The sequence below is a fragment of the Chlamydotis macqueenii genome, chromosome 1, assembly GCF_036417535.1.
Source record: "Chlamydotis macqueenii isolate bChlMac1 chromosome 1, bChlMac1.mat, whole genome shotgun sequence".
In the NCBI taxonomy this organism is placed as follows: domain Eukaryota; kingdom Metazoa; phylum Chordata; class Aves; order Otidiformes; family Otididae; genus Chlamydotis; species Chlamydotis macqueenii.
The window spans coordinates 85,778,263-85,900,158 of NC_141556.1; the positions used below are offsets into that span (position 1 = coordinate 85,778,263).

The following is a 121,896-nucleotide window of genomic DNA, read 5'->3' on the forward strand; positions in this document are numbered from 1 at the left end:
CTGCAATTTTTTCAGCGGTGTTTCAAGCTACATGTTATTCAATCCAGTATTTTACAAAATTTCAATGAACTTAATGATAAATGTTTAGAAGACTCCTTTAAGGTTTCTTACGTGATAGCAAAAAAAAAAAAAAAGGGGACATACCACTGGGGAAACGCTTATTCTTCCTGCCACAGTAAAAATGTCTGAAATCATACACAGAAAGCAATATGGCAGCAAACTAAAATGCATTCATTTGTCAGCAAACACTGTTGGAAGATGCATAGAAAACATTGCTGAAGATTTGAAGAAACAAGTATAAGTACAAGTTACACAGTATGAGAAGCTTACTATGGAGCTGGATGAAAGTAAGGATGTTTCTAACATGTCTCAGTTTATGATATTTGCTAGATTCTGTTTCGATAGTGACATACAGGAAGAACTACTTTCTGTGAGCCACTAAAGGAAATATCCACTAGAGAAGCTATATTCTCAACAGTAAATTATTTCTTTTAAAAAGATGTTTTATGGAAAAGCTGTGCACATGTAACGAGTGGAGCGGCTGCTTTGACTGGCATTAAAAAAGGATTGCACACTAAGGTTACATAGAAAGCATCACACCTGAAATTCATTCACTGCATTGTTCATAGGCAGGGTATTGCAGCAAAGAAATGGGAGCCAAACATGTACAAAATGCTACAGGATGTTGTCAACGTGGTTAGTTTCATAAAAACAAGACCTTGAAGCAGTAGAAACTTTACAATACTTCATAACGAGATTGGGAGTGACCATGAAAATCTTCTGTACCTGTGGTGGGTTGACCTTGACTGGCTTGGTGCCCACCAAGCCACTCCATACTCCCCCTACTCAGCAGGACAGGAAAAGAAAATACGACAAAAAAGCTTGTGGGTTGAGACAGGGAGATCAAGTAGCAATTATCATCACAGGCAAAACAGACTCCACTTGGGGAAATGAATTTAATTTATTGACTAAGTAAAACAGAGTAGGGTAGTGAGAAATAAAAAACAAAACCAAAAACCTTTTCCTCCCACCTCCTCCTCTTCACTCATGACTCTTACACCTCCTCCTCTCTCCCATTGGTTACAGTCCTTCACTAACTACTCCAGCATGGGTCCTCTCCACAGGGTGCAGTCCTCCAGGAGCAACTCCTTCAGCGTATGTCCCCCACGGGCCACAGGTTCTTCCAGGAGCCTGCTGCAGTGTGGGATCTCCAACGGCTGCAGCTTCCTTCACCTGCTGTGGTGTGGGCTCTTCATGGGCTGCAGTGTGGATATCTGCTTCAATATGGTCTTTCATCAGCTGCAGAGGGACAACCTACGTCACTGTGGTCTTCTTCAAGGGCTGAAGGGGAATCTCTGCTCTGGTGCCTGGATGGAGCGCCTCCTTACCTCCTTCACTGACCTTAGTGTCTGCAGGGCTGTTTCTCTCACATTTTCTCACTTCTTTCTCTCACAGCTGCTATGCAGTGTTTTTTACTCTTTCTTAAATATGTTATCACAGAGACCCCACCAGCATTGCTGATAGGCTCAGCTTTGGCCTGTAGTGGGTCCATTTCAGAGGCAACTGGAACTGGCTCTGTGAGACATGGGGGCAGCACCTGGTCTCTTCTCACAGCAGCCACCCATGCAGCCCCTCCCACCACCAAAACTTTGCCATGTAAACCCAATACAGTATCGCATAGACATTTGCTGGCTATCTCATGGCAATGGGTTTAAAAGAGTTGCTGAATTTAAAGACCAGTTACACATTTTTCTCTTACAAAAAGACAAGTAGACAAGTATTCTGAATTTGCTGACCTGAAATAAACCGAAACGTAGAACTAGGCCTTTGAATCACTGTGTCACAAAGTGTTAAACCAAGATTTTTCAAAAATATGAAGCATATCTAATCACATTGCTTTCACTAAAAATAATTATTAACAATATTTTTAGTGTGAACAAAAAAAAGGTTTGCACCATTAACAAAATAAAATAATAAAATAAAAATTAATTAAAACATATTATTTAATCTTTAATCATTTTTCATTTCTATTTTTGTATATGTTTTCTAATGTCCATAGTAAGTACATGTACATAATATGTACAGTGATACATGTATATAATTTATAAATAAATAAATATACATACATCATGGGTGCATGGTCAAAAATTTTTTATTCATAGGCGTGCATAATCAAACAATTTTGATCACTTCACTTCCCTAGGCAAGCATAGATTACATTAAAGCATTTTAAAAATCAAACTACACAAAGAAACAGTGTTGAAAAAAATCTTTCAAAATTTCTCCCTTGATAACTGCCCACACCTTCTACTATACTACTGACAGCAGTTTATATAATTTCATTACTAAAAAGTCTGTGTTTTTTCTTCAGTGTTCTGTCTTTCATATAAAACATCCTTCCCAAACCTTTTCACTAAACCCAAACCTGTCCACTCACTTAGAAAAATTTCAAAATTTTTCTTCTTGTATGTGGAAAGTGTTTGAATTCACTCCTTTTAGAAAGTACAACAGAATTTTAATAGTATGCACATTAAATGTGGGAGTAAGGCTCTGAGTCTATAAACACTTGAGCCATTTCTCCTGTATTTAATGCTGCATATTTCCAGATCTTAAATTCCTCAGGTGAATTTTGTATTTTTTCAGGAGACTACAGCAAAATGGACCAGTTAAGTACTTTGGTAAAATATTTTTCTAATTTTCCCTCTTCCTGTCTCCCTACAAATTTATTATCCTACTTTGGGACACTCAGAACAAGCATGTAATGATAATTATAATGTTTAAAAATCTCCTCACACATAAGAAAAACATGATCATCCTCTTTGTAACAACCATTTTGATATGATAAAGATAAGGAGCTGACCTGAGGCCCCAGTATAAAGACATCAATTTTGTTTCTTTATGTAGAAGAGGCCATGGTAAGTATTTCTCATAAACTCAGAAGTTATAATTGTGCAATTCAGTGAGAGGTTTAGGCATCAGATATAAAATAAAATATAGGCATGTAAAGTGGGACATCAGACACTGGAGTTCAAAACAGTAGCTGTAAAACTCCCAGTTCAGTTGCTGCGTTAACTCTAGGCATGTCTGTATTTCACAGCATTAGGATGTTGGTATGTCTGGTGTGTCACCTCTTCCTCTGCCAGTGCTAAGGAGAGTGCTTGGTTTCTCAGTGATCATTCTACAGATTCCTTCTACAAAGGAAGAAAAGGAAAGAAAATGCCCAGATCTCTCTCAATGAAGTGAAAGATGCAGATAATTTCCCGTCCAGAGTACTATTCACCTTGAAATACCTTTTCAAGGTAAAGTGATTCCTGTTCTTCTTGGTAATGTCACCTTCAAATCATTTCTGAAGTGACAATGCCTTTTTTTTTGTCATGGGAAATGAGGCAAGGTCCCTATATCTTTATCTCTACTATATAGCAGTTAGGACATTTAACAGATAGTTGGGAGGCTTGGCCAGATTCTGTTTTGTCCAGGGTGAGTAACCTGTCCTCCAGACCACTATGCTACAGCATGTTATGTGAATAAAAACAGGGACAAGAAGTGGGCTGGCAGCAGTCAAAGCAAAGAAACAAGGCAAAAGATCAGATCTATATCATGACATGATGATCAGCAAGAGCAAATCTGTGCTTGCTTCATTAATTAGCTGGTAGGATTGAGCTGACAATCACTGTAAACCTTTCTTTTCAGCTGGCTTTGGTGTGATTGGTCCTTACAGGTGTAGTTAGGCTGCTGGCTGCAAAACTTGGGGACTAGCACTTCTGACTGGTCAACACATAAACAAAACAACATAGATTCAGAGGGGGAAAAGAATAATAACCAAAAAAATCCTGTAAAACAAGTGTAGTAAAGCATCTACATCCCTGATGGATTGGATTCTCTCCTTAGATAACACTAGCTGTTCCATTACAAGTCTGTACGTGGAGTTGAACCAAGGTCTGAATCCTTTATTTTGTTAGGAAGAATCAAGCATATAGTAGCCAAGCTGCAAATGTCTTTTCTGCAAACCTAGGACCCACAGTAAGAATGCTTGCCAAATAGTTACAGGAGAGAGGGAGGAGGAAGAATGTTAACTGCATGACGGTCAGATGTGGAAATTGGACCAAGGTCCTCAAACAGGTTTAAGAGACTTCAGGCATTTGTGTACAAAATTTAGTTCATTGTGTATTTTCTGAAAACATCTTGTATTTCTTGCACTTTCTGATATTGAAATGATCTTCATCTCCCCTCAAATAGAGGTATGGGGCCCGATCCTAGCATGAGAGAGAATATACACATTTGAAACTCTGTCTTTACATACATAAAGTCAGAGGTTCTGTGAAAACTGGATTACAACATGTTTTTCAAAATGCACCTGAGTCCTTTAAATGCAAATCCTTTCTCTGAATTTAAAAGACTGTAATTGAATCTTTATCCAATTTGCATGCTTAGAGAAAGCACCTGTGCTATTAATTATCACAAAATGTAAAATAATATAAATATTAAATGACTTATTATGATACTTCTTCCTCTGAGATAAATAGGTGAGCATGTGTTGATAACAGCTAGATTGGCGTTGCCTTGGAAATATAAGGCTTTTAGGAGCTCATGAAAAGCTGAGTAAAAATTGTGCATTCTTGAGTTGCTATGTCCACATTATTTTATCTCTTTTTTCTAACAATTGGTACAATTGAATCCATAGCAGGACTTCTAGGACATGGAACTATCTTGGCTGTCAGTTCAACTAGCTGCATCAGAAGCAAAATATTGTCCACATATGATATGATTATGATCTTTCTGAGTTTATCCAGATGCTTTTTGCAGTCCTGGATGATACTGGATTTGTTCGTAAGTCTCTTTTGTGAACCTTCCTATTACGAAGAAAATCTGTTTGTAATTTTCAAGACAGTTTTTATGTTTCTGAATAACTCCAGCCTCTGGTTTGCTGCCTGGCTTAGCGTCTTCTATTGTACCAAGGTTGCTAGTTTTACTCAGTCTTTCTTCATCTGGCTGAAGCAAAGAATTTCCAGTCTCATGCCCTGGATCCTGATATCATCATCTCTTTTCTCCTTCGCAACCTCTATTCCTTTTGCCTGGGATGTCTACAACGTGCACAACAACTTCACTGCTCCTTTAACCATGACAAACTTTTCAGGACGGAGAGTCACAATGAAAGCTAGCTTGGTTTTAATGATTCTTCTCTATCATGCTGGTGCAGCTTTGCCTTTAATAGTGTTTGCTGTTTCAAGTATCCTGCTGATTAGGTCTCTGTGGATACACACCAAACAGATGCAAAATAATGCAACTGGTTTCAGGGATCCCAGCTTAGAAGCCCACATTGGTGCCATCAAGTCAGTCTTTTCCTTCCTTATCCTCTACGTTGCATATTTTATTTCTTTGGTTCTCATTTTATCCAACATTTTTTTACCTTTAAGCACTGGGCAAGCCATATGTATAGCTGTAATGATTGCCTGTCCCGCAGGACACTCTATGGTCTTAATCTGGAGCAACCCCAAATTTCGAGAGCTGCCAGCTAGGATTTTGCACCACGCAAACTGCCATGTCAGAACTTGATCCATGTAAAAGATGCTAGGCTAGCCTGGGCTTTCTAGTCATCAGAGGTATAAAATAATGGAAGCATGAATGAGTAGGTTATAGCTCTGATCTGGAATCACGAAGAAGCTGGGAATTTGCTTTACTTGGATGTGATCCTTGTAATGAAGAATTCTGTAAGTTCTCTCCTGTTTTAAAAGATGATTGCCTGCAGAATATAAGTACTGTACTTTCTTTGGAGATCACCACTGTTTCTCTAAGACACCAGAAAAACAAGGCAAAGAGCCAGATAATAATGTAATAACTTGAAATGGTTTATTACAAAACAGATTCTCGTCATACTAACAGAACAGACCTGTTCAAGCAAAGGCATGCTCAAATTCTATATGTGAATATGGAGCTTGAAGGCTCTTTCTGGTTAGTACAAGAACATAATGAGGTTACTAAGGAATTTCCAAGAATTTGGGAATTTGTTACTAATCATTTTTGACTGTTTGTTGATTCTATAAGAAGAAAAATATTTGTTGATTGTAAAAGCATCTTTAAGATTCTGGTATGATTCAGTAAAGAGCTTTCTACTATTGCTGAACTAGTAATCAGTGTCTATGTTCCCAAAAAAAAAGAGATACATTGGAAGACTCTTCAAAATCATGTGATTAGAACTAATAGGAAAAAGAACTTCCTTAATATCAGACTTCTCTGAATAATTAATTGAAAGGTAAATATTTTGAGTTTTGTTATGGAGAATGGATTCCTCAAATCAAAAACATGGATTTGTGTCATTTAAATATTGTCAAATATGATTAAATTACTAAAATATTGAAATTAATTAATAAGTATTGTTGAGAAAATAGTTCATCAATGTTTCCATATATGTCTTAATATTCTCTTTAAAAGTTTCTAGAAATTGTGTATCTCCATGAAGTATCTCAATTTGACAAGCTGCGTCCTGTAATTTTTTTTCTGCACAGGAATTCCTTCAGCTTCAGAAATAAACTACAATTTCCTGGACAAATCACATATTTTGGCAGAGTGCAAAACTCAGCACATTATTGTTACATTAGGCCTGGACCTTTGTGATCCTTTTCAGATGCAGTGGGAGTTTACATTTTTTTAAAGTTATCATCACTGAAATATAGATGGCTTTAGCCTTGTGTTAACTAAGCCCAGTATGATTTAAAATTTCCAGTTTTGATGTTGTCACCATCAATATTTTTGAAGTAATGCATTTATATTTAAACTGATATTGTGAAAAAAATTGGGTTTTTAAAAAAGATTTTAAAATAAAAATTTACAGAATTATTTGTGTTGGAGTCTTTCTTCCCTGTATGACATGACTATTCCACAGGTGACAGCAGTGGCTTGCAGAAGAATTTTGATTGGCATTTAACAGAGCTGGTGAAAATTCAGGATATGGGAATGACACCATGATGTGGGATTTTCACCATCTGTGAAAAATGGTGGTTCCCAGCTTAGCACCATGAAATATACATGTTGGGAGGTTTAGTCTGCCCCTCTGTGGTGTCCCCCTCTGACCACAGGAACAAGCAAGACACATGGGGCATGGTCAACCCAAAAAACATCTACTTCGTCCTGCTTCAGGCCTGAGCTATAAGGTATGTGGCTGCTCATCAGGGTTACCCTGAACAACTTCTATCACATAATTTGGTTCACATTACGTTATTTCTTTTCCATTTCCCGCCTCATAAATAACCATGTTCCTCAGTGGACATGAGATTTGAAAGAGATTCCTGTGTTATTTTTCACATTCTTTAAGTGAGTCTTCCCCCCAAAGTTTTTTTTTTGCATAGAGTTAAATGAAAAACTTACCTGTGCATCGACATGTATTTTGGAACCTAAGAGGGAAAGCAGACAGAAACACTGGAAGGCACTTCATAGGGTTAATCTTCTGGTAGACCTTTCTGTAACTAACCAGCTAACTAACTTGTATTAATAAAAATATCTTTTAAATGTGTTTTATAAACAATCTACTAAATCATAGAATCATGGAATCATAGAATCATTAGGGTTGGAAGGGATCTTAAAGGTTGTCTAGTTCCAGCCCACCTGTCCTGGGAAGGGACACCTTCCCCTAGACAAGGTTGCTCAAAGCCCCATGCAACCTGGCCTTGAACACTCCCAGGGACAGGGCATCAACAACTTCTCTACCACCCTTATAGTGAAGAATTTCTTCCTTCTATCTAATCTAAATCTGCCCTCTTTCAGTTTAAACCCATTACCCCTTGTCCTATCACTACATGCCCTTGTCAGAAGTCCCTCTCCAGCTTTCTTATAAGCCCCCTTTAGGTACTGGAAGGCCACTATAAGGTCTGCCTGGAGCCTTCTCTTCTACAGGCTGAACAACCCCAACTCTCTCACCCTTTCTTCATAGGAAAGGTGCTCCTGCCCTCTGATCATCTTTGTGGCCCTCCTCTGAACTCATTCCAACAGGTCCATGTCCTTCTTATGCTGAGGGCTCCACAGCTGGATGCAGTACTCCAGGTGGGGTCTCACGAGAGTGGAACAGATGGGGAGAATCACCTTCCTTGACCTGCTCGCCACGCTTCTCTTGATGCAGCCCAGTGTGCACTTGGCTTTCTGGGCCGCAAGCACACATTGACAGCTCATGTTGAAATTATTTTTGTTCTATTTGGTAAATTATTAAATAAGATTGATGTCGTGGTTTTGTTTAGTGGGGGGGGGGGCTAAGGTGGTAGCTTCTGTAGGAAACTGCTAGAAGTCGCTCCCCTTTGTTCAGGGGACTTGGCCAGGCCTAGGGCGGACCTACTGCTGCCAAGGCCGAGCCGACTGGTAGCAGAATGTCCCATGATAACGCCTCTGCGATAACGTATTTAAGAATGGGAAAACAGAAAAAAAAAAAAAGAGAGGAGAGAAGATGTGAAGAAGCTGAGCGGGGGCAGAGGTGCAGAGGGGGAGGCGCAGGCCTCATGGGCCTTGCAGGCTTCACCCTCTGGCCTCTCGCCAGGTGGCCAACTGGGCCCAACTCGGTCCGGCCCGTCTGCAAGAAGTGGAGAGGAGATGAGAAGTGAATAAGATGTAAAAAGATCCTGAGAGACATCTACCAGCCTGTTGTGAGGAACGGCTGCAGATGCCAAGGTCAGTTCAGAAGGAGGGGGAGGAGTAATATGGCTCCTGGCCAAGATTCCTCTGCAACTCGTGGTGAAGACCATGGTGGAGCGGGTTGTCCCCCTGCCGCCCATGGAGGTCCACGGAGGGGCAGAGATCCACCTGCAGCTCGTGGAGGACCCCACGCCAGAGCAGGTGGAGGCCTGAAGGAGGCTGTGGCCCGTGGAGGGCCCGCTGGGACAGCTGTTCTAAAGGGACTGAACTCCGTGGAAGAGATGACCCACGCCGGAGCAGTTCCACAAAGGACTGTGGCCCGTGGGAGGGACCCCACGATGGAGCAGGGGAGGAATGTGAGGAGTTCTTCCCCCAACCATGAAGCAGCGGTGTGGAACAACGTATGATGAACTAACTGCAACCCCCATTCCCTCTTCCCCCCTGTGCCACTCGGGAGGGGAAGGTGGTAGAGATAATGTTAAGCTTGGGAAGAGGGAGGGGTGGGGGGAGGTTATCTTGTTCTCTGTCTCATTATCCTGCTGTTTGTAGTAATAAATGAATAGTTTTCCCCAAGTCGAGTCTGTTTTGCCCGTGACAGTAACTTTAAGGATTTCTCCCTGTCCTTATCTCAAACCTCGAGCTGTTTTTCTTACATTTTCTCTCCCTATTCTCTCGGAGGGTGGGGGGAGTGAGAGAGAGACTGCGTAGTCTGGTCCTGATCGGGGCTGAACTACGACAATTGATAAATATTTGTTCTGGGGAAAAAAACCAACCCATGTACTAGTAGGAAAATAATAGTTACTAGAGTTCTGATTCTTTAATGTCATTGCATCTTATCTGATAGTAGGCATTTTTCTCTTTTCTCTGTTTCATTTGTAAGTTGGAAGTTGGTTTGATTCCCCACCTTAAACTCAGCAGTTTGCAACCTGAAATTCATCTTATCAAACTCTTCTAAAACATCTCAACTATTTCCACACAGACAGGTGCTACTTAGAGGCACTGGCAGCATCTGGTGCAATAAATCAAATCAGGAAACAAGAACAGTCCAAAGCTCATCCTGTTCCAACACTATCAGAATGAGACGATACTGATCTTGTTGTCTTGTAGCTCTTTTCATTGAGGATCCAGAAAAAAACAAAAATACAAGATTTTCAGGAAGCTGCTCAAATGTACTGTAAAACAAAGATGCCAACATCTGAAACAAAGCTTTTTTCCACTAAAGAGACATTTCTGGATTTCTGTAATTTACTACTTTAATCAAAAGCCTTTCTTTTTGCCTGAGGAGCAAATTCCTCATAAACTACTATGTGATGTCATTGCTGTTCCCAGAAGGAGACATTTAATAAAATTGCAACATTATTACTGTATTTTGACAAGGTATATGGCCTTTAGATGCCTTTGTGGTGGGGAGAGAGAAAATTAGTTCTGTTATACTGCATGGGACTGTGGACTATTTGATATTGATGAAGCCATACACAGAAAAGGCCCTGAACAAAAGAGTTAAGAAAAGGGGTCATAGTCAGAACTTCAGTTTTGTGCTAATATGGATATATTTTATTAAAGTAGCCTATAGATGACTGGTAAATCATAAAATCCTTCATAATGATAAAAAATCATCAATGAGTGACTCAGAGAAAAAGGGACAACAGCCCTCATTTGTTTTCTAAATCACAGCCCCGTCTCTTTTCCAAGTAATGAAATAGTAATTTGATTCCAGTCATTAGCTCAAGGCAGGAAATGCAAAGATGTGCTATGTAATTGACAGATCACTACAGGATCCTTCTCTAATTTGCATTCCTGTAAGTGCAGCTGGAATTTTCATAACTGAAATTCTAGAAAACATGCTAAGGACTCTATTTTCAATGACAATTAGAACATGATTTTAAGAAATTGAAAAACTATCAATAGTACACAGATACAACTAACTCCTCACACACCTTCCTGAAATGAACACCACCTGTACACACCAAAACGTACATGCACATGTACGTATTAGCAACCAGGCGTCTTGTATGATGGTTCTTTATACCTCTGCATGTGCGTTTTAAAGTGGAAGGCAAAGCTTCAACATGAAACTGGATAGCTGCCTAAGCCAAAACATACATCTTTTAGAAGGGCGTAGTTTCTTCATTACACTTCATTTTCCTTCGTGTTTGTGTGTCTTAATTTGTGGAGACATGGAAATGCAACTGTTACTTATGCCTACAACAGCATATCTGATATGACAGGTTGCAAGGGCAATCCAGGCCCAGTTTTGCTGTTTATTTGGGCCAGCTCACTGAGCTCTCTTTTTATCCACCTTCTTAGTTTGTACTTAAGCAGTGAAACCTCTAAGAACAGTATCTTTGTTGCATGAAAAGGAGTTTAAAAACCTACACTTAGCATTTGAATTATTTTCCTCTATCCTATGAAATTCTAGCACCTCAGCACATGTGTGTGTGTGTGTAACCCATTTTCTGCAGAAATCACTTTTGTAAGGCTTCTAAATTTAAACTGCTTCATTTATGTATAGATACTCAGATTTGAAAAGCTGAGGTAACAGATATTGACCTTAATAGTATAAGAGGAATTAGTTTAGCTACCAAATTATTTTCCAGTGCTGTTTGAACAAAGCCCAAGAGGAGCCCACTGCATAAGAGTAAGGCATGAAGTAACTCACACTCTCTAAAGTGGGGAAAGAGTTGAAAGAGTTGAAAAGGAAGACAAACATGACACATACTAAGTGCAGGTCAGAGAGAGCAAAAGGGCAAGAGAAAAACTGAAAGAAAAATGTACAGTACTGTATGACTGGTTATGAGTACAAGCAACCAGTAATACAAAGATAATTAATTAGTGGAGCTTTCCTTAATCATTTGTGTTGGTTTTTTTTTCTCAGCATTTATACGTGTTTCTTCACCATTTATGTTGGAGGTCACCACAATTTTCAGTGGTGACCTCCTGATCCTGGACAGGCAGGATCATCAAAGTCTTCACTGTTTGACATATTCCTTCTGACCAGAGGCAGGAGAGTAAGGACACATTATACAAATAGCCTATATTATTTCTCAGTGAGTTGTGTTTTTTATGACAAAACTGAGTCATCTTCTGGAAGAGAAGCAGAGGGGGCAGCATGTTCATACATGATCCAGTTGCTAGAAGAACAGCCTTTCTCAGAAAGCAAGAAAGTAAGAGAAAGACACTGAATGACAGAAAAATTTAACATACATATGGATTTTCCCTACATATTTGAAAACAATTAAGACTATATTTTTAAGGAAGTCATAGGTTTTGTGTCTAAACATTTTTTATCAGAGTAGCCTAGTTATACCACGAATAAGGCAGAATGTTGTATATTCCTGTGCTCATTAAACACAAATGAGTCTCAAGGGTTAGGGGGATGACTTGGAACTCCATATATACTTTTTAATGTACTCTGCATTTTAATGACTAACTGAGTGTAAGGTAATCTTTCAAATTGTTTTGAATTTCCTTTGTACAGCTCTCATATACTTGTATAATTATTTGGTTTTAATGTAAGTTCTTACTATAAATGGTATTATAGTTTCACCATGTATTTACATACAGTTTCAGACATTTTATATATAATTTCCTAAGTTTGAATAATTTTAGCTTTTGCATTTGTAAGGAAAACTTTTTATGATCAAATAAAAATAAACTGTGCTTAGTCCTGTAAATTTTTATCAAATAACACCATGTTATAGATTAAAGTGTTCTTCATCTTATATCCAAATTTAGAGGCATATGGTGTCTCTGTGGATTTTTCAGAGACTATTTTTTCAAGGATTCCTGCCAACAGTGACTTTGAGAATTTTTAAAATAAGGTGACTGTTATAACTGCTGTTATCTGGCGTAGTTAATCTTTTCTAACAGGTTAGTCAAAACACTTATGAACTGTGGTATGTGCCTGCTCTCTGACCACAGAAAGAACTCAGATACCAGAGCTACAGATACTACAGATAGCTATGTATTTAGGAGAAGACTATAGGGGAATTAACTTGAGAAACAGTATTACCAGTCTCATATATAGACATCATTATGCAAGCAGGTGTGCTGTTCTTGAGAATTAACTTTTCTCTGGTTATTGTTGCACCTATTCACATTTTTGTGACTTACCAGAAATAACTCATCCTAAACAATGGTAGCATCAAATATAAAGATAAGTCATTGTCACTTTTTTAGGAGCAACAACCATGCTATTTCTACCAGACAGAAGAGGACTTAACCCTTACTATTTCCTTTACATAACATGTTGTAAGAAAGCCAGATTTGAAGTCCAAAAAGCAAGGGAAGAAAGTCCTAAAATTTTCTAGATCTCTTATTGCTTGTCTTTGAACTTTATTTGTGCCTAGAGTTTCAGTTCTGCAAGCACCAAGAAGTACTCTCTACTAATTCTGACTTGAATTCTCATGGAATAAAAAAAAAACAAACCAACCCTGGTTAAAGCAGCACACGTGTCATGCATTATGTTTGCCCTGCTTGCATGCAACATAAATCAATAGAGTTGAGCAGGTTTAAAGGTCTAATCACAGCTGCTTTATTTTTGTTAAGAGTTGGTAGGAGAGAAATGTGGGTCTCTTCCCTTTCCTTGCCTACTTTCTATAATACTTCTTCAAAGAAGAGAGCCTGTCTTGTACAACCTGAGAGCATGCAAACACATATACCAGCAAGACATTACTAGGCTCTAAGTGTGAAGGGGGTTGGGCAAGTGGAAGGTTCTCTCTCACTCATTTGGTGGAGATGCTTCCCAGTATAATACTAATTGGACACAACAGAGAAGGTGACTGCCACTTAAAATATTAACTGTTCTGAGATAAGAGAGCAGAGCCCTTGTTTCCAGTTCCTATTCTATCCATGGGTTATCAGGTTTACATGAAACATTTGTTGGACAAATATCCAGTAGTAATGGGGGAAAATAAAACACCCAGATGCAATCCTACACAGAGCAGCTGAAGTATCTTCCAGGGAATCTGATGTCATGCTCATGTTTGGGTTATAAACACTCAGCCTACATTTTTCTGTAGAACAGTTCTACATATTTTTTGTTTGTGCATTTGTTATCATTTGCCTATGGGGATCCTATCACTTTGCTTTACCAAATTAACTTCATATAACCTCACAAGCCTTGGTTATAATTAGCTAGGTCAGCTCTGTTGTAGTTGTATGATACTCAATTTTACTTCTGTAGACTGTTCAGGCAGCAGTTACAAAGTAGATACAGTTTAACTTGCATAGCTTGCAATGAATTTGTAATTTTTTAATTGCCTGTTCTTTCTAGGCACAAGCTGGAATTACACAGAAAGCTGATACATAGGTTAAACATAGAAACAGTTAAATGATCCAAACAGGATATGCAAACAGCCATTCACTGTAGTTTGCCTCCTTGGGATTACTCATTGGGCTTTTACAATCAAAGCATTCTTTCCTGAGGTAAGAGAAACAGAAAATCTATCAATAGTACACAGATACAACTAATTCCTCACACACCTTCCTGAAATGAACACCACATGTACACACCAACACGTACATGCACATGAACATATTAGCAACCAGGCATCTTGTATGATGATTCTTTATACCTCTGCATGTGCATGTAAAAGTGAAGTGGAATTCTTTTCTTTTGTTTTTGGCACCTGGAATGCTACACTTTCTCATGATTCCTCTAAGTATGTAGTTTTCAGTTCTTCCATCTGCTTTTTTATGGTAGCTATTTCTCCACCTACACCCTACACAAACTCACACAGAACAATTTTATGGTGTAAGGATGATAATTTTTGCAAGAAGATCTTGTGCTAGAACAGTGGGCATGAAGGGATGCTCAGATCTTTTTCACAATCTTCCTTCCCGCTCCTTTGACTTCCTTTAAATGTATTTTATTTCCTACAGTACCAGATATAATTGGCTTTTTTCTGTATGTCTCCTATATGAGTAGGATTCACTCACACACTCCTAATGTAATTACAAAAGGAAAATGTTATCAATCAGTAGCACTGAAGGAAGAAAATAGGCAAACATTGCGAGCCACAGTAAAAAGTTGATTATTGACTGATTTGCAACCCTAGTGTCGTAAAAATAAAACAAAACAAAAATAAAAAATGTTGGAAAATAAAAGAAAAAATAAAATGGCGGAGGACCGAACAGATTAATCACAAACTCCTCATAGAGGTTTATCATGATCTCCGTTTATTGAGGGCTTTGTCTACATATTTATAGGGCTATTAAGGTTGCATGCGAGGGTACGCTTAAACTCATTGGTTATAGGGCTTGTAGCACGTGCCGCTACTATGTGACTGATTGGCTATATGCAAATATGCATGAGCATCTACGTCTTGTTCTTCTCCCCTACTTGCGAGCACATCTTATTCAGCATTCTCTTTCTTCATTGCAGTGTGGCTGTTTGTCACGTACTCGGCTATGTGACCTTCATATCTCCAGTACTGTAGCTAAAGGCTGGGTTGTGCATGCAGGCCTCAGCCAGAATAGCATGCCCTTGCTCAGTAAGAATACTCTCTACACCCTAGGATCACCATCTGCAATCACTTTCTTAAGCTAGAACTGAATTATTTTCAGTCACACTCTTTCTGAATCTTTGATACCTAGGGAAAAAAAAAGTCCTGAAGAATAGATGTACAATCATGCTCTAGTAAAACTTTTCACCTCAGAAGAATTGCTGCAGCCTGTGGAGTTTATCCAGGAAAAGGCTTCCTCCAGTTTCTGAAATGCACTTCAAAATTACTTCTGCAAAGTAATTTCATGTCACCCTAACACATCCTGAATGTTTACTTGTATCACGTAGAAGCCTAGACACTCTGACTCTATTAACAATGCTACTCGTTTGAGCCTAGATGCTCCTTCAGTGTGATTTTAGCTGTGTCTCTAAAGAAGTTCTAGTGTGGACTATGACTTGTAACAGATGTCATAAGACATTACTTTGTTAATTATTACCACAGAACTCCAAAGACACAGTTATACTGTCCTGTTAATAGGATACAGTTAATTTTCACAAGAAGCTGAGAGAGGACATAGCCAGGATAGCTGATCCAAACTGGCCAAAGTGATATTCGGTATCGTATGATGTCATGCCCAGTATATAAAGTGGGGATGGCACTGGGGGATGGGATCACTGCTCAGGAGTAGGCTAAGAATCAGGTTCTGGGAAGTGAGCAAATTGTATTGTGAATTATGCGCTTAGTATATTCTATTATTGTTACTGGGTTTTTCTTGTTTTCTCTTCCTTTGCTGTCCTGTTAAACTGTTTTTATCCCAATCTATGATTTTTGCCTTTTTTTTTTTTTCCTGATTTTCCTCCCCTTCCCACTGGGAGGGAGGAGTGAGCAAGCAGTCACATGGTACTTAGTTGCTGGCTGGGGCTAAACCATAACACATATGTTTGTGGAAAGTCAACCTTAAAAAATAGTTCTTAATTTTTCCATTTGTATTCATTGGCTTTATTACTGTTTCACAATTTTTAAGACTCTTGTCTATCATTGCCAGTTAGCCCAGGTCACAGCATGTTTTAACAACAACTTGGAACCATGGTTCCTTTTTTCCTTGGTGAATTTCTGTGTCTCAGTTTCTCCGTGTTTGAGGTGTGAAAAACACTACCCCCCTGCAGTACAGGGGGTGGTGTTCTCCTTCTTCAACCCCACAGAAAGCTGTTGCAAGTCAATACAAACATGGAAGAACATGTGTTTTACCCAGTCTCCAGCATAGCCAATATCAGCAGCCTCATGTGCATGTCTATTTTGCTTTTCTTTGTATATTTGGGGAGGGGGGGCAACAGAAAGACAGGAATGAGCTTTCTGGTGAAATTAAGACCTTGGGTTTAGAACTATGAAGAACTTATAGGAGGTGCATGGCTTCCCATTCAAAGATCCTGCCACATGATCTACACAGCTCACCAAAAATGGAGGTTATTGGCTACACATAGCACTGCTGTCAACTCAACCATTCCCCATGAAGTGGAAGGACAAAAAGTACATTCTGAAAAGGTTTTCTTTTTATATTGTATTCAAGACTGTGGCTGTGGCAGGGATCGGTCATGTTAATGCTCTTTCCTGTCCCCACTCAATATTCAGCAAGACAGCTGTCTGACAAGCTTCTTCAAGGGATTTGGGGTGTTTTATGGGAATTTCCTGGTGTTTTCTGGTGTGCATATACCATAGCAGCATGTGGGTTCCTGAAGAAGAGGTCAGAGTGTTTTGGGGCACAGTTACCTCCACAATGGCCTTCAGGAGAAAGAGAAAAGGTGTCCAGAACGACTAGCCAGATGGCAATAGTTTTGTGCATTTGTTGGCCTGTACTGAGGTTCACATTCATGTGGAAATGCTTCTGTATACTGAACCAGCCTTTAGATGTCCAAACATGAGATGGCAAGGTCCCCTTTCGGGACACTCCTTCATGTATCTTTGAACACCTTTAGGGATTTGATGGTGTTTTCCTGGCTTAGCCACTCTTAATGGCTTTGGGGTGGTAGAAGTGAGAGATCTAGAACGCCTGCTGCTAAATGTTGTCTGGAATTTTCCAAAGTAGCTCAGGAAGAGTCCAGCACCACTGGGTACCTCATGCTTACTGGCTTTTTGGAGCACAGCTGTCCCTAGGCCAGTATCCTTGTTCCTGCAGAAGGATATTTGCATCAATGAGGTGCTACTCCTTCCCTGGCATTTTTGGGCACAGCTGATTCCACTGCATCCCCAAGAAGTCCACAACAGTGTTTTTGTTTCAGCAGTTGGCTGACAAAAAAAATTTTGTGCTTCTGTTGATTCTCCTATATGCAGGAGTTTTTTGGAGCCTAATTTGGCATTTTTTTTAGTGTGGCACCACACAGATGCAGGCGAAGATTGTCATTGTTTCTTTCTCCCTTTAAGTCTCACTGCCCCTTTATGGAGGGTCATAAGTAAAATCTGAGATATACTGAAGGACTGATTGTTCCTTTCAAGTATTTGGTGACACGTTTCCTAACAACATTCTAGATGTTGAGGAGAGTGTGCTCATTCAGAGTTTCCATATTCTAAGAGTAAATCTCAGAACTATTGTCTTGACCCTTTTAAGGATCAAAATTCCTGAGATACAACTAAGTTCATAGGATACGTGTACTGATAAGTAAATGTCTGTTAAGGATATCTGGCTAACAGCTCTACAAATATACAGAAAGCAATCAGAAGAACAGTGACAAATCAAGAATTCATCCAACCTAATCCATCTTAATCAGCTGCTCCTAAAACCGTTGAAGATGACCAAATCAGTAATTGCCCCTGTTGCAAAACACTTCAATGGTGATTCAGTTCTCTTTGGAATGCAATGCAAATGAAGACAGATTACTGCATAAAGAAGTAGAGAAGTTAAAATGGGGAGCTTGGGGGAAGAGGAGACTTTTGGGATTAAACAATGGAATTTGGGGAATGTAGAGGATGAATTATGGGATGTTTACAGGGAAGGGGAATGATCATGTTATGGAGGAAAACAGAGAAATGAAGGAAGGGGAGTATAAACAATACCATTACACGTAAGAAGCAAACTTGTCTTGCCAGTCTCTGCACCTGATCACTACAGATTTAGTCTTTACTTTTCTTATTACATTCTAACTGCTTTCATATGAGTATGCTTTCTGTTTCTTCACTGTGTGTCATCTGCCAGCAAACTTCAAGCTGAACTCACTGGTGAGTGGAGTGAGAAGTTTAGGACCCAGGTACTGAAGAATCTGAGGGTTCGGAGTCCAGCTACCAGAAAGACCCAATCCACTGTTTTTTATCTGTGGTTTCAAATTCAGGGATTAAAGTTTTAAATATCTAGAGAAAAAGTTTTAAAAACCTTGTCTTACAAAAAGGGACAAACACAGACATGCACACATCACCTCTTTCCTATTGAAACTTGAAAGAATCATTTTGATCTTCAGAATTGAGATCTTGGCATTTATTTAAAAACTAGAGGTGACTTCACAATTCTCTGAAGCAACTGTCATAGCATAATGCACCATCAGTAATGCAACTTTTCAGAAGTCATTGGATCAGTTGTTCTATCATTAGTTGACTGCATACTCATCATGAAATCCTGGACAGTTACCTCAAGTTAATTTTACCATACATATATATTTATTTTAATTATACTTTCCTCAAGTCATACTTTTGTTGGAAAATTTGACTGCCACTTCTCCAAAAGTATTTGGGCCAAAAACAGTAACAAAATGTGTGAATAGCTTTTGGAAGTTTTTGAAAAATACATTCATAAAGATTGACAAAGGTAAATACCACTCCAAATGACTTAATTTCAGATGTTTTTTTAAACCATTGTCAGTTTGAGATACAGAGATTAATCCCTCTCAAAGCTCAGTTTTACCTTAACCACAGGATACATCTCATTTCTCTGAAACTCAAAATCCCTCCAGCACAGCCCAAGTAAGGAAGAAAGTGGTTTCCTTCCTAACTGTTTGTTTTCCTTCAGACACCCTCATCTTTACCTTAGCATTAAGTGTATTACCTCTATCTCTTAGCTCCATCTATGTTTTGTTTCAAGATAACAGCAATTCAAAGACACATATACTTATATAGCCCCAAAATAAGTTTTGAAACAGCCTGTATTAACTTTGGACCACAAGACGTGTGTGTGTTTATCTTCCTCACCCACTTTCATAGATGTACGGGACTGAAGGTCTTAAGACCTGAAGGAGGCTTTTAGAAATATGTACAGCCTTCTGCAGAAAAGGGTTCATATGCTGATTAAATCCATTTAACAGCACTGTAGGACAAATATTTTAAAATTTGTTTTTACCTCTAAGCCTAGTAGTTTGAAATCTTACCAGAAGTCCTTACTGATGGTACTGTCTGTTAAGCAGAGAGTACAACAGGTCTTCCTGAACACTACAAACCAACAGTTGCCACAGTGTTGGGGCAGTAGCTCCTTCACCTGCCTACTTTTAGCACGCTAGAGATGCTGACAGAGATAAGCAGCCAAGAGGCAGCAAGAGCAACTGCAGAATGACAGTCACTGGAATGCTGACTGGCTGTGCTGGGTGGAGATCGACAAATTACAGACAAAGATTTGTTGCGCTCTGCCAATATAATTGGAAAACTGTGTGCACCTGGAGTCCAAAGTGTGGAAAATAGAGCTCTGTAGGGATACACTTGCTTTTATTTGAGGGAAAACACTGAGTGTTTCAAAACAATCAGGCAAGAGCTGTTTGCCTCTTAGTTATATTGCAGTGAGTGACATATTTTAAAATTCTAAGTTTTAATGAGCAGCAACCATAAGGTATAAATTTCACATAAGCTACAAGAGAACTGTGTCCAGAGGGGCTGGAAGTAAAGATTACTGCTGCAAGATGAAATCATGGGATGGGAGTCTCTTGTGGGACACATGCTGGCTTATGGGTCAGCTCAGGTACTACATTTCTGTCATAAAAGCCTGTATTGGATGAATTAGCATGAATAAGCAGTGTCCATATGTGCAAATGGAAAAACAGTAACCAGAAATCAGATCAAGAAAAGGATGACCTTGGCATCTGCAGCCATTCCTCTCACAATAGGCTCAGGCAGATGCCTCTCAGGATCTCTTCACATCTCATCTCCTCTCCACTTCTTGCAGCCAGGACGGGCCAAGTCGGGCCCAGTTGGCCGTCTGGTGGGAGGCCAGAGGGTGAGGCCTGCAGGGCCTACAAGGCTCACACCTCCCCCTTTCTGCCCCTGCTCAGCTTCTTCACATCTTCACTTTTTTTTTTTTCTATTTTCCCCTTCTTAAACACATTATCACAGAGGTGTTATCATGGAACATTCTGCTACCAATTGGCTTGGCCTTGGCCAGCAGTGGGTCCGCCCTAGGGCCGGCCGAGTCCACTGAACAAAAGGGAGCAACTTCTAGCAGCTTCTTCCAGAAGATACCACTGTAATTCCACCCGCCCCCCGCCTAAATAAAACTAGAACAAACATCTGTCAGGAAAATTTACAATTCTACTCATGAAACCACTCTGTCATTGCTTGGCTCTTTAGGATTTGCACAGATTCATCAGTGGTTGTCTGCCTGAGTCTCGTCTGTACCTCACTTGACCAATAAATATTCCATTAATACTGCTCATTCCCCCTCTTGCTGACCTACCTCCCTTGCATTTTGTTGGTCACAGTGTAGGGATATCTGAGATTTTGCATGCCCACAGGGAATAGTCCATTTCAAGTAACAGGTAAAAATGCTACATGGTCATTATGGATTAAGGGCTTTTTGTCTACTCTATAGCAATCTTCTCTTGTTCATATTCAGGTTTCCTTCTCTGGATAGTTCAAGGAAAGAGAGGAGGTTGTAGTTCTACCATATCTTGCACTATGTGTTCTCTATGTTTTTACAGCAAAAGCATGATTTATATAGAAAGTCTGTTGTGGTAAGTCCTGAACAATGGGGCAAGGGATTTAAGGGGGCCATCTCAGAACATCAAGTTCGGTTGTGTTAACCGAAACATACCCAGTAATTCCTTTCAGTGACTATGACCTTGGTCATTACTAGAAAAGTTTCTTTCTATTACAATTTCTATTGGAAGCTTATTGCAGGATCTCATTTTTCTGAATGTTAGAAGCCTCCTTGTGACATCCAGTCTTACATGTCTCCACAGCAACTTCATAGTTTCCTTCACATTATACAGTCCTTGTTCTGGTTAGTGTTAGCTTGTCTGAAAATACTTAGAAGTAGAAGTTTGTTTTGTTAGACTCCCGTTTTTTTGTTAGTCTCTTCATCACCCTTTGACTGTAAGACACACTTTGTATTCTTCTGATCATCCTTGAAGGCCTTCTCTGCATTGTACTAACTTTAGTACATCATTTTGGTTATAAGTGAGCAAAATTGTTTACTGTAAAAAATACTCTGTAGAGTGATCTTAATAATCCTCTGCCTATACTGCAAATTCTCAACTGATACAGCCTAGAATTGCATTTGCCTTTTTTTAAAATGATATGGTTCCTGTTCATTGATTACAGAATGACAAGCTCTAGACATTTTTCTTCTTTTTCTGTAGTAATGTGTTTCATCCAGTCACCTTACCTCATCCTCAAGTTATGGAGGAGATAGAACTTGCCTTTCAAAAGTCTGTTTACCATCAAGAAAACAAAAAAGAAACGCAATCCAAAAGAAAATTTACAAAAAGAAACATTCGAATTTTAAGAAGCTGAAAGACTTGTTCTTTAGACTCTTCACCGGCTTCATTGCTCTTCTTTGGACATGCTCTAGCACCTCAATGTCTTTCTTGCAGTGAGGAGCCCAAAACTTAAAACAGTATGTGAGTTATGGCCTCATCAGTGCCAAGTACAAGGGGACAATCACTTCCCTAGTTCTAGTGGCCACACTATTTCTGATACAAGCCAGGATGCTATTGGCCTTCTTGGCCACCTGGGCACACTGCCGGCTCATATTTAGCCAGTTGTCGACCAACACCCCCCAGGTCTTTTTCCACTGGGCAGCTTTCCAGACACTCTTCGCCAAGTCTGTAGAGCTGCATGGGGTTGTTGTGACTGAAGTGCAGGACTCGGCACTTAGCCTTGCTGAACCTCACACAACTGGCATAAGCCCATTGGTCCAGCCTGTCCAGATCCTTCTGAAGAGCCTTCCTACCCTCAAGCAGATCAACACTCCTGCCCAGCTTGGTGTTGTCTGCATACTTACTGATGGTGCACTCAATTCTCTCATCCAGAGCGTTGATAAAGATATTAAACAGAACTGACCCCAGTACTGAGACCTGAGGAACACCATTTGTGACCAGCCACCAACTGGATTTAATTCCATTCATCACCACTCCTTGGGCCTGACCATCCATCCAGTTTTCCACCCAGACAAGAGTACACCCATCCAAGCCATGAGCAGCAAGTTTCTCCAGGAGAATGCTGTGGGAAATGGTGTTGAAGGATTTACTGACGTCTAGGTAAGCAACATCCACAGCCTTTCCCTCATCCACTAAGAGGGTCATGTTGTCAGGACGGGGCCTGACCACCTGGTTGTCCTCTATGTGTCATGTGATGACACTCTAGATTATCTGCTCCATAAAATATAACATAATTTTACATGCAAGAAAATATGCATGCATTAGTACAGGGTAGTCCTAATCTTTGGCAACCTTCATAGATATGTGAGAAGAGGATCCTTTTGCCGTACTGTGGCAGTGGATAAGACCTGCAAGGATATCAACATGCATCTGTCTTTCATGCTGTCCTGTCTCTACAGTGCTGCCGTACCACTCCTCTTGTCAGTCCCTGTGATTGCATTGTTGGATACCTGGAGTACCAGGGGCACTTAGTGAACAATCCAGACCGAATGGAATTGTTATGTTTGTGAGCAGCAGGCCTCAAGGACATCACTGAAGCCGCTTGTGAGAAAGTACTGAAGCTGCCTGTAAGAAAGTACTTGAAGCCACCTGTGAGAAAATAATGAGGCCGCCTGTGAGAAAGTAATGAAGCTTACTGTGAGAAAGTAAACGAAGCAACCTTGAGAAGAAGGAAAACAGCTGGCATACGTGACTGGGGGCTGAACGTGATACAGGGTGCAGGTGGAGAGAGCCGTGCGCGTGAACAAAGAGACTTAACGAATCATATTTTAGCTAGGAGCGCGTGCATGATATAGTTAACCAATTAGTAGAGAGCTTGCGCATGATACGGAATTAGAAGGGCTATATTAACCGGGATGTATCAACAATAAATCGGCATTTGCTTGATCATATTGGTCGTCAGCAGTGTCCGTTACTTCCGCGTCAACATTGCATTGGACCTTTCCATCAATCTCTGAACTGGTTTTACTTATTATTTCCTTCAGTGGACATCAGATTGGTTCTGATGAGGCTGCAGGTTTGCACAAGCAAAAAGATGGCAACTCTGCCTTCATTTCATCCTGTCCCCACTTATCTTCTAGATACCATTGGCCTAAGCCACTGCCTGGAGGAGAAACTTTTCTCTCATCCCATTGCAATCCGACAAATGTGGGGATCCCAGTGAGGCAGCTGGCATGACTCCAGCTGCTGCAAGAGAGACCAGGCACTTCCTAGGGAGACAATGCCTGTCTGTGCTCCTTTATCACCACATGCTGCCACTCCTGTGCCTTGAGCCACTCTCAGGCTATCCCTTTGGCTTTGTCAAGGCTGGCAAGACCTAAGTGCTCCTCTGCAGTAATAGTTAGGAAATTGCAAATGGCAGGCCTAGCAGCTCACCTTCGCTTTTGAGAGAAAGTTCTTCTGAATTTCTGCTGAGGCTGACACCTGGTCTGCCGTGTGAAAGGTTCAGCAAGGTCTAGTACTGATGTGCCTAGAGCTGAGGAAGATGATGGCATCTCTCTTGCTCCCTCACTACCAAAGCTTCTGGCATTAGGAGCCTCAGAAATTGTGTACATCAACATCCCTGGTTTAGCCCTCTTGAAAAGCCCTGAGGTAGAGCTTGAAGCAGTTTGTGACACAAGGGCTTCTTGATTTGCAGAAGAAGATTTGCCAGTGGTGCAGATGGAGACACTAAGCTTATTGTGACCTGCAGATCTGCTGATGTCCTGGATCTTCTGTCCCCATAGATTCCCTGTGTCTACCTGCTGGACAATAGTACCACAGTCCTGTGTCAGTACAGTTGAGGTACCCATTCTCATCCTCTCCTGTCCCTCTGACTATTACTTTCTCTGCTTCACCTCTGTTTCTCTGAAGATGGTCTCTAACAAATGTTTTCCATGTTTCTTTTCCCGTCTTCCAAAAGGAGCTGTACTCCCTCCTTTGTTGCTTGTCCTGCAGCAATGTGCATGCCTGGAATCCTGCAAAGGCTCCTTTATAGTCCAGATAATCCAGCACAGAGCTTGCTAATGGGTCTTCTTAGCCATCTCCACTACAACTGCTTCCTAAGAGACCTTCCACTAGACCACTTTGTACTGCCAGGTCTTGAAAACTCTTTTAGAAAGAAGCTTATTTACAGACTATAAGGAAGGGCTTTTCTTGCTGACTTCCTACTCTATATGCCTCATGTTCATGTGCATGGGGAGGGATCCCCCATACTGCCATGGGGATGAATCCTTGCAGATGTTAAGAAGATCAGGGAACTCTTCAGCTGCAGGAGAGAGAGATGGGAGGGACCTTGTGGGTACCCCTACACTGCACAATAAGCAAGCAAACTCAAGTACTTAACTTCTGTCCATGACTCGAGTGCTGGTTGAGTCTCTAGCCTTGCTTCGGGGCACTTCAAGGGAAATACGATATAGAGGAAATTAATCCTATGCAGTGTGGGTGCAAGTCAGTCTGTGCCACTTGACATCAGTCCCTGACCAACCTTCACTTAGCAGCATAGGCAATACTTGTGCTGACTGCTTCAAAAATGAGATAAACCTCTAACCACATCCTTCGCTGTTTGCTCCAGAAGATGAAAGCCCCAGTGCCTCCATGGTACTTGCTGTCTTAGATGAATTTGTGTGAAAACAGTCCCTACACACCTCTCAGCTGTGGAGTCTTGCCACATGAGTCTTCCAGTTACGCACGCTGCACAACACATGGGTGGTACCCATGCAGCCTGCTTCCAAGCCATGCTGCAAGAACATCCTTATGTGTTTCAGTTCCTTATGCAACATTTCTTTGCAAATGCAAAGTAGCAGAACTGAGGAGCATCAGAAGAGAAGAGATAACCCTCTCTTCTACTCTGCTAATCTCTCTTTATCTATAATATAAACTGTAGATTTCCTTATGAAACAGTGGGCTACTTGTTGGGCTTCTCCCAGCATGTATGCTCATTTTGCAAGAAGGTAAGTATCTCGTGTATATGGACAGATCCTGAGAACAACAAAGCTTCAACCAGATTGGAACCCTGCCCCATACCTAGTTTTCTTCTTCCTTCTTTGCAAACTGGAAAACAGTAGGTTCTGCCCACCTCTTAATTTTGCTCGTCCCAGTAAGGGAAACTGAATCAACACCAGATTTTTCTTGCAAAAGAACCAAGAAGTAATCCTTAGCCAGAAGGTACCCCTAGAGCTGACAACAGAAGCCCCTGGAAGAAATTGCTGCTGGGGAGCAATATGTCTTGAAGCACCTACTTGGCAAACACAGAAAGAGCTGTCAACCGGTACCCTCAGACCCCATTTTCATTTCTGTGAAGAAATATACTTCCAGCTGCTACCAGATACTAGTATGATGCTTCTCATGCAGCACAGGAAATTGTCTCTAGATTTTCCTGCTGCATTCTCATGCGAAATTTTACAGTTTATTAGGGCTCATGTGAGGGTCTTCTACCTCTTTCAGATTCTGGACACCAACACCTGTTACATCATCCTGTCTGCGGAACTGTAACTGTGTGCTAACCAGTGTAACTGAGGTAACTGTGTGCTAACCAGTGTCCTTGCAACACCATATGCAATATGATTTTTAGTTATGGAGTTGTAAAGTTTGTTCTCAAGCACACAACGCTGAGTCTTGTTCCCAGCACATTCTATTGCATGCCTTCAGACCATAAGGGTTGGTTTTTGTCCATCCTCCCAGGTAGGGAAGCCAATTCTGAAAGAACCTTCACAAGCAACACAAACCCTCTAGCAGTCCCAAGAAACTCATGTGGAGTCAAAAAAAAAAGAGCATCAAGAATTTAGAAATATATGTTCACATTGGGAAAACTAAACCTAAAGCAAATATACTTCAGTCTCTCTTCATAAGTCTTGAAGTAATTCCTAGTCCTCTGGACCCACTTGATTACCTGCTATCAGCTACTCTTGTTTCAAGCTTTCACTTCCCCCCCTTTGCCCCATTACAGAGTTTTGTTGTCGTGACCAATTCCTTGTGGAGGAGAGAGCATCTACTTCTAAGGACAACAGTGGGAATACAATGTGGAAAGCATCATGGAATACTTCTGAAAAGGTGGGGATTGACCTCCAGAGAGATGAAACTGTTTTCCAAACAAGTACTTAGTTTACGAAAAATGAACTCTACTTTAAAGACAAATGCAAGATTCCTGCTGAGCACCCCTACTTCCAGGAAAGAAGAGCCAGAATCCTCAGCCTGTGACTGGCTTATAAGCGGCCAGGGAAAGAAGTGAAGAAGGGAGACAGCTTGACTGGAGGGGGCAGGCAGGGTAGGTGGGTTCCTCAGAGAAGAAGAAAGTGTTTCATCCATCTGAGAAAGGAGCAGAACTTCTGGATATCTAGACTAAGATGATTGTGCTTAGTGGAGATGGTGTTGACTTTTCTTCCACTATCTGAGCATAGATGGTGTCCCAGAATGCCCCTCTATCCAGACAAAGCGTATCAACAGTTATGATGGGCTGTGCAATGGTAATCAATGGGTTACTTTTCCATATAGGAGTAGTCTATATCCAAAGCTAGTGAGAAGATACACTTTAGGTCCTTCACAAACATTGCTAAGTGGATAAGGCTGGATGATAGACATGATGGAATAGGTTGCCCAGAGAGGTGGTGGGTGCCCCATCCCTAGAAACATTCAAGACCAGGTTGGATGAGGCTCTGAGCAACCTGATCTAATTAAAGATGTCCCTGCTCCTTGGAGGGGAGTTGGACTAGATGACCTTTAAAGGTCCCTTCCAACCCAAACCATTCTATGATTCTATGGCATGTTGCCATTTAACTTGTCCTTGAATAGATGTCTTCTCCTGGTCATTTGACTAGGAGCACATCCTGATGTCACCAGACATATTCAGGACTTGTTAAAGTCATCATGGGGACTGTGGTTTTTAGGTAAGCCCCAATGTCCAATGGGCACAGCGAATCCATGCTGCCAGTCCCAACCCAAGTGAATACTGATCCTGATTACATCCCTGTCTGCAATGGGAAAGAGGAGAAAAGGAGAGTACCAGCTTCTCTCCAGCTGAGAATTCTGGCATCCTAACATCCATGGGCACCAGCATGTACCTGGTTTCTTGGTCACAGTGCCCATGAAGGAGATTCTGGTCATCAAGGGCCTGCATGCTAAGAAATAGATCTCACTCATAAACTTCCTGGAGTCGGTTTAAAATGTCAGTAAGAATTGGCTTGATGGTTACTAATCAGCATGGAAAAGTGAAAAGTGCTAAGTGAAACTACTGAGGCTCAGTACAGGAACAGACATTATAATGAATATCTTGTTTATCTCTCATTAACACATCTGTAGTGGTTTTTTCCTCAACCTGACCAGATTTCCAATGGAGTGACAGTGACTTTCTGTTTTTCAGAGGTCTGTATCAGGGAGCAAAAGCAGGCTGCTCTGCAAGTTAATAGCAGGCATCGTCACCAAAGGGTACAGTCCCATAGTACCTGAACAAGAAGAACAGAATAGGTCCAGTGACTGCAGCCAAATTAAGTTAGCAGTCTGGGCAATCCAAAAAAACCTTATAGTACGGTGGTAGGTCCAAGATCAAGGCATAAATTCAAGTCAGCAGATCAGAGTCAGTGAGTATCAGCAAAATTCATGGCCAGACCCAAGTTTGGCAGCCGTATAGCTCTAGCAGAGACCACAGGCAAGTCTGAGCTCCTGGGCAAGGAATGGGCAGTCTCTGACCAGACTTCTCTCACATAGCTCTTCCCACAGCAGTCTGACCCAAGGTTACACTGCTGCAAGGTTATACAGACCTTGAACAGGCAGTCAAAGCCCAGTGAGAAGGGGAATACATTGTAGAGCTTGTTGGTATACTAAGGACCTAACAGCTTGGACATCACTGAACTTGGAGTTCTGGATAAATACCAGATAGCTGTCATCAGACAAAAAAAGCATGCATGTTAATGTCATAAAGAAGATTGTGTTCAGTCTGGTGTAAACAGACAGCACTCTGCAACTTGTTCCAGCTGCCAAGAAAGAGTCAAGCAGCCACAGTTTGATTAACAGCAGCTTTTATTTCCCTAAAGTCAACATTCTGGAGTGAATGAGAGCAGGTAGAACTACCAGCAACAGTCATACATAACCTGAAACAAAAAGAATCTCAGCAGAGAAAAGAGGAAGTCCTGTCATTCGCATCCTAAGGAAGATGGTCTTTCAAGAGCTTCTGTCCATACAGTCCTCAAGTCTTGACCGAATAAGGAAACCCTGAGCAGCACTTGCCTCAAAGATAGAGCGGGTGTCTTTTTTTACTCATGGAACTACCGCTAGTGATAAACACCACTTCTGTTGATTTTACAGTGAAACTACAATTGCTTCCAAGCAGATGGAAGAGCTACAGATTCAGGGATTTTCTTCGCCTTTTTCTCTTCCAGAGTGATTTATAAAATTATCAATGTTCTGCAGTTTCGCATCACTTTGTCAGGTGAGAAACAACCATTTTGCATATTGCTCTGCCTGTACCGCTGCTGCTGGTCCCATAGTAAAACCAGACAATATTGATGATGACATCAGAAGCGCGATCATCCTTCATATATGGTCACAGGCATAATTTTCAAATTTTATTGGAGGTTTTGGTTTTTTCAGATTTGAGATTAATCTGTTGATAATGTCTAAAAAGGTGAATAATATTTCTGTTGGTTTCTTCATGTAGTGCATGCTAGCATGTGTATCTATATATTTCCTCCTTTGCAGTCATTTGTGAGACACAGAGAAGCCCATGCAGAGTTTGGTCTAGGCAGTGCCTAACAGAGAGTGAAGTTTCATCTGTCCATGATCAGGATGGCAACAAAAGGATGTTTTTCTGCTCCAGTGTTGTGGCTGCTTCTCCTCACCATTCAGGTCTCCCTGGGTAAGTACATACTTTATTTCATATCAGGCAGCGAGATAGGAAAAGATTGTAAATTCAATATAAATAGGTTGTTATTCCATTAACTCGTAAGGCAAAGTGTCAAGTAGGTGTTTAAATACATTTCTGTCTTTGATTCAATCTCCTTGGTGATCCTGAGAGAAAGAACTGTAAGCCATTTGTAACACTTTTGCATTTTACTCAGATATCTGTGACTGGCCATTCTCACAGGAATTCAAGTCAAAGTTTAGTAAGCAGCCAAGTTGTAATGGAAACCAGCTGAGTACTCTTACTAGTGTCTTACCTCCCCTGTTGAGCCCTGGGTAGACAGAATTAATAACTCCAGGTCTTTATTCAATACCAGCTAAAATGGTGTTGCTGTGCTCTGTGTGTCCAGGGGAGTTTGGCTTGGTAACACACTGTCTCCTCAGTTGTTCCTGTATATCTGAAGCTTATCACTATTTGTCTCTCTGCTCTTCTAGAGCTATACGTACATATTTTAAGCTGATTATGACAGCTAGATTTTGGAATCTCTATTTTTGCCTCTATGCAATGGAGGTGGCACTATGGCGTCGTGACTGATGATTCTCATCATCACCATATGATGAGAACAAGACTTCATGGTTGATACTTTGATGTAGCATGCCCCTCATGCCCCTGGTCTTAAAGGTTCTGACCAGCTGTGTGGATGCAGTCACAGTTCAAGCGGATGGGAAGAAGAGGCACAGGCTTTTCTGTGAAAAAAAAGTGTGAAGAACAATATTAAACATTTGTACTTAGACATCTTTGTAGCAATGTTTGAGTGTCAACTGAGCAGTACTGTAGAAATGAGAGTGCGTTTTCTGCCAACTTCTTTTTAATAACAGTACAAGAGTGAATCCCTGGCAGATGCAGACAAGAGTAGCTTTACCTTAACACCATTATCAGCACCCACAACCCACGCCTCTGCTCTGGTGGTACTTGAAGTCCCTATGCTGCCACAGCCCCCTGCTGCGCCCCGGAGAGGGTGCAGCGTGCAAGCAGTGCGGGAGGCACAGCCATCAGGGAGTGAGCAGACAACCCACGACTGAGGCAGCACATGTATGCTGAAAACCTCCATGTAGGTTCCAGGTACAGGGATGCATGGCTCACTTGCATCCCTGGCCTACAAGGGGAACCAGGTCTTCAGCTAGAGCAAGCCAAAATCTGATGCCTTATTATCCAAGAAGAACCTCCCTCTGTGACTACTACCACTCAATTCAATGACGGCATTTGTGGGCATGCTATGGAGTGTGAGGAAATACAAAAGATTGCGCCTGTAGGTATCATAAAAAAATAACACGAGATTGACTACAGCAAACAATAGTTTTTATTAGGGAATATTTAAATCTGTTAAATGGGTTATGTCTAACTCTACATCCAGCCTTGCATGCTGTTAGGTCTTGAAAACATCAGATGCTGGATTATTTAAAAATTCAAGTGCAAAGAGGTTGATCAGTCAAGTGAGGAGCTGCTTGTTTTACTCTTGGATATGGCCCATGGAAATAGGTTATCTGATGCCTTTACGAATGTATTATGAATTTAACTTTTCTTAGAAATTATTTATCCTTTAAATGTATGTATTATTTAGCTGGAAATACTCTTTCTTTGGACCACATTCTTCAAATAAACTGTGGGTTGTTCTCCAGAACATCTTTCAGGAGAGTCTTAAAAGACACATTACAGAAAGATTATACTCCCTCTGAGACAACATGTTGCAAGTACAAAGGTATTTTGTAGTTATCAGAAGCTTGTGCTATGTATGTGTCGTAGTTCAGCCCTGATTGGGACCACACAAAGCAGTCTCTCTCTCTCACTCCCCCCACCCTCCAGTGGGACAGAAGGGAGAACTGGTAAACAACAAAAAAAAAAAAACAACCAAAAAAAAAACCACCAGCAAAAACACATGGGTTGAGATTGAACAAAAAGTAAATTTAACAGCAATAACAGAAGAGAACAAAACAGTCATGGAATACAAATACAGTATAATAGCTTACAACAAATCTCCACACCTAGTTTCTTCCAAGTAGCAGCAGGCTCCCCTCAGCACCCTCCTCACTTATATACTGAGCATGATGTCAGATGGGATGGAATAGCCCTTTGGCTAATTTGGGTAAATTAACCCCAGCTGTTAGCTAATTAGTTAATTATCCCAGCTGGGTGCCCCAGCCATAGGGGCTACCAGCTCCAGTTCTCCACCCAGCTCAGGTGAATGTTAACTCTAACCTAGCCAGAACCAGGACAGTATGTGAGAGATTTTCTTACTCAGGAAATTTGAGGAGAGAGGACAGTTTAAAAAAAAAAAATAGTTTTTGGAAGTTACTAGTTAGTCACTTGAAGAATGTCCCTTAAATTTTTTGTGTTTCTGAAGCTAAATGATAAGCAAAAAGTTGTGATGAAGTCAAGCAATGCCAGCAAAGAGGTAAAATCTTTGGTTAGGTATAAGAGGTGATCATGTGTCAAAGCTATATTGTCTATGTCTGATGAAGCAGGGAAGAATCAGGCTACAGAACACAAGGAGATAGAGGCAAAATTGCCTTTTGTTCACTACTACTACTGAAGGCAGTGGCTGCATTAGCATCAGTTCATGGGCTAAGACTGACATACAGGGAATAAAGAGAGAAATTAGATTTACTTTCAAATGCAAAGAAACATTATATATTGTTGTCTCACAATCTCAAATGACAGCAAGTGGTATGTAGGCACACCTCTCTCTTTTGAGGAAGAGAGAGAAGGTATTATCTTCCACACCAGATTGTTTTAAAAACTCTTGCTGGAAAACCCAAGCCTCATAGTGCAAATTAATTATCTTTTGTCACTTATCAAATACCATCATTGACAGGAGACAATCTCTGAGAGGTGTATTTCTGGACTACTTGCAAGATGTGCACAGCTGCACTGTTTTCTGTCCACGTCACTGCCCAATGCTGGGTCATAATGAGTACTGCAGGTTTCTCTTGGTACCTGATCAGGTTCTGATACCATTCTTGCTTCCAGTGGAGTCTTATTCACTAAGAACTGTGTCTGTCTTAGCTAACTGTGTCACCTTTGGAGAGGTGACTCCTATGAGTCATGAGCTGTAGAGTTGGTATGAGGGTACAGCAAGGGCCAGCTGCTCCAGCTGCCGAAACACCTGTCTGGCAGGGCACTGACCCACTGACCAGGGTTCAGCCCCACAGTACCCAAGAGTGGCTTCCTAAGAACTGCTTCTGTGTCCCATCATCATTCCTGTGTTTGAATGTAACAAAGTTCTCCCTGTGTTTTCTAGCCTTCAAGTCCCCGTGCTAAGACACTGTATAATATTTGAAGCATCTGTAGTAGCAGTTCAACACTGTAAAGCAAGAAATCAACACGTGCATCTTCCCTCTTCTGTCAGGCTCTTTATCAAGTGCTCTGTGATGACTGTACTGTTATTTTGTGAGTCCATAGGTAAAATAAGTGGGAAATACGTATCCCTATCAAAGGAAAGAGCCAGACCTGGGAGCAGAGCAGGAAAAGAGGGTTCTTTGGACATAAGACCCACCCCAAGAGATGGCAGGGCATGAGGAACAACATGAAGACCTACCTATCTGTCTTCTGGTTATGCTACTGCATCTCCTGAGATAGCTTCCATCTCTTATGAGGAATTCTCTTCTCTGGTCAGAAACTCCTGACTGGGGGACTCTATGGCTGGGGCAAGAGAAGGAAAGAATAAACAGTATTGGGACACTGAGTTGCAAGTAATAGTTTGTCTGAGAGGAAGAAATTAAAGTAGACGAGGAAAATGGAGTCTTCATTCCGGAAGAATGAAGAAATTGGTGCCCAGTGAACATATTCAGCTGGTTATCATTATGGCAGAACAACAAAGAGAAAGGAGGAGTTTCTGTTGAAGCCTTTGTGAATCAAACAGCAGGGACATTACTGAGCATTTCCCAGTCCTGATAGGTCAGAAGAAAAGAAAGCTCACGTGTCATTAGAAATAACTTGAATTCTAGCACTGCAGTTAGCTCAAACTTGCAAATACAGACATAGTTCTCTGCAAAAAAAAAAAAAAAAATCTTTAAGTTGGACTATTTAGAGAGGTGAATTGAATAAGTCTGATTTAAGAGTAAATTAAGAGTAATAATAATCTCATTAACCATCTGCAATAGATAATGGTGATTAGGCACTGTTCTTTCCGTAAACTTGCTCTGTCTCTGTGTATGAAGGGGCTGATGAATTGAGGCTGTCAAATGGAACTGGCCCCTGCTCTGGGAGAGTGGAAGTAAAACATGAGGAGCAGTGGGGTACTGTGTGCGATGGTGACTGGACCATGGAAGATGCTGAGGTTGTTTGTAAGCAACTACAATGTGGATCTGCTGTTCAGGCCCTTAGTCGAGCTCCTTTTGGAGAAGGATCTGGACCAACGTGGTTGTATCGAGTTGACTGCCGTGGTGATGAATCCGCTCTCTGGAACTGCTCACATATAGGATGGGGTGCTTTTACTTGCCCTCATTACTTTGATACTGGAGTGATCTGCTCAGGTAAGAAGTCATCCAACCTTGTATAATAAAAAAATGCTACAAGGCTGAGATAAAACTTTGTCCTAGCTGGATAAAGCCAAGTACTGCACGGAAGTAACAATTTCTCCATGGCCTCTGCTCAGTTAAAGCAAGTTAAACTAGCATTAAGTCTTCTGCTGGCTACAAGAGTATGTCTCCTTTGCCTGGGCACAGCAATGACATAGAATGGAAGCAGATATATATTAAATGACACAGAACAAAAAAAGAAACGCTATTTGTTTCTACCACAGCTCTCCAAAGCAACAGGAGAGCAGTACTAAGCTTGTCTTTGACCAGCAATGGAGGCTGAAAAAGCATGTGCAGATGGAGAAGCAAGAAAATGCTGTGTTATGCCATACAGCTGCCCTTCTTCTCCAGATCTTTGTGTCAGCTAAGACAGGACAGTCTGCAACAGCAAACAGTGTCTGTTTGGCTGCCTTCCTCTGCAAGATGTGCTTGGTTTTGTGCTTTGGATAAAGTACCATTGCAAGAGGTTTTTCCTTCCCAGCTTCAGGACTTTACATTTGCCCTTTTTGATTTTTGTAAAGTTCCTGTCAGACCATTAATCCAGCCTGTCTACATCCCTCTGAATGGCAGCTCTGCCCTTGGGTTATCTCCCCCTGCCCCCCAAATTGATAAGAGTGCATTCCATCACCTCCTCCAGGTTGTTGGTAAAGATGCTGAACAGAACAGGTCCCAGGAAAGACCCAACAAGTGATATTCCACTTGTTGTCAGTCTCCAGGTAGAGTGCAACCCACTAATCCCTGCTCTCTGAGCCTGACCGTCCGATGAATTTTTTAACCATGTAGTTGTCCACCCACCTAGACTGTAACATCCTACTTTGGACACAAGAATATTGTGCAAGACAGTACCAATGGCATTGCTAAATGTGAGGCAAATGATACACACCGGTTTCCCCTCATCCACAAATCCAGTCACTTTACTTTAGAGAAAGTAATAAAGTCACACAGGCATGATTTACCCTTGGTAAATCCATGCTGACTTTTCCCATTTATCTTCTTTTGCCCAGAAATGTGTTCCAGGAGGACTTACTCCATATTTTTCCCAGGTACCAAAGTGAGGTTTACCAGCCTGTAGATCTCCAGACTGTGTTTTTTGCCTTTTCTGAAGATGGGTGCAACATTTCCTCTTTCCTCTTTCTAGGGTGCTTCAGTTTCCTATTTGTTTGAATAATGAAGTCTTGAGGACAAACACCAGTAAATGGCTATTTATTTATTTAGGGATTGCTATGTTTCAAGCATTTGGCAAATGTTCAAAACTTCCCTCCTTACGCAGCTTCCCAAGGATTTAATACATTCCCACACACCATTTTCTCTTTCGTCAGTGGCATACTGGAATTGCTACAATGGATATTTAAAAGTGTCAGTGGTCCTCAGAGAAGTGACATGTGTCTTGCCCATGAAAATAGGGGAGTTATTACATTAGGTCAGTACAGCCAACCGTTGATCTAGGATTTCTTGGGGTTTTTTTACAGGTTTCTCTGGACTGCATCTGACTGGAGGGGACACCACCTGCTCAGGACATCTGAAAGTAAAACAAGGAGAAACTTGGGCTATGGTCTGTTTTTCACACATTGATTTCAAATCTGCCTCTGTTATATGTAATGAGTTAAACTGTGGCCAGGCTGTGGATATCTTGAGAGGAACTTATTTTGGAGACAGACATGAACAAATCTGGCAAGAAAAGTTTCACTGTGTAGGGAATGAGACTCACCTTGCACACTGTCCCAGGATACTGCACCGTATTAAGACATGCTCTCATTATGGCACTGTTGTATGTTCAGGTGAGATTTTGTACTGACGTAATTTACCTGTGTCCTAAATGTCTTCTTCCTGTCAACCCAAAGTTCAGAGCCTCTGCATATTTCTGTGGTCCTCAGAGTTCTTGTGTGCTTCCCCTGTCATACCTTAAGCCATCCAGGGAAGGCCAGGAGGTAATAAAGAGCAGCCCCACAATCTCTCATTCACTCTACTGAGAGTCTGCATTTAACATGGGCTATTCTAACCATTTCACTTCTGCACCAGGGATGCAGATCTCAAAATGGCTGTAATTTCTTTTCTAGAGGTATGCATTCCATAGTGCTGAGAATTCCTTACATTTCTTTCTCATATACATAGAAGGAAAGATGACCAGAACAGAAAAGTAGGAACTTGGAGAAATCTATTTTTTGTGCTGCCAATGTTTATGTTAATTCCTGACACTTCAGTTATTTATAAAACTGGGAGACGTACCAGACCTCCAAACAGTCAAAGGAGGCACAAGTTATAAATTTAAGTTATTAAAAAAAAAAAAAAGAAGAAGAAGTTGTCAGAGGCCTGGATGACTTTAGTTGTGACTGCCAGGTAACATTATTTAAGAATTTCATACAGTCATGGTTGCTGGGGGCTCTAAATACAGCTAACTTGTTGCCACCCACTATAAAGGTGATGATTTGACCTAGAAAACACAACTTTTTTTCCTGAGGGCACAAATCAAAAGGGGTAAACTGAACATGGGGCAGAGCTGCTGGCAACACCCTGTCACAAAACGAGCCAGAAAAGGACTGCAGTTCCCATGCACTTCCCAGTCAAAGGGCTGCAGCCTGTTTCAAGACTGCCTTGGACACTGTCCCACTGGCCATGGCTGTGGAGCTGTGGCAGCCGAACAGCCCGGTTAACGTATCAGTAACTGACAGGTCTTGGCTTCTGCCTCCATCTTGCAAGACTCACAGCTCAGAGCAGAAGTCCAGGTCTCATTAGGCGGAGTATGATGCAAGGACCAGGCAAGGGTAAGAAGTAACAGTGTGAGAGGACAGAGGGACTGCATGGGGCTGGCAGTAGGACACCACAGTCCTACCCATGCCACATTATATTACTGTGAATATGCTGACCAGCATAGCCTTTTGTGTTCAGACCCTTATGCTGTGGCATGGATGAAAGTTGAGAATTGCACACTGCAGTTGCTACTTACCAGGTAATGTGAAATGACCAGCTACTGGGAGAGTGCCACTAGTAGCTCCTACTCTGAGTTTCTCACGGGCTCCAAATGCAAGGCAATGCTGAAACTGCTTCTGCAAGAAAAGATGTTGCAAGGTAGTAGCAGTATTGTGGGGGGAAGAGAGAGCAAAGTGGAGGAGGAGAGACTGAACTTAAAAGACTTTTAGTCATGTAGTGCAGGCTACAACATAGACAATAAAGATGTTTTTTTCAGAGCTAGCTTATGAACATTCCAGTCTAACATGCTTCCCAGTAACCTGAGACATACTGAGTGCTAGTTCCTTGCAGCTAGATGTCTCTTACAATTTTCAGTGTAATAGTACAAAAAAAAAAAAAAATTGCTAAGTTCCTTTATTCTTCCTGCAGGCTATGGTGGGTACAGGCTGGCAAACGGCAGTACCACATGTTCAGGGAGAGTAGAGCTTCTTCACGGAGGCACATGGGGAACCCTCTGTGACTACCTGTGGGATTTACCAGCTGCCAATGCCCTCTGCCAGCAGCTGAACTGTGGAGTTGCCCTACTGATACCAGGTGAACTATCCTTCGGTAAAGGAAATGGATCTGTCTGGAATGGCACATTCAGCTGCAAGAAGAATGGCTCACACCTTAGAGACTGTCCTGTGAGCGCACTAGGTCATGATGAATGCCCTGCTGGAAAAGACGCTCGTGTGGTATGTTCAGGTGAGCAGCGAAAAAGTCTAAGAGGAGAACTGAAAAACTCCTTCTTTGAGGAGAAATGTGCACGCAAAATCCAGAGGGTGTCTGTAGAGCCAAACTCCATCTTTTATCTGCTGCTACAGGCATTTCCAGGAGTTGGGGCTGCACTTCACCTGTACCACAAGGCTGCTCTCTGTGAAATTCTCCTAGTATCAGGGAATAGCATGAACAGGGCTGCTCCACAAGGTAGGGTGAGCTGAGGCAGAGGGTGAGGACAACACAGGCCGTGTCCTTACCCACCAAGGCAAAATCCAAAGCACCTGCAAAAAGGACAGAGGAAGGTACTGATAACAAGGTCTACTAATAGTCCCAGATAAGGTAAAATAATCAGATGTACAGTCCAACTGGAGAGTACAGTCAGGAGTAGCAGGAGACAAGACTGGAGGTAGTTACACCAGTCACAAACTGAAAGCCTGATCCAGGTTTAAGTGAGACCTTGGACCAGTAGCCCGAGGATGGGGCTAGGCCAGAGGCCGTAGGTGAGGCTGGTCAGAACAGTTAAGGTCTATTGGTTCACCCAGAGCCCCGAAACATAGAGCCCTGAGTTTAAAAATTGCTAAGGGGACCGGATTCTGATTTTTAGCCATTCTTCTCAGTAAAATAGGGTGGACTGAGGTCTAGTTATGAGTATGGAAGTTCCAGTGACCCAGTGGAGTCATTTTTACTACTGAATGCTAAGGAAAACTCATTCCCATTTCCCAGTCACTTTCAGGTCACGCTCATGAGCCCTTATGAATATGACATCTCAGTAATCACTTTCTTTCATATTCAGGGTGCCCAGGGGGCAGGTTGGTGAATGGCACCACGTGCTCTGGCAGAGTAGAGGTCCGCCATGGAGACACGTGGGGAAGACTCTGCCGCTCCCAATGGAATCTGCAAGCTGCCAACGTTCTCTGTCATCAGTTGAAATGTGGCTATGCAAAGTCAATCCAGACGGGAGACCGTTTTCTGGATGGGAATGGGCCTGTATGGAAAGATGCTTTTCACTGTGAAGGGACAGAATCTTGCCTGTGGGATTGTGCTCAAGTGACTTTGGGCAATCCAACCTGTTCAGTCAGAGAAGCAGCCACTGTTATTTGCTCAGGTAAGTCATCAATGGCCTTTTACGAGTAGTGCAACTTCAGACCAAAGCAGCATTGGTGATCTCACTGTCAAGTAAGTCTGGTATGTCAGCCTCTCTTTAATGCCCTTTTCTTTCCCATACTCCTTCAACCTTGGTTTCAGCATAAAAACTTCATTTAGTAGAGGGATTCACATTGTTTAGATGTGCCTGACTCCTCACAGGACCTAGTCTTTGAGCTGGGGAAGCCTTTCTCGCTTCCCATTGTAGACCTGTGTGTGCACGAAAGCAAACAAAGCCTTAACAGAGGCTGACTCCTTAACCAGTGGTGAGAATTACTCTTTAACCAACATAGAAATTTGTCTTCCATCTCTCTTCTTCATGTTATTTCTACTGCAGTAAGAGAAGTAGATATTATTCTAATATCTAGTAGATATTATTCTAATATCAAATAATATAGAGAGGTGGTGGAAGCCCCATCCCTGGAAATGTTCAAGGATGGATGAGGCTCTGAGCAACCTGATCTAGTCGGGGATGTCCCTGCCTGTCCCTGACCTTTGAAGGTCCCTTCCAACTCAAACCATTCTATGATTCTATGATTCTATGATTCTATTCAATACATTTTCCAACTGTCTTTTGCCTAGGTCTTGCTGAATCACTCAGACTCTCAGGTGGTGAGAGCCGTTGTGATGGGCGCGTTGAGATCTCTCTCCATGGCATGTGGAGCAGAGTCCTGGATGATGACTGGGATATTAAGGATGCTCATGTGGTATGCAGACAGCTCCAGTGTGGAATTGCCGTGAAAGCCTATTACCTTCCAAGGTCTGAGCGAGGCATGGGTCTTGTGGGCTTAAGAAGTGTCCAGTGTGCTGGAAATGAGACTCAGCTGATGCTCTGTAAGACCTCCCATTCTCACACCCTGCCAACGGGAGTTGCTGAAGACGTTGGTGTGATTTGTTCAGGTGAGTTACTGTGCAAAAGGAACTGAATGATTCCTGGGTTGCCTTTAGCTCATCTCGTGCAGTGGTCTTGCCAGATCTTAAACAGGCATGGGTGTGAGCTTCTGATGCCCACCTGCTTGTATACTCTATGGGACAAATGATAGTTTAAAAAGTAAGTGTTATTTAGATAATGCTTTCTTCATCTGAATTTCTTAATGAATTTATCTCACTGAATCAAAAAGAAACAATAGAATACAGAAGCCCTAAGAATACTAATTTGGCCATGACTGCCACACATTCTGGCTGTCACTTGGGAATTAAATAGGTTTTATTATATGACATTTCTATATTTATAGATACCTGCAGCCTTTCTAAAGTAAGTTAGAACTGTTTCTACTCTTCTATTTTGTAACCCATCTGTAACAGAAACTGCCTCTGTCTAACTAAACAAGTTTAGATAGAAAACAGCTTCTCAGGCTTTCTAAGGTGATATATACTTATAAATATACACATATACTTAGTATGACTAGATGCTTCTTCTTGATTGTAACATCTCATAGGAATTATTTAAACATTTACCTGATGCAGGAGTAGGCCCTCCCTTTATGTGGTTTTAGCATCACAGGAGTTCTGCCCAAGAAATCAGAACAGAAGAACTGGGCTGCATCAAGAGGAGCGTGGCCAGCAGGTCGAGGGAGGTGATTCTGCCCCTCTACTCTGCCCTGGTGAGACCCCACCTGGAGTACTGCGTCCAGTTCTGGAGTCCCCAACACAAGAAGGACATGGACCAGTTGGAGAGGGTCCAGAGGAGGGCCACAAAGATGATCAGAGGGCTGGAGCACCTCTCCTATGAGGACAGGCTGAGAGAGTTGGGGCTGTTCAGCCTGCAGAAGAGGAGGCTCCGGGGAGACCTGATAGCGGTCTTCCAATACCTCAAGGGGGCCTACAGGAAAGATGGGGAGAAGCTGTTCAGTAGGGCCTGTTGTGATAGAACAAGGGGTAATGGGTTTAAATTAGAAGGAGGTAGGTTTAGATTAGATATTAGGAAAAAAAATTTTACAATGAGAGTTGTAGAGCACTGAAACAGGTTGCCCAGAGAGGTGGTGGATGCCCCATCCCTGGAATCGTTCAAGGCCAGGCTGGATGAGGCTCTGAGCAACCTGATCTAGTCAGGGATGTCCCTGCTTCTTGCAGGGGGGTTGGACTAGATGACAGTTGAAGGTCCCTTCCAACTCTAACTATTCTATGATTCTATGATTCTATGAATATAACACAAACATGATGCTTTAAACATGCTTTAAACATGCAACCCTGTGGTGGTTTAGCCCGAGTCACCACACAGCTTCTTGCTCACGCTCCCCCTCCCCAGCAGGATAGGGGAGAGAACTAGGAAGAACGGAAAACTCACGGGTTGAGATAAAGACAGTTTACTAGAATAGCAAAAGAAAACTACAGTAATAACAAAATATAAGGATACTAAAATATACAAAATGAACAATGCATGATTTCTCACCACCCAATGTCCCAATGACCGATACAGCCCATCCCAAGCAGCGATCACAGAAACAAAACAGCAGCAAGCAAAGGAGCGAAAGGAAGCCAGCAAGGTAGAGGGAACAATGCCAGCGAAAGAGAGAGAGAGAGATGGAAGATAGACGACCCTCCCCCACAGGCAGCCCCCACTTATATACTGAGCATGACGTTTATGGCATGGAATGCTCTCTTTGGCCAGTTTGGGTCAATTATTCTGTCTGTCTTTCTCCCAGCTTCCTACATCTGCATATTAGAGAGGCTTAGAAAGCCAGACAGTGTCCTTGGTCTCATTAGCAACAACTCATATCATCAGGGTGTTTATCAGCATTTGTCACATCTGAAATCCAAAACACACCGGCTACTAAGAGGAAAATTAGCTCCATCCCTGCCAAAACCAGGACAAGCCATTACACTGACCTGTGCATTATAGTTATATTGCATGTTGACAGCTGGATTTTTTTCCTGCAGGTAGCAGACTGATCAGGCTGGTGAATGGAATGGGGCGCTGTGCTGGAAGAGTAGAGCTTTATCATGATGGCATCTGGGGCACCATCTGCGATGATAACTGGGATCTATTAGATGCTAATGTTGTTTGTCAACAGCTGGGATGTGGACATGCCATCAAGGCATTTGTCTCTGCTTACTATGGCGAAGGCTCAGGACAGATCTGGCTGGATGATGTGAACTGTACTGGGGCTGAATCTGATCTCTGGGAATGTCCCTCTAGGCCATGGGGCCAGCACAACTGCCAACACAAAGAGGATGCTGGAGTCCTGTGCTCAGGTGTGTTCAGAGAATCCTTTTCTGAGTCTGTGGGTTGAATGCGGAGGGTTACATGAAGGGGAAGTGGAGAACAGATTTATCTGGACTGCCTCTTGCCCTCTCTTGACTGCAAGTGTGGTTAGCCAGCACATCCCCTTGGTCCCACCAAGATGCAAACTATCTACAGAAGTCCTTATTTTGTGTTAACATACACATACAAAAAGTGTGTGGTGGGATGGCGTATTTGGGGGATAAATTGGAGGGTTTCCATAAAGGTTTCCACAGCAAAGGGCTGTGGGTGTTCCTTGTGCAGGAGGAAGTCATCAACTGCCATATGCCTGTGACAGCTGGCTCTGAAACCAACGGAAACAACCCACTGTGCACTAAAGCATCGCCCAGTCAGAGGAGCATATATGGGTGGATATGCTCCTGCATATTTGCCAGAGTGGCAGCTGCAAGAAAGAGGAAAAATGAAGGGGAATTGGAAAAAGACACTGCTGTGGACATGGCTGGAGACATGGTTCCCATGCCAGGGGAGGTATGCCTCTTGAGAGGGCTGTGGCCTGTGGATAAGCCACATGCAAACAAATACGCTTCTGAAGTGACTGCAGACTGTGGAGGATCCACACTGGGGCTGGTACAACCTCCGAAGGGACTGCGGCAACGTGGAGGGCAGTTGGTCAGCCTCGTTCAACCAAGTACAAAACCTGAGGGGACTGCAGCCTTTGGAGAGCTCACAATGGAGCAAATAAATCTTCGCAATGGAGATTTAAACACGATGTGACCAGAGCCAGCGCTCAGCACTCCACCGCTGAGGCAACAACTGCTGCGGTGCCCGCAGGACCCGCAGCGACGCGTCCCAGCACAGCGGACGGGGGGTTCCCCAACCGGGGAAGCTCCAGGAGAGGCGCCAGGGGAGGCGCCAGGAGCCGACAGCAGCCTGCAGCTGGCGAGAGAGCCGCTGGCGAGACCGGTGGGGAGCCGGGGAAACCAGCGGCCCAGTCTTCCCCTGCCACCCGCGTTAGGGGGCACCAGCGACCAGGGTGGGCAAACAGGGTGCGGCGCAACAGTTTGTGCAGCAGGGCGGGCACCTCCTCTCCAAAGGAGGGGCGTTCCACTGGGTGAGAGGGGGAGCTGAGGCCCGCACAGCCCCGCATCTGGGCACCGGCCGAGAGCACTCATCCTACCTGACCCTCAAGGCAGAATGGTGGGCACTCACCTGAGGGCAAAGGCTGTAGGCCTGGTTGGGAGGCCTGCACGGGCTACCCCAGCAGTGGCCGATACCTCCGTGCAGGTGGAGGAGCCAAAGGGAGAGGCTGCAGTGCAGACCTCGGGCTGCAGGAGGGGCCTGGACCTTTCTCCTGAGCAGGGACAGGAGAAGATGTGCCCGGGTGGAGGAGGTCCTGCTGCAGGTGGCTGAGCCGCAGGAGGCGGTGAGGAGGCTGAGAAGGAGTTGGGTAGCTGGTTCCAAGCGCTGGAACCAGAGCCCCCAGCCAAACAGCCAAAAACTCCCCCACCAACGCATGCAGAAGGGAAGGGAAGCAGTGATGCTGAGGAATGGAAGCATGCAAAAGCAAGGGCCAGCAGAAGAAAGAGACTTCCTCTGACGCCTGAGGTGCCCTTGCAAAACCGCTCTGCAGGCTGAAGAGAATAGACCCAGCTCATCAGGAGAGAGGCTGGAGTTGAGCAAGGCAGCCCAGCCTTGTTGTACAGTGACCAGTGCAACCAAAAAAAGGCGACGGGTGATAGTAGTGGGTGACTCTCTTCTGAGAGGTACAGAGGCACCCATTTGCTGACCCAACAGTCTCTAGAGAGGTGTGCTGCTTACCAGGGTCTCATATCAGGGACGTTACTAAGAGACTACAAACCTTGTATGGCCCACAAACTATTATCCAGTGCTGCTGTTTCACGTGGGGGCCAGTGACACAGCCAGGAGCAGTCTGAGCAGTATCAAGGATTACAGAGCCCTGGGAGAAACGGTTAAGGATTCTTTTCAAGGTAATTGTCTCATCTGTCCTCTTGGTCAAAGGGAAGGGGCCTGAAAGAGCCAGTCGAATCTAGCAAATCAACAAATGGCTACAGGAATGGTGCCACAGCCAGGGCTTTGGCTTCTTAGACGATGGGACTCACTTTGAGAAGACTGGTGTACTGGGGGCTGATGGGGCCCACCTAACAGAGGGGGAAGAGCATCTTCGGTCATAGGCTTGCCAGACTGGTAAAGAGGGCTTTAAACTAATGCTGCCAGGGGAAGGGAACCACAATCCAGCCCACCACTGTCAGTATGGTGCCAGTGGCAGCAACAGGTGCCCAGAACCTGGGGAAGGATCGCAGGTAAATACGAGAGCACCTAAAGTGCAGCTCAAGGTAATTCCAGCTGCTCCAGCCAGCCAGTCGGCTTCATCAGGGGCCCAGCTTAAGTGCCTCTATGCTAACGCATGTAGCATGGGGAACAAACAGGAAGAGTTAGAGATGTCTGCATGCCTGCAGGGCTACGATCTTGTTGGAGACGTGGTGGGATGGTTCCCATGACTGGAGTGTTGGGGTGGAGGGATATAGGCTCTTTAGGAAGGGCAGGCAGGGGAGACAAGGAGGGGGCATGGCCCTCTATGTCAGCAACCAGTTGGAGTGCATGGAGCTCCACCTGGGGATGGATGAGGAACTGGCAGAGAGCTTATGGGTCAGTACGAAAGGGAGGGCAGGGACAGGTGACATTATAGTGGTGGTTTTCTGCAGGCCACCTGACCAGGAGGACCAAGTGGATGAGGCTGTATAGACAGATAGGAGCAGCCTCATGGTCACAAGCCCTGGTCCTCATGGGGTACTTCAACCACCCTGACATCTGTTGGAGGGACAACACAGTAGGGCACAAGCAATCCAGGAGGTTCCTGGAATGCGTGGGTGATGACTTCTCCTGCAAGTGATAGAGGAGCAAGCAAGGAGAGGTGCTATGCTGGACCTTGATCTCACCAGCAAGGAGGGGCTGGTGAGGAGGTCAAGGGAAGCTGTGGCTGCAGTGACCATGAGATGGTGGAGTTCACGATCCGTAGGGCAGCGGGGAGGGTGTGCAGCAAGCTCTCTGCCCTGGACTTTAGGAGGACAGACTTTGGCCTCTTCAAGGATCTGATGGGTAAAGTGCCATGGGATACAGCCCTGGAGGGAGGAGGGGTCCAGGAAAGTTGGCTGATATTCAAGAAGCACCTCCTCCAAGTTCATGAGCATTGCATTCCAACAAATGCATGAGAAACACAGCAACCAAGCTGACCAGCTGGCTCAACCTGCCAGTAGAGATTTGGGATGGAGCATATAGGAAAACTATTTTTAGATAGATGAGCCTATGAAACTGCTGAGCATACGGCAAGGGATCAAGGACAGAGAACACCGCTTAGGCTTGTCTTAGGAAGATACAGTGCAAGTATTTAGGCAGTGTGATGTCTGTGGAATAACACAACATATAACGTGAATGATGAAACAGTATGCACAGTGAGAGAAATGAATGTTTGGAGACACCTGGCAAGTGGATTATGTAGACCAAACCTTTCCTCCCCAGCACCACTGGCAGATGCTATACTCTCATAGTGGTAGAGCATCACAAGGATAGCTAGAAGCTCTCCCCACCCAGACAGCAAACACAGGTAGCAGCCTGGAAGAAATAAACAAACATATCTGGTGGCACCATGGAATGCCACATAGGAAGGAATCAGACAATGTAAGTCACTACAAAAATATAACCATTTAAGGATGAGTAGAGTGGGTGCATTGCCAGGCAGCTGGAAGAGTAGAGCTGTGCAATGATTTACTTAAATCCATGCTAAAACACTAGGAGAAAGGTCTATCAGGAACTGTATGACATCCTCACCTTCCTTGCCACCAGGAAGATCATAGAATCACAGAATGGTTAGAGTTGGAAGGGACCTTCAAAGGTCATCTAGTCCAACCCCCTTGCAAGGAGCAGGGACATCCCCGACTAGATCAGGTTGCTCAGAGCCTCATCCAACCTGGCCTTGAACGTTTCCAGGGATGCGGCATCCACCACCTCTCTGGGCAACCTGTTCCAGTGTTCTACAACTCGCAATGTAAAAAAACTTTTCCTAATATTAACCTAGAGCCAGGAACTTGTCATAGCAGCCCAAAAGAAAACCTGAGCTCAATCAGGTGATAAAGGACCAGCCAGACCTGAGGATGCTTGGGTTGGGAAGCCTGCAACAGTGGGCCCTATTGTTTGAAGAGCAAGGTTTACTTACTGGTTGGTCTTTGTAAAAAGAACAATTAAGTGTGTGTCTTTACATAAAGTAAACAGAACAGAGTATTCTCTTTTTTTTTTACTTTACCTCATAAACTATGTTCTTGTTCATGTGTTTTGCAGGGACAAGGTGTGGCTTTTGTAATAAAAATATATTGAGATTGGTACGATGTTAACTCCTATAATGTGGTTCCCAGAATGAGAGGTAGCGTTTTGTTGGCTATATATGCATATTGTTGCCATATCCCATGTCTGGGACTAAAGGTAGAGTTTATAATGCATGGATTTTGTGATTTTATGATGATGGTAAAGTACAGTTTATAATGGATGTATGTTCAAATACTTCTTAAATAGCTGTTTCACAGAGGTGAGGGGTGACATGTATTGACTATAACTGTTAGGGTTTCAGTCACCAGAGGCTGCAGGAGTGCCCTGTGCTTCTGCAGGGGAGCCATTCCAGCTGGCTCTGAAATTACTGCAAACAAGTCATTGCACACCAAAACATCAACAAATCAGAGGAGCACATGGCACCTATGCTTCAGCATCCCAAAGAAATAGGCCTGCAACAGTGGGGTGTGGCCATCACTGTGGTTTGTGGATGTAGATGCTGGTGAATGCTGGCTAACCAGAGAGGATCACTATATGACTTTTGGTTTTAAGTGTTTGTCACTTTTAAAGTCTTTTCCTCTGGCACTTTCTCATTCAGAGTGATGAACAGGACTGTTATCAGATTCTAGATTTCAGTCATCACAGACAAGTTCCTAGCAGAATCAGGCCCCTCTAATTCAATTTTTTTGTCTTCATTCCTAGAGTTCCTGGCTCTGAGGCTGGCAGATGGCAATGACTGTGCTGGGCGGCTGGAAGTTTTCTACAATGGGACATGGGGGAGCATTTGCTCCAACCATATGCCTCAACTCACTGCAATGACTGTATGCAAACACCTGAACTGCGGAGATGGTGGGGAAATTGACAGAGACTTCAAATATGGCAGTGGTTCTGGACCCACATGGCTGGACCACATTGAGTGTACTGAGGAACATAGCTCACTGTGGCAATGTCACTCAGAACCCTGGAATCCTCAGTCATGTGATAACCGAGCAGAAGAGACCCATATTTCTTGCACTGGTAATTAGAAATGCATCTGTACCAAACTGCCCAGACAGATACCTAAATCTATGCATGCATAGAATCATAGAATCATAGAATGGTTAGGGTTGGAAGGGACCTTCAAAGGTCATCTAGTCCAACCCCCCTGCAAGAAGCAGGGACATCCCCAATTAGATCAGGTTGCTCAGAGCCTCATCCAGCCTGGCCTTGAACGCTTCCAGAGATGGGGCCTCCACCACCTCTCTGGGCAACCTGTTCCAGTGTTCTATAACCCGCATCGTAAAAAATTTTTTCCTAATTTCTAATCTAAATCTACCCCCCTCTATTTTAAAACCATTACCTCTCGTCCTATCGCAACAGGCCCTACTAAACAGCCTATCCCCATCTTTCTTGTAGGCCCCCTTGAGGTACTGGAAGACCGCTATCAGGTCTCCCCGGAGCCTCCTCTTCTGCAGGCTGAACAGCCCCAACTCTCTCAGCCTGTCCTCATAAGAGAGGTGCTCCAGCCCTTTTATCATCTTCGTGGCCCTCCTCTGGACCTTCTCCAACTGGTCCATGTCCTTCTTGTGTTGGGGGCTCCAGAACTGGACACAGTACTCCAGGTGGGGTCTCACCAGAGCAGAGTAGAGGGGGAGAATCACCTCCCTCGACCTGCTGGCCACGCTTCTCTTGATGCAGCCCAGGATGCGGTTGGCCTTCTGGGCCGCAAGGGCGCATTGCCTGCTCATGTTGAGCTTCTCATCCACCAGCACTCCCAAGTCCTTCTCTTCAGGGCTGCTCTCAATCCATTCCCCGCCCATATATGGGCATTGTAGTAATTACCTCATATTCCTTTGTTATCTACTATATATTATTTCTAGTTTCATAAAAATGACACTAACATTTTTCTTTGTCTATATCTCTGATGTAAATGAATGGATTACAATGACAAAAGTGTCACCGAGTGCAGTTACCCAGTTGAAATCCCAAGGAAGTGTGTGATAGGACGGTGCTATTGCATATTTTTAAAGGAAAAATCTCTGATACACAGTCAATCTGTGAGATCTGTGTTAGGATCAGACTTTTTAAGAAGTCTAGAGCCATGTATGTGTTTCTGTATGTATGGAGGCATATCAGTGCATACGTACATGTACACACATGCATGCACATAGCCAGGGACAAGTGTATGAATTAGTTCATTTCTAAAGGTCCATTTCTACTGCCTGCTCTTACAACAGTATTTCATACCTGTGGGTTCCCACTATAATATAAATGAATTCTAGCTGACATTCAAATCTCCTGAAAGGGATCACAGCTGCCTCACACAAGAAGAAAGAAAGCGCAGTCATCAGAAAGATTATTCACAGCAATAGCCAAACAGTGATCCACCAAGTACTAAATAGGTCATCTATAAGAAAAAAATTAACTTGATTATTCAATTTTTGAGGCATTTTATACTCCCTCGCTCTTTTCAGAGAATAATCAAATTATTAAACTCAGTATTTACATTCTACAGGAAGAAAAGCGGCAACGTCTCCAGCCACATTTGTTGAGTGTCCAAACTCTACAAGTTGTTCAGGTACCTCTACCTCTACCTCACTTTCTCCTTATTGGTCCCTGTGGACCTTCTTGCTGTTTCGGCAATACAGAATGTTTCTGTCTTTTGCAGACAGAGAGAAGTTACGAGTCATAGGAGGAAAGGATGGATGTTCCGGCAGAGTGGAGATTTGGCACCAAGGTTCTTGGGGAACAGTCTGTGATGACTCCTGGGACATGGCAGATGCTAATGTTGTATGCAGGCAGCTAGGCTGTGGATCTGCTGTGTCTGCTCTGAGTAATGCTGCCTTTGGGAAAGGGACTGGTCCTATCTGGTTGGATAAGGTGCACTGTAAAGGAACAGAGCTGTCTCTCTGGGACTGTCCTGACAAGCCCTTGTTCAGCAACAACTGTGATCATAAAGAAGATGCTGCTGTGAATTGCTCTGGTTAGTGACAAGTCTTTTGGTTCATTACACAGATCTGGGAAGAAGGTGGATAGAGGAACATTATGTCAACTGTAGATCCCTGTGACTAACCCCTTCATGAATTTTGACTGCAGGAACCTCAGAAATGGTGTAGAGATGTTCTCCCTATTTTTCACACTTGCCTCTTCCTTAATCTGGACTCACCTTCCTTTTGCAGGTATGACAGAAACAACAGCATTACCCACTAGAGCAGGTAAAATGTTCCTTCTTCCCCCTTTCTTTCTCCCATCAAATGGAGATTTAATGTCCCTGATACTGCACAGCAGGTAAATCAGCAATATATTCCAGCTCATCAGAAAGAATCTCCCGCAGCCTTTTGTAAAGGAGAGCTGAGTAGCACTATCCCCAGTTGCTGAATTCTAGCTACTTGAGCAAGACCCACAATTGGGCAGCAGGTGAACTCTGCTAGCCTCACCCTGCTAGCACAGGCACAGCAGGAGACTACAGAGGAGCGGCCCTTTGGGTCACTTGATTCTCTACCTGTTGCTTCTTCATTTCCATTCAGATCCTCCCCGCCGCCCCGCAACAGATAGTACGAGAATTTCAACGTCTGTCATCCTCTGCATTATCCTGGGGGCCCTTCTCTGCCTGGTCCTTGCCATTCTTGCTGGGCAGATCCGAAGTGCCAAGGCACAGCAGAGAGGTGAGTCCCTCAGGACTGGTGTGAAATGCCTCCTTGACATGGCTGGCGAGTGTTTAATTAGCTGGGGAGGCTGGAGGGATGGGTGACTGAGATGAATGGCATCTGCTGCCACACTGAGATTTTCCTTTACCATATGGCAGTGAAAGAGCCCAGCAGTGCTTATCTTCAGTCAGCACTTCTCAGTGACTTTCTGGGCACCAGACAGGCCATGTAGGCCCCTTTAGGTTACTTCTCCTTTTCGTGACCCCAGCCTGAGTATGAGCAGAGATTATGTGAGTGATCATTGCCTTTTACTTTCAGGCTCCAGGCTATCCTATGACCCCTTCTCCGAGGCTGTCTATGAAGAGATCGACTATGACCTGCTGAGGGAAAAGCAGGGCATGACTGGCCTCTCAGGTCTGTATGTCTTGCTCTTATCAAGGGAAAATAACTGAGGCTAATTCCTCCTGGTGGCCCAGATCCCAATCTGATACTTTGCAGCTCCCAAATCTACTCAGAAATGGAAGATTCCTAGATTTTAGGAGAGGGATTTCCTGCCCACGAGACTCATTGCCAATTCCTCTCCTAGGGACAATTCATTTTGTGCTGTCCTCAGTGTAACCATAGAAGATAGATCAGTATATGTCAAACAAACAAGCAAACAAGCCCCTAAACAAAGAGAATTTTGCTGCAGTTATTTAAAGCAGGAACAAATAAAGGAATACTTTGTATCTCTCGCCTAGAAGCTATATGTCTCTATAGGCTTCCTCTTGGCAACTGCTTTTCTCCCTTTGCTATTTACCTCCCCCATGAGCCACAAGAAGTGTTATGGGGTCCCTGAGGGATTCTTGGCTATTCCACTTAAGCCTTACCTTGCAGGAGTAATACTGACTGTCCAAGAATTGCTTGACTTGGGTAGTATTACTGTAGCCTACTCTTTTCCTCATAATGCGCTCTTAGCAGCTACGAAGAGTTTAATCTGATATCACACTCTTTCTCATGTGCCTAGATTCCTATTCAGAGAGTTCAAAAACAAAGGCACAGTTTTATAGCGGGGACAGTGATGAAGGAAACGGTCCTGGAGCAACTCAAGGTAATGGAACATGGCAATCCTACAAAGAAAGAGACTCAAAATCATGGTAGCTTTTAACTTCCAAAGCATTACTGGTGATTAAAACTTTTTTCTTGCTGCACTTCATGCCTACTAGTGATGTTTCGATGTGAACCAAAAATTTCTGTTTAACTCTTGTGGTGGAAGAACGTCATACAATCTCATACACAAGTGCTAGTCTTCTCTTCTGTATGAGAAGTTGAAAATAAATGTTTGCTAGTAGTATCCAGCACTTTTCACAGGATCTAGTCGCACAAATCCACAATTTGACAACTGCTTCTCCCAGAAATTGCAACTGTAAGCTGTTGCAGCTTGTTAGCTGTTGCTTCATTTCTGAGATAAATAGGGAGATTTAAGACACAGGAAAAACATGCCCCAAATAAGAACATTGGCATACCATTGGAGTTGATTATGGAATTTTAATCCAAGTGATCTGAAGAACTTGCAATTTGCCAGATGTGGGGGGTTTTAATTTGAAAAAACTGAGGGAGAGCAAATGTTTGTGGAAGAATTGCGTTTCCTTAGAGCTGTTCCTAGCTCTTAGCTATTGTCTGGTCTCAAACAGTTCAACTGCCAAAGGCATGAGCAGTCTTGGATCTCAGCTGCCCATATTCCTGACTGTCTGCTACGCTATGTCTTTAATTTTATTTTCTATTTTTTTTCTTATATTAAGGGGATTTTCTTATTTAAAATTAAACTAAAAGCTTTCCTTTTCCTTACTTGCTTTGAAATGCTCATCAAGAAAACAATTATTCCAAATAAGATCGCTCTTTCTTGTTCAGATTGAATATTTAGTATTAGGTTAAAAGCTAAATAGGAGTGCTTTAATTGACTTTTAATTTTATATATGCATTATTTGTATGCCCATGTGTGTACATATATACTCTAAAACAGTGAAAACTAATATTCTCTGAGGGATGGCTTCCAGTTAAGTACAGACCACAAAGCTAGTTGTACCTGAGGAACCAGAGGGCTGGCTACTCACAGAACTGAGTTTGATGGATGGACTATTTAATGAATAAGGAACTGTCTGGATGGCCGCATCCAAAGAGTTGCAGTCAACAGCTCAGTGTCCAAATGGAGATCAGTAGCAAGTGGTGTCCTCCAGAGGTCCATACTGGGACCAGTAATGTTCAGTATCCTTATCAATGACATAGTAATGCGATTGAGTGCACTCTCAGCAAGTTTATGGATGACACCAAGCTGAGTTGTGCAGTTGATACGTGTGAGGGTGCCATCCAGAGTGACCTTGGGAGGTTTGAGAAACAGGTGAATATGAACCTTACCTCATGAAGTTCAACAAGGCCAAGTGCAAGGTCCTGCCCATGGGTTGGGGAAATCCTCAGGATCAGTACAAACTGGGGGACGAATGGATTGAGAGGAGCCCTGCGGAGAGGGACTTGGGGATACTGGTGGGTGACAAATTGGACATGAGCTAGGGATGTGCACTTGCAGCCCAGAAAGCCAGTCACATCCTGGGCTGCACCAAAAGAAGTATGGCCAGCAGGTTGATGGAGGTGATTCTGCCCCTCTACTCCACTCCAGTGAGACCCCACCTGGAGTACTGCGTCCGGCCATAGTCCTCAGCACAGGAAAGGCATGGACCTGTTGGAGTGGATCCAGACAAGGGCCACAAAAATTATCAGAGGGATGGAACATCTCTCCTATGGGGAAAAGCTGAGAGAGTTGGGCTTGTTTAGCCTGGAGAGAAGAAGCAGAACTGCAGATCTTTTTCTCCAAAGATTTGGCCTAAGTTTGTAGCCACATGTCCATAGCCAAGTGGCCAATGGTGGCTACTTAGCAAGATTACTTCAGAGAAATTTAACAGAAGATAGTTAAAGTAATGAAAAGATAGGGAAGCAGGCCCTACACAGAGATAAACAAGGAGTAGTTTGTCATTTTGCAATTATGGAATACAATGGGGAATCTAACTCTGAAGTAAACCCTGTAACTAATTGCCTCTTTCTCCAGATCTTCTTGCCCCTCCTATCCCTCCTCCATGTTGATTTTCACTTTCTACTTGTTACAGCAATGTATAACAATTATTGGAGCTGTATCATTGTTGTCTGGAATACCTTATAGTCATCAGGAGGATTCTTGGTTTATTATTGTTCATTATCATCATGATCATGTCAGTATTACAGGTCCTTGTTGCTGGATCATCAGCTACTGCTTTCTGTAGTGGAAGATCTCTCATTGTTATAGTTAATACCTGTACTATTCCAGAGGTCTGTCCACCACCTGGAAATGCCCTGGAAAATGGTTATGATGATGTGACAGAAGCCCCTGGACCTAAAGATGCTTCTCTTTCTGGGCAGAATGAACAGGAAATCATTGGCAACCCTGAAGAAAGTGACAGAAACAAGGATTCACAGACAGGTGAGGCCAGAAAAGCAGCGCTGTTAGTTTTCATAATCTATAGTTACTGTATTGAACTCAAGGTGGAGCGTATCCCAACGGATCACCGAGGTTTTATCTAACCACTGTCAGGAAGAAACACTAGCTACCTACATGAAGAGTGTAGGTTAGGTGTTTGTTCTACAGCCACTCTATTCTTACAGCCATTCAGTAGCAGTGTTTCCACAACCTCTGCAGGTAATCTATACCGATGCTGTGTTTTCCTTACAGCTATAAAACTCTTGCCTGTGGCCTAACCTAAGTCTTTACTGCTGCAAATTAAAATTGTTACTTCTTATTACAATGACCATGGGGACTGAGGAGTTGCATTCATCTTTATAACAGCCTTTTAAGTACCAGAAGGTTGTTAACATCTCTCCTTAGTTCTGTTTCTTATTTTGTTTCTCTAGACTACCGCAACCTAAACTAGTCAATTCTCTACTTAGGTCTTGTTGACTAGACCTCTGCTCATTCTGTACGTCTCCACTCAGGCTGTGTCAGTAGGTTCATATCTTTCAAAAAGTATTTAAAAACAAAAATTTTTCAGTATTTCTGTACTGCATTATACTAAGACCTTACTAGTGTCAGGTAGAGCAGAAAGACCTCTTTATGCATGCTAGTGTGATGTTTCCCTTTTTTGCAATAGCATGGCACTCCTGACAGTGTTCAATGTCTGGCCTGATGCAACTTCAAATCCTGCTCTGTAAAATACTACAAACCATTAAACATTGATCTTTCTAATTATGCAGTTGATTGTTTCTCCCTTCATCTGTATTCTTGTAAGTTTCCTTATTAGATTTCATTCTGTGTTCATCAAAACTTTGCCAGGATCATTTGACTTATAGTATAGTATGGTATTATCTGGAAAATATAATAAGAAAAATGTGTCTTTTATCTTAGGACTTAATAAAATACTCAGTTGTATTTAGGGCTGTCAAATAATCTTACCTGGTACCATGAGCTACACTAAGAGTATCATTTTTTACTGAATTTGTACCCAGTCTGCAGAGGTTTGAGTTAAACAATATTTCTCTACTTTACTTATAAAAATATCATTTGAGTGACAATACCCCCTTATAAAGGCACTTTTAGATAATCAGAAAGAAAAATCGGATTTTTCCGGTGTGATTTATCTTGATAAATCCATAGAATCAGGGAATCATATACTAGTTTGGGTTGGAAGGTACCTTTAAAGGTCCTCTAGTCCAACCCCCATGCAAGGAGCAGGGCCATCTCCAACTAGATCAGGTTGCTCAGAGCCTCATCCAGCCTGGTCTTGAATGTTTCCAGGGATGGGGCATCCATATTATCTGTTATCTACTTGCTTTTTTCCTTCTGTCTCCTTGCAAGTAGTTTATTTGTTCTCATATCCTTCTGAAGTTGAACTTTCTGTAACTCCTAATCTTGTTCCTTCGCCTGCACACACCATCTTAAAGACAAGAATATGTTGTTCCTATTTTCCAAGTCCTTCAGAACCTGTTCTCTGTGAGTTCTTAAAGACAGTGGATAATGTCTGAAGGATGCATTCAGCTAGGTTTTCATCCTAGCACTATTTTTTTTCAGGCCCATCTAATTCAAAAAGTATTAACAAAAAATATTTAAGATAGACTTCTCTTTCTCTGTGCACTTAATATAACTGTGGATCAGCTGCTGAACTCCACCTTTTGGGGTAGTGATAAATATGAGAAGATATTAGGAGTTGCTAAATCTGCTAGTCTGTTGGAGGTTCCATGTCCCTAGGTCCAGCCAGTAGTGAGGCTGAGAGTGTGTAGGCACACACACAGATGCACACACATATAATACATACATGCAGATACGCAAGGCTGGCTTGTAGAACCAACACAGACAGAAAACATAGCACTCAAACGCAAGCAGCACCAATAGCCTCATCCTGTTCCCCTCTCTGGCTGACCAGGATGAAAGCCTATTGGTGGAAAACATAGGGTCCCTCCAAGTAATTGGCCTTAGACACTTAGATTATCCAGTAGCTGCCCCTGGAATCCTTGGTTTCTCAAGTTGCTAGCACCTGCATGTACTAACCTTGGAGGCCCACAGACCCACTCCAGTTTCTGGTAATCAGACCTACACACACACACTCCCCGCCCCCCACACACACATGAACGCTATACTTTCACCAGTAATTGGCCTTAGACACTCAGTCTATACAGTAACTGGTCCTGGAAAGCCCTGGCTTTCCACTTACTTCACAGACCCACATGCACACTAGCACCCACACATATGCACAACACATCCCCCTGTAACTGGGCTTAGACATGCAGTCTATCAAGTAACGATCATCTGGATCCCCTGACCTCCCTTACCTGCTGGTGTTTAGGCATGTTAGCCCCAGAGACCAAGAGTCGCACCCCAATTGGTGGCACTTAAGAGTTCTGTCTACTCCAGGCTCTCCAGTTGCTGGCACCACAGATGCACAGATCCACTCTGACCCGTGGTCCAGCTCTGGTTGTTGGCACTTAGACCTCCATGCACACACAAACACGCAGAATGAAGAGCCCCTTTAGTCAGGAAAGCAGTTAGAAATGGAGTTTAATGAGAAGACAGTTCCTTCTCAAACTACATTGATCCCTCCCCTGTGCTTTTGTTTCCTTCTCTAAGCAGCCCACAGTAAGTTGTCTATAATCCCAAGACGCTTTTTTCTTGTATCTCATAATAAGTCTCATACGTTTGTGGGCAACAACACCCCTTGGTCAGTAAGGTGGGTTACATTCTCTTAACAGGTTTCAAACACAGACAACAGGCTGAGCATTCTCCTGTAAGGAGCCAGATCAGGGCACACTTGTGGGATGAACAAGGACAGATCTACTAAATTTGTAATGTGTCAGATAACACTTGAGGCTGTAACACAGAGTTGGTTATTTAGGGATTTTGAAGAATTGCCTTTATTAGAAGTGTTTAAAGTTAGATCAGTAAGCTGTTTTGTGATCTTTGCATACGTGTACATGTAGCAGGAGACAGAATGAGAGAAGCATTTCTCAGGGCTTCCACAGCCATGCATATCTATGGTTCTAATTTCTGGAGGAGACAACAGAGAGCCCATGCGCCAGCTGCACAACTGTGTAAAGGCAATACATACAGGATATGCATTTATCTCCATGTTCTTCCCTTCATGTTTTCAGACTGGAGTCCTAATATGTCAGGAAACAGGACCACTGAGGCTCAGAAACATTCAACCCCTGCTTTTGAAGATACAAGCTATGATGACGTTGAAGAGCTGGGAAATTGATAGAGACTGCTGAGCTGTACTGACCACTTTTGGAAATACACCTCTGTTCATCAAATGCTAATCGGGTACTAGTAGAACCAGAGCAAACTGCATTTAGGATTAGTTTACCTATGTTTATTTGCATAGAAGCAATTACATACTTAGAAGAAATACAAGCATGACTTAAGAAAATCTTTCTAATTTCCCTTATAATTTCTGGTTGCCAAGACTGCATGGACACTTTTCCTTTTATTTCTAAATATTTTCATTGTAATTTTTTTTCTACTGAGTTATTTTTTCAACTTATAATATTTTCTTATTAGAAACTATTTAAAGATCTCTTCTCAAATGTATGCTTACCCTTCCAGATACACTGGCAATTTCCTGGAGATTATTAGGAATAGAGATTGAACTGCAAGAAAATAATCAAACTTCATATTTTGGATATTCTTTCTTGTCACACAGCATGTGAAGACTAGAATTAATTTTCTAGATAGTGCTTTGTGAAATGAGAAACTCAGCAAGAGGTTATTCTTGTCCTCACCTTACATGCAGGTCTGTCATTTGAATTATGTACAAGTGAATCATGCATTTGATTGGAGGGAAAAGCTTCTCTTCTCTTTTCTCTCTGTATACCACTATGACTTAATGCCTCCCAAAGTCATACCAATTACACAGTAAAAGAAAGTTAAATTTCTTTCCACAAATGGCAAGTGGTGGTCATACCTATAGATGTCTGTCATGTCATTTATTTTAATTTTATAAAGGCAGATTGATAAAGTACGTATGTTGATGGAATAGAAGGTGAAGTATTATCATCTTGACTCCTAATGAAATTTCTTTCAGATCCTGAAACAAAAAGCCTCCCTTGCATTCTGTCATCTCTCTTGGCCTTCATTTATCCCTCAAAATATGAGCCCTACCCTGCTAGTAGGCACTCCTTCTCTACCCAAGAAAGTTGCTAATTTATTCGAGAATGTGAAGGAATTTTTTTATGAACCTTGTTCGGATCAACTAAGTATCTCAAAAGAAAAAGCTCTGGAACTTCAAGATGGATATGATTTTTTTGGATCAGAGCACAAACGGAGTTGAAAAATAGCCTGTTGAGAATTTGCCTAGAGCATGCCAGTGTAATGATGTGTCTAGAAGAAATACTTGGAAGAGTCACCATAATCTGGATGAGACTCTCATTTATACATAAAAACAACAGTTGTTCTAGCAATCATGATAAAGAAAGAAATGTGAGGTTTTCCAAAACAGCTAAGAAGACACCCAGACAGGCAAATCCTTTCCCAAACAATCTCACTAACCTCATTAGCCCAGCATCAGGACACCCTACAACCCTGTGCTAAGGACTGAGGCGGAAGAGGTTGCACTGAGATGAATCAAGTACTTCTTTGTATTCAGTGAGTATCCTGTCAAATCTACACTTCCCTGGATGTCTCCCTCTCAGCTCTGAATGGAGCTTCTTGTTGAATATTGTGAAAGCACAGGAAAGCACAGCAGTACTTCCTACTGCTATGATTCTATGATGCATAGGCTGTTTCTATCTGTGTAACTTTATTTTTTCTGAGCTAGACTGGAAGTAGTGAGGAGGAAATTCAAAAGGGAAGACAAGTCTGGCAAAGACAAGGCACTTTGTTAAAAAAAAGATCCTAAGGGAAAGCAACCACCTTGACATCTAGCTCCAGGCAAGAGTAGTTTACTTCTTCCTTGGTCAAACCTAGGATCACAGGAGGACATAAAGCCATTGCAGCAGCCAAGTGTTTGAGAAAGGAATTCTTGCTGATTGCTTCTCCAGCAGCATCAGTAAGATGTAAGCAGCATGCTACAGGCATGCTGTGAAACACGGAAGGAGGGATACACATACATCCATGTAATTTAATTGCATCACACTGTCTGCTTTTTCTGGCTCACTAATAGAAAAACTAGGAAAGTGGAAATAGACAGTGTTTGCAAGGAATAGGAAAAGGCAGCATAAACTGACAAGGGCAACCAATTCTATGCCAGAAATAAGAGTAGTAGACTATTTATCCCTGTTAGAATTATCTGGACAGGAGAGGACTTCACCTCCCTGGGTGCACCGGGCTGGGCTTCCGCAACCAGGAAGGAGGAATCCCCTGGGCCTCAGAGATGGCAACAATTGATGTCATTGGCATAATCCAGTTGAGCTGAGTACCTCCTGTGCAGGTGATCCTGTATAAGGGTATATAATCCTCCATGTGGCAAGTGGACTGATCTTGAAAATACCCCTACAGTGTTAAAATTTCTAACCAAACTTCTGTAGCATTACAGGTGCACTTGCATGGGACCTGGCCAAGGAAATTTTTAGAATAACAGGAGTAATCGGATTGAAAGGATATTAACAGAAGTCAAGAATAAGAAGATATGTAAAGTGGCTTAACTGTGGGATCTAACAGGCAAAATTTCTACTCTGAGCAATGAAAACAGATGTTTACAGAAGTATGTATAAGAAGACCTCCAATAAGTAAGAGATCACTTAAAATTATTAAATCAGAAACAACATTGATTTATCAGCAGGATGAAAACCAAGAGAATCAGGCTAAGGCTGAGCTCATTGTAAATCCATCTTTAAAATTTGTGAAAAAATCAGGTAAAAAGGGAAACGCACAAGGGTGTAGCCTCAATTTATAGGGAGATTTAAACCTCATGGAGACTGATAATAGAACTCTTGTGTATTGCATATAAGTTTCAACCTCACCTGATTTTACTCAGTTTGATCCCTCTAATGCTCCCTTACCTATTTTTCCTTACACCACCTTTTAATTCTTTCTCTGAAACAATACAACTCCATAAATAATGTAAATAATGTACCTAGTGGAAATAAAAATTTCTTATAGCTCCCATCATTAGACAAACACCTAGACATCCAGCTAGGAAGCACAAAATGGCTGGACAAGACAACCCAAGGTCAGCCAGTACTATTTTAGCAGCACAAAGGCCTGTGTTTCTGAGGATACTTGAATAAAGATCCTGACCCAAGCAAAAATACATAATTTCTAAAGAGCTTGGTCCCTCCTAGGGAAAGATTTTGCCCTTCAAGAAAAACAGAAATATGGACACACAGGATGAGTCAGGTTATGTGTCACACTGCATGACATCCCACCCACCAACATCTCCCCTTTCCCGATAATTTAAGTGCTAAAAATAACAGCACTTAAAAGTGGTCACTGTGGGGGAAGAGGGTTGAAATAGCATTCAGAGACCAGCACCACCCCACCCTAGAGTGCCAAAGATGCAAGGTTCATTCATGAGAGCAGAAGGAACTATGTTTTAATTCATACTGAACTTACTTTAAATTAACTACTGAACCACTACAGACTGAGATGAGATACTGAGGTAGGCGACTGAAGGATGGAGATGAGGTCAATTGGTTGAAAATTAGGCACCCCCCTTTGGTACATCCTTATGCTCTTATGCATACGGAATCACAAATATGAATGACAAATTATAAGAGTGACAATAAGACTGAAATTCGTGAAACACTAGTTGATGGGCCATCAAGAATCTACAGAAACAGCTTTGAAGAGAGTTGACTTGGACTTTGTAATGGACAAGAAGAGGGAAACAACATGAGTATTATGGATATTTGAGAGGGGCTGGGTGAGTATGTAGAACTTACTAAGAAATGTTTAGGGAAAGAGTCAAAGGTAGGGAAAAGGGGGAATCAGGGAGGAACAAAGTGAGGGAAAGAGAGGGGAAGAATAAATAGTACTCTTTCAGTACCTAAAGCGGGCCTACAGGAAAGACGGAGAGAAACTCTTCAGCAGGATCTGTTGTGACAGGACAAGGAGTAATGGTTTCAAAACAGAGGGAGGTAGATTCAGATTAGACATTAGGAAAAAATTTTTTACAACTGGAACAGGTTGCCCAGAGAGGTGGTAGATGCTCCATCCCTGGAAACATTCAAGGCCAGGTTGGATGAGGCTCTGAGCAACCTGATCTAGTGGAAGATGTCCCTGCTCCCTGCAGGGGGGGGTTGCACTACATTACCTTTAAAGGTCCCCTCCAACCCTAACTATGCTATGATTCTATGATTCTGTGAATAAAAGGGTACATTTGTGTATAAGTAGCTGCTGGTCAGAACACTTGTCTGAATGAGCCCTAAGCCTGATCACAGTCTATCCTACGTTACTAATATTTATTAAATATATTTTTGTTTAATTTCACCCTCTACCCTGCATGAGACTGTTCAAATGCCTAGGTGGCAGCAACTGGAGAGACCAGACTAGCTGGATCAAATGCCAGCAACTCGAGCTAGATCATGGGTGATAACGGCCCATGTCTTTGTGGTGCCAGCAACCAACGAAAGCTGTTTTGTGATGGGTCCCATCATCAGCAACGGAAGGGACCATGGGTCATAGGACACATGTACCTGGGATGCCAGCAACTGGAGGGACTTGTCTATTAATATTTTCCCCTAACCTGATGTGCATGATTGCATATATGTAATTTGCTAGAAATCTTCTGGTGGGGATGGTGTGAATCTGGTAGCTTGACAGAAGCAAGGCTGCTACAGCTCCATGACCCCAGGCACAACCAGTAGTGAGCCTGAGAATGTATTCCCAGTAGACAAACACACAAACACACATACACCACACAGATCAAGATGGTCAGACACACTCAGCACTCAGACAAACACAAACAGAAACAACAGCTTCATCTCATCCCTACTTTGGTTGATCTTAATTAAGATCCACTAGGTACAACATGGATTCCCCTCCAGTCTCTCCAGTTGCTGGCACTTGGTTGTAGAAACCTCTGAGGCCACAGCCTCACTCCCGTTGCTGTTACAGACCGCCTGACTCACAGACACACATACATACGCTCATAACTTTTCAGCAGTTGACCGGGAGTCCCCTGGTCCCTGCTCCTAGTCAACTCCTTCTGTGCTTTTGCCCTTTGAGACATACAGGCATGCACACACAGAGCTTAGTGGGACTCCCTTGGTCCCTGTGGTAGCTAAGTCATGTTTACATATGACTGACCCTTTTTACCCTCTTATACCTCTATTTTCCCATGCCTGTTCCTCCCCAAATCACCTAGATTTGTTTGTTTCCCTGCCTTTGGTTCCTCCCATAAAGACCCCATAAACCTATTGTAAACCCAAAATTATCTTCCCCTGCATCCTAGACCCCTTTGCAGTACCTCCTCCCACCAAAAAAAAAACCCCAGTCCTGCTCCTGCTGACTTGATGGGTTTTATCCCTAGACCATGGGGCTGATGTCTGTCCCAGGACAGCCCTGGGAGGAGCCCAGGACAGTGTGTTCCACCTCTCAGACAGGTGAAATTTGAGTTCCCACAAGCCACTGTGCCCCTGAGCACCTCTGGGTTTGCAGAGATGGGCCTGTGACATGCTCCTGTGATAGGCCTGGAAGCAGCCATGGCAGAGTACTACTTGGGCTCCCCCACCCACCATTGTCTTTCTGTGCTCCTCTGTGGATGCACACATTAGGTTTTTGTCATCAGATAATCTAGCAACTTCAAGCTGTACTACCTGGTTCATAAGAGGAAAACCTGGAAAGTTTCATGTCCAAGCTGGAGGTGGCTAAGGGAGCTTAGAGCAGTGTCCATGGGCCAAGCTGAGAGCCTTTGCTGATAATCAAGGGATCCATGAGTGTAAGAGTGCTTGTGAGACAAGTTTGTAAGTGCATGCCTCTGTTTGCCAGTGAGTACTGAGCTGGACTAGCTGGCAAGTAGAAAACCCATGTAGTGGGTAAGAGGGCTCAGGATCAGGGCATGAACATGAGAGGGGCTGAGGGCCCATGCTGGTATTCAAGGGATCTGCAAACGTGCATGTGCTTGTGAATCTAGAGGGTGTGTTTTCCCTAGTGAACTTAACCCGATCAGCCAGAGAGCAACAGGACTGGACTGTCTATACTTAGATTTTCTTGAGTGCTGGTACGGTTATATGTGAGTGTTGCTACAGGCAGCACTCTGCCTGTTGCAGTCTGTATAGCTGGCCCTGCTAGTATTCTCTGTGTGTGTTTGTGCACACGCATGCACGGGCACACATGCTCCAGCCCATGGAGGACCCCACATCGGGGCAGGTGGATGCCTGAAGGCGGCTGTGTCCCCACGGCTGGGGCAGCCGTTCTGGAGGGACTGCACCCCGTGGAAGAAATGACCCACACTGGAGCAGTTTCACAAAGGACTGGAACCCATGGGAGAGACCCCACGATGGAGCAGGGGAGGGATGAGAGGAGTTCTTGAGGAAGGAGCAACATAAAGTGACAAGTGATGGACTGACTGTAACCCCCATTCCCTGTCCCCTCCGTGGCACTCGTTGGGGGGAAGGTAGTAGAGATAATGTTAAGCCCCGGAAGAGGGAGGGGTGGGGGGAGGTTATCTTGTTCTCTTTCTCATTATCCTGCTTTGGTTTTAGAATCATAGAATCATAGAATGGTTAGAGTTGGAAGGGACCTTCAAAGATCATCTAGTCCAACCCCCCTGCAAGGAGCAGGGACATCCCCAACTAGATCAGGTTGCTCAGAGCCTCATCCAGCCTGGCCTTGAATGTTTCCAGGGATGGGGCATCTACCACCTTTCTGGGCAACCTGTTCCAGTGTTCTATAACTCACATTGTAAAAAATTTTTTCCTAATATCTAATATAAATCTATCTCTCTCTATTTTAAAACCATTACTCCTTGTCCTATTGCAACAGGCCCTACTGAACAGCCTCTCCCCATCTTTCTTGTAGGCCCCCTTGAGGTACTGGAAGACCGCTATCAGGTCTCCCCGGAGCCTCCTCTTCTGCAGGCTGAACAGCCCCAACTCTCTCAGCCTGTCCTCATCAGAGAGGTGCTCCAGCCCTCTGATCATCTTTGTGGCCCTCCTCTGGACCCTCTCCAACTGGTCCATGTCCTTCTTGTGTTGGGAGCTCCAGAATTGGACACAGTACTCCAGGTGGGGTCTCACCAGGGCAGAGTAGAGGGGGAGAATCACCTCCCTCGACCTGCTGGCCACGCTTCTCTTGATGCAGCCCAGGATGCGGTTGGCCTTCTGGGCCGCAAGGGCGCATTGCCTGCTCATGTTAAGCTTCTCATCCACCAGCACTCCCAAGTCCTTCTCCTTGGGGCTGCTCTCAATCCATTCCCCGCCCAGCCTGTATTTGTGCCTGGGATTGCCATGACCCAGGCACACCCAAGTGCAGGACCTTGCACTTTTTTTAATACTAAATAAATAGTTTTCCCAAAGTCAAGTCTGTTTTGCCTCTAACAGTAACTTTAAGGATCTCTCCCTGTCCTTATCTCAAACCTTGAGGTTTTTTTTTCTTATATTATCTCTCCCTATTCTCTCGGAGGGTGTGGGGGAGTGAGAGAGAGACTGCGCAGGCTGGGCCTGAGTGGGGCTAAACTACAACAAGAAGCCACACTTAAAATAGCGAAATGAACTTACTATCAAAAAGGAGATGGGAAGTAGCAAGATAACATTTTGCCACCATGTGCTACATGCTTCAAAGGGATATTGGAATATACGAGGTTTTTAAATAAAATGAAAGGACACAGAAAGAGACTTAAAGATTATCTGACTGGTGTGTGTAACAATAAAAAAAAAAAAAAAGGATAATAGAAAAAAACCGGAAAGATAGTGATTTTTTTTGTGCGTGTGCTTTAAATTGTAGCATAAAAAAAAGTCCTTAAAATGTCGGTGCACTTAGAAAGAATGGTTCATAACTATGAATTTTCTAGCTAGCAATAACTTCAATTTGTTACCCCAGCTAATTAGTTTTCTGGGGGAATCGTTTGCTTTTTTTTAAAAAAAAAAAAAAAAGTTTTGCACACCCACACCCACACCCACGCAGGCCCCGGCAGGGACTGCGTGCTCCCGGGAAAACATGCCGGGCTGCTCCGCTGAGTCAGCTCCCGGCTTCCCTCCTCGGGAGCCTCCTCGCCGCCCGCCTGGCCATGGAGCGGGGCGCGGGCTCCCTCCCGGCTCCCGCCCCTCCTCTTCCTCCCAAGCCGGGCTCCAGGGGAGAGACAGCAAAGGGCACCTCATAGCCGGGACCGCGCCTCAGCCACGCCGGGGCGGGCAGCGGCACAGGCGCATGCGGGGCGGAGGGCCCAGCAGGGACGCAGGGGCACCGCGCCCCGCAGGAGTTGGAGGCCGCGCCGCCTCCGCCCCCGGCCTGCGCCGGGGGCGGTGCCGCTGCCGCTGGGGTGCGCTGGGTAGCAGGAACGGGACGGGACGGGACGGGACGGGACAGGACGGGGTCAGGATGGGGCGGACGCTGGTGGAGCTCTTTTACGATGTGGTGTCCCCATACGCCTGGCTAGGGTTTGAGGTGAGGAGGAGGGGAGACGGAGGGAGGCCGTTCCCGGGGCGCCCCGCCGTTCTGCCGCCGCCCGGACTTCCGCGGCCGCCCGCTGCGGCTGCTGGCGCCGGCCCGGGCGGTCGCTCCCGCCACTGCCTTCCCCTCAGGATCCGGCTGAAGGGCGGCTGGTCCGGCCGACCGGCGGGGCCTCCGCACTCTGCTGCGGGCAGCGCCCTCCCCACCTCGTGCTTCGAGTTTATTTTTGTCTCACTCGTGAGGGCTATTCCGGGTTCTTTCTCACGTGCTGAAAATCAGGGACACTAAGGCAGGGTGTCTCAGCCAAATGGCAGCATGGCCTGTGCTTATTTGGGAGTTACTGCTGAATGTTTTGCTTTAGGGATAGTTCTGATGTTTAACAAGTGCAGGTGTCCACTCGTGAGCTTGAGCTTTCCCTTATTTACCCCTGCTTAGACTTGTATAGTCATAAACGAATGCGGTCCTTTCAGGTTTTTTGAGATCAGGGTTCTCTGTCAGCATCCAGAAAAGGATTTGAGGACTATCACTAGAAAAGGCTTCATCTGCAGTGTCTGTTTCATGCCTTAGCTTATTTCCTACCTGCATGCTGCTCTACAGACATCTCTGACTGTTAATCCGTCACTGCTTTTTTATGTTGCAGGTACTCTGCCGGTACCAGCACATCTGGAATATTGATCTGCGCTTTCGTCCAGCTTTCCTTGGGGGCATAATGCAAGCAACTGGTAGGCAATATGGGGAGATTAGCTCTGTAATGAAATACCTTCTTCACTAGTAGGACCTATTCTATGACACTAGTGAGCAAACTCTCAGTGACTGCAGAGCCCACAGAGCCAGCTCTAAACTAAGTTTTGGGACCAGTAACAAATTAACCATAGGATGGTGGAGCTCGGTAGTGACCGAGACGTCAGCCACAAGGAATTTCATACTGTGCAAATACACAGCCACTGTTTGTGGCACATACGGTCATCAGCTCTAAAATAGAATCGTTAGAATTTGATATGGAATCTTTTCCTAAAAGTTTTCTGTTGAGTTCAAACAATAATTGGTTTGTGGAACACTTGCAGTTTGTGATATGCATGAAGGATTCAAGTATGCCATAAAATAGTACTTGTGGCCTTATTAGAACTAGTTAATCACTGAGACTTATAAGTCATTAAATTAACAAGTCCCTACATTTGTTTACCCATGCATTAGTAGTTGCTGAGCTTAAAAGTCATATTTCTGAATCCATACAAATCCCTGCTAGGACATTCGTACCTTGGCTTAAAACTGACTCTGCCGTCTTAAAGGGTTGATCTGTGTGAAGCCAAAATAAATGATGTTTAAATCCTAGCATTATCTTTGTAAAAGCTGTGTATGTTTCAGTAAGCTGACACAAAATGATACTCTTCCTTAGGCACATGTATGGATGAGGCCTTTTTTTGTCCAGTTTTGTTTTGTCCAGTGTTACAATACAGTTGAAAACCTCAACAGAACTTTTTTCTGAAAGGTAACAAGCCCCCAGCAATGTTGCCAAAGCGTGCAGAATACATCCTGAAGGATGTAAAAAGGATGGCAAAATACTACCAAGTGCCTGTACAAATGTCAGAAGATGCCTTCCAACGTATCCTTGCTACAAGTAAGTAGGAGACTTAGCTTAGCTGGTATCTTTCAACTCCAGCACTTCCGGTTCCATAACAGTAAAGGTGAAGATCAGTTCCCTGTCCACAGCCTCTTCCTCTATCTGTGAGCAATATGAAGCACGTGCATTTTTAACCATAAAAGGAACTTCTGAGAAATATGCTTGTGAATGATATTAACATGGAAGATACTGTGAATCAACATAAGCTTTACTGTTTAGGGACTATTACAGAGAAGATCATACTGTTCTTAGGTGGCACTTGTACTGACCGTATTTGTTCCTGATCCTGTGCCTTGTTTCAGTATGTTTCTCTGTCTCCCCACTAATCCCAGGCAGTCTTGGGGCCATGCGCTTTATCACAGCCCTGGATATGACACAACCTCAGTACCTGGAACCCTTATCTAGGGAGTTCTGGATACGCTTTTGGTCACAGGTCAGTATTTTATGAAGCCAGCTTCTCTGTCACCCTTCCTGTCCCACTTCATTCACATGTGGAATTCGACCAAGAGAAAGGAAGTGTCTTTTAATGAAAAGTTATAGAAGGAAACTTAAGGTCATAGTGGTTCAGGAGTCATTACAAGAAAAGAAAACTAGCTTATAGTCAGCTTAATTTACCTTCTTTTAGGTATGTATGGTGAGTCCTAGGAGCTAAGTGGATCAGTAGTTCATATCAGAAAGCACTTTATACATTCCTAGATTAAGTGACTTAAAACTTTTTCTGAGAAAATTTTTCCAGCAACTACTATTGGTTTTATTTATATTTTCTTACAAAACTCTCTTTCAAGTCCAGAGCTGAGCTTTTGTTCTTAAGTACTGAATTACTTATTTTATTCTTTTACCAGCATGAAGATATCAGTCAGCCGGAGAATATATTGGCTGTAAGTGTCTCCTTTTTGTTGATGCTTCTGCTTTTCTGATACAGATTCTTATTGATGGCTTGGATTAGTAATAGACGTGAAGACAGCTTAGTCAAATGATCACTTGGGAGTTTTGAAAAATTTCAGCTAGAAAAAAAGTGGATTTAATTTCCCTAGCAACTCTGTTAGGAATGTTTGGTTTGTTTTTTTTTTTTTAATCATGCTTTGAATGACACTCAGAACCAGAATTTCCTTTTTTTGTTAATTCACGTGGTGAGATACTCAGGATGGACAATGAATTACCTGTTAATACTGTTTTATTAACAGTAGTGAAAGTGTGAACAGTGTCTCCAGAATGCATTGAGGTTTTGCTGCTATACGGAATCTTCAGGTGAAATGCAAAACTTTGGGAAAGTTGACTTTTCTTGGAGTGGTGGAACCAGGCTTTACTACTAACTTCAATGCTGTATTGCCCTTTTACATGCTTAGAAATTGTACTCTTTTGATGTATTTTCTTTTGCTGTTTAGATTTTGTTTATTACAGTAAAAGCTGTAATGGCATGTAAGTTAGTATACCATGAGATCCTCTTTAAAGGCTCTCATTTCTATATTATTTTATTTTTTAAGTTATTGGAGTATGAAGAAAAGAGAGGAGTTGTCCATGACTAGTCTCTCCTATCCAACATCCCTGTTTGAAACCTGAAATTTGCAGTCTTGTCATTTCCCCAGAGTCTAGTCCTTGCATTTCAGCTTCATTTTAGTGTACCTTTTTTTACCAGAATTTCAGCAAAGGTTTGCATTTTGCCTTTTCAAGAGGCAAGATTTGAAGGATATAATTAAACTGTGCTGTTAGCCCTGGTAGGCAGCTAAGCACCACACAGGCACTTGTGCACTTCTGCCTACTGCCCAGTGGGACTGGGGAAGAGGAAAAGAATACTAAAAGCAAGAAAACTTGGGGGTCAAGATAAAATTGCTTAATAAGCAAAGGACAAGTGGAAGAAGAAAGAAAGAAAACAAAACAAGTGATGCAAAGGCAATCACTCGCCACTTCCCATGGGCAGACTGAAGCCCAGCCAGATCCCAAGCAAAAAGGTGGCTAACCTTCCTGAACTCCCTCCTCACTTCTTTTTGCTGAGCATGGTGTTACATGGCATGGAGTGTCTCTTTGGTTAGTTCAGGTCATCTGACTCTCTCTGTGGGAGAGTGAGAAACAGGGAAGGTCTTGACACCGTGCAAACACTGTTCAACAATTGCTAAAACATTATTGTGTTGTCACCATTGTTTTGGTCACAGATCTAAAACACAGAACCATAGGAGCTGCTGTGAAGAAAATTAACTTAATCCCAGCCGGACTCAGTACATATACAGGCAGTCCTCACATAGTGTCTGAATCCATCATTATTTAAATAAAGATAAAGCAAGGACATGCAGAGCTTCAGAGAAACAAACTTCATACTGAAAATGATCTCTATGTAATTTAATTACTATTTGGCAGTCTGTGAGTATCCCTCTATGTTCAGCAAGGCAGAGAGTAGGCATCTCCTTGTTTGCTCTTTTGCAAATACACCATTCAAAGGTGGGTGCGAGATCCCAACTGTTTCATCTGAGTCTTTATAGGTGAATTTATGTTATACATCAACTAGAAAATGGAATGTTGGTTACTTGAGAACAGTTCCTTAGTACTTTTCTACTTTTTTTTTTCAGTCAGCAGTAACCTCACATAAATTACTATAGAAGCAACATACAGTCTTTCAGTCCTGCCCCAGTCCACTTCAATACCCCTTCTGCACTAACATGGTGAGGACCAGATGCTATGTCTCTGTGTGCATATTGCAGTCTAAACACTGTGGCTACCAAGCCTACACAGCGTTTTGTTCTACTCCAGTGCTACACTTGGCTCTTTTTCAAGTAGAGTCAAAAAGAGCTCCTAATCTGGCTGATGTGGAAGTAGGAAAAGGTGCAAGAAAATGTGGATCCTAAACAAAAAAGTGATTGAAAGAAAGAAAGAAGAAATCATTAACACCTGCATTGCAGGATTAGTGGTCCATGTGCAATACTGTAAGCTGCGCTTTTTTTTTTTTTTTAAGGAAAAAAAAAAAAGGGCATCTCGATCAGGTAGATGGCATGGAAGTTAACATTTGTTTTGTGAAATACTTTATTAAAATAGGTACTTGTAACTTCAACGTTAGCCGATAAACACTGGGTCCCTTTGGGCACTTTGTCTCATTCGTCTGTGGCAGAGGCACAGAGGAGGCTAAAAAGATGCAGAAATAACACTAGCAACTGTAACCTCTGCGAGTTAGTCTCTTTCATGCAGTCATTTACTGATCTTATGTGGCCACATTTGTCATACAAACTGGTTTTGTCTTGGCAGGCTTGTACAGTAAGATTTTCTTTTTCAGAACAACAATTTTTTTTTTTTTGTAAGTTATCTGATAAGTCATTGGATCAGAGTTGTTTGGTTGGTTTTTTTTTTGAGTAGTTATTTTTTTTCTTTATTTTTTTTTTTTTTTCTGTTTAGGAACTCCTGAAAAAAAAAAAAGGTGCAGATCTGTGGCTTGGAAATGTAAAATATGCCTTCTGCTTTGTATCTGAGAGTTAATAAATGATGAATGGGTTGGGAATACAGCAAGACAGTTGTGCAAGAAGTGCTTCAAGGGTATTTGTAATTTTTTTCGTAACAGACCTTGGGTGATAGCACTGAATATTAAATTAATTAGACAATAGTATGAATTAGAGTATTTAGTATTACTCTTAATTATATCATCTTTTGTCAGGTTGCCAGACAGGCTGGGCTGTCATCAGAGCTCACCCAGAAGCTGCTTGACATGGCTTCATCCCCTGCAGTGAAGAACCGACTGAAAGAGACAACAGAGGAAGCAGTAAAATATGGGGTGAGATGCTTGCAATGCCATTTGGCATCAAAGCTATGCATTCCTTCTCTATTAAGAATACTGGGAAGCAAAGCACAATGAAGGTGATGATTAGAAAGCCCTATATAGACCATCTCTTACGTGGTCTTTGCTTTTTGAACATGTACAAGCTAACTCACTGCTGTTGGTACTTTATCTCATTGTCACCTGGGAAATCAGTTGACCCATTCAGCTCATTCCAGCTGGACAGCAAGGATGAGGAGCTACAGGACCCCATACTAAGAGATACCATTAATCACCACTTGGCTTAAAACTGTGGATTTAATCAGGTTGCTTTATTTTGCTCCTTCAAAAGGGGCATACAGGCTCTGAAGAGTCCCCTACTTTCTGATGGGTCCATTAGACTCATCCTTAAAAATGAAGACGGTGAAAAGGAGGAAAAAAATGTCAAAGTCTTTACTTTTTATTCCTAAAGATTGATCATGTGTCTGCAGAAGTTTCTCTCATTATAACATTATCTGTTTCATCTCCATGGTGTCAATAGGCATTTGGGATGCCTGCTGTTGTGGCACATTTTAATGGCGAACCTCATCTCTTTTTTGGCTCTGATCGTTTAGAGCTGCTAGGCAACATTATAGGTGAGTGTACCTAATGACATCACTTGGTTTCATGCTTTTAATTAAATATGTAATGCAGCTAAATAAAACACTCTTATGGTCTTTCAAATATTAAGTAATGTTGAGTCTCCTTCTTATGGGATGAAACTGTTGACTGGAATGTATCTCAGTACAGTTAGAGTGACCAAAGCTGTAGTCCTTTTCAAAACAAGAAGAAACTTGAGTTCTCTGTCCTCTCTTGGGATGTTTCAAAGCTTTGTGCTCCACGTGCCATTCTCAAATTACTTCTGAAACTCTAGTTTTCAGAATGTTCATATTTAACCTTTTGGTACTGGGCATTAGGTCTTGGCTAAGATTAAGACTATGGCTGATACTACTTGGTTTTTGTTGGTTTTTTTTTGTAGTTTTAATATTTTCATTTTATATCTGTCCCTTCTTAATAAGAAGCACATTATCACAGCATCCCCAATCCATAGGTAATTACAAGTTAACTACACAACTTTTTAAGAGAAATTCATATATTGACCATCTTTATTTTCATTTTTCTATTAATAGAATATGAACTTGAAAAATTTAAAGAGAATTGGAATAGGTTGTGATAACTAATAAAACTCAGTCACCTGCTTTTACGTGAGTTACAGGGCATTTGATTACTGATCTCAAAGTCTGGCACTTGAGAGAGTTTGTCACTAGAGTTATGCACATAATTAGGTTGATGCTTGTTGAAAAATTGCAGCAGAAAAATCTTAATATAAATAAAAGTTAGTCATAGGCTTAAACAGAAGGGAAGCTTTTGAGGTTTATTTTCTTTTCTGGATGAATTTCTGATTGTATAAAAATATTCTTGATGAAAATTACAGTGAGGAAGATGACTACCCAACACTCGCTATGATAGTCACTAATCCTAATTGGAATGTTATGGCCTCCAAGGACTTCAACAGATTTTCCTTTTGTTTCTTTGACTCCTCAGCTTTCCACCCTTTTTCTCTTTCTTACCCCCAGCCCCTCAGAAAAGGAGTCCTAAAAGGAATTGGCTTCACGTTCACGTGGAGCACCACAGACCTGCAGAATCTCTCATCTGTGACAGAAGAAAATAATTCTTCTGTACAGCTTCAGTTGTGACTAGACAGAGAAGGATTTATGGAGCTGGCTGAAGCATACTGAACAGTATATAAATCTGTATTCCGTTATTAGTAATTACTCTTCAAAAGAGGAGTAGGGACAGTTATCCTACTGCAGAAATGTGACTGGCCAGTCACTTCTACGTATTAAATTTTAACTTTCTCTTTTGTGCTGATTTGTCCTGCAGGTGAAAAATGGCTGGGACCAGTTCCATCAGTTCCAAGCCCCAAGATGTGAAAAGTACTGAGGAAATATAGAAGAGTGAAAATAGACATGTACGTGGTCAATCTTCAGTGATTATCTGAATGTAACCCATTCTATGGAGAGATGGCTTTCTCGTCCTTAACAGCTAACTTTACAGCTCAGTCTCATCTCTAATTACAAAGAAGTTCAGGGTTTGCCAGTATTAGCAGTCTGGTGAGGTCTTTACCAATACAAATGTGCTGCTTCTCTTTCAACAGATTAATGATTAACATCAGAGATTGAACATTAAATATTTAACTGCTTCCAGATTAAACATTATTCTTTCCTGATTAGTTCCCTTCCTCTTACCCTAAAAGCATGAGAATTAAACTGTTGTTATCGGACTGAGATCTCTGGATTTCTCCCTAAAAGCATGAGGATTAAACTGTTGTTATGGAACTGCAGTCTCTGGATTTCTCGTATCTTCCTGCTTGTCCTTTAGAAACACACACACATACAGCCTAAGAGAAGCTGGCCACATTTTCCTTTTATTTTAAGTCCAAGATACTACATAGACACTAGATGCATAGGACAAGGTATTCACACTTCCTTTTACTCTGCAGCATGGCAATTGGAGGGGACATGGGAGAGAAGAGTGGAAGAGAGAGGAACAATTCAAGCCAAAATAAAAATCTGGAGAACCAATCAAGTATTTCAAAAGGAACTGTCTCCCTCCTGGACAGTATTTTATACACCTTGCTTTGCAGTGACTGGTATTTGAGGAGACCACCACACGCATGCATTCTCAGGCACCAACCCAAGCCTTGCAGGGGTTTTTAATTAATGCCAGGAATGTCTTTGAGGACAACAGTGAAAACCATGTAAGTTTAGTTGGTAACTGAACCAGACTGTGTTTTGATTCCTCAAGGATGACCTAATTCCTGCCTATCCAAAGGTCATTTGGATATGGCTATGAGGGAGTTCCCATCACATAGTCTGCAAAGATACGCAAAGTTAAAACAAAAACACTTAACTTTTCACTCTCATCTCTGATTACAGTAATTAGAAATTTCACATTGGAAGAGTTTTAACCTGGCCCTGTATTGGCTGAATTGAAATAACACACTCAAATTAATTTGATTTGTATGAGGCTTGATTTCTCAGTGATTCCTGGCTGTCTCTGATGCAGGAAGCAGAAGAATTAACAGCAGCTGGAGTTACATTATTTTGTCTCTTTCTGAACAGTAAGGTAAAGCATATTAATGCTTGTTCACTTGAACAGCAAATCCTGGAACAAAACATCAGAAAAAAACCAAATCTGTATCCCTCATGTTCTTACAGCTTTAATGTTGTGAGAGTAGAATTTGTTCCCCCATCCACAATTTTTCCTTCTTACACCTCTTTCAGCTCTTCAGGAAATATACTCTAATTTGAGAACTCCTTCCTTCTTTCCACCAGTACACCCATTAGTCTTTGGGAAAATCCAGCCTGGAATTTAAGGAAATCTTTGTGAGATATAAGAGGCTACATTCATTTAGGAGTCAGAATGACAGGGAAGTTATCATGTATGTGGATGCCATAGGTATCTTCGAGTCCCTTGAGTCCATGTTTAAGAAATTTTTTACCATTTCCCCCCTGAAATTTGCTAGTCTCCAATTTGTGCTATCAAACTGATTCTGAGGTTGTGATAAAAATTGAATGACTGAAACATCACTTTTAGCCAGATCGCTTCAGTGACCTGGGGCCACTGCCATAGACAGTGCTGTCTCAGAAATCAGTAAAATGGGAGGTAATGAACTCTGATGGGAAGGTGGGGAGAATGCGGGAAGGTGGGGATAATGCAGGAAGCACCTTGAAATAATCTTACGGTGAAAAGCCAGGGTCTCATTAAACTTTGTCCTTTGAATCAGCTTGATTGAAAAAAACCCAGCCTTTGTGATGTGACAGAACCTTGTTCATTTAGCAGATGGACCAAAGGAGATGGATCTTATACACTGCTATGTGTTTCCCAAAATTATCCTAAAGGCCCTTAGACCTACTTCTTAAAATCAGTGGAAATGAAATGCTCAAAGCCTTACGCATTGAAATAGTAATTAAACACTACTAAGATAAAGAAAATCCAAACTTAGGATTTCCCTTACCTTGCTTACTGCCTGTGATAACTACTAGTAAATAGTTGCAGCCTTTGTGTTTGTATCAGTCAGTATGCATATTGTTGCAATTCTGACTGAATACCTACGCAGAGTACAAGTTGCCCCGTTGGGAGCAGAGCTTTCAGGAAATTCCACCTCTTGTTTAGGCAACCTTACTCCTGTGTTACAGAGACCTGATCATAAGCACAAGCTCTTGGCAGACACTCTGGTGTCCAGTAAACACTGGCTGGCAGCTATGCTATCATTCCCAGTTCTTATTTTTGTCATAGGGTACATTTAGGTAGTCTCAGCACTGAGTACCAGCTTTGTTACCTGGCTTCCCTTTGTGATCTTCTGTCTGAAAATGTCAATTAGCTGCGACACCAATGGCCAGCACTGCATGGAGTTGAACTGTTTACCTGACTGCTCTGAATGCCACCAGGTGGCAGGGCAGCTAGAAGTTAAGCATTACGTGAAAAAACACTGAGGATTTAAACTGTTCTGTCTTTTTACCAGGCACAGGGGTAGATTCTAAGCAGTCACAAGAACTGCCAGCTGTTTAGGAATAGCTGGAAGAATTTTCTTCCATAAAGATGATACCTCTTCTACTTAGCCATATACCAAACTAGTTCCTGAGAGCATCAAATCCACCTCACTCTCAAGGTAACATGCTGTTTAGCTGTCAAGCCAGAGAATATACTGGGCAAGGAAAGGGACTTTGAGCTGAGAGAGAGACTCACTGACAAAGGCAGATTTGGACTTTACAGTCTAGGGAACAAACTTGGAGTTGTGTTCTCCTTTGCTCTATTACAGACCTCACCAGGAGATCCAGTCCCACTTCCCATGTCTGGAAAAGCTGTGAAACTGGCATGGAGAAGTAGGTCCCACCACCAATGCTAGGCTGAAAGCAAACAAGCAAGCGTAGAGATAGGCACAAAGTCACAAAATGAGCAAAAGAAAGTGGTTCAGTAAAATAATGAAACCATAGGAAGCAGAGGATAGGTGCAGAGAAAGCTAGATAGGATCTGAGCAAAGGAAACTGAACAATGAAAGAAAAATTAATTATTAATCTATGCTCAATAGAACTGAGCATAGATTAGGGCAGAGAGAGGTGTCTCACTGGGAAATGCTGTTTCCTGAGAGGGAGCAGGCAACTTAAGCAGAGCTTCGGTAGATTAAAGAGGCCAGAGTCAGCTGGCCATGGAAGATCATTTGGGGAAGAAGGTGTAGGATTAACTCTGTTGACTTTACAGTACTCTTTCAGTGAGGTCAAGAATGGCCCAGGGGCCTGGCTCCACCCTCAACCACAGGCCTACGGCCCTTCTCCATGTCCATTACCTGAGCTCCTCACCCAGTGCACACCGACAGTCCTCCAGCGGTGACCTCACACGCAGCACAAAATGGAGGCCTGCAGAACAAGGCAGTTCTTTAATCCTCCCCTGCAAGCACCTGCTTATTGTCTTTTCAACCCTCAGCAAGCAAGGCATCCTAAATGAAGTCTCTCTATTTCTCCCATCCTTATCTCTGTGCAAGTGAGAAGGAAACATTTTATTAAAGCACTTACTGGATTATGGTGCTGAGCATCTGCTTTGCTGCCTTTTCCTTTTCCAGTGGAGCCAGCAACACTGCTGGAAGGAAGCAACCTGCTTCCTAGAAGGGAACCAAGCACAGAACAATAAAGAAATAATCAAAAGGGTATCCCAGGAGCTGCACACATAGCTGGTTTTACCTCAAACTTTTTGCAGATCTGTGGCTAATCCACAGGTGAGAGTGAAAGGAACGTATCTACATCCAACTTGACTAATGTTACTTTGACCTACTTCTCATTCCAGCTTGAAACATGAGGCAAGTGACGGCTTTCATTTCTTTCAATAAAATGACTGGCCACTGGTTGCAGACTGTGTTTCAATGCCACAGCTGTTCTGGCTATATCTTCTTGCCTAAAGAAGTTATGTCTATAGCTATTTAACAAATAATGAAGGCATTCTCCAGCTTTCCCAAATGCTTCCATCAGCCCTGTTTTCAATTTCTGTATCAGTTTACTGATACACAAAAAATAGTTTTAAAATAATACAGCAGATTCTAGTAGGTGACAGCATCATGCAGTCAAGCTAAGAAACGCCATTACTGAATGTAGCTGTGCAACCTGAATGCCTTATCCTTAAGAATACACTTTGTGAAGCAGAGTCTAATCTTATGCTCTCACAGTGTTTCTCTTCCTTCTCCTCCCTCTGCTCTTAAGATTCTCACATCTGACCTCAGGGTTTAAGGAATTTGCCTATCATTACATATCGAGACCATAGCAAAAATAGGGATTCAATACTTCACAAAATTCACAAACTTAAAACATTATTGTGCTTTCTGTAATCATCTTACATTCACCATACACATTTGACAAGAAACGAGTATGATGTCTTTAATGTAACAGTCCCCTTTCTAACACCATTCCAATTTATTCTTAGGTGGCCCCCCATCCTATGCACTAAGAATGGTTTAAAATTATTAAATATCTTAATTTCATAAATAGTATAGTTTCTGTGAGTTTATGCAGAGCTGTATTGCAACAGTAAATCTGTATTACAACTGTTTTATTTGAATCAGAGGAAAATGGAAAGAACTTGATTTCAAGAGTTGGTGTCAGCGTGGAATGTGCTAAGGGTGCAGAAGGAGCAGACGAATGACTTTGATTACATACCTATCCACCATTCCATCAGAAAAGTTAAGAAAGTTGTAAAATGCAGCTAGAGATTCCTGCAATAAGATAGTAAGCCAAGATTTTCTTCACAGGAACATTTTTTTCTTTTTGAACTACACATGATCATACCAGTATTTTCTAGGGAACAGATGAGATGCAACTGTGTTTCAGCAGTTTTTCAAGTTTTTTTTTTTTCCCCCAACTTTTTTTTTTTTAAATCTCCTTTCCCAATTTCATGATGTAATTTGAAAATCTGGGGTTTATAAACAAAACTGGTAAATCACTGCCATTTGTTGCTCAACTGTGTCTTTAAACAACACGAATTTGCAGTACCAGGGTTACTCTCCATTTTGTATATATCCCAGCTCCAGTAGTTTGAAGTTTAATTATGACATATATTTGTCAGTAGTGACTAGTGGACTGAGTAACTAACATCTGAAACAACCATGCATATTAACTAACTTAGAAGTGTCTTAAAGAAAGTGTTAAGGAGGCTTATAGCTGAATTTGTATCCTGGCCTTGAAGCTAGGGGGAAAGTCACCTCTGCCTCATGTGACATGCACAACCGTATGAGACATGTTGATGCTTTAAAGCCAACTCAGAAAATAGCAGTTTTGGCAATGGCAGTTCTTGATGTCCTTATCTAGCTCTAGGAGCATAATCACCACAGACTGCTGCTATTTTTTTTTCTTTTCTGTAACTTTGCTCTCTTGATCTGAATGGCAAATTGGAGAATCCAAGAATGTGTACATGGGTTAGGAATTCTAGAATCATTCAGCATAAGACCCAGACTTACACTGGGCATCCAAAATGTCTTAGGTTTCTTCATAAACAATCTGTTCAGTCTGATTTTACACAGTACATGAACTGTGGCTGAACAGTTATGGTATACCTCACTAAAGGGCAAAAATAAAGCACCCAGATGCCTCTCTGTGTCCCAGGATGTTTTCTTTGCTTTCAGTTTAACTTAACTCTGGCATTTCTTCAGTTTATTATGCTTGATTATGGATAATTACAGTTCTTCCCTGCTGCACAGAGTAACCCAAATTATCAATGTTCTTTTAAATGTAATTTTGTCTAGGAATATGAACACGTATTGCCACACTTGATCTTTTGGTAATCAATCTTGTATCAGGACTGGCTGTCGTACATAAATAGAAAACTTTTTAGTATTTTCAAAAATCAAAATAAGTATATCATCCCTTTTTTTTTTCCCTGAATGTTTTAGCACAACAAATTGCTCTTAAACCTATCTTTTATAGCTCAAGAACCATCAGAATTTCTGGAAAATAAAATTTCCCAAATTTGCAGTTCCTAAGGAAAAGATTTCATGCAGGCTGAACTCTGCTACCTCATGTATCTCACATACACATGTAACCTTTTATTTCCTTCTTCTCTGCTTCTTCATCTGCTACCACAAACACATTCTAAACAGTGCAGAGGGTGACATCATCAAGCTTTCTTACTGCAATCAGCAATGGCACTCAAGACTACATCTCTACAGTCTCCTGATTAGGTGAGTTGATTTCACTAGTCAGAAAAGTTTTGGTTTTTTTTTTTTAAATCTCTGCACTGAAGATGTAAGAGTAGATATGGTACAGCAAAAAATCACCAGTCCTGCAGAGTGCAGCTGTCTTACCATGCCAAGGTGCTAAGATACCACAGCGAAAGTTTTGCAGTGTCAGTATCAGATCACTGCCATTGACAAAGAAGTGTATATTACTAAAAATTATGTTGAACTTCACATTGCATTCTCTGTAATGATTATTCTCAGTGATGCATAATAATGATATCTGTGGGTCAATAAGGAGTCAGCAGATAGGGAAACTATCTGGGAAGAGCAACAGAGGCCACTGAAAAGCATCTGGGACTTCCAATATCCATAACAAAAGGGGAACAGCTAGCTGAGTAACCTAAAGTCTACTGGAGAGTATATTGAGTCAGAAGCTTTTCGCCGAGGTGGCGAGCTGGGAGCTCAGAGCAAGTTGAGCCTGTACTATCAACCTAGCACTTGCATCTGCATCTGAACTTTCATAGCTCAGCTGCAGCTCTAGGATCCAGTGGGATTTTCTGGGAAGAAAAACAACGTAGGAAGGAAAATGTTGCACAAGTGAGTACAGGGGTAAAAGGAAAGAGAACCCAAGCCAACATAATAAAAGTTTATAGTGGATCACTTCCACAGGGCTTTAGGTGATGCACGTAGATGGGAGTGATAACTGTATTTGTGGAAAGATTACACTTGGATTAAATTATGGGCCGTGGCAGCAGAAGCGTAACAGCAGTGTTAAGAGCAGCACTGCATTATGTCTGTGCCTGGGAGTGCTCTCGGAGAAGTGCAGCAATGGGAACTGCAGTTATCCACAAGGTCAAAAGGAATGCGAAATCTTTTACTTGATGACAATAGACAATTTCTGAAACCCAAGCAAAATAAACTAGTTTGCATTTACACTGATTTTTCTGTTCCTTTTAGTATTTCTCACCACAAGTAAATATAAGCTGTTCGTTCACTTTTGACAGGGAACCATCTTTCACATCTGCTTGGTCTCAGTGCAGTGCCACGAAGTGAATAAAGCTCAAACATTTGCAAAGGGAGCTGTGGCCTGCTCAGGCCCAGACCTGTGGAAATAGTAGCTTGGACAGTGCCATGGTGAACAGTGAAAAACCTCACACCATCAGGCACAAAGCAGCTATTGCCTTTGCGGCCTCATTTCCAGATCCCTTCAAAAAGAGACAATTTCATGGTGTTGGGCCTCCTGGCCTTATAGTATTTATTTACCAGTCTTGCTCTGAGCTGATGACACTGAACTCTTTCTTCCTAGCCTTCAACACAAGGGTCTACAGAAGCTCATTTCCAACTTCCACCTCTTAATAGCAGCTCATTAGCTGTCTTCTGCTCTGAAGGTTCCTGACATTCTGCTTTTTCGTATCACCACATTTAACACCTTTATACATCTCTCTCAGGACAAGCAAGCTCTGTACCCCACTTTCTAATTACAGCATACAGTATGGCTCTCTTCTTCCTCTCCACTATCAGTAACTCCACTTGTTTTTCCTGTTCTTCCAGAGTTTCAATACCAGCCCCTTGGTCCTCTCATGCCTCTAAGTATATAAGCACTCACACGGTGAGTTGCTCTACAGAAGTGAAGAAATCCTACAGAACATCTCACTGAAGCGAGGTCTCTAAAGAATATCTCCCAGTATCACATCTTCTTTGCTGTTGCTATGATACAGGCAATTTCAAGCAGGGATCTGATGGCCACTCTTGATATCTCGGACAGGGCTGCTGCAGAGATCGAGAGACCTAACTGTCTTCAAAGTAAATTGGCTCCACTTTCTGACCCTTGTAGTATTTTTCAACAATCTCTTTTCACACAATTCTTATAAAGATTTCACTGTTCCTTCCAACCAACTCTCTTCCTTGCCATCCACATAATCCCTAGTATCTCTTACCATCTCAACCTGCTCCTATCCCAGAATCTTTTATCAACAGATGTTAAGTTTTGCCTTCCACAGTTCACAATGACTTCCCAATCTCAAAAGCTTAATCTTTTCAATAATACTTTCCCAAAACCTTACGCAGTCCCTTCAGCCTCATTCTCAAAACCAGACTGAAATTTATTTAAATTTCCATAATTTCTGCTTTAGGCTGATGCTCAACAAGAAACACTTCAATCCAAACCAGTTCATTTTAACAGAGTGAAACACAACTCCAAACAGGGTCTGAGATCAGGGCAGCTGATACAACCTCAACAACAGATACTACAATAGTTCTGCCTGATATGGGACTAAAGGAAACTTAATAATGACTACAATAATCTCTACATTGTGAATGGATCCAAGGTGACTTATCAACTACTAATCAAGTACTACACGAAGAGCCCAGCCTTGGCAGTCAAAAAGCTCAGTGCAGGTTAGCTGCCTGATTACCCAGTATAATCAGGAGTATACTGCTTTGTTCAGGAAGCACTGTTTCTGTAATTCCCATATCCAAACTATATCTAGTTTATAAAGGGGTACTGCATTCAGAAAAGCAACCGTTGAGATACATGCTCTCCATAGAAAAACAAACAAATTAATTCTTTGCAATCTACTGTAACTCCTTCTGCAGTGTGTACGGCGCTATTTATTCATGCTACTGAAACATACTTCTCCTTCCCATTCTCTCCCCATTACAGTTTGCACGCTAGTTTCTCTCCCCACTTCTCCAAGCCTATCATCTACCTATGCTCCTCAAATCTTAAGTATAGCTATACAAAAGATTTTGCCAAATGAATGTGCCTCAACTTCACATATGCTTCTAGCAGCATAAGCAGAGGATGTTTTTTCTGGTTTTCTTTCGTTTTTACCTGGTGAGCTGGAAGTACTGGGTGTGCAGTCACTGTCATCCAGCCACATACTCTGAACCATTGAATCCTGTTTTGGACAGCCCTCAAGAGAGCACATCAGCTCCTGGAGAGGGCAAAGAAAATGTGTTTTAATAACGCTCTTAGTAAAATCAGGGAGGTAGCCTGTTTGTTAGAGATCGTACACCCACCCTGTCATTCTCCTCTTCCTCGGATGTTTCATTTTCCCTCAAACCACTACAACAACTGCTTACACTGGATGAAGAACGTGAGAATGGCTGCATCACACAGTATCCTGAAGTCTGACTCCTGAGCATTCTGTGAAATGCAAGCATTCAACATCATCATGCTTATTGTTACACATAGGCTTGCACTTTTTGTGACATAGCTTTATTACATAGCAGTCAGAAACAGTAAATAAATCATTCATCCACAGCTAGTTTTTCCACATAGGAACAGAATTCAGGTGAAATGGCTTGCATTCCTTAATTTTTAGTTGCTTCTTCATTTCGTAGAAACACCATTTCTTGTTTCCATTCTGGATAACTGTATGAAAGGACAAGACTAACTGAATTTTTAAGTCACAGACCTAAGTGTCTTTAAAGCAGAGTGAGTCAAACCACCTGCATTTAAGTACTGTTTACTTCTAAATATTCATTAAAATCAGCAGATGCCTTAATTTTGGAGATCAGAGACTTTAGGACCCTAAATACAACATGATGAGGTGTTAAACTGAGTATAAAGGGAAGGCACTAGGTCCAGCCTAGGGCACCCATTTCCACAGCCACTCTCAGCCTATCATATTTAGTCTTACATGAAATTCCAGATAGGACAAGGGGACTATAAAAGCACATTTTTCATGTCATAGAGCTTATAAACTGTCACCACTGTGTTTCTGAACAGTTTTAACAGGAGGAATCAGGAAAGCATATAGACATGAACCACTGTTATAGAATGGTTAACTAATAAAGTTTAAGGAAGCAATGAGGACGCAGAAGCAAATTACTGAGATCTACATTATTTTAGGATGTCTGAGTGCCAGACTATTAGGATCAAGTGCCAAGCTTTTGCATAGACAGGTCAGAACCCTCCTCCTGCTTACACACGGGAGCATACCTAGGTCAGGATGCCCATCCTGGTGATTTTACACGTGCCTGGTTGTCAGTAGACTGGCTCCTCTAGGTCCACCCCACTAGACTTTTAGCTCCCACAGAGTCATGACAAAGAGAACATTCAAAGCACACTGTATTGGATCACTTGACCACTGCTTTCTCAAATGTCATGGACACTGAGGTAGCCCAGTACATGTTTCATATCTGTCAAAAGACCCTTACGGTCAGCTTCTCCCAGCTCAAAATTTGGGATCCATTGCTTGCAGTCATCTAGGAAAAAGAGCAGTCCATGAGGCCGATATGCTTACATGGCAGAAGGTGCACTGTGCATGCAAGCCTTATATTTATGAAGAAATACTCACTGCCTGCACAAGAGACCAGCCAATAAGAGAGAGACAAAGTGCTTAAAAATGTTAAGAAACCCAAAAAAGCTAAGAGAGGCAAGAAAGATAAGACACCTTTAACATACTAAATATATTTATTCCTTCAGAAACACTGCAAAATGTGGCCAGTCTTGACCTACAAGCAGTAATGAAAACTAAAGTTCCAGGCATATTACATGCCAGCATGCAACAAGGAGAACAGATAGGGCCAATATAGGCCAAAGATATTTCCTCAGGAGATTAGGAAATATATTTTGGAGGAAATGAAGACCAATATGCTTCTCCCTTGGCAGAGCAAATCAGTAACATGAATTTAAGTGAGCTGGGACCTTGATTTCCACAAAGTATTTCCTTCCCGGCATCCTTCCTCAGCAGATTTCTCCATCCTCATTGTCTGCACTGCACTTCCTGACCTATGTCATCCAAAAGCACTAGAGACAGAGGTGGAAACATATTCTTCTGCTCTTGCCTTCTGCAGGCTAAGCTGTTCTCTTCTCACTCATCTGAGGGGAGCGGAAGAGAAGGGGAGGCACCCAAGGTGGCCTCCTTCCCCCATCATTAGTAGAGGCTGGTTCAGTGGCTGCTGATTGGGCAAATGGGAAGGGCATAAAGCCAAAATGCTCCAATAGGAGCTATCTGTCCATCTCCCTTTCCCAGGATTCCTGCTCCAGGAACTGCCAGTGGAGCATTACTTGGTGTCACTTGGTCTCTCCACAGTCCTTGAGGTCCTCTAAGTAAGTTCATGCTCCTCTTAGCCAGGACTTTCATTTCACCCCAAAAGTCTTGCCAGTATCTTCAGTGAGGTAACCAATGACTGAGTAGCATCCGGTCCACTCCTGATTGGCTTGATGTCCCCACTCAGATGTGTCTGAGGAGGGAAAACACACACACAAAAAAACCCATGTACTTTTCCTAGGATTTGGACATACACAGTACAGTGCTTGATTTTTCAGATGCAACCCAGAAAGCCATCTGATCCTGAGGAGTTTCACTAAGTAGGTACTTCGCTAAGTTTCGCTAAGAAGTACCTGGTTACTGAGGCTGGGTTCATTCTCTTGCGTCTGTCCCTTGGGAAGAAGGATTATTTAGAAGGCTACCTGGACAGTGGAGCAGAAAAACTAAGGACAATTGTCCCTGTATGTAGGAGAGAAGACACTGTTAGCCCAAGTGAACAATGTGGTTTCGTGGATTGCAGGCTGATCACTGCAGAAGAGTGTGCTGGAAATCAGCATGCGAGGACAGAATGTAAGTGCTGGTTTGTCTCTACTGTAAAAAGAATTAATCTATTACTATGTGTTCTCTTTGCATTTATTTCCAGGTTAGTTTTAGTAGAACATAGATGAAGAGTTTGATCATTCAAGTCTGGAATCTGAAATTGTGTTCCACAGTTAACGAACAATAAATAGACTACTTCAGTAGAACTACCTCTGAGACAGTCTGTTAGAATTACACTCCTAGCTTGTTCCCAAAGTACTCTGCTAATACTATCTTGGTGAAAATGGTGAGCTTTACATGGTGGAATTATATGTCCTCGATTCCCTGTCCCAGATACGATGCAGAAGGTGTAACTACATGTGGTCTGGTCCCTAACTCTGAAATCACAACTCTAACTCTCTGGCTACTCACTAGCTGTGCAAAACTCCATGCTACATCCCACCTCATAAACTGTCCAGGAATGGGCTAAACCACCACAACTGTGAAAATATTTTTTTCTGGTGATCATACAAGTGGTTTTGAGTCCATGACTGGAAAAAGATGCATAGAGAGAATCCTGGAGACAGAAGCAGACAGACTGTCAAATCATACAGGTCATGCCTCGTGCATAAAAAATACTCATGCAAGTATTGTAGTGAAATCCCATGCTATGTTTGCTCTCTGAAAGCATGTGATATCCATTTGAAACAGCCATTGAAGATGGCTCATCTCCTCAGCTGATGAATGGAGAATGCAGGTTGGGAAGTGAGAGAAGCGTGTAACCAAATGTGGAAATGAGGAACAAATGTCAAGAAAGCTTAGTCTTTTTTTTTTTCCAGGACACGCACACATGCTACAGTAGGGTAATCAGGACTAACTGAGCTATGAGACGTTTTCTTACTAGGTAGAATTCTTGCTGATTAGGTAGGTGAAGTAACCTTGCATAATCAGAGCAAGAGTCTCTCACATGGACCTGGCCAGGAACTTCTAGTTCACTAACAAGCTCCCAGGCAGGATGAGGAAGAGGAGGTGGAATGATGTGGTAATACTGGAAGATGGGGTTGCTGACCAGTCAGCAGTTCTATGTCCTGTATTCTCGCTTGTCCATGGCTGCCAGAGCTAGCATCTTAAATGGCCTGTATCTCCTAGCTGTTCTCCAATCCTCTTCCCCACCAAAATTTTGGATACCCACCCAACCCAAAACTAGTATCACAAAAACATACTTATCAGAACTCTGCACCTTGGCTGTGACAAAATTCTGGGCAATCCTACAGGATACAATTGGGTAGCTGAACTACTGCAGATAATCACCAGCCTGTAATTCTTAGGGAGCATTGGGCCTAGTTGGAAGGCAGCCCCTTACTTGTCAGAATTGGCACCTGGAGCAACTACAATCATAGAGGCCTGGCTTTTGGGCACTTCCTGAAATTTTCTTAGAGAAGCCCCAGTCCTGAGAAAGGGACATGCCCTACTACAAAGTACTCTGTGCCCTTTTTGCCATAGGTCTCATCCAAGTTCTCATGAAAAAAAGAAATCATGTGTGGCAAGCTGTTCCAGAAAGTCAGCTGCAGTCTTGGGTTTAGAGACAGGCTGCTCTGGAGTCTTGGAAATGTAAATGCGTGGTTTCCATGAAGTCCTGAAGTATCCTAGATAGGATCACATCCCAGCATAATACAGCTTAGCAAGAGCAAAGTTGGACTACCAGGAAAGTGCACTTTTCCAGTTTTTGATCACCAGAAACTGGAGAACTGTTTTGCAGACTACTGCATGAAGTGTTTTAGCAATGAAACATAGGTGCAACACATGAGACTCTGCTGTAACAGTCTGGGAGGACTGAAGGACCTGGGAGGCCTGATGTGGACAATCTCAGTAAAGCCTCCAACAGAGCAAGACATGCACCACATTTAAGTCAATACCAGACACAATGAGCACCTTTCAAATAGTAAAATTATTTTCAACTCACCTGCTCTTCCTGCTGGGGAACTCTGGGGAGCTGGGACTGGATGATCCATCAGACTTCAGGTCAAAGAAAGTTCCTGGACTGTCCAGCACCTTCTGTATCCTCTCTACAGTGTCTCTGCTGGAACAAAAGAGAAACCAGCTATACCCTAGGACCAGAGTTAATCGCTGTCTATTCTAACACTACCTAACAAACCACAATACAAAGCTGGATCTCCCGTATACACAGGAAAAGGAAGAAAATGCAGTTGTGTTGAAAAGGGCAGACTCCTTAGATGTGATCTGTTGAGGGCAATATATTAGAAATGGCCAACTTTAAGTCCTTCTGAATTGATACAAAAGCCCAAATTAATTTCAGTATTCTCCTTTAATTCTTTAATTTTTTCTTCTACTCTCCCCATTTCATTTGTCTTAAGAAGCTTTAGGACTGATTAGAGAGCGTATATGTTTATGGCATAAAGAAAAAGGATTTAGCAAATTTCCCTGTTTCAGGATGGTTACAATAATTTTATTGTAACCATCAATTCAAGATAGTTCTGATGAAAGTTGTCTGTGTGAGTAATGGGAAAGTGGGGTATGTTTAATTAAGGACTGGAAAACTTAGGTTTTTGTTGGGGGTTTTTTGTGGCTTCAGTGATGGAGTTCACAAAGTTCCGCCTCTGCTCTGTTGGTCAGTTCATCCTACCAGTACCCGTCACATCACAGTTCCTCATGCCCTCACTTGTGCCAATACAACTGTTGGTGAAACAGGAAATTTTCCTGTCAAAAAATAATCCTGAAACTAAAACAACTGTGAAACTTCCATGACACATGAACAAGTAGGATGGAATGGGTCAGCTCTGTCATCCAAGCCTGCATATCATTCAACTACTTCACGGTGAAGTCACAAATGACATGTTGCGCACACTATTGTGAGAGCAAGCACCTGCTCCAGCCTCCTCCACTCTTGCTGAGTGTATTTTCCATCAGTCCTGGTACCCATCAGACTTCTCCATAAGCCAGTTCATGGCAGAACCTGGCAGACAATTAATCCAATTAAAGAAATTTGATACTTTTTCTGTTAGATTAATGGTCTGAATCAGTTCCATGAGGGGTCCACTACGCATCTGAGCCATCACAAGGAATGCGCCAGGATTGGGTAGTTGAAAGAGACACTGGGAAAGGGAAAGTATGATACCTGCTTTTCAGTAGTAATGAACTCTTAGAACAGACTAGTTGCTAGTGAAACTGCACCTTCAAGAATCACCCAAGTTGTCTTTCACAAACCACTGTTCCTCATATGTAAGATTACAAATAAGCAAAAGGAAAGCTAAATAAACCTGATACCTTACCAATTCCCTCATATCAAAGAGCAGGAAAAAAAAAAAGAAAAGAAATCAATCCAGGGTTTTTCCTTGTTGTAGAAAACTTTAACAGATCTTAAGGGGATGGAGAAGGATGTTGTATGCAAAGTAATGGATTGAGGGGCACAGCTGCATAAGGTACAAAACGATTTAAAGTAGTGAGGAGCTGTGGCTACTGTGTCAGCTTAGACTGTTACAGGGAAGTTGTCTCAGAAGATTTTATTTTTCTCAAAGAAAGTTCTGTACTATTTTTATTCAGATTAGGTCATAGGCACCTCATTAAGGAAAGGTCCAAGAGAATAACTGGAAAGACGGAAAAAATGTAGTAATTCTTCCTGTTGTGAAATCAGTAGTTTCCACATTAAAGATCATTTTTTCCCCTTTTACATTAAGTCTTTGAGCTGTTCCCTGGAATTCTTGCAAGTAGGAAAACTGTATATTAGATGCAGAGCACTTATGTGACTTTCAAGACTCTGTATAAGGTGTCCTGAGGCAAATTTACTGATTTAACTAAATAATCTCTCCTGACCAGTAGACAACTTTTGAATTATTATAATTCTGTCAAATATGCCAAATCATTCCTTAAACCTGTATGGTACCCCTTATCTATAATTATTTCTCAGACAGTCTAACTTGAACGCTAGTCATTTTGACTTAAAGCTTTTTTTTAAAAAAAAAAATCCTTTTTTAAGATATCAGAAGTTTTGTCTATTTGAACTTTTTAACATGAAAACAAAAAAAAAAAAACCCCAAACAATCAAGCACCCAATTCCCCCTTCCCATGTAAAAGCCTTTCATCTGACTCTTTCTAAAGTGGCAAATACAGAACAGGAGAACTAAGAGTCCTGGCTCATACTGCACAATGTTTTAAGAGTGATTTTACCGTGTTACTCCAGCCATCTCCTCCCTTGTTCCTCAAATATCAATTATCTCAATTTCCAAATGTCCTTTTTTATTTTGTTTGTCTCTGTCATTTGTCTATTAGCAGATAATCAGGCTTTTCTCCCAATTCCAACCATTTCCATTTCAATTCTCACTCCTGTCAATTCCCTTGCTGTCCTTATACGTGCCTTTCTGTCTCCTTTCTTTCATCTCCTCCTGTTTTCACTTTTTGTCTCATCTTCCCATGGCTCATACCTCTTTTCCTCCTGTATATTCTCAATGCCAATGGCACTACTCCGTCGCCCATGGAAGCGGCTGGCTCGAGTACGTGATGGGCTCCTACCAGGCAAGGCAAAAGACTAGAAAAAAGGAAAGTGTGACAGAAAGTGGGGAGGGGAACAAGACAGGAAAAACTGGAGAACTGGAAGTGTGGGAGAGGGAGTTAGCGATGTGGACCCAGATCCTCTCCTTAACTCTGCAATAAAATAGCACAGCCCTGCTCCACCGGTGGAAGGAGGACTAGTTTCTGTCAGTGAGAAAGAGAAGCTAGGGCTTACAAAGGTGGCATGAGAAAGAGACAGAGATATAGAAACAAAGGCAGAACAAGATACACAGTCAGTATACAGAGCAAGAGTCATCCCCATATGAGAGAAGGGGAGGCAGTATCAGAGAAGCAGAAAAAAGCAGAAGTTAAAGGAGAGAAGGAGGCAGCAAACCCAAGTCATTACTATTCCGTGACTTTGTTGTGCTGACATAAAGAACGCATATAACTGAGTAATTTATCACCAAGAAATTTCCACACTGAAAGGCACCTTTCTGGCTTACTCAGAGAATTTTTTTTTTTTGGTAGTTTGCCCCTGTTGACATCACTAGCACAGAGACTATAATCAGCTGGATGCACTTTGGCCAAAGTATTTCCACTATCAGAAACATGGATTCTTTTCCCAAAACATTTGTCATGGATTTATTAAGCTCACACTGATCACATATGTTTAGTATCCCTATCGAATAAGAAAGGCTTTGATAGTGACTAGAAGTATTCACTTTTTCTCACCCCAAACTTTATTAATTCTGCTGTTTATTCCCACCATGCAAATTCTATTTGAGCAAAGCAGCACCTTGAATAAACATTATTCACCTCTTTATATTACAGAAAAGAATCTGATTGGTGAAACTGAAGAAAATGGAACAGATTTAGTGTCCTTATGTTCTCAGCTCTTGCCATATGAAAATACAGTACCATTTTGGTCAAACCACAGCGCATGCATTTTTTTAAGGTATGGCAATGTACAGGATCTAATCCAGGATAGCAGAGATAGATGTCTGATGTAGAATCATGTTTTGCTTTCTTCTCCCAGTCTGCATCAATCTCAGCTCTAGTTTACAGATGAACTGGGGCTAGAGATAGGCACAGACAAAATGGACTGCAACATGTGCTGTCACCACTTGTGAAATGGGATGATACAACAAAAAAGAGATTCACAGAAGGACAAAAGGACAAACTACTAAGGAAAGAGAAATAAAATGTATGGGTGGGTCACAAAGGTATGCCGGGCTTCTTCTTACAGCCCACCCGAATACCTTACCGCAGCAATGGCCTTAGGGCCCTCGGCGACACTCTGGCTGAGGGCAAGGCCAGCTGTAGTTGGGCGGCTGGGCAGAGTGGCTGGTTGCTGCTTTCTCATGGATATCCCCATGGTATCCAGGCTCTGGCTGCGGCCTCTGATCACCCGCTGAACAGAAGGGAGGCAGGGAAACAGACAAACACAGATACACATATAGACACGCACACGGTAGGGTAGCATGAAAAGCACCAGATTGGGTGAAAAGTTGTGACAGACCAACACCAGAACCACAGAAATCCTAACTCCTAGAAGGCAGCATCTTAGATATTACCATTTTTGGTCCTAGCCAATTCATGGAGCTCACCGCCAAGGAAGAACTCTTCCTCATGTATACTCTCTACTTTCACCTCCCTTACCCTGTTGCAATAAATAGAGATTCCCTACCAGCATCCCAGCAGACTGGATAAGACAGCATCATCTAGAGCAGTCCTACCCAGTACAGGCTACAAAACACAAAATCAAACTCCTGTTCAAGACTGTAAGGCTCAGTCTTGCATGAACTTGAGTGCTGGTTCCATGGGAGAAGTAGTCGTATCAAAAACTGCAAACCTGAAAAAGCCATTTTCTGAGTCTACTCAGCCTTTTTCCAGCCTTTTACAAAGGTCATCTGTATATGTGACATGTAAATCACAGCATCTGCTAGAAGTCAGAAAAGGACATTTTGGGATAACTTATGTAAGACGTGGATGGGTATGAAATTCCTAGTTAGCAGCAAAGGCAGGGTAGACTGATTGTATGTAAAATACAGCTCACCAAAGTATCCCAGCTCTGACCAAAGCATATAGCTGCCAAACTTACATGGGAATGGATTAGTTTCACAGGCCTTAACGACTCTAACCAGCCCACCATAAAAAGCAGGTGGAGGTCATGTGAAGAAGTGCTATTTATAATACATCTCTCTGTCCAGACAGATAACTTATTACACAAAACAACTGGTGAGGCACTTCCCAAAGGAGAAGTAGACAGGAAAGTGATGTAAGATTCTCTCTATGTAATCAGTTCAAAACCAAGATGCTTGTTTGTACAAAAACCTTTGCTTTCTCATATCATCTTGATCACTTTTAAAAGTAAATTCTGTCACTTGATCTTGATTTATTTTTTAAAAAGTGTAATCTACACTGAAAAAGGTAAATTAACTCTGGCTTTTACAGGGTAAGTAAAGCATCACAGTTTTTCTAGACAGTACACTCACAGTTATGTTAGAAATTCTCTTACAATGGCTCTTGCAACTCTCTCAGTTACAATGAAAATGAATTGGAAGAGATCTGTTGTAGGAACTGAAAGCTGCTTGCTATTAGTTACTAAAATTCCACTTGCAAACACTCACTTCTTTTTCTTAAGTCATGGAGTGAAACTCCATCTGACACTAGACAGCAACATGAAGAGTTTGACTTCTCAGGGACAGTATGGAATTCCACCCTGGACCACACTGCAGCTCTGTAGAAAGGAGCACGGGAAGTGGTAAAAGGTATTTTCTTGAGAGATATGGTAAAGCACAGTTGAAGATGCTCTAAAGAAAGGCTGCTGCATGTAAAGACTTTTTTTCTGTCTCACCCTAAGGACAGCTGGTCAGTAGTGTCAATATTCCTTGGAGGGACACACAATAAACTTAAGAAGAGTGTGACCAACTGTGTAAGGAATCAATCCACTACGTCTCACCTTGAAATTCTCAAGGAAGCCCCCACTGCCATTCTCTATCTTGTCATCCTCCCCTATGGGAAATCCCATCATACTGCGGCTGCGAAGCTGCAGCTCCTCAAAAAGGCTCTCCAAGAGGGCACTCCGGGTTCTTTCCTGCATCAACATTGGGAATGAAAACACAGCTATTATTGGGAGTGGAGGGATTTTTTTTCTTCTGTTTTTGCTATGTCTTACATCCTCCTTTAAAAAAAAAAAAAATCACTATGAAAATTAATTTAAATAGTATGATGTGGTTCTAGCTGTATAGTTATGGAATATACTACAGTAACACCTAGTCCTTTTAAACTCTTTCTAAAGCAAGTCATAAAGGACATCAGTACTTTTTTTATTATTTTTATTTACACTTGATGAAACAGAGGCACGGATTGAGGGCAGTTTTTTCTAGATCAGGCAAGCAGATCTGGAACAGAATTTTGGTACCTTGAACCAAAAACAGTTATATCAGTACACATCTTGTAGCATAATACTGTTTCAGCTAATACAAAGTTTCCTCCAGCAAAATGTATGCATCATATTCCCATTCTTACTTAAGGATTAGATCTTTACATTAGAATGTACCTGTTCATATTCTATCACGCCTGCTGAGAAATACAAAGGAAGCATCACGTAGCTGAGTATAATCCCATTTCATCTTCGTTTTTTTTAAGCAACACAAAATTAGAAGTAGAGGAAAGTAAAAATTACACTGGTTTTTTAATCTGGCAGTAATACAGTTTTATGATTTTTAATGGAAGCAACTCACCTCTAATTTAGCAAATTTCTCAGCTCGATAGCAGCTGTACTCAGCATTGATAAGCTTGACCAGGAGGAATTCACGAAACTCTGCACTCTACAAGAAAAGATTAAGACTGCACTGGAGATGAAAACAGTCATAAAAGTATCACATGAGAAAAACTCTGCCTTACTACTCTTTAGACCTGCAACATCATCTAGCCAGATGGAAAATAGTGACTTAGAACACAAGGGTGTGTTCCATATCCCCCGCCATCTAACACTGGACCAGAGAAACAAACCTTCCTAAATATGGCTGGATTTGGCAGAGGAGGTCCAAAGAAGGGGACATCATTTCGGGCTGTGACCGAAACCTGAAACAAGGGGAAAAAAATTAAGTATCATAACACAAGTGTGACTATCAAAGCCTTCAAACCACTATGGTACATCTGATCCCTCCTGAATCATTTACATATCCAAAAGAGATCTAACATGCTGTCCCATACATCCATCTGTTTCTGTACTCAGTGAATAAATGTGCTGATCTCTCTCCCAGAAATTCAGTCAGCTAGATATGCACACAAAAAAAACCCCAACAAAACACAATTGAACCAATTGTTTTTTTTTAAAAAAAAAAAAAACATTTTTAATTAACATCTTTAATAATAACCAGTGTATTTAAAACAAAAAAAAATATGCCCCTATTCAGTCTGCAAGATTTATCTCCACTAGAAGAACCTTTGTCAATATGGTTGTACTTACCTATTTTTTTTTTGACAGAGAATCCTCAGTGGAGATACACTACACACTGAGGGGAGTATCTCAGTGTCACCACCTCTCCAAGTCACATGTGGTAAGCATACAGGTGGATCTCTGCTCCTCTATGGGCCTCCATGGGCTGCAGGGGGACAGCCTGCTCCATCATGGTCTTCACCACAGGCTGCAGGAGAATCTCTGCCAGGAGCCGCGTTACTCTTCCCCCTCCCTCTTCACTGACCTTGGCATCTGCAGCCATTCCTCTAACCAGAAATTCTTCACAACAGGCAGGCAGACAGCTCTCCAGTTCTCTTCACATCTCATCTCCTCTCCACTTCTGGCAACTGAGCTGAGTCAGGCCCAGTCAGCCGCCCAGCAGTATGCCAGAGGGTGAAGCCTGCAAGGCCCACAGGGCTCGCGCCTCCCCCTCTCTGTCCCTGCTCAGCTTCTTCACATCTTCTCTTTTTTTTTTTTTTTTTTTTTTTTTTTTTCTGTTTTCCCCTTCTTAAATATATTATCACAGAGGCGTTATCAGGGAACATTCTGCTACCAGTTGGCTCGGCCTTGGCCAGCAGTGGGTCCGCCCTAGGCCCAGCCGAGTCCACTGAACAAAGGGGAGCAACTTCTAGCAGCTTCTTACAGAAGCTACCACTGTAGCTCCCCCTCACTAAATAAAACCAGAACACCTGGTCAGAGATCAAAGAGTGGGTGAAAGAGAAGGTGAGCTGGTTGTAGCTACTGGATTTCTAGGTTTACTCGTACCAGATCTAACTATTGCCTTTCACTGAAAACGCTGATCAAGCTCACTAAAAGAGCAAACAAAGCTGTTCAGATGACAGCTAGCTGAACCTGTACTTCTCCCAAAGACCCAAGAACAGGTTTCCACTTCAAGGATGAATATCAGTAAATCACAACAGAGGAATCTATTGTCTCCATTTACCTTGTAGAGAGTGTCCCCAGTGGTGCCATGAGTGAGCTGAACTACCACATAAGCATGTAGGAAATTAGAAGCAATCATATCAGGGACAAAAGGTGTGCTTTCATCCTGGAAGATGATGGCTACAATGTCATTCCCAATGTGACGCTTCCGCTGAAGCTGGGGAGGAAAAAAAAAAATAATAAAGCGAGAAGGCAGGTAAAAAAGAGTAGAACAGTATTATGGGGCCTCAAACACCAGTCTGTCTAGCATCTCCAGCTCACTTGTCCAATCAAAGCCCTCATCGCTACTTTTACCACTACTCCAGCCATAAATCCCAACATTACACAGTTAGGCATTCTCCTCTCTAACTAGCCCCTCATCAAATACCCCTCCCCTCTTAGCATCACTGTTGAATTCCTTAGTTCTCCATCCAGTACCTGCTGGGAATCTCCCTCTGTGAATGGCAGCTTTGTAGACACATGAAACATGATCTCCTTGCCCCGGAAATTTGTGTAGACTGACTCAGTGCCTGTTTGACCTCTAGTGACATCCAAGCCTCCCCGGAACCTGAGCAAATCCATACCATGCATAGGTCAGGCAGGACAGAGATGAGAAAGTAGAGAGAAGAAAGAAGATAGTAGTAACAGTAGATTGGTACATCAATATTATCAAAGGTGATTTTTAAGAAATCAGCAATAGTAGGGCACCAGATCTTCCCAAAACAAATGCACTGACAGAACCTGCACAATGTTTCTGCTGATGAACATACTTGCTTGCTAAAAGTTATGAAGCTAAACCAGGGATCCTCAAAGGAGCTATTTTCCTTGGCATTCGGCTGAGAAACACAATCTATGTTTTAGAACTACAGAAAAGACAAGCTGCCCCACAGAAAGCAACTAAAACAATACTGACCCCTACCGTTGTGAAACAAACATATTCACAGTCAAAATTATTCTTTACTGATACCATGGGTCAGATGGAGGTACCAGGAGACCTTTAAATGAAAATACCAGCAGAGACCTAAGCTCCAACTGGTTCCCAGACAGGCTGGCTGAAAAAAAAGCATTCCAGCCTTCCTCATCTGCACTGGGATTCAGAGGACACAATACTTTTCTGAAAGCAGAGTTCTAACAGAGTCACAACCTGTCATGCAGTGTTCCCTAACTCAATTTGGCTTTCCAACAGCACTGGGTACGGACCCACGGAAATCCTGCAGCTGAATCTTGTCACCAAGGAAATCCAGGAACTCCAGGAAACCCAGACTCTCTTCTGTGTTACTGAAGACTTCTTCTTCAGTTGTCTTCAAAAGGAAAGAAGAAGTCATAAGGAGCACAAGCAGTACAAAGAACAGGCAGTAATTTCTATACACAGTTCAGCCAGCTCTGAGGACCCGCACAAACAAAATCGATCCATGTAAGGCAAGCTTCTACGCTTTCTCTTTATGGAATCTATGTTTTTCACAGGATAGTACAGACCTTGTTTTCACATTTCAGCTAAGAGAAGTGACTCTCTGTGTTTTGCCTCAAGTATCACAGGATCTGAAGGAGCTTACCTGCCCAGGTTTCTGGTAGATGACCCCAAATTTGAAGTTATTGCTTATGACATGTTCATCAAACGCAACAATAAGCTGCGAAGCCTGAGGTAATGAAAATACAAATCATCAGTTGGACATCATTAGCCAGACCTTGATGGAAAACAGACATATAGACATATCAGAACATTATACCTTGGGGTAGAGAACAGGAAAGAAGCGTTCAACATTCACATCCTCACATAGTAGCTGTTGAGTGAGAGAGAGAGAGAGAGGGAAACAGAAGTGCAATTACCATGTGCCCTAGCCTGCTGCAGGCATGAGAGCATAGACACTGTTTATAATTATCTGACAGGAGTCCCTTCAGGCAAAAATTCTAATGTAAAATTAGAAGAGAAAGAAAAGAGGCTAAATGGAAGTGTAAAAGGGAAGTACATGACAGTACTACTGGGAAATAGTAGAAAAGACAGAAATGGGAGGACAGAGGTGAAAATAACTTGAAGAAGGAGGCGGTAAGAGCAAACAGGCAAGCACGAATCTCACCTTCGCCATCTGGACAGCATTGGGAAATTCATTCAGACAGGAAATGGGGATCAGGTCATGTTTGGTGCCAGTCCGAGTCCTGACATAAAAAAAGGCATTAGAGCAAAAGCTGAAGGGAGACATAAGCAATACCGGCTCTTTAAAGAAAGAGTAGCCATTAGTTCAGATTATCTTTAAAGCGGTTAATTCAAGAGGATTACTTTTAAGCCTGGTGCATAAGATCACTGGAAAAGGGAGGTATTTACACCTCTTACTGCTCATCGCTTGTTGTGGGGAGCAGACAAAGACAAAACAGGGATGCCTAGTCTCTTGATCCTTTACATTCTTTTCTTGCTTGAAGAAATATTTTGCTCTTCCCACCCCCTCCCCATTTTCTTTCACAGAGATCTAAATATTGAAATACAATACATGGACGTAATATTATAATGGATTCACAACATCATACAATGAGGGTTTGAGAGACTGTTAAAAGACCTATTAGAGATAGCCTAGGAAAGCAGATCTATGCAAAGTATAGCAGGTAGAAACTGGTGTAGCACTGTTCCAGGAAGCTGATGGACAAAAGCTTCCTTTCCCTCTATATATATATATTAAAAGAGAGATGTCTTTCTAAATGTGAAGTCGTATATGGCTGCCAGACTCCTTTTCAAACCATTACAAACAAGCTATTGAGAAAAAGGTGCTGCATATAATACAATATCTTAATAGAGGAATTACTACCCTTTTGGTCTTCACTGGTCTCTTCTATGTAGGAAAATTTCTGGGCTGAGATAAACATTCTCTGGCACAGCTCACAAATAGGTTCACTCCTTTTTTCCCCGCATTATTGCTCCGTCTCGCACTCTGAAGCATTATCTGAATGTTATGGAGGAAACCCACCAGTGATTCTCTTGTAGCTGACTCCTGTGCAACCAGTATTTTCCCTCAGTCCTGGATGAGTCCTTGTCAGCAGCAACTGTATGTCAGTTGCCTGCAGTAGCATACTGCCTACTGAAAGTGGCCATAGTGTGTTATGGGTGGCCATAGTGTGTTAAAAAGCTTTTTTTGCAGCATGCCTCTCACCTATGCAAGATCCATCTCTGTCCTTCCTCTAGTTCATTCAGCAGCTCTCTCTGGATAATGGCTCTCTGTGGAAGCCTTAAAGGTTATGGCACTTCGTAGGCTGTCCTGGAAAGCTAAAGAATGTCCTAGCTCACCTTCAAGGGAGCCTAGTCTCAAGTACAAAGTCCAAAGACAGGCCTGAGCTAGGCTGCCCTACATCAGGGAATCCATTTTCTCCTAGAGAGTACTCACATGTCTCTAAGTAAACCGAATAAACAGAAAAACTTTCTTTTTGAGGGAAGAGTAGACGTTTTTCACACAGGAACAATAAAGGTGCCTGCAAACACCACTTCAGCTTCCTGAAGGAAACTGCTGAGAGAAACTCAGAGGAGAAAGCAAGAAAAGAGGGCTCAAAGATTCCTTTGCAGTCCTCTCCAGGAGAAAAACATGAGATTCACACTCATATCTATGCAGAGGAAGCTCCAGGCAAGATGAGAGACACAGCACAGTAACATGCACTTCTACAACAGGCACTGTTACCTCAGCAGTAGGCGGAGATTGTCCTGTTTCTCGATCTGTTCGTACTTCACAGAAAGTACCAGGTAGCCCAAGGACACATCACTAGAGTAAAAGTTCTGGTGCTCCTGAAAACAGGAAGCCAAAATGCATTACTCCCAACATGCTTCCCAGAGAAGTTTAACAGAGTTTAACCTGTCACTAAATATTAGCTAATTTTTTCTTTAACTAGCAATGGCATGGTTGAAGACATGCATATGCTGTCTCCCAGCCCCCCTTGGTGATCAATGCATGAGTACATCAAAGTTCATCTACTGTCAGTTCAGTTCCTCCTCAGATATCCATCATCAGAAAGGCTCCTGAGAAGGAAGAGGATGAGAACATTCAGCAATACATTTCGAAGAAATCAAATTTATTGTAAATAAATTTATATCTTTCATGGACTCTCCCTGTATCCATTCAGACTTTGCATGACTAAGTAGTGGTCTCCAGCACATTCAACTGGATGTGGTCATGGGAATTTTCTACACAAACAGTAATAGCAGGATCATTATATCAAAAGGTTGACCTCTAAGAGCACTCACATCTCATGGAGGATGTAGTCAGAGCACCGGCTAACTACTTTGCAGACGAAGACTGTTTTCAGCAGTGCCACTAGCACTGCTTGAGCTTTAGTGGAGTGTGCGTCAAACAGAGAGTCATTCAGTCAAACAACAAACCATAATGCAAATATTTTCATAGGCTCTATATAGAAGTGGCTGTGGCCATACATTTCTCCTGGATATACAGTCATGTTCAAATGGCCTAAGTATATCAATATATATTTAATATATTGATATATATATATATAACACATACATATTGATATACATAATCTCTAAACTCAAAAGGTTAAAGCCTTCTGATACAGCACGTGAACAGAAATGTCTAGTGTAATGAGAATACTACACAGGTGACATCATCCAGACATGCTTAGATCACTCCCACCTTCCTACTGGAAACCACTTTATGGCCAGTTTTTGGAGCTGGCTGCTAACTAAATTCTGATTAAAGAGCTGAGACTGAACTTACGCTTTCAGCAAGAGGTCCAAAATTACTGGATTTGATGTATAAGCAGGACAGAGAGACCAATGAGAATGTCATGCAGGGGATCTGATTCTCTTTGGATTACATTAGATTAGATTAATACCTTAATCTCTTGCTGCTAATGAGAAATTCTGTTGAAAGGTGCAGTAGTACATTCCAGTATTTAGCCTCCAACACAGGAGAATATAATGATATTCATATGGTACTTCTGAAGGTAGCAATGATGGAGGCTGGGGTAAGACTCCTCATCAGCAAGTCAAAATAATAATAAATAAAATAAAACAAAATAAAGAATCCCAAAACCAAAAGCTACCCTATAGCAGGCAGAATTATCAGTGCTTCCTTATGCCTTGGGACTGTGAAAATCAGGAAAAAGTCATACAGCAATCTGCTGACAGTGGAATCAGGAACGTGTCCACAGAAATCTTCAGTGCAGAACAGTTTAGGCAACATGAAAAATCCAAGGTTTTCTTTTGGTATCTTTTGTAGACAAATCTTGGGATTTCCAAATCCCTGATGATGTACCTCAAGTCATCCAGCTGTATTTGCCACTTGTGGTTCTGTAGGAAAAAGAAGCTCTGTCCACTCGCTGAGAAGTCAGACACTCCCAGGAGATAAAATGCACGCACTTTAATGGGAACCTTGATTCCCAGATTCCAACTGTTCCACAGAGAGGAAGCAGCAACTGCATTTTGCTTGTTGATATATTTTCTAACAATAGTGTTGCTCATCACCAACTTACTTGAAAGATATAATTTAAGTACTCTGCATACATTTTTGTGTGTACAGATTCTGTTCTGATGTACATCAGTGGTTTTATGCTGTTTGGTTGTAGAAATGATCTCCTCAGACGAAATGCAAAGTGTTTGTCATGGTCAAATTAAATGCATAGAGAGATAAAACACCATTCCCCTGCAAACAATGAATGGGTTGTTCTACCATCAGAATAGCAGTCATCTCAAATCAGACTTGCAACCTGAGAAGACGGCCAGGGAGCATGAATTCAGTAACTAGGATTGGAAGACTTGGAGGGAGGATCATCACAGGAAGCACTGCAGAAATGCATCCTTGTGCATGACACAAAAGTGTTATGCACTGGGACACTAAGTTAAGTGTCCAGTTGTACAGTCAGAACTTGCACAATTTGGAGTGTGTTCTGTGAAAAGAATATTCCAGACACAATTAATTAATAATGACTCAGTGGGAGCAAAGCGTGTAATTTGATCAAGAAGAGTTGCTAGTCTGAGAGTTCCTTCCTCAGCCTTTTGCCTAGAAAATATAGAAGTTCTGTTCGGTCTCTAGTGGATTGCAACCTCTCTCCACACACTGGTGAGATTGCCTTTTGCTGTGGAAAAAATCTAAACAGGTTGCCCAGAAAGGTGGTGGAGGCCCCATCTCTGGAAGCGTTCAAGGCCAGGCTGGATGAGGCTCTGAGCAACCTGATCTAGTCAGGGATGTCCCTGCTCCTTGCAGGGGGGTTGGACTAGATGACCTTTGAAGGTCCCTTCCAACCCTAACCATTCTATGATTCTATGATTCTATAAACAATTTCTTAATTAGTCATAGTTCTGACTCACCATGAAATAAAGATACATCTAGTGAAATACTCTGATATTTATGTGGATGTAGGCATCTGGAAGTCAATAGACATAAACCAATCCCCTCTTTGAAAAAAAAAAAAAAAAAAAAAAAAGGAATAACTGAGACCACAGTCACTACCCTGGCTGCGAAGATGAAGCTACTTAACTTCTTTAGGTAGCAGAAACATCATTGTCTTCACTTCCTCTTTGGAAGATGAACTGCCCTGCTACTGACTTACAGGGAAAAAGTTTCATGGCTTCTGCTGCTAGCATAGTCTACCTTCTGCTGAAGCAGAACAAACGAGTGGGTCTTGAAAAAGATACGGTATAAGTAAAGAGTGACAAACAGAATAATGTGGCCTCTAGCTGCAGCATTCAAATCACAGAAGTCCAGTGTGATCTGTCACACAAGTCAATGTTAGTGATGAACCTATCTGTATGTGGGCAGAAAAGCTGAAATCAAAGAAAGTCACAAAGGCTGAGAAAACAGTTTATCCAGGATAGTAATAGATTTTTGGTACATGAACAAGAATCAGTGGCACTAGTCATTATGACCAAGGGCCAAAATACAGAGCAGCTGAGGAACAGACAGATTCAAGGAGCAAAACAAGAGCATACTCAATTGTCAGCTGAAGTCTAGAATAAAAGAAATCCATAAACCAAAGAAGTCAAATGCTAGAGTGGATGCCCAAGACAGGCTGTTAAGGAAAAAGATAGCACAATGCCAACAAAAGTCAGGACTAGAAGACAGAACAAAGCAATAGAAGCTAAGGTTGGATGCAGCCAAAAGTAACATTGAGCTGCAAAGACCAGAAAATAGGATGTTTTCTGATGAAACTTCTAAGCCAGACCCCAGCAGGTCTGACACATTAGGATCTCAGATGCTTTGGAGACTGTGCTATCAGCTCTGCAGCTGGCATAAGCCAGCAGAGCCTCATAAAAGGGTGCAATCTTCACAGGGAACAGCCACCAGAATTAGTGGAGGTCTTAAAATAATTAAACTTTTGTCAGAGCTGCTCTGGCTGCCTAGCTTGATCCTGAATGCAAGCCTGGTATTTAAACTGAAAACTGAATAACTGCATCTATGAACAAAACTATAACTTCCTTGTTATGGCTTTTTTTTTCCCCTCTGTGATTTTCTTTCCCTGTAAAAAAGAAGGAAACAGAAGGTAGACTCAGAGTCCTTCAAGGAACAACAGCATTTATCACTAGCTGTCCTGAAGCTAGAGATGAATCATCAAAAGGCTTTATGGTTAATACTGAAGATAGCAACAGTGGTGACAAGATAACCTGGAGCTGAGATGACCTATGTATAGGTACAAATTTCTTCAGCCATAGAAGCAGTTTCTCTAACATTTAAGGCAGTCTGAAAGGAAGTTCTGGATTTCAAACAGATCTCTAAAATCAATTAAGTATCTTCCATGGGGCCAAGTGAAAAGACTAACAGAACACAGAACACACAAGGAATGCTGACAGTTTGCCTGAGAAGTTACAAAGCTATTAAGACATCTGCCATGTTCTTAGCTACTTGGGTTCTTTTTGATGAAACAGAACTATTTTTTCACTACTCAGTAGCAGCAATTGCACCAAAGATGGAAAAACTAGACAAAAGTAAAAGACATCTTCCCCATCACACCTAGTATGTTTCATCAGGTTTTTTTTTTGCAATAGGACCACAGGAAGCCAGAGAACACAAAAAAATCTTTATAGGATTCAAAATGGGTTCATTAGCCCATTCTCCTCCTTCAAGACAACTGAAAATGAAAAAACAATTTCCTTTGAAAAAACTTAGCAGCCTCTGGTCACCTGGTAAAATACTGGGATTATTTCATCCCTGAAGAAGGAAGAAAAGCAGCTTTGGTGGCCAAATGATTATGTGATTACCTACAGGCAGATAATGATATGTGAATATCCAAACCTATGAACAGTGATAGATAAGTAAAACTAACAGTACTGAGTAGGCAGCATGATTATTCCAGCAAGTCATCTTTTCGTAAAAGTATAAGGTGGTGTTTGCCAGTCAGATGACAAAAAAGACCTAGAAGCTACTGACACTGTTGGCAACTGCAGAACACAGAATCACTAAGGCTGGGCTGGTACTAAAATAATACCTGATAAGGTTGTCTCTTTGCAGGCCCTCCCTGCATCTCTGCCTGGAGAAAACAAAAAAAAAAAAACACCTTTAAAAATAAACAAACAAAAAAAAAAAACCCACAAAAGAAACAAACAAAAAAAACCCCACCATGTCAGCCTGTCATGACAGGAAAATAATAACAAGCTCCGAAACACATGTATTTGCATACCAGGGGAAAATTATCCTGAATATGAGATTTTTGCAGTCTCAGCAAGTCAGAGAACACATGTACTAAAATCATAGACTTGTAATAATGAAATAAAATTAGAGAGACTTTAAAATAGCAAAAGATATCATTACAATTATACCTAATAATAAAAATGTCCTTTGACTGCTTCAAATAGTTTCCACTTCCTTGTCCTAGGTTAAGCTAGAATTTCACACTAATAACTTAAGACATAGTTCTTTCCACTGAGAGCATTCCACTGAAGTAGTTCCCCAAAAATTCATGGCACTGCAGCAACAATACTTTAACCAGCACAAAGAAAGGACAGCATAATGGAGAAATCTTCTAGTTGAAGATGTCCCTGCTTCTTGCAGAGGGGGTTGGACTAGATGACCTTTAAAGGTGTCGTAGTTCAGCCCTGATCGGGACCAGACTACGCAGTCTCTCTCTCACTCCCCCCACCTTCCGAGAGAACAGGGAGAGAAAATATAAGGAAAAACGGCTCGAGGTTTGAGATAAGGACAGGAAGAAATCCTGAAAGTTAGCATCACGGGCAAAACAGACTCGACTTGGGGAAAACTATTCATTTATTACTACAAACAGCAGGATAATGAGACAGAGAACAAGATAACCTCCCCCCACCCCTCCCTCTTCCCAAGCTTAACATTATCTCTACTACCTTCCCCTCCCTGAGCGGCACAGGGGGGAAGAGGGAATGGGGGTTACAGTCACTTCATCATCACATGTTGTTTCACGCCGCTGCTTCATGGTTGGGGGAAGAACTCCTCACATTCCTCCCCTGCTCCGTTGTGGGGTCCCACCCCTATGCCACAGTCCTTCGTGGAACTGCTCCGGCGTGGGTCATCTCTTCCACGGGGTGCAGTCCCTCCAGAACAGCTGTCCCAGCGGGCCCTCCACAGGCCACAGCCGCCTTCAGGCATCCACCTCCCCCGGTGTGGGGTCCTTCACGGGCTCCAAGTGGATCTCTGCTCCTCCGTGGACCTCCATGGGCTGCATGGGAACAACCTGCTCCACCATGGTCGTCACCACAGGCTGCAGGGCAATCTCTGCCAGGAGCCGCATTACTCCTCCCCCTCACTTCTGAACTGACCTTGATGTCTGCAGCCGTTCCTCACAACAGGCTGGTAGATGTCTCTCAGGATCTTTTTTACATCTTATTCACTTCTCGTCTCCTCTCCACTTCTTGCAGCCAGGCTGGACCGAGTCGGGCCCAGTTGGCTGCCTGGCGAGAGGCCAGAGGGTGAGGCCTGCAAGGCCCATGAGGCCCGCGCCTCCCCCTCTGCGCCTCTGCCCCCGCTCAGCTTCTTCACATCTTCTCTCCTCTCTTTTTTTTTTTCCTGTTTTCCCCTTCTTAAATACGTTATCGCAGAGGCGTTATCAGGGAACATTCTTCTACCAATCGGCTCGGCCTTGGCCAGCAGCGGGTCTGCCCTAGGCCCGGCTGAGTCCACTGAACAAAGGGGAGCAACTTCTAGCAGTTTCCTACAGAAGCTACCACCTTAGGCCTCCCCTCACTAACAAAACCACGACATTAGGTCTCTTCCATCCCTAACTACTCAATGATTCTATGATTCTAAATACATGACCACACATGAATATATGGCAAGAAAGCTTCTCTCATCAGCACTGCCAGCTTCAAATGCTTATGAAGCTGCACCCTAAGATTCTTTGACTGGCATTTGCAATGTATACTTTTATTAAATCCTCCCTGGCTTCACACTACTTCTCTTTGTTACAGTACTGAAAAAATAACGTAGACATTTAATAATTCCCACAGCACAAGGCATAAGGTTTTACAGCCTTCCTCCTACAGGCAAAATGAATCTTACTGTGCAATCGTTATAGGCCATGAAACAAATAAAAGGAAATGAGCTATCACTTGTATGTCCTAGCACTTTTTTTTTGGTGGTTGTTTTACAGGATCTACTATAAGGTGTTCTGCAAAAAGTGTCAAAAGAATTGTCCAAGTTTGAGTGATCTAGTATATGCACACCCACAACACAGAGAAGCATATATAGTTTATAATACCATACACACTCTAATCTCCTGTCTTGCTTAAAGGATATTCCCTAAACCACTGGCTATGCTTTTCCCACCACATGGTGCTTTATGGGCTCTTCTTCAACTAAGAATTGTTTGCAGATATTCAAAACATGCAAGATATCTTTCTTTACCTTTCTGAAACAACCTTCCTGTGTTATCAGCAAGAAAAGGACCCAAACCACAGAGCATCAAAATCACTGGTTTCTCTCAACTTCAAACTGAAGAAATACTCCTCCTATGGAAAAGCTCTGAGCTCTCTCCCATTACCTAAGCCTTTAAGTCACGGGTAAAGACACGGGTAAAGTTTTCTACCCATTGGCAGAGTTTTCTATGACAAGAGTCCTGTTCACCTTGTTCTTTTCTGACACTGGCTTGCTCAAAAACTTGCATGTTTAAAGGAACATAGACACACATTCATGTCAATTAAGACATGACTATATGCTGTAGAAAAGACGCTGTAGAAAAGAAAGAATATAGATGAGAGAAGTTCAGTACTACAGAAAAACTTGTAGTACTGAAGCGCTGACAGTTCGGCACCTTGCAAATGTATAGAGTCTGATGGCATGGGAATTCCTGGATCTCACTTGGAAGGAACAGTGATGATATGGCTCTGCTTGAGCAGGGGTATGTACAAGACGAGCTCCAGAGATCCCTTCCAACCTCAACCATTCTGTGATATCAGGTCAGCAGTGAGTCCTACAGCCAGACCGAAAAAGATCATATCCCAATTTGCCTCTCATCCTAGCTGGCTCCGGAAACCTTCAGGCACAACTCTGAATTTACCATGACAGAAAAATAATTACAGTTGGCCTATTGAAGGCTTCCAGAATGTCACAAGATAAATGTCTGTTAACAGACTGTACATCAGATCTGTCAATCTAGAAAGGAAGCGTCCAGGAAGAGTACTTTACATAAAAATTATATTAATGATGGTTTCTAGTACCACATACTATACAAGATCATTCAGACAAGATTAAGTACTGCAGAAGATGTCGCCAGCACTGCCCAAAGCTCCACCTCTTCCTGGTTTTGAACTTACTAAGCAGTTGCAGGAGGAGACCACTGAATAAGATGCAGGACAAGTATACCTGTCAGGCTTTCTTATCTCCTTATGCCATGAACTGAATCTCAGAAAAGATCACGGGTTTTTTCTCACTCGTTCTTGATAGTTAATATCATCCTGAGATCCAGTCTGGGAATCCATCAATTTCCTTAACAGGCCAACCGAGGTGGACCTTAACAGCCAGCCAACAAACATCCACTTAATGAGGCCAAGCTCTCTCTCTCTCTGTTAGACTGAAATTTCTAAAGTCAGGCAACATTTAGCACTAAGCTTACTTAAACAACTATAAAACACATTGTCCAGTTTCTTCGTACACATTCTGTGGTGACCGTACTTGCTACTTATTTACACTGAGGAAAATGGATCATTTTTCTTACTACTGAGGAGCTTGCACTGTCAGTGCCTCTAAAAATAATATAATCTCCATTTCCAATATTATTATACATTTATGCCCTTGTCATCCCAAGGTTGGTATCTGTCCAGGAGCCTCAAAAGAGCTTCATAACCAAATATAAGCATTTCCTGTGCAAATCTCTCTCTTCTGTTAATGCATAGGATGAAGCACATATCACAAGGGGACAGAACCAACCTAACACACTGCTAGCCACACTATAGTATGCACCTGATTCACATTAGTTCAAGACATCATGAGGAATTGAAATGGAGTGGCTGTGCAGTTATTTCTAAGTCCATCAATAAGAGCCTGAGGTACATTTCAGCCTCATGGCTGGGTGGGTAGAGAACACTCTGAAGATCACTCTTACCTTCCCCAGAAAATGTTTGCGGTACAGCTTGGCCGTAGGGTCACTCTCCAGTTTCACTTTACCACTCCAGGGAAATGGTACGTCAGACAGAGTTGGACTCAAGCTGGAGAGGTTGTGGCTGGTCCCTTCAATCCAGTAGCCTCCAAACTGGGGTAAGATAATGAGAGGATATGGCCACCCTTTCTGTAATACCTATTCAGAAGGACACAGAACATGAAAGCTGAAAGTCCAATAAGATGAAAGGTCAATAAGCTGAAAGTCAATAAAGTCCAAGGAAAAACAGAGGAAAGCAGTACTAACTCACCTCATGGATGCTGGGGTAGGGAATATACTCCTCTTCTGTCTGAAATCAGAAGAGACTATTAGCAAAAATGCATGACATCACTTAAAGTGTTATGCTTTCACAATGGCGCGAGCCGTGCCCTCACCTTCCACTCTGCCCTTGTCCATCTTTAGAGTTTTACTTTAGGATTTCACATTAGACTCCATTTCCCAGGTCTCAGCATAATACAGAATTTTGAGAACAATAAATTTAGGAGTCAGATTTCACCCAGCCTTCTCCTTGAAACTACACAGAATACAGGCATGCAAAATAAGGAGGTAGTCAAAGTACAGGCAAATTGGGTGATATTAGGAGTGAGACCCTCTCTCCTTTCCTTCCATAAAATGTTAGCTGCAGACAGAGACGATAGTAGGGATGGTAGAAATAGTACTGTATTTACAGTGAGATCAAAGTTGTGTCATCTCCATATAACCAAGCAGTGCTGAGGCATGACTGCAAGAACAGGAGTATCTGAACCACTTTATGTCAGTTTGATGCCTCTTCCATCACCACAAAGAGCACTGACTATCTCTGTCAGAACTGAGCTATATTAATTCTCTATGTATCTTTTTTTTTTTTAAGATCATTTCAAGATTGAATTCAAGATCAAGGTAGATTTTAAGGCTACTGTGCCCAAGCTGAGACTGAAAGAATGGAGAGGAAGAGTTCAGAATTTAAAGACGGGAACTTGTTCTTATTGGTTCAATATTGAGGAAAACAGACCAGCTTTGTAGTAGCATCTATGAGTCCTCAAACAGACTACTGCAATAAAAATAAATGCAGTGTGGTTTCATCAATATTACTACAGCTCTTAAATTAAATAAAATTTAAGAAATTATTTAGTGAAAACTAAGACTGTTAATAATATTAAACACTTATTGGAACCACTTAAATTTGAAAAAGGGAAGTATTGATTCTGTTTCAGCTACACAGCTTCACCCTCTTGCACAGCAACTTAAAAAAAAAAAAAAAACAAAACAAAAAAAAAAACCCTATATGTGTTCTAAGGCTGTTTGTAGACTCCTTGTTCACTCCAAGATGGAAATACACTGCAAGCCAGGTCAGTTATTATCTGCCATTCTCAGCAACTTAGATGGCAACAATGACTTGTCCTGACCTTGAGAGGAGCTGGAAGGGAACATCTTTGTTCGTCCAGACGACTCCCCTGGAAATAGAAAGCCAAAGACAGTGAATCCCACATTTTAGCATGTCTGTTTCACTTACCCTCAGTGTCCTTCTCCATATGCCCAATATCCATATTTTGTCTCTCTCTGTAATCTTCTACTTTATGGAAGTTTGCAATAAACAAAAGGAGTACAACTAGAACTTGGCTAGTCCCCTAGTTTGGCATTAAAACTGAAAAATGCCCCCAGTCTTACAACTCTTAAAAAGCAGAAAGCTGGCAGAAAGCAAAAGCAGTCTCCCAAACTGATTTACTTATTTAATTCTCTAATCTCCTCTAGCTCCTTTACTTCCTGTGCCGAGCAATAAAAAAAGGAAGCAGTAAATACCGAACGTGAAAGAACCGTATTTCAGACCATTCATTCCTGTTCTACTTTTCCCTCTCCCTTGAAGGTACTGTCAGGCAGAGCATTGAGAACCTCAGAGTAGGGTTAAGAGAAGCAACAAACACAAATACACATAAAAATGAGATGACAGAAAAATGAGAACATTCATTAAAAGAACCTAAAAATGAGCCACAAAAAGAGCTAAACCTTAATGAAATGATGAGGAGCCAGACTTTCAGCTCACAACAAATGCAGAACACCTTCAAAAAACTCTTAGAAACATCAGAAGTAAACTAATATGGCTAAACTCCAGGATAAGGGAAACTACTGGTAGATACATGAGGACATTCTTCATAAGTAGAGTTCAAACACAAAAAAATAACAGTAACAACAAATTTTAGTTGGTTAAGCATAAAAACACAGTAAAGCAAGTGAGGAATAACCTGCAGATAACATAATAGCAGAAAAAAATTATTTTCCTTAACTATATCAGGAGAAAGAACCCTTTCAACATGTCTACAAGGCGAGACAGGATCCAACTATAAAATCCGAGCTTAGAGAGAGTTAACCTTTTTATTTTCATTTTTATTTTCAAAGGAGGGGCCTGAACACATACCAGCTTAGAACTAGTCTTCATAGGGAAATGTCAGAAGATCTGTTTCAAATTGCAATGTCAGCAGGCACCACTGACAAAAGGAACAACAAATTACCAGGATGCGATAGGTTGTTGTCCTGGTTTCATTTAGTGAGGAGGGGGCTACAGTGGTAGCTTCTGTAAGAAGCTGCTAGAAGTTGCTCCCCTTTGTTCAGTGGACTCGGCTGGGCCTAGGGCGCTGCTGGCCAGGGCCAAGTGAATTGGTAGCAGAACGTTCCCTGATAACGCCTGTGTGATAACATATTTAAGAACAGGAAAAACAGAAGAAAAAAAGAAAACAAAGATGTGAAGAAGCTTGAGCAGGGGCAGAGAGGGGGAGGCGCGAGCCTTGTGGGCCTTGCAGGCCTCACCCTCTGGCCTCCCACCGCTGACTGGGCCCAACTCGGCCCAGCCGAGAGAAGTGGAGAGGAGATGAGATGTGAAGAGAACCTGAGAGGCATCTGCCTGCCTGTTGTGAAGAATTTCTTGTGAGAGGAATGGCTGCAGATGCCAAGGTCAGTGAAGGAGGAGGAGGAGTAATACAGCTCCTGGCCAAAATCCCCTGCAGCTCATGGTGCAGCCCGTGGTGGAGCAGGTTGTGCCCCTGCAGCCCATGGAGGAGCACAGATCCACCTGCAGCCAGCCCGTGGAGGACCCTGCTCCAAGGCAGGTGGATGCCTGAAGGAGGCTGGGGCAACTGTTCTGGAGGGACTGCACCCTGTGGAAAAACAACCCACGCCAGAGCAGTTCACAAAGGACTGTGGCCCGCAGGAGAGACCCCACGCTAGAGCAGGGGAAGAATGTGAGTTCTTCCCCCGACGATGAAGAAGCAGTGTAAAGTGACAAGTGATGAACTGACCATAACCCCCATTCCCTCTTCCTCCCTGTGCCACTCGGGGGCAAGGAGGTACAGATAATGTTAAGCCCTGGAAGAGGGAGGGGTGGAGGGAGGTTATCTTGTTCTCTGTCTCATTATCCTGCTTTGGTTTTAATACTAAACGAATAGTTTTCCCCAAGTCAAGTCTGTTTTGTCCATAACGGTAACTTTAAGGATCTCTCCCTGACATTATCTCAAACCTCGAGGGTTTTTTTCTTATATTATCTCTCCCTATTCTCTTGGAGGATGGAGGGTGCAAGAGAGAGACTGCATAGGCTGCTCCCAAAAAGGGCTAAACCATGACAGCTGTAACATTAAGATGGAACAGAGGCTGACAAGCAATCTTTACCTTATGCAGAGGTAGTAGTAACCATTTTGCATTTGCGGAAGTCATAAAGCTGAGGAAGTGGAGCGTATGAAATAGAAGTGTAAATGGACGTTTTGTTGATGTGATTTGGAGTTTCACTTGTCAACCTAGCATGCTAGTGCTCGTGAGGAAGGCTAGGTTCTAAAACAGGGGTCTTGGGAACAGTTCTTTGGGGCAAGACAGTCCTACACTCAAAACAGGATTGGTACAGGAGAGGTATGCAGGTACAAACCAGCTTCAGCCTTCTGGAACAAACTGTGGGAAGTACCGGGACAAACTTGCTATGCACCAGGGGATTTCTGTACACAGAAAAAAAGGTTGGGAAACTGCAGTTTTGTAAGATCTCTCTCCCCTTCCTTTACATTTCTGGCAGATCTGATAACTGCAAAAAGTTTCCAGTTTCAAAGGAGGTCCTGGTAGAAGACCAGTATCTCAGAGAGGCCCGAGGGAAAACTTCCTGTGCTGCTGTAAAAGAAGTGCTGTTTGTATTGGAGCCTCTACAGAGAGTGGAGGAAATGTGCCAGCATATTCTGCACTGTTAAAGGAGCTCCTGGTAGCCTGGGAGCAGAAGATGTAGGCCTAAATCTACCAATCTCTCCTCTAGAGTGAAGCTTAAGATACTAGCAAAGATCTAATGCAACCCTGGGTCATACAGTCCAAAGCTTTATTTTAGAGGTTAACTAGGACCGCAGGGAACCGATAGCATAAGTTGTTGAAGTGTTGAAGTTGTTCAAAGGCAGAAGAACTGGTTGATTATCACTGTCATTCCTCAAAAGGGAGAGGCATAAAGTATAGCAGTCTCAGACACCTGTTGAGACACCCTTCTGATTTGGTCCAGTTTGGCTTGCAGCACTGTCTTTAAGGAAAAAAGTGAAGAAGGACTGGTTATGCAAGTATGTGAAGACATAAGCCACCTGAGTTTACTGGCTCAAATAAGATTTGCTCGCTTTTCAACTGCTTGCATAGTAGAGGAACAATGTATTCCTAAGTGTCCTTAACAAAAGTATTTACTGAGACTTCAGTAAATCTGTACACACAGAACAATGCAGCCAGTAGCCCATTTACTTCAAGCAATGATTATTAAGATTAAAAAGAAAATAATAAAAAAGAAAGGGAGAGGGGCAAACTTCCTTTCCAGATCTCAGGGACAGGTTTCAGTTTAAAAAGAGAGCACAACTTTACCTGTTAATTCATCACATATAATGTGAAATGGCTATGTTAATTTTCAGTCAAACAATTATACTTGAATATGATTGTTAAAGTACTCAAAAATTAATTCTACCCTGTGGCTTTGTCGTTGCTATTTTATAGAAGAAATGTCCAAGTCCCCTATTTTGCCTTTTACTCACTTGATTGCTAACGAAAATCCCAGATTTTATTTTCAAGAATAATTCAATAAATCTAAAGGACAGCCAGAGTCAAATAGAAGGAAAGGGAAAGCAAAAACAAGCAAAAAAAAAAAGAATAACTAAAGAATTAGAAAAATATATAGAAAGAAAGATCACAACAAATAATAAAAAGAAATACTGGGGACAAGTTTTTCCTTTTACAAAACACTTCTCTTCTTCCAAAAAATTGCTGTCATACTTAAGCAGCTGTTGTTAATTCTCATAGTGCAACTTAGGTGACAAAACAAGCTAAAAAAAAAAAAAACCAAACACCACTATACAGTCTTAACAATGTGCAGCTAAGAAACCAATATAGATGCCAAAACCAGGACATTAGTGATCTGCATTTGTTGGAAAGTCTCATCAGCTCCCTCTGTTATAGCCAGAGGTCCAAAAGAGGTCCAAATCCAGTGAGAGACAGCTTTCGTATGGTAAACTACAAGCTGAGAAACACTGAGAATCTTAAGAAATGCAGTCTACCAGTAAGGGACATCTGCTACTGATTCCTCCTTACCGAATTTCAAAAGGCCTGGAAAGGATTGTCATTCCTGCTAACACGTGCTTGAACCGAACAAGAAGTTCTGCGTGCTCAAGCTTACTTTCTAGCACAGAGTCAAATGAGCCAGGCACACTTAAAGAGCTTGTTATTCTAAAGCACTGACCATATATCCCAAACATAGCTTGGGTGTCTGTACAGTGGTTTCAAGGTCTGTGTCTGTCTACACATGAATATATAGAAGATACACCTTCAGCTGCTCCTTCTCCCACTTCTCCTTGCCAGTCTGCCAAGTAGTATTTCAGCCTTGTAACTCTGTACTCAGCATTTTGCTGCTACCTTCCACTTCCTCACCTTTACAGTCTCACCAAAGTCTTGCATTTTCCTCATAGTCACAATTTGATCACCCAAATTCCAGAAAATAAGTTCTTTCCTATAAGTTTAATTCCCGTGCATAATAAAAGGCAGGCAAAGTTAACCACAGCATTTTGAAGGTGTACCACTCAGAGAAAATACTGGTAGTCTGTAAGGATGCTCTGATAACACATCACCTGAAAAATTTAGTTTTAAAGATTTTGTTGTTAGATATATAACAATATGTTTATCACTATCTCTCTATTTGGTAGGGCAGGGTTGTTTTTTCCCCTTTTATTCAATTTTAATTTTATAATGTAATATATGCAACTAAATGCACGTATTTCCATAAAAGAATTAAGCTAGAGATCTTCTTTCTTGTGCAAGTTAAAGACAGGGCCTAGAGTACTTATTTATTAAACTGTTTGACCTTGCTAAATGCAGTTACGTTAACATCCCATTAATCAACTGTCATTAGAAGCAGCTACCCAGCAGAAACAGAGTTTCTTGAAAAAGATGCCAGGGATACCTTAATGCAACTTTGATTTTCTCTCAGAATCACACTTCTGCAAAGAACAAGACAGAATTATAATAATTTGTGTCTATTCCTTCCATCATGCTGGTTGGAAAAATGAACACAGGAAAATGCTTTTAAAATTCCACTTAAGAGTAGGTATAGGAGCTTGGGCCTAGAAGAGCTAAATATTCTGCAAGCCCAAATTAAAGGGTATTGGGAGGGAAGTGACAAGATAAATAGCAGCTGATTTGTTTGTCTGTGAAAAATCAAGAGATCTCGAAGTCCGACAGAATAACTTCTCCTTACCTGCATTTTTTCAATCATCTCAAACAAGTCCACAGTCTGTGAAAAGAAAAACATAACAGGGAAAAGAATTTAACGTTTGCAGAAGCTTATGTTATCTTCTGTGGTAACGCAGATGTTGAAGAAGCCAATAGGTCCTTCCATGTTTTGGCACAGAAATTACTTGCTCGCTGAAGACAAGATGGAATTGCTCTTCCTTAACTGATAGCATGGACAATACAACTGGCCAAATTGTCTTCAGCTTGTGTGGCAAAAACTTGACCTGGAACCTGATCAGACAGGTATCAGGAATTTCTCTCTTTCAATGGCTCAGACTACTGACTTGATACAGTATAGTGTAAGAAATTATTAAATGAACAAGTTTAGGATTCTCACAGAAGTGGGCAACTACAGCTACAACACATGCATACACACAAGCTTGCTTTCAGTAACTTCTTCTGCTCAGCGGTTCAAGACACATTCCAACCCTAAGCCAGGTGAACTTGGACTGCCATTACCTTGTTGGGGACAGCAGGAGCAAGAGCACATGGAAAGCCTTGGGTGGGACAATCTATAACATCACTGAAGCAGCGCAGCCTCTCCTCAGACCTCCTGCAAGACACAGAGGCAGAAGGGGAAGAAAAAAAAAGAAAGGGAGAAAGAAAAACTTTTAACTCTTGGAGAACTGAAGATGCCATTGCTTGCCTGCAGTGCCTCCTTTGCCTTCTGCTTACTCTTCCTCTCCCCATACCATTTCTTGCCTAGGAGGAAGCTGTCATTCCCTGTGAGATTCCCTGAGCTGTCTTAATTTACCACTTGCTACTTGCAAACTTCCTGGGTACAACAGCAAAAATTTTCTGGCCCTGACTGCTCTGTCTCTGTTCACACACACTATTTTCCCCACAACTGTCGCTTAAGTGCTGAACAATCTTTTTTGCCAACTTCCTCCTCTATTGTAGATTTGCAGCAGAATAAAAACAGGTCTCACAGGAAGCTTTGGGATTAGATCTCAAAATTGAACCATATTAAAAGAGTTGAAAGTTCTGAAATATCGCTGAAATCAGCGCCTAATCAACCCCCAGTTGACACAGCTTGGGTATTAGTGTCCAAGACAGAAACATAACAGAACAGAACTGATACACCCTGCAAGACAGATACAGGGATGGCTCTCTGTTATCACTGCTGGTAAAGCCAAAGTGCACATTGGGTGGGCTTTTGTCTGCACATCTTCTATTGAAAATATATAATTATCTTGGCCCCTGGTGGAGCAGCAGTGTATACAAATAGCACCAGCACTTATTTGATTTCATGGACTAGAAAACAAAAAAGTAACACAAACAATGCACTGTAGTTTAAAAGACATCTACAGCATTGCCCATTGCAGTCTCACTGGGACAGTCTCACTGCTAGCTGCAGCTTTCCTACTATTAGCTAATAAACTTTCCATGCCATTCACAGATTTTACTAGCAGTCACAACTAAGTCTTGGTGAAGGTCTCATAGGTGGGGCTGAGGCTCAAGTTCTAACACAAGAGACAAGTCTCATCTACTTTCTAATGCAGTTATTGTTTGTTATATGATCATACAGTGCAATCACAAATTGTTATCCTCTGTTAGATGCATGACTCCTAGCTTCCATACCAAGAAACTGGTATCTGTAAGTCACCCAGACTCTTGCTTCGAATGCAGTGGCTACATTCCCTGTTGTATGAAAGTATAACATATTTCTGCAATCATGAAGCTACACTCTATTACAAGCACTAAGAATCTCTACACCTACCAATTCTCTGACAATTCACAATTTATTTGGGTAGTTGAACGGTATCGTGTAACTTGTATCTAGGCTGATCTACACAAAGTAACATGCTTTCATCCTACAATTTTATCCTAACTCAAATGAGAGAGATTCATAACAAATCTAAAGATTAAATTCATAATGTATATGGGAGGGAAGATGTAGGAGTTAGTCTTGACATCCTTACATAAATATTGGAATAGTTAGATGGTAAATGTATTTTAAATTAATATCATACCAACACATGTTTTACTTATCATTTTATTCATATACTTGAAGCATGTTTGGGACCAAAAAATTTTATGTCCAAGGCAGTACGTGACAGATTTTCATTGTTTCTTTTAGAAAGCGGAAGTTTCTGTTCTGTGAGCCCTAAAAAGGTAAGAGCGTAATTTGATAAATTCTCATTTTTAGAAACTAGCCATCTCCAGAGAAGTGTCAGAGAAGTGTAACTTTTGTGCAACTGGATCCCCTGGGGTTTGTTGAATTCTATAGCATTTTTCTTTGGCTGTCACTGGTTTGAATACTGAAGGATTCAGTGGAGAGTAAAATACATACCTGCATCATGGAAATCTGGCAGCTCCCACATGAGACCAGTGTGGCCAGTTCTGCTCATGTTCTCTCATGTCTATACTTTGGACAGACCTGAGCACTTTGTGCAGCAACTGCTCCTTATTATTCAATCCTAACAAAGTTCTGTTGTCAAAATGACTGCAGCAGATGCCAAAATCACTGTTTTTATCTTACGCTTACAGATGTTCTCAATTCTGCAATTATCCCAGATTAGGAATGTGCTGAGTGACTTAAAAAATCCAGGAGAATAACTTAAATTTTATGTTATCTTTTACAAAATATCACTAAAATTTGAGGGCATTGTAACTATTGCTTGACAGTCCGTTTGTTAATTTTGAACCTCTGGAATGAAAAACTAAGCTTTATCTATAGAAACAGAACATAATTCTTTTCAAATTGGAACTTCAAACTCTTTGACCACAGAAAAGAAGAATATCACCCTTCTGAAAAAGAAAAGCAATTCTGCAGATTGGGAGAGGAACATGTATACTTGCTGAAGCTTTACTTTTAGGAAACGGCAACAAGGGGAAGCAGAGGGCCCAGAAAATGCTAAAGACTAAACTAGGACTTTACTTGTGACAGTAACCAATGTGTTAAATTCAAGCAGGCAGGCAAACTAAAAGTAGGCACTGCTGATCCACCACTAAAGACTCCACTCTCAATTCTGAGACGGTGTGAGAAGCACCTTTGCCGACCTCTAAGCAAGTATCCCAGAAGGCCAACCGCATCCTGGGCTGCATCAAAAGAAGCGTGGCCAGCAGGTCGAGGGAGGTGATTCTCCCCCTCTACTCTGCCCTGGTGAGACCCCACCTGGAGTACTGTGTCCAGTTCTGGAGCCCCCAACACAAGAAGGACATGGACCAGTTGGAGAAGGTCCAGAGGAGGGCCACAAAGATGACAAGAGGGCTGGAGCACCTCTCATACGAGGACAGGCTGAGAGAGTTGGGGCTGTTCAGCCTGGAGAAGAGGAGGCTCCGGGGAGACCTGATAGCAGTCTTCCAGTACCTCAAGGGGGCCTACAAGAAAGATGGGGATAGGCTGTTCAGTAGGGCCTGTTGCAATAGGACGAGGGGTAATGGTTTCAAAATAGAGGGGGGTAGATTTAGATTGGAAATTAGGAAAAATTTTTTTACAATGCGAGTTATAGAACACTGGAACAGGTTGCCCAGAAAGGTGGTGGAGGCCCCATCTCTGGAAACGTTCAAGGCCAGGCTGGATGAGGCTCTGAGCAACCTGATCTAGTTGGGGATGTCCCTGCTCCTTGCAGGGGGGTTGGACTAGATGACCTTTGAAGGTCCCTTCCAACTCTAACTATTCTATGATTCTATGATCTCCACACACACAACTCTGCTCATGTCTTGTACTCCCATCTGGCAGCATCCTTTGCTATTTCAGTCCTAGGATCTCTCTATGCAGCTCTCTCAACACCATTCCCATCTGCTGTAGCTGAGCCAGTTCAATAACTAAGTCAGTCTAAATATTTGTTCTAAGAAAAACACAAATTCGCCTTGATAGATTTAATATATCTTTTCACCCACTTTTCATAAGTATTCCAAAGGTAAAGAGGATTTGTTGCGCTCTGAATAGACAAGTGCCCCAAATCCTAAGGAAACTATTTTCCTGAAAGTTCACAGGGAAGCAGGTGCATAGCTGTTGCAGAAACCTCTGCTAATCTGAAAGCCTTCTGGTAGGACAAACAATATGGCATGATTTGCAGCTAATTATGGAACAACAAGTCAGTATAATAACTGGTGTCCCAGCCTGATGAGTGATTCCTGCAATGAGATGCTGGTGTTTTTGAAATCACTCGCTAGAAGCAAAGGCAATTCAGAAGAAGTGAAGACAATCTGAAACAACAGGAACGGCCCCAAAGTGCTCACAAAGAAAATTCTGCGCAACCACTTCCCTTGAGCAGCAGTTTCTGCCCTTTCACTGCCTCGTCTCTCCCTTCGAGAAACTTTTCTGCCCATAGACTCTGACTTCCCGTTAGGAACCTCGCTTCCAACCGCACTCCCTTTTCTGGCTGCTGGGGAGCTCCTGGCCCCCTCTCCCCGTGGCAGCCACTGCTCCGACGTGGCGGCAACCCCTGCTCTCTGCCCAGGACCCTCTCCATCTCTTCTTGCACGGACAAAAAGGGCGGGCAGGGTGTGAAGACGGCCCGGAGAACCCCTCTAAGGGCCCGTTCCCCAGCAAGGACCACACTGCGGGACAGGAGAAAGGAGAACTCCCGAGGGAAATCCACCTCGCCACGCACCCCCACCTCCTCAGAAGCCCAAACTGGAGAACACGTCCTCTCCCGGGAAGGGAAAAGCTCCCCGTCCCTTCAGCAGGAGGGGCGCCCGCCAGCCGCCCTCGCTCGCCTCCTCCCCGCCACAGCGGGGCACAGGGAGCGGGGCCAGGGGGGGAGGGGGGGACCGCGGCTCCTCCGCTCCAGCCCAAAGCCAGACCCGGACCTCCGGCCACCGCCTTCCCCCTCCTCGGCTCCCCGCTTCTCCAGAAAATCCCGAGGGCTCTTTCCCCCGGCTCCCACAGCGCGGCCGCCGCCGGGGGGGGCGGAGGGGGCGCGGACGACGACGGGACGGGTAGACCCGCTCCAGGGCCTCACCCCGAGCGCCTCCAGCCGCTCCCCTGCCCCATCCCCGGGCCGCCGGGGGAAGGGCAGGGCGCAGGCGGAGCCCGCCCGCTACCAGTACCTACCCTCCGCAGGCCCCGGCAGGGACTGCGTGCTCCCGGGAAAACATGCCGGGCTGCTCCGCTGAGTCAGCTCCCGGCTTCCCTCCTCGGGAGCCTCCTCGCCGCCCGCCTGGCCATGGAGCGGGGCGCGGGCTCCCTCCCGGCTCCCGCCCCTCCTCTTCCTCCCAAGCCGGGCTCCAGGGGAGAGACAGCAAAGGGCACCTCATCGCCGAGACCGGGCCTCAGCCACGCCGGGGCGGGCAGCGGCACAGGCGGGGTAGAGGAGGAGAAGAGATGGAGGAAGATGAGGCAACGGGGGATGGGGTCACAGCCCCTCCTCGATTCCCCCTTTCTGGGCGATCCCTGCCGGGCCGAGAGAGCTGTGCTCCGGGCTGTCAGCGACGGTCGGACGAGCGGTACTGGAAAACGACAACAGAGCGGCCCCTTACTCAGCACTGCTGTTGAGTAAGACCTCTCCCCAGGCTCCCAGTATCCTGTGAGAAAAGTGAGCATCAAGGCAACAACCTCCCATTACGTTCAAGGGAAGACTAAGAAGGTACCAAACCCACTTGCCTTTGGTATTTGGAGCTGATGTGCCTCCAGTACTGCAGAGAGTTGGCTCTACATCCCCCTGATGAAATAGCTCACTGATCTAACACGTAAGCTATTCTCTAGGGAAGCGCAAATTTTGAGGGGTCAGAAACCCCTTAACTACATGTATTTGCATTCATTCATCAATAGATAGTCATTCCAGATAAAAACTGAGGGTGGGATAATGATCTTCCATTGCAAGCGTATGCATATAGTTGTGCTTAAACAAGAACACAGAGCTCTTCTGGACACATTTTTTCTCTGTGATTCCCAATTTCATTCCATAGGATGATGTAATGTTTCCTGTTTTCATCAAGACCTATAAAGGCAGCAGCTACAACCTGATGCTGAGGGTTAGCGTCACAGTGGGTTTGTTCTAAGTCATGAAGGGGTCAGTAGGAAACACAAAGCAAGAGACAAAATTTGACAGAGGAGCCAGAGACCTAGGAAAAGATGCAAAGGACAAGTGAAAGCAGAATGCAAAGAGACCAGACAGAAAATATGAGAAGAAAAATAGGGAAAGCAAGCAACTGCATCCAAGTTTTATAGATAAGAGTGCAGCAATTTTGTCCTAATGCTTCCTATAAATTCTACTCATGAAAGATCTGGATAGAAATTTTTATGGGGGCTTCAAGGGTCTCTGGGTGGGAAAAGAGTCTGTAAGGAATCAATCAAGGTAGGTGAAAGCTTTGAATGCACAAAGAAAGAATCTACTTGCTGGTTTTAGGAACTTGGATGGAGGGCAGGTGTTTCAATTTCCTCTTAGCTACCTCTTTTTTTTTTTCCCCAGCAGATCTGATACTAGAGTATGGGTTAACTCATACAGCCCCCCCTCCTCACTTCAGCTTGAATGCCTCCCAGACCAGTCCTGGACACTGAAGATAGCAGCTGCTCTGTGCACAAGCCGTTTTTATTCATTCACCTGAATTTCTGAGCAGGGATGTGACTGGGCCAAGGCAAAGAGCCAAGCTTGCCACTTCTGCTGCATCCAGGAAGGAGGAAGAGACATTATTTTCTGCTGTTAGAGAGGGCTGCCAACAGTAACTATGGCTCTCCCCCATCCCAGGGTCATTAGCAGCAGCAATAGCAAGCCTGGCCAGGGTGAAAACAAAGTACCCAGAGAGGCCCAGGTCTTTCTGCCATTCTTCAGCAGCTTGCCACTACGGACAAGAGATAACTTTGTTCACATACAAAACCAGACTGGGCTCAGCTTCCATTTAACTATCTCACACCCTTACCTAATCTCCTGTGCTACTACAGTTGTGTACAAAGCCCTCAAGTCCCACAAGCAAACCAGCAAACAACTATTAAATACCCTAATTACTGTTAGAATTAGCCTCCTTTAGCAATAATTATATGAATAAATCATTCCCACATGTGAGCGAGTCACAGACCCCCTTTCCCCTTACTGTTCCTCAACTTATAATCAAGCTAACAATTGTTCCTATTTACACAGCTGATGCAACAGTATCACCTAATATAAGCCTTTAGTTGTACTAAGTAGATTCAGTTCCCACTGACACTTGCATTCTTATATGACTAATTCTGCATACTTATAGTCTTATATTGTAATCCATGTATTTGTCTATATTTGCATAGATCATTACGTATTTTACAGTTATTGTGTGTTTTAGGGACTGGCATACAAGTTCCTGTTCTTTCAGGTATCCTTCTAGGTATGTTAATATATGTATTTACAGTAATCGGTGTCTATACTTTTCCCTATGTATTTTCCCAGTTTTTGTTAACAGATTTTTTTCATTCTTATAACTGCACTAGCATTTTATCTTACTCTCCTAGGAAAACTCTCTATTAGCTATAACACAGAAACTGATCTCTGTGATTTTATTAATTGTTTGAGTCATTGTAAGAACATCAGAAGCTGTGCAGTACCACATAAACACAGCAGCATATCCTGCAATGGTAAACTCTTCAGGGCAGAAGCTGTTGGTTTTGGTTTTTTTTTTTATGTTTTACTACAATATTACACTTGGTCATCACAAACTCACAGATGCACCGACAGATAGAAACATACATGTTTTTACATCAGCTGCTTTCACAGATCTATGTACACAGCTTCTAAATAAAGTACTGAGTGTAGACAAACAACACGTCCCACTGCCCACTTGGACTCATCGTGTTATGCCAAAGGTTGACAGAATCAGGGTGGGATTCTAGATGGACCCTCTTTCATCCCCACCCCCCCCCATGTCTTCAGTTTGTCTGATTTCCTACACAGACCTCTGCTCTCCCCGCCTCCTCTCTCTCTCCAAACGCTTCTCTGTTCAATGCAGTGTAGCACAATATAGTCTTTATATAGCACATATAGTCTTTTAAAAAGCATAAGCCACTTTCCCTGCTGAGGCTGAAACTGCCCCAAGGTCCCTCCATTACACAACACCAAGCAAGCAGCAGAGAAGATCTGGATCAACCCTCCCCCAGCTGTCTTTGCTCCCATTCCTTCGAGATGCAAAATATGTTTAATTGGCATTGCAGGCAAGACGAGAATAAAAGCAGCTAAACTGTTTATCCCCTACCTGAGCAAAGATCTCTCATCCCCAGCTGGTGAGCAGATGGAGGTAGGGAACCCAGCTGCTCTCCTTTCCTTGCACTATCAATTATTCACGTAGGTTGCAGCGTCCTCCCTCTCCCTCCCTCCCTTTTTCTTCCGCTGCCCCCACCTGCAGATGAATGGAGAGTGAGGAGGTCGGTGCTGTCGCACTTGAAACCAGAGATCATTGTCGATTGAACAGCCAGCCTGTGGAGCGGCTGGGCTCGTCAGCAGGGAAGATCGGTTTTAGGGGAAGGGGCCAGACCGGCAGCTCCGTAGGTGGAGCATAGGCGGCTCTGTACACCTGCATCCTGCTCCCTGCGCTTCTAATTCCAGACCTGCAGGGATGACCTTTAAAAATGAGAAGGGTTGGTTTTGGTTTGTTGTTGGTTTGGGTTTTTTTTTCCCCGACAGAAAAGCACTGGGTTTTTTTAGTCCTCTCAAGTATAATGACAGTTATTTGGCGGCAGTGAACTGGGTCATGCGGATTCATGTGTATAGATCAGAGCAGGAAGGGAAAGTAGCAGACTGGAAAAAACAGAAAAATGCTTACTTAGTACTGACTCAGTCCCATAGCAAAGGCACTGAAGGAGTATAATCTGAGGGGACAGGACAACATCTTACTTTTTGCAAATGCTTTTGGTAATCGTGAGTCATGAGACTGA

The 121,896-nt window shown here is 42.5% G+C and overlaps 4 protein-coding genes across 13 annotated transcripts; 3 read left to right on the forward strand and 1 right to left on the reverse strand.

Moving 5' to 3' along the window:
• The first annotated feature begins 4,626 nt into the window (after positions 1 to 4,626).
• On the forward strand, positions 4,627 to 5,562 carry LOC104474517 (taste receptor type 2 member 40). The gene is given in 1 exon segment (XM_010118912.2): positions 4,627 to 5,562. A coding segment is annotated over 1 exon segment (936 nt).
• A 23,541-nt stretch (positions 5,563 to 29,103) lies between these two features.
• LOC104482137 (antigen WC1.1-like) lies at positions 29,104 to 56,698 on the forward strand. Its single transcript, XM_086766466.1, has 16 exons — positions 29,104 to 29,228; positions 33,431 to 33,745; positions 35,260 to 35,568; positions 37,127 to 37,441; positions 38,250 to 38,561; positions 39,182 to 39,499; positions 41,480 to 41,794; positions 46,824 to 47,138; positions 48,616 to 48,678; positions 48,769 to 49,083; positions 49,280 to 49,315; positions 49,628 to 49,765; positions 50,066 to 50,161; positions 50,754 to 50,837; positions 53,082 to 53,234; positions 56,390 to 56,698. The coding sequence occupies exons 1-16, from the start codon at positions 29,150 to 29,152 to the stop codon at positions 56,494 to 56,496; spliced, it is 3,270 nt and encodes a 1,089-aa protein (XP_086622592.1). The 5' UTR covers positions 29,104 to 29,149; the 3' UTR covers positions 56,497 to 56,698.
• Positions 56,699 to 64,496: 7,798 nt separating this feature from the next.
• GSTK1 (glutathione S-transferase kappa 1) lies at positions 64,497 to 72,524 on the forward strand. Its single transcript, XM_086759453.1, has 8 exons — positions 64,497 to 64,781; positions 65,428 to 65,509; positions 66,277 to 66,405; positions 66,741 to 66,841; positions 67,251 to 67,286; positions 70,043 to 70,159; positions 70,683 to 70,776; positions 72,065 to 72,524. Exons 1-8 carry the CDS (start codon positions 64,545 to 64,547, stop codon positions 72,112 to 72,114), a joined length of 846 nt encoding a protein of 281 aa, XP_086615579.1. The 5' UTR covers positions 64,497 to 64,544; the 3' UTR covers positions 72,115 to 72,524.
• A 63-nt stretch (positions 72,525 to 72,587) lies between these two features.
• On the reverse strand, positions 72,588 to 121,487 carry LOC104474362 (rap1 GTPase-activating protein 1). 10 transcript variants are annotated; one of them, XM_086759414.1, is made up of 24 exons: positions 121,362 to 121,487; positions 113,568 to 113,661; positions 113,074 to 113,109; positions 107,744 to 107,791; positions 106,609 to 106,647; positions 106,305 to 106,496; positions 97,472 to 97,575; positions 95,891 to 95,969; positions 95,543 to 95,596; positions 95,369 to 95,452; positions 95,016 to 95,116; positions 94,254 to 94,383; positions 93,838 to 93,993; positions 92,444 to 92,515; positions 92,173 to 92,259; positions 91,389 to 91,523; positions 89,691 to 89,837; positions 88,360 to 88,463; positions 85,884 to 86,000; positions 81,423 to 81,549; positions 81,235 to 81,337; positions 75,757 to 75,842; positions 75,531 to 75,600; positions 72,588 to 73,548 (listed from the first exon to the last, which is right to left on the reverse strand). In XM_086759414.1, the coding sequence occupies exons 3-23, from the start codon at positions 113,089 to 113,091 to the stop codon at positions 75,577 to 75,579; spliced, it is 2,007 nt and encodes a 668-aa protein (XP_086615540.1). In that variant the 5' UTR covers positions 113,092 to 113,109; positions 113,568 to 113,661; positions 121,362 to 121,487; the 3' UTR covers positions 72,588 to 73,548; positions 75,531 to 75,576. The 10 variants fall into 10 exon arrangements, with proteins under 10 accessions (XP_086615540.1, XP_086615564.1, XP_086615505.1 ...); XM_086759438.1 differs by lacking the exon at positions 121,362 to 121,487 and adding an exon at positions 121,218 to 121,250; XM_086759379.1 differs by lacking the exon at positions 121,362 to 121,487 and adding an exon at positions 118,114 to 118,212 and having other exon boundaries at positions 85,884 to 85,997.
• Positions 121,488 to 121,896: the final 409 nt, after the last annotated feature.

Bases quoted from the DNA above. Each gene is read 5' to 3' on its own strand.
- GSTK1 (XM_086759453.1), top strand. From the start codon at position 64,545: ATGCGGGGCGGAGGGCCCAGCAGGGACGCAGGGGCACCGCGCCCCGCA. The intron at 64,782-65,427 runs GTGAGGAGGAGG...TTTATGTTGCAG, and splicing joins ACGCCTGGCTAGGGTTTGAG to GTACTCTGCCGGTACCAGCA. The intron at 67,287-70,042 runs GTAAGTGTCTCC...ATCTTTTGTCAG, and splicing joins AGCCGGAGAATATATTGGCT to GTTGCCAGACAGGCTGGGCT.
- LOC104482137 (XM_086766466.1), top strand. From the start codon at position 29,150: ATGATCAGGATGGCAACAAAAGGATGTTTTTCTGCTCCAGTGTTGTGG. The intron at 33,746-35,259 runs GTAAGAAGTCAT...GTTTTTTTACAG, and splicing joins TACTGGAGTGATCTGCTCAG to GTTTCTCTGGACTGCATCTG. The intron at 35,569-37,126 runs GTGAGATTTTGT...TTCTTCCTGCAG, and splicing joins TGGCACTGTTGTATGTTCAG to GCTATGGTGGGTACAGGCTG.
- LOC104474362 (XM_086759369.1), bottom strand. From the start codon at position 118,157: ATGTTTTCCCGGGAGCACGCAGTCCCTGCCGGGGCCTGCGGAGG. The intron at 113,110-113,567 runs GTAATGGCAGTC...TTCTTTTCACAG, and splicing joins CTCCTGCTGTCCCCAACAAG to ACTGTGGACTTGTTTGAGAT. The intron at 81,550-85,883 runs GTGAGTTGAAAA...TGCATTTCACAG, and splicing joins TTCCCCAGCAGGAAGAGCAG to AATGCTCAGGAGTCAGACTT.